The 144,179-nt window shown below is 40.4% G+C and overlaps 1 protein-coding gene and 1 long non-coding RNA gene across 2 annotated transcripts; one reads left to right on the top strand and one right to left on the bottom strand.

Annotated features, from left to right (window-relative positions):
- Window positions 1-783: 783 nt before the first annotated feature.
- hs3st4 (heparan sulfate (glucosamine) 3-O-sulfotransferase 4) lies at window positions 784-109,213 on the bottom strand (the record flags this gene model as incomplete). Its single annotated transcript, XM_084072462.1, has 2 exons — window positions 108,484-109,213; window positions 784-1,438 (listed from the first exon to the last, which is right to left on the bottom strand). Exons 1-2 carry the CDS (start codon window positions 109,146-109,148, stop codon window positions 784-786), a joined length of 1,320 nt encoding a protein of 439 aa, XP_083928588.1. The 5' UTR covers window positions 109,149-109,213.
- Window positions 95,200-96,364, top strand: LOC311056086. Its single transcript, XR_014601852.1, has 3 exons — window positions 95,200-95,387; window positions 96,037-96,155; window positions 96,263-96,364. It is a non-coding gene; the product is annotated as an uncharacterized lncRNA (long non-coding RNA).
- Window positions 109,214-144,179: the final 34,966 nt, after the last annotated feature.

Consider the following 144,179-nt stretch of genomic DNA (forward strand, 5'->3'; position numbering starts at 1 on the left):
CCAATTTTCAAACCCAAGTATTGAACGTGAATGGCAGGCGCCACACATCTATTTTGCAATTGAATATGTGTGCAATTATTGAGTGCAGGGCCACAGAGATATTGACACTAAGGAAATTAACACTTTGGTCGAACTGGATTGATGAAAAAAAATAAGAAGGATTGTCTCCACATACAATACAAACACTGACAACTGAAAAAAGATGAATGCATAAGGGATTATTGTACTATTTGTCTACCAATTTCTTTTTCTTTTGTTTTCTCTACAGCAGCAGGACAGTGTCAAAAGAAATAATCCATAGCACTTCTTGGCCTCAGCCATTTGAATAGAATGTCTTTTTGTACTGAATGCTGGTGAGTGGGTGTGAGGGCAACAGACTGCAAGGAAAGTAAAGGGAGGAAAAAACAGGCAGAGTTTGCCCTTAGGGCTCACGAGGTAAGGACACTTAAATCATCGCATGCATTGCCATAGTCAACAGGATTTTTTAGATCAGCTCTTTTGCTTTAAAAACAAAATGAATAAATCATCTCCTCTTCACAAATATAAATATATTTTATGTATAATATATACAATAATGTTTTGCCACCATCAACAACATTAGTATTGAGGGAGAGAACAAAAAGCATGTCAGTAAACTCTTGCTGATGGGTACAGACATTGCAAAGACAGTCATGATTGATTGACGTGCTCAAGCAGTCTCTCTGAAGATGATGCGAAACGATAGTTGTTGTTTTATTGAGAAGGCTGGTGGTGTGGCTGTGCTATGTGCCGAATCACTGTCTGCTAGTCCTGAGAGCTACGAGATTCTCCACCTTCCTCCAGCTCCCATTCAAAGTTCTGGCCAGTCATTTGGTAGAACATCATATTAAAGGGTTTGTAGAACTTGTGCAGTCGGCGAATCACGTCAGGGTCAATTTTGGGATGAGTTCTCCCTTTCGACTTGCCCAGACACCTCGGGGTGCTGCTGTCCTCTGGCTTCTTCAGACATGGGAACCCTTTTGTTTTGTTAAAGTAAAAATGCTTATCTGTGACAATCCGCTTCAGTCCCAGGAAATCCTGCACTTTGGCCATCTCACCTGCCGGATCAACAATAAGCCTCTCCCCACTAACAAAGTGCATCTGAGACAGAGGGAAGTACTGCATCCAGCTCTCGAGGTGGAGAGCATATATTCCTATGCGCAGGGCGCTCCATGAAGCATCTATGAGACCCAGCGTCCGGTTCTTAAATGCCAACACCTCAAAGGTTGAAATCTCGGGTTTCTTGGACAATGTCTGTGTGTAATCTGAAATGGCTCTTGTGACAGGGTTACGCACCACAATAATAAGCTTGATGTCCCTGGCCATCGTGTGGATGCGCTTTGGGGCATGGTTAGTCACAAAGTAGCTGGGCGTCTTCTCCATAGTGATCTGGCCCTCCAGTGTTGATGGCATCAAGTCTCTGTGAATACAAACAGCAGACACAGCAGTTAGTTCAGGCCAATGTGACATTCATCACCTATTGTGACACAATACAAATTATATACCCAAGGACAAGTGCAAGCAAATTTGGGGCATTTATCAAACACAAAGTTACTTGAAATTACAAGTGAAAATAAGCGTTATTATCACTGGACATTATGTTGTGAGGAAAAATGTACAGCTAATTACACCCATGGAGTAATATGCAAGAGATAAAAGAAAGAAGATAAAATGGCAGACGAACAAGTATGCTCATTGCTTAATTGACTCCATCTGTGTTACTCCAGGAGCTGTTTTGGAACATTAATAATGAGTTCGCTGCATATCATTAATACTGTGGTGCCTGGGGTATTGTTTTGTCATACATTTATTATGCGTGTGAGGCTCCACTGCGCTCTGCTGTGTGAGTTTCATTCCTCAGCATTCACATGCCTTGTAAGCAGGCACTTCTCTTTCTCTTTCCTCTCTGTCCAATGTTTAAGGTTAGAGGCTGTTCAATGAAGGGAACACTAGATTAATTATTAGTTTCATTGCGATCATTAATAGTAAAATAGAAATGTTCCTGTCTTTGGAACTGGGTCCTGTCAGTATGGCGGAAGGATTTTGCCATGGTCACAAATATTATGGTCAACGTTTTCTCTGAGAAAGAGTGGTGTGGTGTCATCAATCAATGCAGAGATAAGTATTATTCATACACACAGTCTTATTTCTACAGTTTTTATATTATTATATTTTTATTTAGATAAATAAAGAATTGTGTTATTACATCAAACAAATCCTCATCAAATCCTTACATCTGTGTCCAATCCTAATCCCTGCTGTTCTGTTTGTTTTTTGGCTATTGGATTCTGTGCTAAATTGGTACAATAAATCCTTTGTGAGACAGCATTTATTTACTTAGAACTTCAACCATAAGAACCATGAGGTACTGTGTAATATAAAAGGAAATGGAATCCAAGTATAATCTGTGCGTTTCTGAAATTAAATCTTTGTTTGGAAATACATTTGTTGCTTACAAGCATACAATGAAGTTCTTTCATAGACTTGCACAGTTAGACAATATTTCCTATATTTCTTTGATAAAAGCAATTTCATTCTTGCAAAAAGAACGAAATTCCCCCATTAAGTTGGCCAGCAGTACAAACTTACAGTAACGATATGGTCACATCAATCATTCGCATCTTGGACATATTCTAAATTAGCTGTTCTCTGCAAAGAATCCAATTTACTGTGTAAAGCACATCAACTGTTATGCACATATCGACCACCCTTGCACACATACACCCATGGATACTGAGCCGCAAGTCTCACAAGTGGCTTAGTAATTGCATCTCAGTAACAGTATTGCATTCCTGATGGGTAATTTCCCCTTGGATTATGTTTTTCTCCAGACACTATAGAACTGTGGTTACTTCTTCCCCTGTAATGGGATATTAAACATATCTACAGATAGCATGGTGACTGGGAGGAATATTAGTTTTCATTATATCCCATCAATGTTGCACACTTCTTCACTTACAGTAATGAATGGCTAAAGATTTTTCTAACCTTTCAAGGTCTTGAGCTCTTCACTGTTTAAAACTCAAGTATGAGGCATGGGAGATGGCACAAAGTTCCATCGAAATTAAAACACAAGGAGGGCATACTGCAAAGCACACTACAATTAATCACCTTGAAACCACCTATGTGAGGCACCTTCAGCCTACTGCATGAGCTGGGGTGTCTCAGTGGTAATGTGCTGTGCTTCTTTGGAGCATATCCAATTGACAGGACAGATGAACAATGTTCAAGGTAACCTTTTTATAAGGCTTGCACGTCGTAACAAGCTATTGTCCTCATCAGGCCCAACGCTGCTCATTATATGTTTAATTACCAAAAAATGGAAATGCACGAGCCAGATACTTCCCATTGTGATTGAGGTCCCATTTGATTGGGAATCAGTCATGGATCATGTACATTTAAAATGTCAGTGGGAAGGAGAGGCGGACCAAAAATCTGAACGCAGATAAACAAGGTAATTTCCCTGTGCATGGCAGATGACTGCTCCGGCCTTGCAGTCTAGTGGAACCGAAGTAAACAAGAGGAAACAGTTAACACTCGTTCCTCTCCGCATCAGCTGTTCAGCTCGACACGGGTCATTCAGGTGGGTAGGTAAATGAAATGCACAACGCTAAAGAGGCCCTGCTTACCATCTGCTGTTTACAGGCTCAAACCGAGAACACATCACATGACATTTGCCTTCTGTTTTAGCAGACTCCAAGCCCGTTATTTACATAGACAAACAGAAGTGTGAAAAGAAAGTTTCCCTGGAACTTACAGTATCGCGTGCTCCAACTTCAGTATCTAATAAGGGTGAGGGTTATGCATGATTTATATCACTCTTTAGGGTTATTTGTTTGTATGACAAACTGTACGATGTACATTCATGTAGAGAAAACATTTTATTGAATTGAAAGAAGGAGTCCGTTCGGTGTGTGTGCAGAGAAAGTGCATATATCCCACCGCAATGTCACATGTCTATGATTTAGACACAATAAGACAGCATTTTATATCAGGTGTATAGAACCAAAATGTTATTCATATCGTCCAAAGTAATAATTATAATGATTTAGCCTCTTCAACTTCTACCTAATGGCAGCAAATGGGTTTAGTGGAAATGGAGAGAAAGCCATTTGACAGCAATAAATGTCAATTTGCAAGTGCAAAAACAAAGATTATCAGCGGAAGCACTGCATAGTACATTCAACCCTTTCATTTGCAAACATAACTTTTTGAAGTACTTTTTTCAGCAACTACGCAAGCAGCAAAACAGGTGAAAATGTATTGAATCTGAATTCATTTTAGACAGACAGACAGACAGACAGACAGACAAACAGACAGACAGACAGACAGACAGACAGACAGACAGACAGACAGACAGACAGACAGACAGACAGACAGACAGACAGACAGACAGACAGATAGATAGATAGATAGATAGATTGATAGATAGGTACATTGAAGTACACTAACCCTAACATTTGGGATGAATGTGTCATGCAATATTAGATAAAATACTGACAGAGCCTTTTCCGTGCCACTTTCTCGTACATGCCCAGGACAAAATATGCTCTATAACCTACGCAAGCATTTTATTAAATGTTTCATTATGTCCTGTCAGACTAGCAAAAGGGGATGTTTTCAGGGTCTTGCTAATTTACATCCCAGATACTAATAGGGCCGAGCTGTGTCTTGGCGCACAGAAGGAGACTACAGAGAAGCTTGGTTTTCTCTAATAAACACTGGCAGAGCAATAAAAGCTCCCTCCATCTCTCGTTTGGACTGATCATTGTTTTGTCGCTGAGTTTTAATCCACTGAACCTTCTCCCTATCCTGTCAAATGCAATCAACCATTCTGGACGAGGATGAGTCCACATACTATAGCTTCAGTCCAGGGAAGACAAAGTCCTTGCCAGTAATGCGGGCTGACTTCTGTTACCAAAATAATGCTGTTATGAAGAATGTAGTTTCAGTGATAAAACAATGTAAATAGTTTAATTTTGATCTGTTAATGGATACAGTCTTTGTACTTTGCGGTTCCAACGGTAAAACTTTTGCACACCAAGCCGAAAGTTGTGTGTGTAATATTCAATGTGAGGAGTCAAGTGGCCGCGTCCCTGTTATGAATTCACACTGTTCGACAAAATAGGTACAATCAGGCTTATATACAGTAACAACCCTGCCTGACCAGCTTGATCTAAAATGAGAGTGACGACACCTAGCGTTGACTCCCATTATAAGAATGGAATGCGGAAATGCTCGTTCTATGTCAATGAGACAGTTCCAATGTTTGGAACTATAGCCCATAGCAGCCCGCTTTGCGGCGAGATCAAAGCGTGTCATAACTCTCTCTCTCTATGGGTCTGTGCCTGACTAGGCTACTGCAAGGGTGTACTCAATGAACACTAATTTCATTCATCTCAGTCCCCTTGAAATTGGTTGCTATTTTATACATTTCTTTGGTTGCCAATTGGCTACCCCAACGGCACCTTCCCGCGAGTCCGCGACCCCACTTTGGGTCGCGACCCATAGTTTGAGAACTGCTGTTGTAGAGGAAGCAGAAGATAACAGTAGATTAATTCAGAGACACGAAGAGAAGTCAAGGTATGTTTTAGTAAATCATACAGAGTAATTTAAATAACTCCTCCATTATTGCCCCTTAACCCCCCACTAAAACATACATATTAATGAGGTTTAAAGTGCAACAATCTTGTGCCCTAGTTTATTACATATTCTCCATATGTAAAATTCTTGTGCACCTGGTTAGTAGATCAATTTTCAGCAAGTTGAGTGCAAGAGCATTATCACCCCTTAATATATTATTAATATCTGGTCCTACTGTACATGCTAAAAGAGCTGTTAGAAAAAGCACACTTTGTGGAAGTCAGTTTGTGAAACACATCAGCTACATAATTACTTATAACAGACATGTAATTTGAAAAATACAGCAAATCACTCAATGGCTTTGTGCTGCACGTAACCACAGTGGTGTAGTTCCAGAGTTAATGAAGACAACGTGTTCACCATGTTCCTAAAGCAGTAGTTCTCAAACATTTTCATTCCATGTATTTGGCCGTGGACCCCCCATCTGAAAAGATGTTATGGCAGAGACCCCCATGAGAGAAGATTTGTGTCGTACTCCTCACTATTTGTCGCACTGCGTTGTGAGCAGGCTATTTTTTTAACTGGGGTTAAAGTGGTTAAACTGATTTTGATGCTATATCAACTAATTTTGCTGTGGTGTGGGGCCCCTCTGGAAATAACCAAGTTCCCCTGGGTATCCCCGGACACCACTTTGAGAATCACTGTTACAGAGAGTGAGACTTTTCCATTGTTAAGTCAGCTCGACTCTCTCTGAGCAGTCTTTCATTGAAGCTAACAAATACAGTAGAGTACACAAACTAACCATTGACACTAACCAATACAGACATATATGGTGCAAAAAGAAGGGTTTTTGCATTCTCGTTGAACACACACGGTAAAACAGAAAGCCCTGGAACATCTGACAGCAAATATGAAAGGAAAAACTAAACAAAACGCTGTAAGCATCGTGTTATATGAGCAACAATACTTCAAGAGATGCACAGAAACATGGTGCATGTTTCACAATTGTGCAGTGTGTAATCCCCGTATCACATCTATCAAGTGCATATTTTCAGTAACAGTGACGCACACACTTAACAATGCCAATGGTTTACAGAGAAGAGGGGGGAGGGGGGGATGGCCGTTGGTCAGGTGAGTCATTCCTGTGTTGTGGTCTCAACGTTTGAAGAGCACACAAACAAGCGAACCGAGTTTATTTCCCACATTAGAGGGTCGGGGTGTCACTGTTATGCTGTAGGGCAGTGGTGGAAAGTACATTTACTCAAGTACTGTACAGTACAATTTTTAGGTCTTTTTATTTTACTGAAGTACTTCCAATCCTCCTATAATTAACCAAAGCTCTGTAGTGGTGTGAAGGTGGTGGTGAGCCCAAAATCTGTTCTGCCCGGTTCTCCTCAGTGGTTGGAGCAATTGATCGGAATTTGCACACAGCCATTCACCATTACCATGTGCACGGAACTGCGAAGCCTGTTTTTCACTTTCCCCAAATGTCAGCTGTTTATTAGCGTTTTTGTGTTCGCTGGCTCCCGGGTTGCCAAATCATGTGTGCATATCCCCCCACGGGTATGGTTTATTTTCAATAATTCTACTTCTCCTCCACTACATCTCAAAGGCAAATTTATTCCACAATAATTATTTGAAGAGTTTCTAGTTACTTTGCAGATTTTGATTATTACAAAACCACTTCAGACCTATATACTTTAGCAATTTCTTTAGCAAGCTCTACAACGCGCATTCTGAGCTTGTAGATCTGCAATTTTAGGACTTTATACAGTTTATAGTTATACATTTGAGAACTTGTGAAATGGGACATTCTGCACATTCCCTTTGAGAAACACTGGTTACAGGAATTTTCTAAGCCGAAGGGAAAGGTTCATTGCTTAATGGTGAACTTTGCTGTCCTAAAGCCCGAGTTATACTTCAGATCACAACGCATCGCAGCACGACACGTTTAGAGCTTGTAGATCTGATATTGGTGTGATATTGTGGTATATATATATATAAATATATATATATATATATATATATATATATATATATATATATATATATATTGTGGAGTCTCGCTAGGCAGCCGCCTGACAGGTAAGCACCCCAACGAGGCGAGGCAGTGGGACAGGCTATATATGGAAGTATACAGGAGATGGGAAGCCTCCCCCTACTGGGCGGGGCTTCTTTCACTCTACAGGAGTTGGGACTCCCAACCCACACCTCCTGGGATCGGATCCCGCTGTTGCCACTAATTTCCAAACAACCGCGGACCGTATTTTTTCCGTCGGTAAATTATAGTTTTGGACCATGACAGAGGGGCGCAACGTTCGGCACGGCAACTTGTGTGCTTTAGCGCGCTCGGTGGTGCCTCTCGTGGCTCAAGTTCGCTTGAGCTACTCAGCCAGGTCCAAGTTATGTACCGATAGGCACAGAATCGTAAATCATGTTGTGGGGAGAGCTTTTGCCCCAACTGCCACTAAAAGTGACTACTGGCCAATCACAGCACGTCTATTCCGGGACTTTCCCAACTCCCGTGCACTCAAATAGCTGGCATGGGACAGAGGCAGAGTAGAGCCCCAAGGACCTCCTCAATCAGCCTGATCTGGGGACACCTGCGCTGACCAGCTAGGTGGGGCCACTCTTCTCAAAAGCACTCACTCTGCCTCAGTCTCCACTGGCTCTCCTCGTTGAAGCGGACGGGTGCTCAGACGGTAAGCGAGAACTCCACTCATTTCCCTCTCTATATTTGGTGTTAGCGAAATGCCATACTAACATTTGCCTCTCTTCCATGGTAGGCAACTTAGGACTCACTCTGCAACCTAATGGAAATGTGCATGGACTGAAACGCGTGGCAGTGTGCATGGATTGAAACCCCAGATTGGGAGGAACCTATGTGGGGCACCCTCACATTTGGTTGATGTTGAAATATCTAGGTAAAGATCAGTCAGATTATGATATAACATACAGTATTGTAAAGACTTTGCCATAATATAAGGTTAAGACCAAAACACAGATCTGTCTCACCAGAGTGCACACAGTACAGTAGGTGTATCCATGGTGCAGAACTGCAACAAGCATTACCATATAGAACCACTTGCCCTCTGTACTTTGTGGAGTGATGGGGTTCCATATAGTGGCCTTATCTCGGAAAGAACCCAAGTATGGGCTATAAAAAATATCACTATTGCACTTGTAATAGCCTTCTCCCAGAAGGACAGAGAAAACAGGGACTGCACAAAATCAAACTGCCTATTTCCTTTAGTGAATCAAAGTGCATTACAAAAACCCTGATGCCGTGCCGATGCAAATAGTCCATTATTAACTACAAAGTCTCTGCAAACAATTTTGTATTTGACATGACTTTAGTGAAGGTCTGGTTCAGTTAGTGGCCCTAACAAGTCTATGCTAATACAGGTATACTGTACACTGTACATGGACAGTATAAGGCAGTGGTTGTCAAACAAAAAAAATCATCTACAAGCTCACAACGCGTTTCGGTGTGAGTGACGCTTTGTGAGCCTTTTGTAGATGAAGAATAGGATTCAAGTGGTTAAACTTATTTCGATTTTTTTTTTTTTTGCTGGGGACCCCCCGGAACCCCCTCAAGGAGCCAGGGGGGTCCCCGGACCCCACTTTGAAAACCACTGGTAAAAGGGAATGGTTCATTGCTGAACTTTGCTGTCCTAAAGCCTGAGTTATACTTCAGATCACAACGCATTGCAGCACCACACGTTGAAAGATTGTAGATCTTATGTTTTTGGTGTGCGACACCGGTGCACAAGTACGTATAAATCACCTTTAATGGGCCATCTCTGTCAGTGTGCAAACCACCTCGACCAAGAGCAACAGTTCTGCTGTTTCATCATTATGGATGGTTTGAATGTCATTACATCTCCAGATGAATACAGATCACACGTTCTTATTGGACTACTGGTTAAAGAAAAATTGACAGTCAGAAGTTTTTGATCAGCCCTCCTATATCAAATTGAATTGTAAATGCTTGATGTTGATGTGTCTATTAATTAATATGTGAGCATTTCTGTCAGTGGCATTTGTACTGTAGTCATTGTGTTTCATAAAAATACAGGTTTACCTCTTAGTAATCTCTCAAGACAGATTCAGAGCTCCGCAGCTGAATCTGTCGGCAACTTCCGTTACAACGTGTAGAGTTTGTTGTTGGTAGGAATGAAAACAAAGACGCACCACCGGAAGAGGAGGGCTGAAGGCGAGTGAACGGGCCGACATCCGGTCACTACGCGAGATCGCGTGCAGTGCCCCCAGAGGCACCGCCGGTGGGTTCCCAGATTGACCTCTTAACGTATGTGATGTGTGTGTTCTGTGTTTGCAGGTATCAGAGAACACAAGACAGCATGCATCACAGAGTGCATGGCTGCGCGCATCAGAGAAAGCGCACATCAGAGAGAGATTAAATTGATTTGGTGTCATGTCTCTGGCTGTGCTTTTTTCGAGTTTGGGCCACGGGCCAGGGCTGGAGCTTTGGGCCCGTGCAGGTCTCTACTTCACAGTGATATTATACTTACATTTGCCCCTAAAAATAGATATTTGCAAACCGGAAGAATATTTTTTTACGAGCACAGAGTCAGTGTCTACAGTACAACCTACCATAATCTTTTCAATACAAAAGAAAATTAATAAAAGGGGAACAAAACTGAATTCAAAAATATTTGTACTCAGAATCCCCCAAGCCCCATGTATTTTTATAATCGTAAGCAATCCTAAAACAATTATTGTCATGTTTGGATTTTTGTAATTGCATATTGCCTCTGGACAGCACACGCCCGAGAGAAGAAGATAGAGAGATAGAGTGAGGCAGAGAGTGAGTGAGTGAGTGAGTGAGTGAGTGACTAGTGAGTGCGTGCGTGCGTGTTTGTCTATGGAAACCACTAATTTCTGGTGAAATAACATAATTGATAAGAAGATAGACATCCTTTACAGTCCATATATACACTAGGTTTTGACCTAGTCCTTCTAAAATACTTTTAAAACTTTCATACTTTACAATTCTGCAGAGTCACGTAGCAAACAACTTTAGTAGTGGTTTTCAGAAACTTTTCTATCTTGAAGCGCTGTAATGAAATTTGTGCTACAGTATATCGTTACAAACAAATCATCAACACTGAGCGTCGGGTAGAACCGAGTCAGTTTGTTTTAATTAAAACATAACACAGCCTCCCCACAGCAAACAGGCCTATTATACTCCTGTAGAACTATGAGCTTCAACAGAGCAGTTGAGTATAGAACTGACAGCTGGTCTTGATCAAAACCCTATTCCATCCTTTCTTCCTGAGATCCCCTGAAGACCGTTTCACATCCAACAGTGGGGGAGCCAGGTACTTCTCTACCCACAACACCAGACTGCAGCACTAAGATCTGAGGCTGGTGTTCAAATGCCCTTTGGACACAGAACATCGTGAAATAAAGCACTGGCAAGGGAGGAAAAAAATGTGGCTGTTTGGAACATCTTAATATACTGCATCATCAGTTCATGGCAGCCTTATCTCACATCATAGATAAAAAAGAAAACCACCCAAGTTCACATCTCTGTCAGTGTAATTGTGACATTTTAAAAAGGACAATCGTCTCCTTTCACAATGTAGACATGAGCATACAATGCCCATGGCAGAAATAAAATCCCTACATAATTGTTCATTAGGACTCAAATGCATAGTACAGCAAATAGCAATTTGCCACAGAATTGAATATTGACTTGTGTTTGTTTATTTGTCTTTGGATGAGCTGATGAATGCTTCGGGCTACACACACGCACGCAAAAGCATGCACATACGCACGCACACACACAAAACCCCCCAAAATCTTATTATTCATGGTTACAAAAACAAGTGAGCATGTGTTATTTCACACTGTTTTCACACTATTTCAATGTTGACAAGTAAAACCATCATTTAAGCCTTCCTTCTTCGACAGAACTCAGGAAATGCAGTCAAAATGTATTTCCCGAGTGCGCTCGGGTGGAATACAAATTCCAATATTGATTTATCACAGATATTCTTTTATTTATTTATATATATATATATATATATATATATATATATATATATATATATATATATATATATATAATTTTCAGGTAAAAAAATCTAGTTTAAGTACGTACAGTATAAGGGAAGAGAAGAGTATGTGGAGGTGATATACAGATTTGCGTTTTGTGTGGATTTGGCATTTTGATCTACAAGCCCCAAATGTGTCGCAACGTGCCGCGTTGTGAGCTTGTAGATCGCCTATTTCTGGTGATTTGGTGTACATACACAACTCGGGTCAAGTCTACAGGGTTTGAGGGGTTAATCGTATTGCACGCAAAAGTTAGAAATAATTGTGATTTGAAGTTATATCGCCCAGCCCTAGTGCAGGCGTACATTTCCTGCCCATCACAGTGAAGACTATAGGGGTTTGAAACCTCTGCTGTGCATCCGGCTTGGCCAGGCATCCTTACGAAAACAATTGGCCGTGTTCATGGGAGGGAAGCTAGACGGGGATGGCATTCTTGAACTGTCGCTGCAGTAGCAACTTCTTTAGGTTGTTCTGTTCAGTTGGGAGATGAACTGGGAAGAATAGCGCTCGTACAGTACATCCACATGTGTTACGTCCTCCCAGGGAATCTCCTCACTGTCAGGTGAAAGGAAGTGGCCCGGCGTTGGCACGTGCATTGGAGGAGACGTGCTTACCTTGACCCTTCCTAAGATTACCAGTAGGGGTCAGCAGCGACAAACATGGGGACGTAGGAATTGACAGAAAAACTACATTGGGAGAAAAGGGGGGGGGGGGGTGTATTTCCTTAAAGTTGACATGCCAAGGCTATACTGTAGCAAACATATACTGACCTAAAGGCTTCATCAGTGTTGGCCTGCCACTTGCTTGAATATTAAGTTACTGCCCCTAATGTAATTTGCTTTTGTATTTGCTGATTATGCTTCAGGCTGTACATAAAATGTCCTCCCAATATTACCTAATACAATATTAATTATATAATGTGATGATTTCTTGCACTCTCCCGAGCAGAAACGGAAAAAAAAAAGATGAAAAGATGTGTATTCATTCTATAATTTACTATCTAAAATGACCGTGAAGGATGTATTTACTTAAAAGAACAGTAAATGGATGTCATACCTGACTACGCCTGAGGCAAAGGCTAAAACGTACCTCCAGGAAATATTGCAGATCTGGTTCAGTTAACCAGAACCGATTAATATGACAGTTTGAACGAGATTCCCCAGCCTGAGGAAAATGGCCAGCACTCATCCACTGACTTAGGGAGATTCTACTGAGGTTGACTAAAACTCCACACTAATACTGCAAGGCAGATGCTGTAACACCCTTATAAAACCCTTTAAATAAAAAACAGTAAAAGTCCTCAGTCTTAATTCAACTCTTGAGAGTGTACAAATGTAACCAAATGGACCCGTAAGGTTCCATTTGGTTGCATTTTTACACTATCAGAGTTAACAATGGATAAATCAACAGTGAAGGTTTTACTGTGTACTGCAACATATTGGCCGCACAGCCCAGCAAGAGCTTTATCATAGGGTTAGCTTTGATAATGAGCTTTATGAAGCAGTTTTTACACAATCTGAACCGCAGCTATAGGCACTAACCGTTTGTATTGAAACACCTTGTGTTGCCACATCTGCTTGGGTGACAAGAGCGAAGGGCATCAATTAGCGTGTAAATAAACATGCACACAGAGAAGACATAAAACCATTTCACAGCGTAGAGGACCCATATGGCTAATGCCATCCCAGAGAACAAGTGGCAACAAACCAGTCACCGAAGACATTGACTTTAAGAGCATCTGTTTGCTTCACAATTCATTTTGTACCATGATATATTGAAAATGAATGTTTCAATAGGATGTACAGCCTTGCATATTTGTATTCTATTTTGACTTGAGTATAGAATATACAGAAAAGGTTCCCGGTTCGATTCCTGATTTCAAAGTGTCCCTTGAGCAAGACACTGAACCCCTAAATGCTCCTGATGAACAGGTTGATGCCTTGCCTTGCATGGCTGCCTCCGCTATTGGTATGTGTGGTTGGATGAATATAATGCACATAAGGTGCTATATAAATTTACCATTTACATATCCCACAGTGCATATTGTCCTTGTGATTGTCGTATTTTCGTATTTTGAAGGTGTTAAGCTACAATTACGCTGAGCCGAAAGCTCAAGAACTGCTGAGGTTAACCACTTTCAACCTGGCGTCCCTATTTTAGGAATGGCATTATAGGCTAGCTAAATATATATATATATATATATATATATATATATATATACTGTATATATATATTACATATATATAATATTATCAGACCTACAAGCTCATAATGTTCTGACCTTGTAGATTGGCTATTTTCACTATTTTTGTAGTGAAGGAGGGCTTATGTGGCTAAAAGAGAATTGTGCCATATTTTTGGAGGCAGCATTGATTCAACCCCAGTTGAATATTTGCTCTGTCTGTGTGACATTTTAAAAACAGTAAAACAAAATGCAGCAAAGATTAATAGGAGTCAGACATTTCTCTAGATGCAAGCCAGAAATAAGTCCTATCAGGTTTATATGAGCAGGCATAGAGTAGGCTCTTTTAGTTTCGGTTAAAATTAAAACAACATGTCATCATGTTATAACACTGCAGCCAATTGTTGTCCCTGGAAAACATTTTGATACTATTTTGAAACTTAGGCTGCCCTGTATCTGTCTGATATATCCCGCTCTACTGTAGTCTGGACTCATCAAATCACTTTTCGACAATTTCATTTCAGGAACGTACGGGCCCTGTATCCCATCGGGGATACTGTGGCATTATCCCCAATTAATTCCTGAAAGTAGGCTGGCACTAGCTTGCTCTCTATTTTGAGTGTCTCTTTCTGACTGTCGCCGACAGACACTGTCAAATCAGAGCGGATCCAAGACGGCTTTCTTGTCAAAAATAATCACATCAGATAACTCACTGTTCTTTGACTGGAGGCATTTGTATCTTCTCTGTTATGCTGTATTTCCAGCTTGCATACACAAAAGTGCAAGACGTTAGGCAGACACTCCAGATAGGTTGTTGTTGAAGTTTAGGCAACATTTCTGACCTCATCACTGTTCAGATTCAATGGTCATGCCACTGCAACCATATTAAACTATCTACGTACAGTAGGGAAAATAACTATGTTTTGTGCAGGTCTGGTAATAATTATAAATATGAATTACTATCATTATTATTTTCTAGGAATTAGATAATTTTGCTCATCTCCAAGTTTAACATAAAAATAAATAAATAAACTGACATACTGGGATATATACGTTTAGGTTACATTTAGGTAAATTTTGTCTACTGATCACAAGCTCACAGCACGTCACACGATGTAAGCTTCTAGATCACCTATTTTTGCAATTTTGTCATACAGCAAAGTATATACTGTACAGGTTAAGTGGTTACGAAAATGCTGTTTTTATTTTTCCAAATGAAACCCTGATTGGCCCTTAATTCTCCCAGTCCAGGGTGTAATGGACTCAACTGCGAGTGAAGTGTGACAGCGTGAGAGAGGTGAGAGGTGACTGATTAACATGCATAGAGACTAAAGCACAAGAATACAAACTAAAGAAAATGACAAGAAGTTACTTAAATGGGGCAGAATAAAGGACTAAAATAAAAAGGAGAGTATAAAGTTTATGCAACCTCCGAAAACTTACTATGGTTGGTTTTAAGACCACCCTGGCAGTAGCAGCACTGCTGCTGCTGCTTGCACAAGAGAAGGATGAGAATTGATATTGAGGAGGGCCGCATACAAAGTACCTGTCTTGGCCCCAAATCACTAAATCCACCCCTGATTGTTAGTGAATGAGATGACTCAAGGTGACAGCGAGTTTGCGATTTTGATTGACTGCGCCACCCTCTCAGAAGATCTCGTGATGGGATTGGAAACGACTTCTCGGTTAAATTGTGCAGCGTTTATGATATGACGGGAAAACCCTGAAGCACGATAACACCAAAACAACATCCATGCCAGACTTAACCTCTTAAACCCTATTTACTTAGCTGATCGGAATCCCCCAGGGGTCTATACTAGGCCCCCAATTGTTTTGCAGAAAATGGCCAATCTACAAGCGCACAACCCGTTATGTTTTGCCGCATTGTTACCTCGCACATTTGCTATTTTCGCTGAACGTTCACCCCAGAATAGGGACGCTAGGGTTCATGTGGTTAACCCTCTAATCACGCTCCAATAACATCAAGTCAAGTCCTACTGAACGGTTATGGTTGACCTGTTATTCTTTGTTATAATGGCTGCATTTGCCGAAACACTTTGACATGGAATAGTAGTGGAATAAATTAAACAATCCAACTATTATGATACTGAGTTAAAAAGTGTACATTCACAGTGGATGTAATAGAATAGCAAGTCATCATGTAGCCTATTAAGTTAACAGTAAATGGCTGAAAGACTGAAGCTAGCTGATGTAACAAAAAATAAAATAAATCCTGGAAGCAAAGTATGCCAGCCTACTGGTGTGTGTAATCTTAGTCAGCTGATTTCAAGCCATTCAAATTTGCTGTGTTATCATCATTTTTTTTTCTCATGCTTGCATTCTCTGGCTTCTCTAGCCTAATTCTAAATGTAGTATTGTAGTGCAATTTATAGTGTAACGCCTGTATGATTCGTATCAAGTGAAAGTGGTACAGTGATATGTTATTATTGTTGCCACTGTCCTCATCACATATTGCAATGGCATAATATCGGGGGTGCCTATTCATTTCAGGAACACATGTTGCATCCTTTAACCCATTAACACATGAGGCCTACAAATGTCTTCTAAATCAGTTTTCTGGAAAAGAAATTGCTATCAGTGGTGCTCAAACTTTTTCATGTTAAGGACCCCAAAAAATGTAATGTATATATATGAAAATATGTTGTCCCAGGGACCCCCAGGAGATTTGAGTACAAATGTCTTTAAAAATATAGAAATATTCAAAGATTTGCACAAATGTTCTACAAGCTCATGCTTGTATTATCTGCTATTTTTTGAAAGATCGTGACACACACACTCATACAGTATATACATAGCTAAAACCTAAAATGACACAGATGCTTTCCCGGATTGAATGTGTTAAGACATGGACTGGGTGTTTGCGATGTCTGATGCACATGTTTTTACCAGGGTCCCAATCACAATTTGAAAATCATGATTTATTTTTTGCAATGAACCAGAATCTGTGTGTTTAGAACGTATAATGTGACATGTTCCCTGGTGGACGATTTAGTGTATTTTGCAACCAAAGATAACGGTGTGTGACAGAGGCTTATTTGACAAAGATCATGCAAAGTGAGTGACTGCTGCTGCAATGACACATATCTTATCAGCCATTGTATCATCTGGTCGTACAATAAACTTAAAGCTGCAATCCCTAAGTTTCATTGTACCAGATATTTGAACTAGGGTGGCCTGCGTGGGAGATAAAGCTTAACCGCTCTTCCAAGACAAAATCCCTGGTTGGCATGAGGCGATACTTCAGTCCTTCTCAACACCATGTTCTACATTTCTCAATGGATTAGTAGGTAATTCTTTTCTATTAGTACTGTTTTTTTCTGGGCAGGGATTCAACAGCAATCACCAAATGAGACAGAAAAGTCTTCATTGAAGCTGTTATGAATATATTTCTTATTAGATGGTGTGACAGAAACGGTTGGCAGGTTGGTTCACACCACTATTCATTATTCATGATTTATGGTACAAAAAAAAGAAAAGGAATGTAAACTAAAAAATCACACCTGTGTGAAGGTAGCGGCGCCTTTGATACATTTTGTCATCAATAAGTGTTTATAATGTGTTTATAGCCACGTGTCACGTGAAGCTTGACCAATCACTTTGTTGACGAGTCTGACCAATCAGAACGTTGACGCAAAAGCCAGGTATAGAGGGCTAATATCCGCTCTATACCTAAAGGTATAGAGCGGCTAGCGCCGCTAAAAATCACACCCTGTGTGAAGGTAGCGGCGCCTTCGATTGTCATCGATATGTGTTTATAATGTGTTTATAGCAACGTGTCACGGACACACAGACAAAGTCAGATATAGGAGTGGTTGGCACCACTCAAAAAGACTGTTGGCTTTAGTGCTAGAAGGGAGAAGAGGGGTGGAAATGTGACTTAAACACACACTAAAACAATTACCATCGATGTAAAGAAACTATACAGGTTAATAACGTTGTGGCTTGGACTTCATGGGACCAGTCTATGACGTCAGTCACCTATGACATCACTACTATGACATCAGTCATCTCCATATTTGGGCAATGTTTCACCCCAATCCGACCGCCATTGACTTCCAATATAAGATTAAAGTTATATATTAAATATTAAAAAAATAATGAGCTTGCTAGCTCAAAGGCTGCACCACAAACAGGTGATTTGTGCAGTTTGAAATGTCATATTCAGCCATACCCCAGCAGAGCTTATCTTATTATTATCATCAAAGATTGGAGGTGGATAACGAGGTCCTATCTCTCACTGAGGACACAGCACGGCTCCCATATAAATAGAAAATTATATCACTGCAATGAAAAATAAAAAGTCGAATGGATCTTTTTTAAAGCTCTTCAACTAATCTCCGTTCTTAACAGTAACACTGTGATGATGAGCTTTTTCTTGGCCTATAGCACCTGTCTGGCTGTTTATTGATTAATCTAGTGCTGAGTATCATGACATGTACTATTATTGACAATACAGTCTTTGGACTCTTAAAACGCAGACGTGAGATTACACTGAAGATTGAGAGCAGGTGAGACGCGTGCACGCACCCCCCCCCCCACACACACACACACACACACACACACACACACACACACACACACACACACACACACACACACACACACACACACACACACACACACACACACACACACGCATGCACACAGTGGTGGTAAAAGTACTCACATTTTTCACCTAAATAAAAGTATCAACACTGCAATGTAGAAATATTCTGTAAGTCTTTTAAGTAAAAGTCCAGAATTCAAAATTTACAGTACAGTACAAAAGTATTGTAATGCATGAAATGTAATAATAATCCAAATCTACAAAGTAACTAGTAACTAAAGTTTTCAAATAATTGTAGTGGAGTAAAAAGTACAATATTTGTCTCTGAGATTTAGTGGAGTAGAAGTAAGTAAGAATTGAAAATATTGGAACTACTCCAGTAAAATACCTCGAAATTGTACTTTTGACAGTACTTGAGTACATGTACTTAGTTACTTTACACCACTGGTAACTCACTCATTGTTCAATGTGTTTCATTAGAATTGGGACAGTCTACTGGCAGAGCTGGATGACAGTTTAACAGCATAGTACAATATTACCACATAAATGTTTAAGAAATATTGCTGGTATTGTACCATTATTGCTGTGATTCAGAACTACTGTACTGTGTGTTAACAGTGTAATATGTTTTTAAAAGATCATATAAAAGGAACTTAATTTACATGCACGTTCAATATCATTGAGCAGTGAATACGGTGCGTCCATAAGAACCTTTACATGCTACTGGCTGGCCAGTAAGTCATAGAGCTAAAATATAATAGTTACAACATAATGCGTTTGGAGGTACACCAACCTAACATTTAAAATGAGTTCAGTAAAACTACAAAGAAATATGCCATGAATACTATTATGCAATTTCTACAGCTCAATCTGACACAGCCACTCTACAGTGTGTTGTATGTTCCCTGTCGAAAATACATGCGATTATGGCTATAACACATACAGTAAATACTGCCTCATTTTTATCCCACGCCATGAAAAGACTACATTGGAATCATGGGCTTAAAGCTGTTTGACGTTGATGTTGATTCCAGAACATCTGGCCGTAAGGAAATAGGCTGCTAAGAACGTTCATATTCACGTACACAAGACCTAAGCTGCTCCATTAAGGGCTAAGCTGACCTATCACTGGAGCTTCTGCTAATCCGAATTGTGCTTTGGCTGCCTGGCAGAGATTGCTCAATTTATACTAGTGGGTGGGGGTTAAATTAATAAAAAAATAAAGCGTCTACCGTCTACTACCATTTATCTCTCAAAAATGGAAGGACAAAAAGTGAGTATTTTGGTTATTTTCATTCTGTAGGAGTTTGTTACTGCATATTGTGCATATTGTAATGTGACTGCCATTTATGATCAGTCTCATCATACTCTAATGAACTGAGTGACAGTTATTTTCACAATTGTAGACTAGAGGAATCACATACAAAACAAGGTTTCTTATGGAAGAATGACAGCTACAGTATGCTTACTCATGAATATTTTCTTTTTATGTTTGACAAAATCCTTTCTGCTTTTTAAGGGTGTCGTAGGTGCATTGCTAGGCTGCTCTAAATTCTTCTCTGTGTGACTGTCCTGTGCTGTACGTGGACTATTGAGCACAAACTGGCCTTCACATTAGGCCTTTTATTCTGTGGGTTGTTTTGTGAACAGCCAATATAAGCAGCATACACACACACACACACACACACACACACGCGCGCACACACGTTTTACTTAAGTAAAAGTATCAATACTGCAATTTCGATATACTGTTAAAAGTAGAAGTCCCGTATTCAAAATGTAATAGAGTAAAATAACAAAAGTATCGGCATCAAAATGTACTTAAAGTACCAAAAATAAAAGTACTCATTGTGCAAGATGTATACAAAATATTTTGAAAATAGGCAATCTACAAGCGTAATATAAGTGCGAAATATATGTGTGTATTGTAATAATAATCAAAATCTACCAAGTAACTTCATATAATTGTAGTGGAGTAAAAGTGCAATATTTTCCTCTGAGATGTAGTGGGGTAGAAGTAAAAGTATTGAAAAATGTAAACGTGCAGTACCTGAGTAGATTTACACCACTGCCCACACGCACACACACACACACACACACACACACACACACACACACACACACACACACACACACACACACACACACACACACACACACACACACACACACACACACACACACACACACACACACACACACACACACACACACACACACACACAGTGTACTGTATTGGAAGAGCTGACATGACACAGGGGAATTGGATTTGCTATGGCCATACAGTGGTAGGTTTTTAGATTACAGCAAGATCTAACCCAACACTCTAATCTCACAGGCTGCTTCTTCCAAGCTATTTTACAGAGGTTCCATTCCAGCCAAAGACTGAAGGGATTTGAGAGAGTGCACTAAGAGAAGGACACTTGCTTCAAAACATGAGGGCAAGTGGGTTAACAGCACTGTCGAAAAAAGAAAGACAGGCTATAGCGGCCCAACCACTCCATTTAATGTCTTTCTCTATGCTGGACAGGCTTTACATAGCACCAACAGAGCTATTTTCCACTGTCGTTTCTATTTTCATGTATATTTTATGATTCCCAGGTTCAAAGCAAATTCCACTGCCAAAAAGTATATTCCTTGCAAACACAATAACGCTTAGTTTTGTGGGAACCTCAGAACTGCTTGGCTTGATTTATACTTAGTTGTGTTTAGATGTGTTGCACACCAAAAATAGCAGATCTACAAGCTCCGCAGAGCAGTTTAACGATCAACTTTATTGTCCAAAGTTTCACAAAGAATACCATAATAATAATTATAAACACAAATAGAATCATTTCAATATCGGACACCAGCATATCGGCATATCTGCTAATAATATTGGCTGACCGATTTTGAGATATGAGTGTAATCCTGGGATGGACCTTCGTGTAGACCTCGGAGGCCTTGAAGCAGCTTGTTTAAGCACTTCCAGTGAAGGGCTGTATACATCCTTAATCTCCCCAGCAGAGGTAGCCTGACACTGCAAGTGAATCTGCCATACACGCACATTACAAATGCACCATAATGTCTTTTAGAGATATACAGATTAACTTGTGTAATCCCTGCTGCCAAAGGAAGTGCTTAAAGAGCCCCAGTATGCTTCAAATGTTTATGGGCAAAATAAACCCAAATATTAGGCCGTGGTCTCTGTTGAATTTCTCTTTAGCTGTTCACTGATAGTTCGGCTCTCTACTGTCTTGGTTCTCAAACTTTACGAAGGACCCCCAAATGAATATGCATTTGGTGCAGCCCCCATCTGAAAATATTTTGTGCCATGGAACCCCATTCAAGATGTGTTCAAAACATTTTAATCACATTTTTCAATTATTTTTCACATGTGACCCGTTGTGAGCTTGCAGATCTGCTATTTTCAAAAAGCTGATGAATAGGGTTAAAGTTGTTAAACTGATTTCGATGATATATTAACTAATTTAGCTGGGGACCCCCTAGAACCCCCTTGGGGTCCCTGGACCCCACTGTTCTAAGTGGTTTGTGAAATAACAATTAAGAGATGATGGGAAAACGTAACCACTAAAATCATACACTTCCCCAGGGCTCTACACTTTTCCCCTCCATTTTTCCCTCTACACTAAATCTCTTCGGCAACAATAGCCGATCTACAAGCTCACAAATCTACAAGCTCACAATGCATCCCGCCACAAAGCGTTGTTTTGAGCTTGTAGATCAGCTATTTTCCCCGAATGTTCGCCCTAGAATACAGTAGGGATGCTCGGGTTCATGTGGTTAAAACATTTGGGAGTTCACACATACAGTACACCGTACATTGAATGCAGTCTCCATTCTGACGCCGGGCTGTGAACCTGGGTTAACAGAGTGTTGAGCATAAATTGAGTCCCTGGCCACAGTTTATATAACTTATTACGATCTGCTGCAAAAGCTTATGGGGAAAACTGAGGCCCTGAGTGAAATTACAGTTCTAAAGTTAACAAGTTCACAATGCAGTCCATTCATCATCTGTGCACTCCTGAACAGTACAACACTTTTGAAATGGACTTGAGGGATTTCGGTTGGAATAAACGCAAACCGACAAAATGCATCTGGTGCGCCGGTGAGGAAAGGAGATGAAGTGAATAAAACAATAAACTGAGATGTGGTCTTGTGGGATGAACACAAAGATCCTCCTGCTAAGCATGCCAACACTGCCTCACACATTTGAACAGAGATATTCAATCTTTGGTGTGTTTTAATTGCCACACCAACCAGTCTGATCACCTAAGAGCCACCAATCAGCTAACACTTTCTTACCGCGTGCCATACAGAACTGGGTCAGTGAGTCTGTTTTGTTTTGTTTTTGTCTTGTCTTGTCTGTGTGTTCTGGGTTAATCTCCCAAAGCACTGTACCGATCAGCGCCAAACTTTATCGGGGCTGAAACCTTGCCCAAATATGGAGATGACTTACGTATGTCATAGTCGTGATGCCCTCATGAAGTCCAAGGTGTTTCTTTTCATCGATATTACAATTGTTTAGTTTAAGTCACCAACAACTCTGGACCTTTTAAAGTCACATTTCCATCCATCTTCTGTCTTCTCCCTTCTAGCACTAAAGCTAACAGTCTTTTTAGTATTTCTTTTTTTTTTATTCTCATGAATAATGAATAGCGGTGTGAGCCAACCTGCCAACAGTTTCCGTCACACTATCTAATAAGAAATGTATTTCCAACAGCTTCAATGAAGACTTTTCTGTCACATTTGGTGAGAGCCGACTGGTAGCTACATGGTCTCTGCAGTGTGTGTTTGAACTGTTTTATCCCAGTGTAAGGGACTCTTGGTCACATCACAACCACAATACATTTATGTGGAATGGTTATTGTGAGAAAAGTACACCTTTAATTCTGAAAGTAAGGGTCCATTCGGTTCCACTTTCCAAGTTACACAATTGCTGATCACTGTTGCTCTGAATAATCATGTAATGTCTCTGTTATATGGGATAATTTTACACACAAAGGCAATTCACAGTGCCTAACATGAAGCATAAAATAAACATTTTTTTTAAAGTACAATTGTGTTTTACTAACTTTCACACTATCAGTAATACACTCATCCTCAGTATGGTATTGTGTAAGAGCATTTATCCTTCTGTTCTGACGCAGCAATATAATATCCATCATCTTTCTTGCTGCAGGAGAAGGTGTAATCACTCCCATTTACTACACATAGTAGAGACAAAATACAAAAGCTAACCTGTAACCTTCCAACAAACTGTTAGGGAGCACAAAAGGGCCGTGACTCACCCATTAACTACTATGGATTAGTTCAGCATAATTTACTGGAAGGTGTACAATTCAACACAGGACCATGTCCTCTGTAGTCATGATATAATAGACCTACTATACAGAACTTATTGAATCAAAGCTCATCTTCAGCCCCATTAATGCAGAACTTTGAACATTTTGTGACAGTTTGAATTCCTAAAAGGTTTAACACGTGTTCACCAATCACCAGTCACCACAATCACCATATCTCATTAGTAACTAAAGCCTGATTTATACTTAGTTGCGCGCCACAAATACCAAATTTCTAATGTATTTGATAGACTTATTCCTAAACAGGCAATGAACAAATGCTCAACTAGATAATTAGTATAATATGTTGTGTTTTAATTAGATGCTGAAAACAGCTTTATTATCTCTAGTTGTCCTCCTTTAACATCAGAATTCAATTAAGCAGTGAGATTAGATGATTTGGAAGAGCAAACTGCATTGCGGTTTTCTGGTGTCTCCTGTAATGTGAGGAATCTTAAACAGATGTTAATCCAAAGAGTATGCCTCCAATACTGAGCACTGAGGGTGGGAGCTGAGCTGTATCCTCCACGAGCAAACCAAAAGGTTCTAACTATTTACCCACATGAACCCTAGCATGCCTATTCGGGGGTGAACATTTGAATGGTTTTTCGAATTATAGGTGGTTAAAAGTAAATTCCTTTTTGAAAACTAAAAATGTGTTTTGTGAGTTCTAAAGCCCCTATAGCTGCCTTGTACGCTGCATTCCCGAAAAATAATTGTAAGTTATATCATATATTACCTTGCCTTAAGCCTGTCAACATCACTTTGTACACATAGCTGTATTTGTCCAGAATTCTTCCTGACTCATTTTAAAATAGACAGTTATGAAGTATGGTACCCTACACCAGAGGTTCATCAGTGTGTGCCTTGGGATTTTGTGACAACCACACTTTAGCAAATAATAAACTATACAAAAGTTATGAATTATAATGTTTTAATTGCTATGTCAGTACTTTGTGCCAATACAGAGGCAAAATGTAAAACTTTATCATTATCATTTTTCCCCCATATTTTCCCAATTTTATATTTTCGGTGTGATGTGACACGTGAGCTTGTAGATATTTTTTGCTGTGTGTGAAAGTATGAAATAGGGTTTAAGTGGTTACACTTTTTATTGAACATTAGTAAATACATGTTTCAGTGAATAAATGTGTTATAGAGGCTATTTTGCATGTCTGAATACAGGTTAAGATTAACTTGGCTAGGATAGGACTTTAAATGAACAAACTTGTTACAGTATATCAACAAAACGCATCACATTCTGTTTGTGAGACATGCATGATGCAAAGGTTTTGAAAGTGAAACTGGCCAAAGTCACTGGCCACCTACTGTATTGTGCTTTGGTTTGAAAAAACACTGCCCGGCCTGAATAATACCATGTTTGTTCTAAAATCTAATTTGGCATGCCCCAGGGCTGGGCTCTTGGTCTGTCACTATGCTCCCTCTCAGTAATATCGTTATTAACCTGCCCACAGCAATGTGTGGAGGGTATTGTAACTGTACTGTGTGTGTGTGTGTGTGTGTGTGTGTGTGTGTGTGTGTGTGTGTGTGTGTGTGTGTGTGTGTGTGTGTGTGTGTGTGTGTGTGTGTGTGTGTGTGTGTGTGTGTGTGTGTGTGTGTGCATAGCTGCGGGAAGACCTTTTAGGTTAGGGGTGCGGTATGCGCACCTCATGCACGCTCGTGCAGCGCGCGTGCATGAGGACCCCCCGCGTGCGCGATTTTTTCGCGGTTCTGGGCGGATTGGGTTCGTTTTTTCCGCAGTTTTTGGTTTCTTTATTTCGGTTTTATGGTTAGGATTAGGGTTAGGTTAGAGTTATGTTTTTTAATTCATATTTTTGCCTGATTTTACCGATTTATTATCAAAAAAAAACATTTCTTTTTTTTGATGGGGGGGGCGGGTACCTGGGGGGAGGGGGGGCGGCCGCCCCCCCAGCACCCCTACTTCCCGCGGTACTGTGTGTGTGTCTGTACCAAATCTCTTTGCCGAAAATAGCCGATCTACAAGCTCACAACACCGTGTCACGTTGCAACGTGTTCTGAGCTTGTAGATTTTCTATTTTGGTGAACATTCCCCGCAGAATAGGGATGCTGGGGCTCAAGTGGTTAATGAAAAAAAAAGAAGATCTATCTATGCATGCTTTTCTTGCAACGATTGTTGCAACCATTGCAACAAACATCTCTCTGGCCGCCGCAACTCAAAACCTAGAAACATTCACTGTATTCAAAACTCAGCAGCCCAAGGTATTCCCACCAAACAAAAATGTAATACAGTTCTTCAATACGTAGGTCTCCCTTCACTGCTCCCTCCCTGTAAACCCACAGTCCTGCAACGAATTGTGCCCCAGGACATCATGGATTTACAGTACTTACTTACTTATGAGCGTAGCTCTCCCCTTCACTCACATGACTTTAGGGTGTAGTTTGGCATAGCTTACAACTTGCCTTAACTCCCATCTCAGCAGTCATTCTTCTTCCCTTGTCCAATCCCTGCAGTCTATTATTTATGTACTTCTACAGACTGATGTGGTACTACCCTGTGCTCTTACATTCAGTCACATGTGCAGACAGCCCCCCCCCCCCCCCCCCCCCCACACACACACACACACACACACCTTATACAATATTCTGGGTTGCATTTTTCGTTAGACATTTATGATGTACAGTACACAGTATCCATTCTGTTTTTTTATTTTCTCCATTTTTTTTCTCAGTACTTCCCTTTGGTTTTCTGTATAGACTAATTGAATAACCACGTACTGTATGCCCCAAAAAAAATAGCAAAAATTATTTGTGAGCCTGTAGATTTGGTATTTTTGTACATCTGGTATTTTTTGCTTTGTTTCCCGCCTATAACGCCTAAAAGTTGAAAGTGGTTAAAACAATGAAGAGTATTAGAGCTTGTGACTGAATTTCAAAACTCCATTAGCATTGGAGAAGGTTTTTCTTTCCTTCTTTCTTTCTTTCTTTCTCATTCCATGATACTTAATGGCTTTGAGCATACAAGGTTTCCACTTGACAGTGAAGATGTACTATATTTCTTCGATATTCCATATTTCTAGCAAATTTCTCTTTTGGGTCTGGTGTAGACAACCACATACTTCTTCTGATACAAATGGAGTCTCCAGCCACTTCTTTTCACCTGACAGTGACAGTCACCAGGAGGAGAAACAGATCCCCTCCCCAATGTACAAGCACCCAGACCAACCAGTAGGAGTTGCTAGTGCAACCACAAGGACAACATCCTTGGCTGGCTTCAAACTGTGTGTTCATTGGAGCAACTGGCCAAGTCAGAAGCGCCACAGAGCAGTGGTTCTCAAAGTGGGGTCCGGGGACCCCCAGGGGTCCTTGAGGGGGGTTTGATGCGGTCCCCAGAGTTATAGCATGAAAATCAGTTTAATCACTTTAACCATTATTTTACACTTTGGCCGATCGAAAATAGCCAATATACTGATGCTATGCAGACACGGCCTCGGGTTCCACTGTTATGTCGATGATACACAACTCTACCTCCCCTCCACAACCATCACTGCCATCACCCACTCCACCCTCACCTCCTGCGGCCTGCCTGACTGACATGAACACATGGATGCAATCAAACTTCCTAAAACTCAACTGCAATTAATCTGGAATCCTAACTATTGGCCCAGACTGCCTCACCCGCTCCACTCATGACTTCTCCCTCAACATTGATGGCTCCACCCAAGTCCGCAACCGTGGTGTCATCCTGGACCCCACCCTCTCCTTCCAGTCCCATGTGAACCAGATCACTAAAACTGTCCTTTCCACCTTCACAACATTGCCCGCCTTCGTCCCAGCCTATCACACCCTGCTGCTGAGAGCCTGAGACACTCATTCATGCCTTCATCACTTCCAGACTCGACTATTGCAATAGCCTCCTATACGGTGTCACCGCCAAGGTTCTCAAGAAATTACAGTATGTACTAAACTCTGCTGCCCGCCTGCTCACCAGAACCCGATCCAGTCCTCTGTGACCTCCACTGGCTCCCAGTCAAGCACAGAATAGATTTCAAAATACTAATCACCACTTACAAGGCCCTCAACAACCAGGCTCCCCGCTACTTCTCTCAACTCCACGCTATAGATGATCTAGCTTTAAAGTCACTGGCTGTGTTTTAAATAACTCAGCCACTGCAGACAGTATTATGCTGTCACTACATTATATATCTAATGTGGCTGAACGGTATTTAATGGAGTGTTTATTAAAATATGATATATTTGCTTTTGCATGAGTTATTTCAGTTCATTCATGCCTCTTGCAGGAGGTAGCCATGAACATCATTACATCATTATCTGCACAACTAAGATATGTTTTCTTTTCGTTTTTAGCAACAATGATCAAACCGTGTGTCACAGGGCAGCCCGTGCCCTATACACACACACACACACACACACACACACACTGACAGATTTTGGTAACATGCAAAGACTGCAATATGTTTTAAATGTTTATTGAAAACTGTGTAAAAATGTTAGTTGATTGATGTTGGTCACACTTGTCTCTCCTGCACTGCTGGTGGCAATCCTTTTGATTAGGAAGGTACCAAGGGCTGTGGAGGAGAGGGGTGTTTCTCTGTGCTTCATCAGTAATGTGTTTAAGTACTTTATTTAAAATGTTATTAATTTGAAGTTCACCCCATGAGTTTAATTGTAAAACAACATCAAGAATTTTTAGGTTACTCGTATGATGTGGGTTATTTATGGAAGTATTTATGGAAATATTGTTGCTATAATTGGTTGTGTCCTGTGCTAGGATAATACAAATTATTTTTACAAGTACAAAATATTATTGGCACTAATTTAAGCCCATATAGGATCCACTCCCTATTTATAGAGGCTGCAGAAAACCGATAGGTCGTCAGATGTGGACTGGAACACAAGTAACATCTCTGAGGGAAAGCTGAGGGGCCTTTTGTGATAAAGGTTTAGCCTGCAAGAGTTCTTAACTGTTTGGGTTTTGTTTCATTAGTGTTTATTTCTTATTCGCATTTCTCTATTTTTGAATTTTTGGCCAGTATATGTTTTTGCTATCTGAAATATATTTTTGCACTGTAAAAAAAAAGCTGCACTGGAGTTTGGTGGAGGAGTTTTGGGCGAAAAAAACTAAAAAAAACTTGCATCTCTGGACTGTTGTTGTAGCCTTGGCCTCGGTCAACTTTACACCGTGGGTTAAAAGAAACCATTGCAATCAGGGCTGCAACTATCAATGTTTTTTGGGGTGATTATTTTATCGATTACTTTTTTGATTCATCGAATAATTGAGAAGTGCAGGTTTTTTATATCAACAAATAAATTAATCACTTAAGCATAATTTCATTGTTGCAAGTATTTGTGATTTTTATATATTCTTTCCTAAAATTATATGCCCAAAATAGTGATTGATTATTAACATATTATTTTTTTACGGAGCTTGAGGTAGTCGAGGATCTTGGTGCCTGGACTGATTCAACGGAACAGGATCTGAAGGTCCAGATAAGAGGGCACTTGCCTGGAATACCTTGCATGGGAGGAGAGAGTGGAAAGCGGAACTGGTGGCAAGAAAACTGACCCTGTGGGAGCCAGTCCAAGCCACAGCCAGGAAGGGAAATAGGCATACCACCTACATAAACACTACAGTAACAACACTAAAGAGCACAAGACCCTGATGCTTGACAGGAGGGTGTGGAGGGCAGCGATTCAGGAGTCCCGAGTTGGTGTTGGCCAGTCCACAGTCTTGCGTCTCATCATATTATTATATCTTTTTTATAATCAATTAAATCGATTGACTCTTGCATCCTTAATTGTAATGAAAACAGTTTCCTAAGAAGATAAACGGATTAACTAAACTAGTTGTAGTTATTAATGTCTTTAATGGATACCTTTTCATATCCGAGCAGAGCCGTTAAAAGCCTGTAGGAAGGAATTTTCCACTCAATTAATCCCCTGTCCGATTATGCACATGATCATGTTTCACTTGTGCGTATTCAAATCAAAAGGCAAAAGTAATCCATACAAGCAGGCTTGAATGTTGTCTATGCAAAACCTTCATCGATTTGCATGATTCATGTTAATATCCACACAGTGTGATGTATTGTTGGTTTTGCATGAGGCACAGCAGTGCACAAATGTAACTACTGTAGGAACACACACACTCTCACACACACACACACACACACACACACACACACACACACACACACACACACACACACACACACACACACACACACACACACACACACACACACACACACACACACTACAGTGTCCATATTTGCAAGTACTTGTGAGCTTGCAGATTAGCTATTTTCAGTGCACTACACGGTGTACAATCCAAATCCAAATATACATCAAGTGTAAGTCAACCCAGGTTTTCCAAATCTAGCCATCACATTGACAGCCTTCTCAGGGGTGGGGCAGTGTTTGCAGCACATGACCAATAGCAAACGTGTCCAATTCTACTGCCAACAGAGCGGCATATTTCACAAACAAAGAGCAAACTATTATTATTATTAGACAAATATTAACAATTCAAACACATAATCCAGGCTAAAAGCAACACAGTCGCAGCTGCCAAATGCAGGAAAGCCAGCTGGCAAAAAAATAAATCACCAACTGTGAATTCGGAAGTTAATAAGCTTATAATATCACTGCCCCATCATTAGAGCATGAGAAAATCTGACAATAATTATTACATTTATGTATTCCATTAAATTAATGTCTTGCTTGGTAGGCAGTTTTAGCCTTATTCTTTCAGCTGCAACCCTGGTGGTGTAAAATGTACTTATTTTTCTTTATATAAAAGAAATACATATAGGCGGTAAGTACGTAGACTTACTTTCATACCTATATCTTTTAAGTACAAGGCTTTCGTGTTCCAATCAGTCTCTGTTGTAGAGGGATATGGATATACAAAAGGATGAAATGGATTTGATATTGTTTGCAGACAACAGCTTATGGCTCAAGAAGCTTACACAGATAGCTCACTCCCTCCAACTAGAATCTATACCTCTCACTTACAAAAAAATGTCAGTGAAAGCCAATGGGTTTTGCCAGTCTCTGAACACTCTGGCCCTCCTAAGAGAGACCTCTCATGACCCACCAATCTCCAATATGTTTTACGAATGGTGATGTCATTTTCCAAGAGAATCGATTGGTCAGTAAGTAGTTGGTGCTTTTAGTTTACAGTTTACAGTTTAGGAGACGCTCTTAATCCAGAGCGATTTACAGTAAGCAAGGACACAAGATAATACATCATAATACACATAATACATCAAATGCATAAAAAATAGTAATCTAATAATGAAGTAATAATAAAGTAATACATAGTAGACCACTAATCTGATAGTAACTAATACATACGTAAACCGAGAACCTATCATCGGCCTACATTGACACTATACACACTATAGGATGCCAGACCAACAATGACCTGGCATCTGTCTACATAACATGCTATCTAAGTTACATTTTAGCCTTTGCATAATCCTGCAAGGTCGTCAAGGCTAGGGCAAGTGCTACGGTTATGTATGCATAACTATAAGTTACCATGCCGATGTTCCCCAGTAAAGCCTGATTCATACTTTGTCGCATGGCGGTATCGTGCGTCAAAAATAGGCGACCTACAAGCATACCACGTGTCACAGATGCAATGCGTTGTGAGCTTGTAGGTCGGCTATTAACCCCACATCCTGCTTCATAGTTTCTGTAGTCATATGAGGCCTTAAAGCCGCATTGTGCAAAACACGGCCCCTTCCCTCTGGCTCTCCATTCTTTGTTTAAAAAACATTAAAAGGAAAAACAACCTTCACACAGAATCCCACAGACTATGGCAGCCAAAGTAAGACAACCAAACATCTACCAAGCCATTTCAGCTTTGTTATCATGTGAATGAAGTGAATGCGTAGGTAGTTTCATTGTATCTAGCAAGTTAACTGGTTATTACTTTTTTCATGGATACAGCCAAAAGTGGAGAAGTCATTTTGTGCTGGAAAATATGCCATAATGCACTAGTGGGTATGGGAGGGGGTGAGCTGCACACTTTAAAACAGCAAAGGGGGTTCCAAGGGTGTTTGATCAAATCTGGCAGGAGCTCGGGGAGGGGAGCCTGGAGTCTTAAGACATGGGCTCACAATACAGTACATCGTATTCTGATGCATTGTGAGCTTAATTGTAAATTGTCTATTTTTGCTATTTCTGAACACGTTTGAAAATGTTTGAAAGATTTGAAGATGATAATGTTTGACAATAATGTCATGCCCAAAATAGGGATGCCAGGTTGAAAGTGGTTAACTGGCACTATAATTTTAATATACAGTATATTTGGCATTGGCAGGTCCCTGTTTTGAAAACCTGAGTATCAGGATGAGTTTAGAGTCAAGTACGATTTTGGTGCTTGACAAAAGGATGGGGAAAACAACAACATGAACAGCCTCCATGTGCACATATTGGTCGGTAGTGTATCTACTGTACAGTATGTGTCAATGAAAGCTTCACACAGCACAGATTACTTTCAGGCCATGCAGGTTTAATGTGCAGCTTGTGACAGGAACACACAGTCTAGTGGCCATGTTGTCAAATCATCCCCAACATAACTGGTAATTATTCATGCTGCTTAAGAGTTTCATGCCAGACATTGGAATAATTCAATATGCAAGTCTTGCGCTATTAAACAAGGCATAAATTGTTTTGTTTTTTTCTCCCCTTCTCCTTATTGTAACCCAGGTTGTGATTAGACTTGAAATTGTTGCTCATCCAAAGATAAACAACAGCAAGCCAGTGATGTTTTGAACAGCTTTGGGAAAATGTTGGTGGAAAGCCACTTATGGGGAGAACATGTTATGCAGGCAAGTGCAGTATATGTCTTTAACATTTAAAGGCAAATGGCTGGCTATAATGAAAGGCCACTTTTATTAACCTAACCTGCCTTTTCATGTTCCAGACAAGATAACAATCAATTCAGATGATTATGACCATGACACTTGACCCTGACTACTGTATGTAGGTTAGCAAGCATCGCCCAACTTAACAAAGAAGTAGTTGTTTCAACTTGTCGGCTGAACTAATAAGACTAATATTAGCATGCCATGTCTTTTCATCAGGTCACATTCACACTCTCTTGCAGCATTTCTTGGTCCAGACATTCCTGTAGGCCAGTAGTTTTCAAACTTTTAGTGCCCAACTTGCCCAAGGCAGGCACACTATCGGGCCAGTCAAAATCTCAAGGCACACCTGTATTGAAAATACAAAATAGCCGATCTAAAAGCTCAGAACTTGTTACAAATCCTACACACACACGCACGCACGCACGCACGCACGCACGCACGCACGCACGCACACACACACACACACACACACACACACACACACACACACACACACACACACACACACACACACACACACACACACACACACACACACACACACACATATAAATTAAAACAAAATAAAAAAATAATATATATATAGCAATAATAATCTGTGGTTGTCACAAAAATCCCAACACCTGGACTTCTAGAGTGCCACGACACACCGTTTTGGGAACCACTGCTGTAGCCTACTGTCAGTGGTGACAGAGAGCCACCGTCTCCTTGTCATTTAGCCTGACCGTGACAGAGAGCCACACGACTCTGGACTGCATGTGCATTCCCTCTATCTACACTCTATCTCTGCTGGAATGAGCTATGCTTGAAGGCGCTGTGTGCAATTGGTGCTCCTGTGATAGAAGCACTGCTCAGGAGGCTCTGAATATCTGTCAGTCTGTGTCATAGTTATTCCTTTCAGCACTTTTAACCAACCACACTTGCTGCAAAAAAATGTACAAGGCGTCCAACGAAGATACACGTCGAGCGGAGGTAGACCGCCTGCTCGACAAATGATGGGCTCATTACTGCCTTGTTTGGCCAATGACTATTTCGGAGAATATGTTTTGTGTGTACCTCTAAAATCCACCTGAAAAACGTCCAAAGCCAGTTATCAGATGAAGTTTAAAACTAACGTCAATATTGCTGAAATGACATACGGCAGTTGCTGTGCTGGAGCGCTGTAATTTCTGTCGCAATTAACAAAATCTGCCCCACATATGCTGAACAATAGCCTTTTTCAAATATCTCCCTAAGGGCAATGCCTTAGAGGACAAAATAATTAACAGCTGTGCTGACTCTGCTTTTGTAAAGATTGTTTTTTTTGTCTTTTTTTTTTTTTTTTGCTGTTTTCATTATCAGTGTCAAAAACATGTCTACGGAAAAACAACAGGAAATTGTAAACCTCAAATTTCTGAATTGTTTGTGAGATAGTCATCTTGACTCTGTATTCTGTCTCCTTGTTATCAGTAACCTGCAGCTGAATGGCCCTAGAGATACTGTAACTCAACTGAACCATCCACAAAAAAAACCCATAGGATTAGCCATGTTTCGTTTTATTTATTTCTCTTTTTTTTAGATTTAAGGTTTATATACAGAATGTATGAAATTGTTTGATACCAAAACGTAAAAAGCAACAGCCTTATCATAAAAGATGCATACATGACATCATCGCTGTTGGACACGTAAACTTTGGATAATTATCCATAACCGTTACTTTTCAGGAAATGAAAAAAAGGAACCTGTGTTCCAATGGATGCAATGTACTGTAGTTATTTAGTCACAAGCTCTCGTTAATACTTTTCATTGGTTAAATATTTATAATAAAAACCCACAGACAGACTTAACCACTTTCAACCTGGCATCCCTATTTTGGGCATGTACTGTAGGTGAAAATTTAAAAACAACAAAAATAGTTGATCTACAAGCTCAACACGTTGCATCGTGACAAGCTTGTAGACCAGCTATTTTCCCTACTTTTGCACTACGCTGTCATATGACAAAGTTTAAAATGCGACATTCATTTATTAAAGAAAAATGACATCAAAGCATGAATTATGGAGACACAACGTTTCTGCCTGACAGTGACAATAATACATGCCTCTCTTTTATGTTTGAGAGACACAGTAGATATAAGGCTCTAACATTTCTTACATACATTGATTTCATTCTGCTGTGCAGTGTTCTTCCATGCATTTATTGCATGGCATACTTGTATTTTTAACTTTTAAAAAGTCCAATCTAAATAACAGTCGTTCCCTCTGAGTGGAGCCATTTCAAAGGTTGCAGAAAAGAGCCAGTGAAGCTATTACCAGAATATGGAGTAGTGTTTTGATAGCTGTCTTGATAGGTTGGTCTAGTCTTGTGAAATCTTGTGAATAGAAATTTGAAGAAAGTGCCAGTCAGAGCAGCTAAATGTCATCTAAAATATAGCACAGATCAGGGTCTAAAATTTTCTTTGCACCCAATTAAAGATAAATATGCCATGGCTTGATATGAGCAGAGTCAGGTTACCAGGCCACTTCCATTTTGCAGCAATTAGTCTGCAGTAGAGTGGAAGTTTCAGTGACGGGTGAGCTGTGAAGTGATATCCACAGACCTGGCACATAGCATCAGAGAGCTGGAATCAAAGAGCATGGCCTTCTCTGCCTCAAAGATGGCCAAGTTCTCAGTAGAGAGTACTTCTTACAGTCAGGGGTGGACCAGCGACCTCAAGGTCACCTTCTCCCTCGCGTGTTGCTGTCCTTCATGGCCTAGAACACATGCCCTTTATAAACAGGGAAAATCAAGAAATGACACACGTGACCTTTTGGCGGTTCTGGCATCATTGCCGCCTGACCTGTAAGCCCTGTTATTCCACTCCCTTTGGTTCACAACACAAACAGTTCTTTCACAATTCCCTTGGAAGAATGAACATTTCTGGGGGCATGTTTCATTATGCACAGTAATATCCTTGGTGTCAATTTAACACAGAGTGACTATAAATAGACCCCAATTGCCTGGGTCCATTTTTACACTCTGAGAGATACTGAAGATTTTACTGTGTGGGCAAAAGGAGATTGGGTGCTAGGGTGTCAATTAAGGTGCAACTGCACATTTTGTGAGCAAGCAGCAAATGTAGCTGAAGTAGTTACACACTTGAACTATTTCATACTGTGTTGACCAGTAAACATGATGTTTAGCTCCACTACTGGTAAGGCTCTGTGTCTGTTGGTCGGTCCGTCCATCTACTTTGGTCAAACCCAACATAGTGTCTTGGGGGGGACGCGTCACGACGCCACGGTACACGTGCTGTGTGTGTGTGTGTGTGGGGGGGGGGGGGGGGGGACACGACACGACCACGCAATAATAATACCCGGGTATGGACTAGTTTAAATTAATTTTATTTCACTTTTAAAACTTTTCTTGTTGCTTAAAGTACATACAATGCCCGCTCTATTTTGGCACTATTAATACTCTTCCCTTTTCTTATTTGTAGCCTCTCTAGTGAGAGTGCGAGGCTCTAACGATGGCGATGTGGGTTGGTGTAGCTAGCATGGCTGTTAGTCTGCCAAAGCTGCTCATAGTTATTTCTATTACAGGTTAGTTAATATGCAGCACATGTACAGTAGTTTCCTGTCTGCAACTGTACATGGTTAAAATTCATACATATTTAAATGCATTCATTATTTACAAATAAAACATCTTGCTTAACCTGTTTACTTTAATATGGCTAAGCCATTATATCAAAACTTTGGAAAATAATTTGCATGGCAGAGAAAAGTGGTCTTACTGTATCATTATTTTATGTCACTATTGATGTTATTATTACAGCGGCAATATGTTCTAGCTTACAGCTTCATTGAAATTCACTAGCATCAATACAAACGATGTACTAAATATTTCATTTGCTCTTGCTGCCCAGAAATTGCATTGCTCTTTTATCCTTATTATGTGGTCACTGAAAATGATGCTTATTCTGCTACAGCACAGTTGTCAGCACCGCCGCCCAAACTCATTTCTTCACCTGGCAAACCAAACACTGGAATATAAATGTGTGTGCGCAGGTGCGAGTGTGTGTGTGTGTGTGTGTGTGTGTGTGTGTGTGTGTGCGCGCGTGCGTGCGTGCGTGCGTGCGTGCGTGCGTGCGTGTGTGTGTGTGGGGGCACGTGTTCATGAATGAGTGTGCATGTGCAATGTGTTACATGTGAATGCTAGAAAATGTAGTGTTTCTGAAACAGCATTTCCACATGTTCCCTCAGCATATCTACCTTTATGTCCACACTCCGTAGCACGACAGTGTGGCAATTGCCGACAAGGACTGATCTTCAAGCAGTGGTGGAAAAAGTACTTAAATGTTTTACTTAAGTAAAAGTATCAATACTGCAATACTATGTTACAAGTGAAAGTACGGACTTCAATATTTACTTGAGTAAAAGTATTGGTATCAAAATGTATTTAAGGTACCAAAAGTACTCATTATGCAGAATGTCCCATTTCACAGGTTTTCAAATATTTGTATACAAATTTTGAAAAAAATGCAGATCTACAACCTCACAATGCGACGCATTGTGAGGTTGTAGATCGGCTTTTTTTCCCCGGCCATTTTCAAATGGCCGAAATGTATAGAGGGCTGAAGTGGTTAATGTATGTTTGGTAATAATAATAAAAATCTAAAAAGTAACTAGTAGATCATGTTTTCAAATAATTGTAGTGGAGTAAAAGTACAATATTTGACTCTGAGATGTTGTGGAGTAGAAGTAAAAGTACGGAAAATTGGAAATACTCCAGTAAAGTAAAAATACCTAAAAAGTGTGCAGTAAAAGTAAGTACAGTATTTGAGTACATGTACTTAGTTACTTTACACCACTGTCTGGACTAATTAGGTTTAACAGTGAGACGTGGACAACTGATTACAGTATAATCTCCAACCTGAACCACATTACCATGTTGTACCAAATGATCGTCACTTTGACAGATTTGTTAACCGCTACGCGCTCTCAAGCGGAGACCTCACCTCCCACACACTCAGCCCACTTCCTGCCCCCCGCCCCCCCCCCCCCCCCCTGCTCGGGTTCAACTGGTTAACTGCTCCATTTACAGTACTTAGAACACGTTCATATAAAAAAGAATCACAGATTGCTCCATGAAAAATTCAGTTGGCATTGGATGATCCCATACCATGCATACGCTAACTGAGATGGCACTCTGGAGACAAAGGGAAACAAGAAACAAACAATGTCATTAAATATGGATGTTTGTCTTCTCTTCTGAAGCGGTTGTATTTGACCATGTAATGGTGCCTTCGCACGGCGATCCATTGAGACACAAAGAGAGAGAGGCTGGTATCAACCACTTCAGCCCGATATAATACTTTGTATACCTTGTATACGACATATAGCAAAAGCCGATCTAGAAGCTCACAATGCATCGCGATGTGACGCATTGCAAGCTTGTAGATCAGCTGTTCTTGCTGTTTAAATAAATAAATAAAGTTACAAATTGCGGACAACTTTCAAAGATTCAGATTTGCCCACAATAGGGATGCCAGAGTTAACGTGGTTGAAGTGCAACAGAAACAGCCTGTGAGAGGATATGGCTGTAATAAAACACAAGATCTAAATATTGACTACGAACTGCAACAACAATATAGCATCCAAGATTCCTGATCACTTGGCAGAAAATATTAACAGTCTGCTCAACACTATCGCAACTTCATCTTTCTGCTATCAGTGAAAGTGATTTTCAGAACTCCTGCCACTTAAAAATGCTACATCACTGAGGTCAACATTTGATTATCCCTCTGAGAACAAATGAACCGTTGAATGGTCAATCAATTAAAATTGCTTTGCTTGTTTTTGTCTCTACATAATAACAACTATAGCACTCCTCCTGCATATGGGAGAAAAGTCAAACATTGCCAAGAGTCCTCATCGTTTAATACTACGCTGGGGCCACCGAAGCTTGACTTCAAAACTGTCTCAAGGTGGATTATCTCTTATACCAGCTCAGCCTACAAATTACCATGAAGAATTACCAACTCCGTTCATGGAATAAAAATGCCAGTACAGCCATCTTCATCATCCGCATTTTAATAGTAACATCCTGGAATGAGCCGCGTGATCACTCACCACTACAGTATATGGATTTATCAACATCACAAGCATTCCCTATATGCTTGTTTGAGATGTTTTGAAGGCTGTCTTCCAACCTGCAATTTAATAGGCAATGGATGTGGGGAGGGGGGGGGGGGGGTACCCTGATCGAGCATCGGGCTTAGCTATAAATATTCTGACTTTCTTTTCATGTAGGCATCAAGGCAGACAGGGAAACAATGGTGGTCTGATTTTGTGCTTCCTAATTTCATGATCAGCATCACACACGGCTCCGTGCATCACTGCTTTCACATAACTTGTTTCCTGGACAAAGTCAAAACTGTCTCCTTTCATCTCCAGCAGAGGCATAACCCCGGTGCAACTCTGCTTCCCAGACACTGTCTGAAGTGCACAGCGAGCCGTGGGACTTATTTACTCCTCTCGTCCATCATCTACATGTCAAAACCACTTTGAAACTCTTATCACTTAATCTGAGTGAAGAGAAATGAAATGACGCTGTAAAATGAAAAATGTGCTCGATAATGACAGCCACGGCAACCATGATAAAAGGTGGATGGGTACACTCACTGCACTGCATGACACGTCTCCTGTCAAATGTATCCAAATGTGTATATCGCATATATTCTATATATACAGTATTGTATATGTCCATTCTATACGTCTTTTCAAAAGAAGAAATTGAAAACAACAACAACAACAACTTGCCAAGCCTCTTATCTACCCAAGGCCTAGGCGAGGGGCATGTTTGCACCTGCTCTGGGTGGTTACCATGGAAACAAAAAGAATGGCTCAGGACTTTCTCTTTATTGAGCAAGGATGAAGAAAACAAAATACTAAGATTATGGCCGTGAAAATGACAATACAAAATTCCTTGCCATTGCATGGCATAGAATGTGCATGTGCAGTACTGTAGCGTTAGTGTACTATTTCTTGTGCATAATCAGGTCAAGCACCTTGGAACTATAATTTGGGAGGGTATGTGAAGCAGAGGTAGGGCATAAAAACACACGCTAAACAGACAATTAGAATTACTTTTGAGGGCAGGTTTTAGAGTTTGATTTGAATGAAAATAAGTTAAATGCTTATTTTTATACTGTATGTGCCATGAGAAAAATGAACCCATCAAACAAAACTTGAAAGCTTGAAAGAGTAAATACATTATTTTTTTCTTCCTACTTAGAACTTCCTAGTTCTAAGTCTTCAATTCCAGGGAGTCATATGAGAAAGTTTTCTCATTATAATTGAGACATTCTGGCAAACAGTACAGCTGTCTTTTTATGCCACGAGCTGAAAAACATGATTATATTACTTATCTTAAAATCACATCACATCCCTGATCATGTTATGCACCTCCTGTACAGTACTGTTAACAATACGTGCAAAAAACTGCACGAGTCCGCTAGCCTTTCATGTTTCATTCAGAAATATGTGCAGAAGTTAGGTAGCCTACTTGAAATGCCATTTCACTGGGTTTTGATTATTTTACGGCAATTGTTTTTGTTCTTCTAAACAATAAATGAGAAGAATAGCATAAGCCTACAGCAGACAGCAGACAAATACATTAATTATTCCCATTGGTTGCAAAGAAATCTCAGTTTATGCAGTTTGTAAATAAGTAAAAACAAGCCATGCTCCAATTAAGGTTAGCATGCAACATGGCCTTGGTCAAGTTGTTTATTTTTTTGCGTTTGATTCTAATTACGAGATACTGTATCTGAATTACAAGTAGGCAGAACACACTTTAAAGGCCTTTGCAGACAGGGTGCGATTAGTCAATCAGTTTTTACCGCATGCGAAAAGACGCACAAATCGAACTGGGTTCGATTGAAAAAAAAACCTGCATCGCCGCAGCCACTTGCCGCACAGCAAATTCGGAGCCGGTGTGCATGAGGTCATAGAGAACCATGTGTTGTCCGTATTTTCCATGCAAAAAATCGCTCCCTGTCTGCAAAGGCCTTAACTCATGCACTTTTAAACAGTACAAGCGGGTGTTTAGGATGGATCTAACAGCACACTCAGCTCACGGTTCGGTTCAATATGATATGGTTCAATATTATCATATGTCTGTTGATTCTGCGGGATATACAAAACAATGCAACTCCTTCACAAATGTTACCGTAAAAACTATCCAAATATTGTCTTTAATAAGTATCTCTCAAAACAAATATGTGCAACATAGGAATGCATATTTTTACATTTGATTTGAAGTGAAAAGCTTATCGTTGTCTTTTGCTAGAATTACAGTAGCTATAGTGTAAGGATTTTCACACAGTAGCCTCTTGGGCTACATGGCAAACTTCAAGGACCAGTGTTACTACTGTACATGTCATTGTCCATGGTCAACATCATATTGTGTTTGCTTTGTCCATTTATTCAATAAATGTTACTGAATGTACCTGAAAGGTTCCGCACATGTGTGCACATGCATGGTTTGTCTGTCTGTGGACAGCTAATCTCCCCCACTATTGGCTTGATCGACATGAAACTGTGCACACACTCCCTGTAGGTCAAGCAGAACCTCTGCCCCAAATCATGAACTCAGCGGCCAATTGCTGTGAAACTTTGCACGCACGTTCCCCACTAGGCCAAGGATGAAATGCCACCCTACATTTTTAAAATTGGCCTCCTGGTGGCACCATAACAGGCAGAGTTCTGTGAGCGGCTAATCTTCGTCACCATCGGCATGAAACTTTGCATAAACACCCCCTGGAGGCCAAGGAAGAACCTCTGCCCCACATTTTTCCCATTGGCATGTTATAACAGGAGTTTTTTTGCAACAAAAAAAATGTATATTACTCCAACAGATTTTGTCCAAATATCACGCCAATCAGTACACATTTTCTCTATAGTCATGTGATCAACACGGATCTGTCCAATTTTTAATATTGCATCCTAATTGGCAAAGATTGGCTTCCAAAGTTTGCAGGAGTGGCCCGTTTGAAACAAATTGCTTCAAATCATGAACACAGCGTCCAATTTCTGTGAAACTTTGCACGCACATTCCGTCTTGGCCAAGGAAGAAATGCCACCCTAAATTCTTCACATTTTTCATATCGGCCTCATGGTGGCGCTATAATAGGTAGACTCACATTTTAGCCTATAGCTCTTAAACCGTAGGTCATACAAAATAAGCCATGGACATTTCCAAGTTTTCCGGAAAGTTTTTGTTTTTTTTCAACTTTGCTTGCACACAATAAGCTACCGGGCCTGGCAGAGCCGGAGAACTGTGCTCCAAGGAGCACATTTTTCTAGTTAATTATTTTTCTGTTGTGTGAGAGTCGGTCTGGCAAAAATAGAATGTGAGCGTAATGATAATGGAGTGGGGAAAAGAACTGGGTGGTTGCGAGATGCGTGGCTTACAGTATGGACCTTGTTGACAAAAGCTGGTTAGAATTGTCTCCAGCAGCCCGACACAGACATTAAACTCCACCTCTACCGGTCACTGTAATGCTAATATTGCTTTTTAAATTATGTCGAACAGAGCAAGCTTTCCAGGTGATTGTCTTACTGTATGTACAGTAGTTTGTTGGAGGTGGTCTCCCTACTCTTTCGTTTAGAAATGTCTTATGCCCAAATGCCCTGGTGTCAGGGAGGACAACTACTGGTCAGAGGTGGAAAAAGTACTACACTTTCTTACTCAAGTAAAAGTATCAATACTTGTAGAAATACTCTGTTACAAGTAAAAGTCCAGAATTAAAAATGTACTTGAGTACATTCATTATGCAGAATGTCCCAAGTTTTCAAATGAATAAAAATCTTTTGAAAATAGCAGATCTACAAGCACGCCTTGTGAGCGATGTGATGTATTGTGAGCTTGTAGATCGGCTATTTTCAAATGGACGAAATGTATATAGGGCTGAAGTGGGTAAAGTATGTTTTGTAATTATAATAAAAAATAAAAAAAAAAGTAACTAGTTACTTTTAAAAATAATTGTAGTAAAAGTATAATATTTGCCTCTGAGATGTAGTGGAGTAGAAGTAAAAGAACTGAAAGTTGGAAATACTCCCCTAAAGTAAAAATACCTAAAAATTGTACTTAAGTACAATACTTGAGTAAATGTACTAAGTTACTTTACACCACTGCTACTGGTCGACAATGTCAAACAGACGGGGCACCGGATTGGATACTATGGAAATTGTTGCAATTTATAATGAATTTTTGCTTTTTAACCCATTGAGACCTGGAACGCATCTGTGTCATTTTTTTATTTGAGCTAAAAAGCATTATTTTACACTTTGGGCTATTTTAGAAAAATCGTTAAAATATGTGCAAATCTTTGAATATATATTGTTTTAAAGCAAACATTTTAACTCAAATCTTTTCATCTGGGGGTCCCTGGAACAACAGATTTTGAGATGGGGGTCCGCGGCCAAATACATATCATGTTGGGGGTCCTTGACATGAAAAAGTTTGAGAACCATAGCAACATACGTAACATACATCATTTTTTCAGAAAACTGTTAGGATTTAGAGGACATTTTGTAGAATGGGCTTCGAGGGTTAAAATGAAATGCTTCTATGCTCATTGGGATTTGTGTGGCTGATCGATTTTCTACTTTTGTGCTCTCTAGTGCATTATCCTTTTGTTTATACTGTATGTGACTGTATCACAACTTATATCACAAAGCACCATTTCAACTCCAGGATGCGTTTCTTTAACACACATTTACTTTGCAAAATGTCATCTCACCATTTCTGGTGCATTCCTCAGGGAGCCCTGAACAATGTGAGTGTCTATTAATCTTGTGACAGATGTGTCACAAGATTAATACTCTTTCCCAAAGTAATTCATAACACCTAGCATATTCCTAAGGTCCACACAAAGATGTTTTTACCCATCACAATAGCATAGACATTTGAGAGATAATTATGAATTAATTAATCAATAACTATCTTTATTTATCATTGGAATAAAATAAATATATGGAGGCCTGGCCTGCATAGTTCATTGAATTTGAGTACTGCCTCTTGAGAAGGATGTCATTTCAAATCCCATGTTCTATTTCATATGTGAAAAAAATAATAGTACCTTGTGAAATGATGGCTTGGCCCTTTAGGACCTACTTTTTAAAGTTTAGATCATATTTTTCACCTCGCCCATGGTCAACTGAGTGTTTGATGATGCACTCCAAGGCTTTTGGGGGAACATGCATCAAAATAAACAAAATGTGTCCCGGTCAGCCAGTGTATTTGCCTACCGCCCTTGAATTCAACATGCAAATATTGTTTGCATGATCAAAGGACAGATATCCTAAGGAATTGGTGTTTATTGCTCAGCTCCCGGGATAGATAACTATTAAAAAATAAAAAGCACCCACAGATAAAAGGCTGTAAACATCAATCATTCCAAATGCAAAATCTGGAAATGATGGCGCACAACTGAGCTCTGTAGTGCCCATTAATCCTTTAAAAGCCACCAAATTCAAAGAATTCAGGGGAATAATGCTACACTTGACCACTTTGATACACAGTCAAATCCTAGGTGTTCATTTATCCATTTGCAACTCAGAGAGGGTACAAATGGAACCAACTGGACCCATTTGTACACTTTCTGAATTACATTAACAATGAGGACTTTACTGTGCTGCTTTAGCACAGCCGTGTAGCCAACATAAATGGCTTTTACATTTAAATCACTGCTTCCCAAACTGGAACATGCTGTGTGGACTATACTGTAGTCCTACAATCTGCAGATCTATTGCATTGTAGTCCCTCACTCTGCAGATATATTGTATTGTAGTCCTACACTCTGCAGGTGTGTGTGTGTGTGTGTGTGTGTGTGTGTGTGTGTGTGTGTGTGTGTGTGTGTGTGTGTGTGTGTGTAAAACACTGATCTACAGGTCCAGCCACCTTAATAGAAGAAAGCATGTGTCGTATATGTGCCTTCTTCTAGCACACCATAGTAAAATTGCCTCCACACACTATGCACACATTATATCGCATGCCATGGGAAATCCAATAAACTACATTTCATGTTTTCAACTTTCATATTTTCCGTACGCTTTGTATTTGTATGAAACTACATCATTGCGCAATAGTTCTGCAATTAGTGCCCTTAAATGTGCGTCACATTTTTCCGGTCACACAGCGCATGCATGGACACGGACAGTCATGCTGTTCCAATGAAAAATAAACAGTCAACCCACTACCTGGCTCTCTTACTAGCCTATGTCAGACGATGTGTGTGTGCATGTGCACAGGCAAATAATGTGTCAAAAGCGGGTTACATTTAGTTAGGGACAGATCGGTATTTACCAGAGGTTGGTATGGCCCAGAAGGGGGGGGGGGGGGGGGGGGGGGGGGGGGGGGGGTCATCAAACATTGTTTTGAGCCCTGGGGGGGGGGCATGTTTTTTTAATTTTGGCTTGGGGGTGTCATGCAATTTTAATTAGTTTAATTTTGTATTTTTTAAAATGTTTATTTTATGGTATCTCCCACTTCTGTTTACGTCCCGGACGCAGTGAACAGGAGAGACAGTGTTGCCAGATTGGTCAATTTTAAGAGTAATTGGGCCAGAGAGAAAAGCATTGAACGGGCACATAAAAGTTTTGCTTGTTTTTAACATATCTGGCGGGTTTTATTAGCGAGAGAGAGAGAGAGAGAGAGAGAGAGAGAGAGAGAGAGAGAGCGAGCGAGAGAGAGAGAGAGAGAGATAGAGACCGCCTGTCATCTGACGGTGAGTGGAAGTAGTTGTAGGCTAGCAGAGACATTTTAAATCAATCATCACACCTCACGTGAATTAATGTATCCCCTAGCTGCCAGATTCATATTTAGATAGTTGGAAAACTGCAATGGCATATCATCAGAGTGTTGAACACTCCTCCATCATGTAAAAAAAACTAATATTGAACACAGTGTGAGGGAGGGTAACGATCAGAGAAACGCGGAAAGTTTATCAGTACGTGTGTGTGTGTGTGTGTGTGTGTGTGTGTGTGTGTGTGTGTGTGTGTGTGTGTGTGTGTCTGTGTGCGCTCCAGAGAGCCAGCTAGTTTTTAAATAGGTTGGATAGTCTTTTTGTGTCTCACATTTCATGCCAGTATGATCACTTTATTGTGTTTGCCAGAGGTGTTGCATTTTTTTCTTTGCACTCTGTGGCTAGTTAGCCTCTTTAACTATTTTGTCTACTTTGGTTATTTGATGCTTTCATGCAGATATGAAGCTTTGTATGCAGTGTTTTCTGTTGCATATGGAAACTGACATTCTGATCGGAGGAAGGAGGTATAAAGGAAAGAGACAGAGAGAGAGCGAGAGTGAAAACAACTCATGCCCGACTCTGTGTTTTTGACAGCTTGATTTTAAACGAGTAGCCTGGTAGTTATTATGAAAAATAAAACATAGTTGCTCAATCTTTCTTTCAGTTATGGTGTTTTTGTAACCCCAAGAGAACACATATGGAATCAAATGGGTTTGTGAAATATGGCGCTAAATTCGCCTATAATAAACTTCAGAAAAGATTAGCATACATTTTATTTTCTCCTCCTACTGGTGTGAATATTAAAAAAATGGTTTATGGGGAGGGGGGGGGGGGATGCATGCATTTTCTTCCAGTCGCTCAAGGGGGGTCACAGAAAATGTTATGGAGGTAGGGAGGGGGGGGGGGGGGGGGGGGCAAAAAAAAGGGGAAAAACGCCCCTTCAGGACCACCACCCCCTGGTAACTGCAAAACAAACAGTCCCAATATGTGTCCTGTCCTGTGACGTGTCCCGCAATGCATACTGTAGGTAGGCAGGTCACACAATCGGATGACTAACCATATGCGGTGTAACAGCCCACCGCAGATGCACACCTGCAGTTAAACGTTTTATTATTCTAGATTCTCATTTGTTATTTATAATTATTATTCAAATAAAAGTTATTTATCCCATATTAAAGGGAGGACAGGCGGGCGGTTGGAACACGCCACCACACTCATTTCACCATGACTCAGCCATAACTATATACTAAGGAGTTCCCAAAGAAGCTATACGCCCAAATATGGAGTGTGTTGTCTAACCTCAATGTGTCATAATGCCATCAGGCACAAAGAAATCACTCAGCTCCATATGGGCACAAAAGGGGCTATGTCCATTTATAGCCATATACTAATGGGATCTCGATTTATACCCATAAAAGGGACAAGGACTGACAGATACAGAGATCTCCATATGTGGCCATTTCAGTCGGATCGGCGGTGCAACGTAGGTGTGAGGGACGCGTAGCTCTAGACGTGACAAACACACACACACACACACACACACACACACACACACACACACACACACACACACACACACACACACACACACACACACACACACACACACACACACACACACACACACACACACACACACACACACACACACACACACACACTCACTCGCATTCCAATAGGCTATTAGATATTAGATAGCCAAAACATAACACTCCCAATTTACAAATGAGTTCTTTGAACAAATTAACATGTTAATGTTCATTGTTGTATTAATTAAATGTAATGTTACACAGGTGTTATGTGTGTTATATTTTTTTGCTTTGCAGCTTGAGTGGCCAATTATAGATGATGAGTGGCTCATTTTAGCTGAACACGTTTAAGGTAAATTGAACCACTGACAAAAAATGCTTTTTCATAAAAATAAAAGTCAGCTAGGCAAAACATCAGCATTATATGATGAAGGCCATCATAGTATTTTTTTTTTTTTTTAATAGAAGTGCATTTGTTTTTTTTTATTGATTTATCAACCTTATTATTGACATTTAGTGAGATTGTTTGCACCTGGCAATTACCCTCAGCAGTCATCATGTGACTGATGTGACTGCATCATATCAGATGTGTGACATTGCACCACCCACCATAACAACCATAGACCAATAAAAGCAATTGTTTTATGTCAAGTACAACTGTGGCAAGAATGACGTGCATCCATGGCTATAACACTTTAAAGAGCAAGGAGCTATACAGTAAGCTCAAAACAAAGTGGCCCATTTTAGCTGATCAGGTGGCCCATTTTACCTGAACAATGCTAAATCTAAAACATGTGTGACAGCTGATGTTTCAAAAGCTTGTAGGGCCTAAATTATTGTATTTTATTACATAAATTAAACACAAACATATTAACAAGTAACAACAGTCCTTATTAACCATAAAAGACGAATTCCGTGTCATGCATTGCTTTTTCTTAGTTAGGCAATTTACCAAAAAGGGGCCCAATTTAGCTGATATCGCCCTACTTGCTTTGAAAAATACTTAAGAATAGAAAAATACAAATTACAATGTACATTTTCTTTTAAATGTCAATGCATTGCTTTAATGAAATTTGGAAACAAAAAAAACGCTCATTTTGAGATAGGGTGGTCCCTTCCTAGAAATGTAGTGGAGTCAGAAAAACAATAAGGGTGTAAGTCATAAGCCCCCCCCCCTCCAAAAAAGAGAAAAAGACAGATTTTCAAAACATGTACATGATTACTGTCCACCACTGATATTGAACTACACTGTGCAGATACATTGTGCAGCAACATAACCAGTGGAGACCAGACATCACGTGATGTTCAGTTCAATACAAAGCGGAGCGCCATGAGCTATCATTATTTTATTTGAGGAATGGAGTAGGCAACAATTACTATTAAGCCAAACGACAGCCACACATACAAAGTAATTGAGTGTGTTCAGTGGGTGTCCTCAAACCAAACGAGGTATGACTAAATGTATCCTTGGAAATGTGAAGCTGCGTTTGCTCGACCAGACAAAGGAGGCATGGCATCCTCCAGCGCATTCTGCACAACACAGGGGGCCATGCGGTTTCCATGCCAGATACACAGAAACAGCAATCAGTGAAGAAACGGGTGAGAGGGAAAGAAATCTATGATGTTTAGGCATGCTGTGACTACGACGGCGGCAATCCTAAATAAGCTGTGTGCCTGCTCAGGCATATAGTGCTATAAGCTTCAAAACAGACATTTCCTTTCTGAAGGCAATCAAACATAGGGAAAGTGCATTAGAGAAGAATGCTATCATACAGCTCAATGTCAATCATCTGAGCTATTTGGTCACCGAGTTTGAGAAGCACACGTGGGATTTTTTCCAGTTTCCCACACACACTCTCTCCTCTCTCTTCATGCGTCGAATCTGCTGTACTTCTTCATGACAATGAAAGACTGTAAAAATAGACGATGATCAAAGGTGCAACAGGGACCGCTGAGAAGAAAGAGAGTAAAAAAAAAAAAAAAAAAAGAATTCATCAGCTGTGTGAGAGAAAGTGGGTCTGTTCACCTCTGTCTGAAAGTGTTGTATGAAACGGAGAAGCTGCTCCTCACTCATCTCCTCTGAGAGCCCAGGTGCTCAACATCACCTGAGGTCACTAACACTCTTCCCAGATGAGCCTCCATGTTCTCTGCCGGCATTATCAATGTTTAAAAGCTCGATCAAGATGGAGACGGGGCAGAGCCAGAGGTACTCACATCAAATTAAAAAAGCAGGGAAATGAAAAGGCAGCAATGAAAATGAAACAGGGTGAAATAGGTAAGCCAGAGACAAGGGGGAAAAAACTGAGGGGGGTGGGGGGGGCTTTTTCTTTTCCTTCACTCACTTTCCTATCAGTACATTCTACAGCTTATGACTATAAATCCTAAAGTAGGTCATTCGTTTTGGACACTTTGTGTCAGAAAAAAAAACACAAATCCACAGCATCCCCTCTCTATAGTTAAAAGCAGAGAATGACACAATGATGAAAAATTGATGGGAAACAGAATACAGCGAAAACGGCGAATGGCAATTAAATCGTGGGATTCTTGTTCTGAGAGCCTATGAATAAGATAAACCCAGACATTAAGGGCTAATTTGATTCTAAGATCAATTTAGCCAACAAGACTACTGCCTCGCAGTGTACAGCAGTTATAATTAAATCCAGTCACTAAATATGGTGAGGCTCTAATTTCTCCCTAAAGCAACTGGATGAAGAAAAGCATATTCTGTCTTTTGTTTTGTTTTCAGAGATTTAGCAGGAACATGGTGTGTGGTGGGCTATGGCTCAGCTTTGATACAGAAGCTATGGTCGTTTGGAGTGTACACAGTAAAATCCTCAGTGTTATTTTTTTTACTGTGAGAGTGTACAATGTCATGAACGGTAACCCTTGGTTACATTTGTACACTCTCAGAGTTAAATTAATACAAATAATTTTGCTGTATGCACATGGTTCACACAAGGAAGATATGTGGCAGCCTGTGGCGTAAATTATAACAATCACAGCCATCATTTGAGAGTTTCCTGGGTAGGAAAGCCCTTTCTCTGGAAGCTTCAAGTCATTATAAACGACTAAGGCGACTAGGCGTTCCTGGTGGAAAGCAGCAGGCATGTAAATAAGTCCTGCTGAATGAAGAGACCAGTACTTCAAAATATACTCTGGTATTTGATTATAGGGTTGAAACTGAGTACTGTATCTTCTTTGTGAGAGAGGCTGGAGCATACAGTAGCTCCTCCCTCAATAACTTCACTGTAGTACTGCTTAAAGGACAAACAATCTTTACTTCTCTTCAGATGAAATGTGCTCAACATTGTTTTAAACCATCATGAAAAAAACGGGATTATGTCTGCCTTCAACAGTGAATTTTAATATATTTTCCCCCAAGTTCTTCAAAGCCAGCTTTGTGATAATAAGAAAAAACACACAATGAGCCATATTTTGCACGTCTTAATTACCAGGCCTTATGTCTTAACTTAAGATCTGGAGGTGTGGCCAATGCGTTTCGCTATTTTTAGGACGGTAAAATACACCTGGCCTGTTTACCGCATAGCGCCTTGGCGCAAGCCGCATTTTACCTTCCTCTAAATAGCGAAACAGCATTGGCCACCAGCCCACCACACCTCCAGGTCTTAAGGTAAGACATAAGACCTGGTAATTTAGTGGCGCAAAATAGGGCCCATTGACTTTACATTCAATACAGTACTAGTATAAACTACAGCTTATATGATATCAATAACACAATAACACTGTATATTACAGATAAAAGGTATTTTCATTAATAATGATTGGGTCCTAGGTTTAGCACGACATGTTTTTAATTTTTATATTTTTTTCAGCAACGTATGCTTTATTTAATATCAGTCAGCGTAGAGAGAGACAGGAAAGCAAGGGCAAAGAGAGAGGAGAGACTCGGGAGGCAAGACACGGATTGGATTCGAACCCGCGCCCTTGCGCTCACATAGGAGCATATGGTCTGTGCACTAACTGGCTGAGCCAGCAGGCAGCTGAGATGTGTGTTGTTTTTCAGCGATTGCTTGACATTTGCTATATGCTGTGTTACCAACATTTCCATACTTGCCGCCATTGCTGCTGTGAAGCACTCATTCAGGCATTATGGCTGTGTTTTGAAAAGGAGTTTATGCTAAGTGTTCGTATTTCACTGGACATGAATATCGGAGTGTGTCACGAAGCCCTGCCTCATTAAAGGTGATATCATTAGACTGAAGACTCCGCTGCATGACAATACTGCCTGAAATGTGGCATCCTTGAAAAATTTGCATCACAAAACAAATCCTTTATATCGGCCAGCTCTAGAAGTGCATTATGTATATTTCAAGTTGCCATTGTTAGCCATGTCACATTTCCGTGCACATTGTAGCACTGTGAGCGCACCCACTGAGTTGTAAACGAGATGAAGTGAGTCCTGTTGAGAGGTGGCTGCACAAGCTGTCCTCTATTGTGTGCCCCTGACCTTTTAATGATCGAGTCATCAACCCAGGATAGCAACCGTGCCTAGAAATGCAACTCACGCCAGCTTCTGACGAGGGAGATATGAACGCTTAAGACCATAGAGTACAGAAACTAATTTCATACCACCTTGCAAAGCTGACAATGAAATCCCTCAGACATTAGGGTGATGGCTGGTATCGGTCTTTTTTAATTACCTGGAAAACGGCAAGCCAAACAGTATACCCTCAAGATTCTTTGATGGTTATACTTTTCTGGGGAGATACTGTAGGTGAAAACTGTCGAACAGGGCTAACCCCTTTTCAAACTGGCTCATAGATTTCCCACTAATCCGGTGGGGAGTAGGAGACACATGGGATGGATAAACATTGAAGGCAACTCAGAGAGCAAACAAGTTCAGCTGCTGCTTAAAGTACTGTACAGTACTGTATGTCCTAAAGCAAACACCCCCATCCCAGCATGTGAGATGTTCCTAAATTGTCACATCTTGGAATAGTCAATGTGGTACCAGTGATTTTAGCCCCGCTTGGAGGGGAAGCTACAGTAGACATGGTTTTATTTATTTATTGGGCTGTTTTAGTTGTAAGAGGATAGAGTACATCTTTACAGAGGACTCTCCTCATAATAGCTGAAACTCTCCAATGAATAAGCCTGGTTATGTTCCTTGTTTTTTGTTTTCCAAGGGAAATACTGTGTTCCGCCATGTAAGCAATATGCCCCGGGTGAAAAGGCGCTAAAAGCTAAAGCCTGCTCAAAGCTTGTGTGTTATCCACAGTATACTTAATGGCATGAAAACATCTAAGGCCATAGCAGATGTCTCTTTAAGGTGTGTGTGCTGGTAATGGTGGAGTGTCTCCAGTGATACGGGCTAAAATGATTAAAGAGGTCACTGGCTCTGAATGGCTTTTAAGATTTTCACTACCATCCGCTCTTGATCAGTGTGCTTTGAAGGGGCAAGTCCACTGAAATTCACTCATGTGTTGTTATTGCTGCAGGAAATAGTCTAAAAAGGGGAATGTGGGAGTATGTGAATATGCCACAATCATGACATGTCATGATGTGATGATAATAACATATAATTAGAAAATAAATATCTCTTGGCTTGAATATGTCTAGTTCTGTGCTTAATTCCCAAGCTCTTGTTTGCTTTTGGGTTCATGTTATTAGTTTGAAGTTCTGAAGGTCAAGGAAAATCACTTAATTGCTACACATTTCCACATCCCCCATTCTATATTTGTATCATAATATCATCATTTATATAACCTCTTAAAGGTGTGGTTAAAGGTTTCTTACACATTGTGATGTGAAAGGAAAACACTCCCTTGTACCTCAGGGACATTGCTTTCATATAGGCCATTTCCAATACAGATCCTGTTGGGTCATAATTTGGCTCAACATTTGGTCCCATTTATTCACATATTTTGCAATATTTGCTGTTTAAATCAGGCTTACAAACACTGATATCAATACCAAAAAATACACATCACTCTGGGAATGACATGTTCCTTCTTCACATTGTACCTGTGTTACTTGTGTAGTATTCTGACATTATACTGTCAAACAGTAAACAAGAAAGACGTTGCTATAAATAAAATGGACATTGCTGAGTTCCATTAATGGATTATGCTCAGGATTACTGAGGACTTCTGTCACAAAGTGACATTTTTTATAGACTATAGAGCTCTGTGAGAAGCAGAATGTAATATTTCCTTGTAATAAAACAGAACTATGCAAATAAAGTATATTTAGAACACTTATTTGTAAAGCATTTAAAACTGTCCATAGTAAAACCCTTTAACGCTATAGTGTAGTATTTCTATTGTGATGATGATAGTGATCTCTTAAAGGTTGACAATAAACCATCAGTCAGCTGTCACCCAATGGTACAGTATGGATGAAAACAATGTAAATGATATGCAGTGGCCATATCACAGTCATCAGACCTCAACCTCAATTAATGTAATGTTCTGGAGTCAAATAACAAAACATAAACGAATGGTTTCATAACAGATTGTTGACATTTTCCACAGAAGAGACGTGCCACAGAGCTCCAGAAATGTACATACGTTCTTAGTTACACCGTGGCCAAGTGAGCTATTGAGATGCATTTCGTGCACATTTTATTGTATCACTTCCCTCTCAGTGTCTAAAGGTAACTTAGAAAGATGTAATGATACAATCATTTAGTGGCTTTTGTTTTGATAGAGACAGAGGGTTCTAAATATGCTCATTCCAAACCGTAATCAGTGTTAAGTATTTGGCACACGCTGGCATTATCTTTTAGACCCTTCTGGGGTTTTAGTTGCACAGCAAAGTGATGATGAACGACTCTGTGGGAGGATGCTATTTGTCTCCTTGATCAATGTTATCGTGAGTTTTCCTGCAATGTTTTTTTGCCCTCCGTTCTTGTCCACTTGCAGTAAGTCTCACTTGAGATAATGTCACTGGAAGGGTACGCCGAGCACTTTCGTTTCTCCTCCACTCTCGAGACTTTGCTTTTCATCATGTGCCCAACCAGACATAGGATAGCATGCTAAAAGGTTATCAGCAGGTTTCACAGATCCCTATCAAAGACCAAACACCTCGTAGCACTTTGCCAACACAACAGAAATACAGCAGAGTGACATGGCAGTAAACTGACAACACAGGCCAAAAGAGAAACCCTTTTCATTTAAAAAAAAAACGACAGCATATCCTTTTCATGACGATTCTTCCCAAGCAGTGCTTTGTTAACGCAGTAAACAACGCCCTCAAACCCTGACTAAACTGCATGATTTCCAGAAATGTGAGACGAAATATCTCCCAGGATGTCAGGGAAAAAGGAGGAGCGAGCTCATTTGATTTACTGCACAGACTGCAAAGAAGAAACGCAGGTTTACTAGAGAGAAGCCAGGCTTCCCTCAGCACACAGCAAATAATCGTTTCCACTTTGAAATGTATGAGTAAACTAGAACTGCATGTGTGTGTGTGTGTGTGTGTGTGTGTGTGTGTGTGTGTGTGTGTGTGTGTGTGTGTGTGTGTGTGTGTTTGGGGGAAGGGGGCAATATGGACATCTGTCTCATTTAAGGAGAGCTACATTTCTTGGAAAGCATTACTGACTGTGTATAGCATTCTGAGTAGGAGAGGTGTCCTGAGAAAAATATCCACATAGCCTACTGTACTGAACTTTGTTTGGGTCATTTATTTGTAAATTGTGGAAATGAAAGTGGTCCATATGATACTGCAGCACAATTACCCACAACAAATATACACAAAAATAAACAGGTTGCATTTTGAACATAATGGTCCAGGGGTAAAGTACCCTCTACCTACAGTACTGTAGCAACGTGGAGACAAGGGGTTCAAATCCTCTGCAGTGCCTCTGGCCTGGCCAGGCACTCCAACGAACAACACCGGTCGTTTTCGTGTTGAGGAGAGGGCCGGGCGGGGAGAGCCATCTCTGTCGCTGCACAAGTGGCTCCTACAGGTCGGTCAGGGTGCTTGTCCGGTGGGGTACGGCAGTGGTTCTCAAACGTTTTCATGTCAAGGACCCCCAAATTGACACTTATTTAGCCCATGGACCCCATTTGGAAAGATATGCCAGGGACCCCCATATAAGAGAAGATTTGTACTACTCTAGCAGTGATTTTCAACCATTTTAATTTCAAGGACCCCCGGTTTTACATGCATTAGGCTGAGGACCCTCATTTAATGAAATTATTTTCTCTGGGACCCCAATTTATATTGTAAAATCAATGTTAATTTAACTCTGAGAGTATACAAATGGAACCATTTGGTTCCATTTGTATACTCTCAGAGTTACAGACCCACAAGGGTCCATTTGGTTCCTAACTATCCATCATTTAGCTGGGGAGTGGATCCCCTGGAACTCCCTCAAGGACCCCTGGGGGTCCCCGGACTCCACTTTGAGAACCGGTGGGGTACGGGATAGAGAGGAATAGTGTGTTCCTCCCCATGCGTTAAGTATCCCCAGCGAAACTCCTCACTGTCAGGTGAAAAGAAGCGTACTGCCGGTGTTTCGGACGAGACACATGCTCACCTACAGCAGGGTTTCTCAAAGTGGGGGCACCCTAGGGTGCCGTGATGAAAGTCCAGGGGTGCCACAGAATACTTTGATAATATTTGGAATTTATCAATATCACTTCAGTTTAACTCATTACTTGCACTGTACTTGGTGCGTTCTTTTTTAATCTACACCAAATCTCTTCACCAAAAATAGCCGATCTACAAGCTCACAACGTGTCGCGTTGCGACACGTTGTGAGCTTGTTGATCTGCTATTTTTGGTGAATGTTCCCCCCAGAATAGGGATACTGGGGTTCAAGTGGTTAACCGTCAAGTATAAAGTTATTTTCAATCTGTCATAATGGAAACAGATATTCTCTCAAGTTTTCCTCGTGTCGTTTGGGGGGAAATATTTAGATATTTAAGTACCGTAATATGACATAAATGTAAGGTGCTACAAAGTAACAATGTAATTCAGGGGTGCCATGGATGAAAACATTCTTTACAGGGGTGCTCTGAGAACCCCTGACCTACAGTACACACTCCTTAACGAACCAACCAATACGGGTCAGCACGGTGACAAGGGACTACAGGACAAGGAGGAATTGGCATAACTAAATAGTGTTTAACCGCATGAACCCTAGCATCGATATTCTGGACATGTCACAATAGGCAAACATTCAGAAAAAATCTACAATCTACAAGCTCACAACGCATTGCGTTGCGACGCATTGTGAGCTAGTAGATCGTCAATTTTCACCGAAGAGATTTGGTGTACAGGGGAAAGAAGGAGTGGGCCAAGAATAGACCCCTGGGGGACCCCGTTCAACAAAGTCTATACTGTAGGGTTTAACTAAGTGGTTAAATTAAATTATTCATAAGTCGTGCAAAATTCCTACGCATGCAGTTGCTGATATACTCTAGTCTATACAGTATGTGCTACATAAGTATTAGCAGTACTCTTTATTATAGAGTACTGTTCCTTTCCACCAGCTCAGCTAGTGACCATGAGAAAACATACTGTAAAGGCCTTTCCTGGGGGTGAATTATGTTTGCCCTCTTTGCTCCTGACAAGCACTGTCTTGGCTCACCTTCTGTACATGTAACAATTTATATAGTTCCCAATACGAACAATTAAGGTAAAAAAAACGGGAAAAGAAAAACATTTTTCCAGGCAGAGCAGATGTCTTTCTCCAGCGCCAAGGGGGAGTGCACGTATGTAGACAATAGCAGTGCTGAAGTACACGCATGTTTCCGTTTCACTTCAGGCGAGAGCTGAATCAATGTACTTTGACAGGTAATATACTCATGTTAAAGCTGTTAAGAATGACCCCCAGACACCTCTTCAATGTCTGAGACATAGAACAAGAACCATGGAGAAGGCATACTGTACCATTGTAGTTGTAGTAAGTATACCAATTGTCACAATGTTTACCAACTTCACGATGTCGAAGCTTACATAATCCCTATAACGTATTGAGAAGAGTTTGTTTAAAAAAAAATAATGGTAACATATGTTGCCATATGTTACCATTCATTATAAAGATTCAGTGTATGCAAATACCCGCCCATGTAAGTTTACACTTGGGTAAACACAATATAATTTGTAGTTCATTACTTATATAGTAAGTAAGTAAGTAAGTAAATAAGTAAATAAGTAAGTAAGTAAATAAGTAAATAATATGGTATGAGCACGTGCAGTCCAAATAATGACAACTGACTGGAAAATAACGACCCTCTCTAAAATAGAGAACACACTGGTTGGAAAGTAGCCTGGTTCCAGACCATAGACCCCGCCCACTCTCTGAGTGAGCTCCTCTTGGTCTGGCATTATAATGTCAGCCTATGGCTTTTCACGATCGAAGACAAAACTGTCAAATCAGAGTCGGAGGTGGGGGTGGTCTAACGACAAGCCAATCAGCGAATATCTGCTAAAACAAGCTGTGCGATGACGTCAGATGTAGACGGATCCGTAGATCTCTTGTGATTGGTTTAGGGAAATTTGAATCCCCTCCCCCTAGTAATCGCGGACATTGGAGACAATTTCAGACTGAAGCTCTACGCAGCTTCAGGCTGATAATCAGGCTAGTTGGAAAGTGCTCTGCATATTAGAGTTTGGTCTGTTGTTACACAATATCCATTTCTGTATTAAAGGCATTATAATATTTTTAGCGGCGCTAGCCGCTCTATACCTTTAGGGTATAGAGCGTATCCTGCTCTATACCTGACTTTGTCCGTGTGCGTCAACGTTCTGATTGGTCAACAAAGTGATTGGTCAAGCTGGCTATAAACACATTATAAACACATATCGATGACAAAATGTATCAAAGGCGCCGCTACCTTCACACAGGGTGTGATTTTTTTGAATTTGCTTTGCTTTAGCAGTATTTGCAATATTGGTAAAGCTTACGTATAGTGTAATGGTTATCACTGTAAGCACAGACGTATATTCTGCATTCTAGGTCCTACTTAGCATGCAACCCAAGGTGAAATTAATTCTATTTTATTAAATCACACAGAGTCATTTCAATAACGTCCTGCTCCATTTTTATACCTCACCCCCCCCATACATATTAATTAGGTTTTAAAAAAGGTTTGCCCTCCTTCCTCCCATATTCCACAAGCCAAAAAAAAAGAAAAGAAAAATCACAAAATACTAGAAAATAAATAAATAAAACGCTGTGTGTTTGGATAGTAATAGAATGTTCCTCAGGTGCAAAACCATCATCACCCACTCAGTGCCTTGTTAAGGGATATTTCATCAGGGATGGGATCTGAATGCAATGTGGCTTCAAGTTGTGGCATACTGTAAATAATAACAACAATAATAATAATAATAATATTAGTGAGGCATCTTCGTCAGTCGCTCAACTGATCCTCAAGCTCAATCGGCATCACCTTTTCTGCATAGCCCTACCTCTATCTGTACATCCATTTTTCCATCCTGCTTGTGGAGTTGTAATGTGCAAATCTTGTTAGGGAGAATTTTGGCGGCAAGCCACTGAATCCAAGCTGAGATCGCCATAGCAGTATACAACCACGACGCCACATGCCAAGCTGAGAAACTGTGTGTAAATAGGAAATAGGAATAAAAACAAATAATGGCTCCACATTTGAAGTCCTGGCTAAGACATTGTATATATATATCCCATGTCTAAGGCTTTAACTAATTGCCTTGGCAGTCTTATTCCTATGCCTTATCCACAAGGTGAGGACAAAATGACAACAGGGTAAGAGGGTTAGTTGTCTCCAATATTGAATATTACAGAGTATGCCTGAGGAATCTCTAATGAACTTCATCCAGTCTCATTCTAATGGTTATCAGAGTGATTTCATTTGTCTGGTCTTTGTGTGTAATTATTGATTGTCCCCAGAAATGTGGATAGCACAAAGCCCAGCAAACAGCAGGTAATTAGTATTTCTGGACCTTTGGCAGGATTATTCTTGCGTTCATTTGTTTGCATGAAAGCAGGCGGTGCGGTATATTTCCTGAGACTGCTCCAGAGATAACTGTGGGGCGAGCTTCAGCTTTCCATTTTATTTCTAAGAATTACATATAATTATACTATGCCACTGCAACTCAGTGATCTTTTCTATAAACACTGATAGGATTAATAATCTAGTGACAATCTGCAATCGCAATAATGTAAATAATGTGCAAAAAGAACCAATAACGTTCTGTTGCAGTTTATGATATACGACATGCTAACCTGTGTGCATGTACCCGAGAGAGCCTATACTTACGTTTAATGTTGGCGGGGGTGTTAATTCTCCTCATAATTACCCTGCACACTCATATCAAAAACACAACATCATATCTGAATGTGCACACACAGGCTTTGCTGATGAGATAACGGCATGGAAAGCCGAAACGCAAATAATGAAAAACAGCAACAAGTCTAGCCCAAGCATAGCCACAGTTGTTTAACAATTAAGGTCATAATTATGCACTTCATCTATCCTCGTCTTGGGGGCGAATAGATGAGCACAGTTAGAGCTGCAGCTTGTTTCATCACCATTCAAGCTCCATTTCATCATTTCCTCTTGGTGCTCACAAACACTACTTTACCAAATATGGGGGTGGGATTCAGTGTCGGCCTATGCTTTGGTCAGATTATTAATTATTTCTTACAGCAATATGAGAACATTGGGGTATATTATGACTTGCCTGAGGTGAGAGCATACATTAGTTATTTTTGTTTTGATCTGTTGTTTGGGGAAGTATAGGTACCTCTATTTCGGTATGTTAAAGTTGCATTCTAGTGACTATAGGAGAGAGAACAAATAAAACAGGTCCTGACACACAGCGTCTTTCATGGAGAACAAAACGGGAGAGTTGACCCCCGTGCGACCTGGAAGGAAGCTCATCTCCACCGGCACGCCGTGGATGTCCTGAGTCAGGATGGAGGAGTTGATGGTCCTTTGTTGTGGATCACTCAGTGCAAAATGTCAGATCAGTAGCAGGCTGCCACTCTGCCCCTGGAGCCCCAGGACTGGGTCAGACAACACAGGGCTAACACTTAACAACTCGTCACTTTTACCTGGCTCATACAAGCCCACAGGGTGGATGATGATTCATCAGCCTGTAAAAGTGAAGAAATACTGCAAAAGATCAGAGCTGTATACACTTACACGGTTCGATTTGCTGGGGGGGGATCCATGCCACTACTTTTGATTACTCCCTTTCGTCATTCTTTTTTTTTCATAGCGAGTGAGTGTTATGTTTTATCCCTGCTTCTGGTCAAACTGATTTAAAGGTAGGGTAAGTGATATTTTTAAAAAGTGTTAAAACAAAAAGTGTTCAGCAACAAGAGTCTCCCTGTCTCTCCAGCTCTTTTATAAACAGCAAATAAACAAGAAATGACATAAAGTCATAATATAGCAGGTTGCGGCAGGCTTTTTTTGCCCCAATCTGCAGCACAAAATGTAAAAGTGGTCCGAAAATATGTAGTAGTAAGTCATTACAGCACCATGGTTGCTTATTTCTCTCTCAAAAATCTGGCAACCGTATCATTATTTGGACCAGCGAAGAAGAAAATGCGGAAGCGATCCTCTTTTGCAAGGCCCGTGTAAAGGACATTATGTTGCGAAAATATGAAGTCATTACAGCACCATAACATGGTTAATACATTTTATTTTGGGATGTACAATACATGAAAATTACGGGATTAATAACGCAACTTGCGTCGATAACTAATGGAGAGCGGACATTATCGCGAACAGTTAGTTAGTAACATCATACAAGCTAACTATTAGCCAAATTCGGCTAGCGCTCAGAATCCACTGAGAGAGGCGTGTCTAGTCCCATAGCTTGGAAGGACGAGGCCGCCCGTTCAGAGTATGGGACAATGGGAAAATATCCCCATTGGCTTAAAGGACAGCCAATGACGCAAATCTGTCGAATGCAAATCTGTAAGGACAGCCAATGACGCAAATCTGTCGAATGCAAATCTGTAAGGACAGCCAATGACGCAAATCTGTCGAATGGAAAAATCTGTCGAATGCAAATCTGTAATGTGTCGAAGTAGGGTATGCCTCTTCTTAGAGCAGGTTGCAACCTGCTAAAAATTCAGGTAAGTGACAACATTTCAGCCAATCAGGAAAGAGTACCCATTTATCAGCTTAATTTTGATAGTGTTTTGGTTACAATTTTGTCTGCTCATTTCTTTGTGTAATCACTTCCAATTTCACTTGTTTAATCTGTATTCTGTCTGAGTTCTCTTTCCTGATTGGATAAAATTGGTATCCTGACCTGAAAATGCCTTTTCTGTTTAATAAAGAGCTGGAGAGACATGGAGACTCCTGTTACCAAACAAACACTCTAAAGAAATGAGTACTATCAGAATATAGAGCTATTTAACACTTATTTTAACCAAAGAACATCACTTACACTACCTTTAAATGAATTAATTTCCTTTTGGAAAATGTAGACTCTCTGATATGTTTGATATCTATGTTTGACAATATCATAATTTAAAATGTAATTTAATTTATGTTAACCACACTCCGGCGTCCCTATTTTGGGCAAATATTTTGGGAAATGTGTCCAATTCTGTCAAAAAATAGTCAAAATAATAATGATATTTTAAAAAATTGCATAATATCTCCAAGCTCACAACACGACATGATGTGATTTGACGTGCAAAGAGCTATAACTATAGGGCTTAAGAGCTTAAGAAAATGCCCCTCCCCTCTGTTTTTTTTAACAAATGGACCCCTGCCCTGTTGCCCCAGGACTGGGTCAGACAACAACCGGGCTACACGTGCCTTTTAGCTTGGCTCATACAACCCCACAGGGTGGATGATAGTTCATCCGCCTGTGAAAGTGAAGAAATGCTGGGGGTCCCTGGAACTAAATATTTTGAGATGGGGGTCTGCGGCCAAATACATACAATTTTGGGTGTCCTTGACCTGAAAAGGTTTGAGAACCACTGATATAAAGCAACATAGGTTTTTCAGAAAACTGTCAGGATTTAGAAGACATTTTTGTAGAATCGGAACCTCAGGCCTTAATGGGTTAAGAAATACTCCTAACCTACTGCACCGCCACAGTACAGTAGAGACTGCATACTCACTGTATGCACAGCAGTAGATACTGTGTGGATTGGTTTTGTTGTCTATGGTCTCCCCTGGACCTTCAACACTGCACTCTGTTCCCGAATCTATAAAAACTTTCAGCCAAGAAAAATGCGTACCTGTCCTTAGGAAAGAAATGCACAAACCACCCACACGTGTTCTCAAGTTCCTGCTGGGATAAGCAAATCCACTCCCTTAAAGGTTAGATCTGCAATTTATTTTATTTTTACACCCAAGCCCTTCATGTCTACATTACGCAATAAAAGCTCAAATCAAATCACAGGGTATTGTTTTGATGTTTGACAGCGGAATTCATAACTGCAGCACAGGCTATGACATCAATAATGTTGTGGTCATAAAATGGATCTTATTTGTACTGTGGTTTGTTTGATTCTAAGACTTTTTCTTCTTATCTGGGATTTGTCTGAGCTTCTGATAGACATGTATTTTGGCTGTAAAGTGAGACTTTAATTTATTTATTTATTTTAACTTTGGTTATCTCTGTAAACACCGGAGTAAAAAAAAGAACTGCATTTGAGTTTAAGATGGGTTTAAAAAGTTCCAAGTGCAGTTTCCATCTTCACGTCAAACTCTTCTCGAGCACATATACAGTATGAGAATATACCCAAACAGTAGGTTGTCAACTATATTTCAGATTGTATCTTTAGTGGATTCCAATGCTGCCAACATACTGTACACTTTCTGTAAAGCTGTCAAATACCTTTGCAATGCTGGATGGGCTGGTTATTTGTAGCGTGACTATGACTTCTGCAATGCTTATTTCAGGTATATCTGTGCTAATCTGTGCATTAACCCTTTCAGACCGGGAAAGAATCTGTGTCATTTTTTTAGGTTTCTTTGGGCTATTCAAAAATAGCAGATCTACAAGCTCATAGCGCGGCACCGAGTGCCGCGCTATGAGCTTGTAGATCTGCTATTTTTGAAAAATAGTGAAAATTTGAGCAAATATTTGAATAAATATATGTTTCAAAGCAAACATTTGTAACTCAAATATTTTGCTTCTGGGGGATTCTACAAATGTCTTCTAAATCCTCCTAACAGTTTTTTGGAAAAAAAATATGTTGCTATAATCAGTGGCTCAAACTTTTTCAGGACCCCCAAAATTATATGAATTTGGGCCGCGGACCCCCATCTCAAAATATTTTGTTCCAGGGACCCCCGCAGAAGTTGTAATAGAGTAAAAAATGTTCGCTATGGAAAAATAGATCAAAGATTTGCACACATTTTCAAGATTGTAAAAGAAAAATAGCAGATCTACAAGCTTGTAGCGCGGCACTCGATGCCGCGCTATGAGCTTGTATATCTGCTATTTTTCAACAGCCAAAGAAATCTTAAAATGACACAGATGCGTCCCCGGTCTTAATGGGTTAACACTGTTCATTGTCACAGCTGCAAAACACATCTAAAGGTTGGTGTTTATGCTACAGTACAAAGGTTCCAAATGAGAACGCTGTGACATGGTGATCACACACTGGCCGGGACGCTCACATGAAACGCCACCGGTAAACACATATATGTCGTGGCCACCCTGCTGAGAAAATAAACAATGGACATTATTATACGGGATTTTCTCCCTCATGCAGCCTGCATGGTGCAGACTAAGCAGAAGATGAGTGTGTTACATTTAATGCAGCTTCTCTGGAGACAGCAAAGTGTGTGCGGTAGACTACCAATGACAAGCCACCAAATGTAAAGGCTGCTCAGAAATATGCCCACTCCGGTCCCATCGGCAGTCATTAATGGCATCCCCCCCACCCATAAACCATAACTTGCTGTGAGTTCCTATCTCCCCAGGTAGGCTAAAACCCAACTCTTAACATCAATAAATCTGAACTACCTTTTTTTTTAACTCCCCTCCTTTTTATGTTACAGAGGTGATAACGTTTGCAAAACCTTGGAACGGGAGAAGAGAAATCTACTTTTCACGGTGTACCTGATGCATTATTTAACCACTTCTTAATGGCACTAAGGAGCATGAGGATTGAGTAAACTTCAAGAGAGCGCCACCTAATTAAAACAACCTTTTTATTTATGCACATGCCTCCTATACGCTCCTCACACACACACGTCTGGTGGTTGCTGCAGGTATAGCCCTGTGGCCCGGGGGGGCTGCCTGGGCTCCCTGATGGATAGCCCGGCCTCTGGGCTCGGCTGTCTCCCCCTGACACGGGACGACCCGATTGATTACGCCTACTGCCAGTCTTCCTGAGAACTGCCAATACTCCCTATCAAGAGTCGGACGTGGAAGGTCTTGCCAAAATAAAGGCATCAAGTGTGCGTCTGCAATTACCAAGCAGAGACCCCCTCGATGAGAGCGCGGAGGGCGAATCCGCCGCTGAATGACAGAGGATAAGCCTTCCCCCTGAAGCCTGAAATTTCATACGCTCTTAGCCCCACCGTCCTGTTAAATATGGGCTTCATTTCAGGAGATTAAGGACATCAACAGCTCGATGGCGCTTTCATAGGAGTTAAAAGAGGAAGGGAGATAAGCGGGTAACATGACCGGACGATAAGGAGCTATCCATGGAACACAACGAGAGGAACTCTTTTAAACCAGAAGGTATAGGATTAATGACTCTATAGCTGCACTGGGAAATTCAGGGAGTTAATTTCACTCCCGAGGGTGTGAAAATGGTCCAGCAAGGGGAAAATGATTAAACTGACGCTTTGGATTTTTACTGTGTATACGTTGGGTTATTACAGCGCAAAGCAAGCAAAACAACTGTTTCCACATGAAAGATGGAGACTATCATTATTTAACACAGACAAGAATGCATGCCAATAACAATGTGAACAGAAAAGATGTGCACATATGGAGACAACGTGCCTCTTTCGTTAATTAATTCTGCCACACAGCACTTACTAGAGTATCTAAGATTATAGTGAGCATAAATGCTATGTAATTACATGCTAAAAGTTAGGCAATTACAGCCCATTCTCTCTTTTTTCCCCACAGAAACAGCTGCATAATCACATGTAAATTAGTTTGCAGGCTGTTATCGCTTACCTATTTGAATGGCATGCTGAAATCACAAAGGGGCAATTTCACTCTTAAATCACTTATTCCACCATTAGGGATAACAAAGGCTCATGCACAATATGAGTGATAAAGCCTTAAGGCCTTAAATAACACTCCTTTGGCGAGGCAAAATTCAGCGGTGGATCCAACGAAAGGGCTCCTGTCCTCAAAATTAACGATATGAAATCAAATGGATTATCATTAGCCTGGCTGCCACTGGACCTTTTATTTGGGGAATTGGTACACTTTGTTGGGCTACAGTAGGGTGGAGGATCACTTTCACTGCACTGCAAGGTCCTGAGTATCAATTTCACCCTGAGAGCGTGGAAAATGGGGTCAGAGTTAAATCGACACTCAGGATCTTCCATGCGTACAGTACCATTGTAGTCATAGTTAATCAGTCGCCATTTAGAGGTGAGATACCTAGCCTGGGTAATGCAATGCATGGAAGTATCATTTTCACTTCCCCTATACACAGTCAAATCCTGAGTGTTCATTTACCCATTTCTAACTCAGAGAGAGTGGAATCAAATGGACCCTGTATAGGCTTCATTTGATTCCATCTCTCTCTCTCTCTCTCTCAGAGTTACAAATTGGGAAATTAACACTCAGGATTTTACTGTGCGCCACACGGTACCTCCTGGTGATCACTTATCAGTAGGCAAATCAGCTTAGTCATTGACCTTGCGCCCCCTGGCACTCATTAGTGCTGCATGTGACAGTGATGGAAGGGTGGGCTTGTCCCCCAGTCTGCCGCTCACACTGGGAATACACGGGTCACAACTAGTGGGTGGTCAGATTAGTGTGTGCCAGAGAGCTCTCTCTCTCTCTCTCGTGTGCAGTCAGTGCCCCAGGCAAGCGTTTGTGCTGCCTGCTGCACAGGTGGGGGCGGGGTGGTACCGGAGGAACGACGAAAGACCCCCCCCCCACTCCCAGTAATCCCACTCTTGTTACTCTGGATATCGGGGGAGAGAAGCTAGATTGGGGGAGAGTGGCTGTACTGAGTGATGTCAGCTCGGGAAAGCAGCACTCAAGGCATTATGGACCCAATGGCCCTGAGTGCACTGCAATGACAGCAGATCAACCGCATGCTTTCTCACATGGCTCCGCAGCGTCCGTCCGTGGACCCTGGTGAACCGTGTGACATCCTCGGTTAATCCACTCGATCCGGGAACGCGTCTCTGTCATTTTTAGATGTCTTTTGGCTATTCAAAATGAGCAGATTTACAAGCATGTAGATCTGCTATTTTTGAAAAATCATGAAAATGTGTCCAAATCTTTGAATATATATTTTTTAAAGCGAACATTTGTACAATATTTAGTTCCAGGAATCTCCAGAAGCAAAGATTTTAGTTACAAATGGTCCCTTTAAAGATATATATTCAAAGATTTGCAAACATTTTCAAGATTTTTCAAAAATAGCAGATCTAGAAGCTCATAGCGCGGCACAAAGTGACTATGAGGATCCATGACTATGTAGATCTGCTATTTTTGAATAGCCAAAATATATTCCTGGATTGAATGGGTTAAACTAAATCCAGAGTCGCATTCTGCTTAAAGCTTGGCTGTATTAACTACAGATGTGTCACTAAAACTGTACTTATATGTACCATTTAGGGAAAGGTGCAAAATAAACTGCATGCATGCATGCGTGTGTGAATTCTCATCTATCATATCCACAAACAAAGTTAACTCTAAAGTGGCAATTTGCAGATACCGTATGCTGTAAGACCTTTTTCGTGTGCCACTTTGCTGTGCATGAAACACAATTATCATATAATTCATTGTTGTCTTGCATTGTTTAAATGTAATTTGTTACTGTCAACTCTGAACATCAAAACACTGCTACAGTACGTTTAACACTGAAATGTCATTTAATAATAATTTGCAGTTAACATAATTACTGAAATTTGACCAAGATCCTTAGACGTTCAGATTAACCTATAATTAACAAGAAAACTACTTATATATATATCCACACATGATATCCCTTCTCACCATTTCACAATTGGAGCTGGGAACAGGATTTACCACATTGATACTACTGTACGTTCTATATTTTTGGCCCTGGCATTGTTCTTATGTCGACTGCACTTCTATAAATAATCTAAAGTGCCATGTTAACACCAAAGCCTTCAGCAATAGATTTGATCGCTGCGTACAAGAGGGGAGAGGAGAAAAAAAAGAAAAAGAAAGGATGATAGAAATAAATAAATAAACAAGCAACTTGAGTATGTGGGATGTGTGGCTAATTCCATTGTTCGGTATAGGCGGGTGTGAACGCTATGGAATAGCGTGCTGCACCCACATGCTGTAGAAGAATGTGCCCATTGGACAGAGGCACCTGTGGTATTTAATCCATTAAGAACGGGAAAGCATCGGTGTCATTTTAAGATTTCTTTGGCTATTCAAAAATAGCAGATATACAAGCTCATGAGCTACGAGCTTGTACTGTAGATCTGCATTTTTGGAAAAAAAATCGAGATTTTTTTGCAAATCTTTGAATACATATTTTTAAGCGAATATTTGTAAAATATTTTGTTCCAGGGACCCCCCCCCCCCCCAGAAGTAAAGATTTGAATTACAAATGTTCCCGTTAAAAAATATATATATTCAAAGACTTAAAAAAAATAGTAGATACAAGCTGGCACCAAGTGCCGCACTATGAGCTTGCATATCTGCTATTTTTGAATAACCCAAACAAATCTAAAATAACAAGAGACGCGTTCCCGGATTGAATGGGTTAATCAGCTTCCCCAGGCCATTACCCAGCATGGGGGAGTACAAACACCCAGTATTGTCTTTTCTCTAATTCTGTGCTATCTTTTATTAAACCAGCTTGACAAGACTGCGAGCGAAGGGGTGGGGGTGGTGGGGGGTGGTGGGTTGAGGCACTGGTCGTCATGGCGGTGACAGGGCGGAACAAACACTTGTGATGCCGCTAGGAATGACAAGAAGAGAAAGCACAGCCACATTCAGAGCAGATAAATAAAAGAATGTCCCAAGCTCTAATATACATTTTAATTGGATATTCAGCTATGTAATGGTATAATGACTTTGAAGAGCATTTCTTTATGACTGTCCGTGACAAAGGCAAAAATGTATTCACAGAAGCTAATTTGTCATATCGATACCAAGAGCTACAGGTAAGATATTCAACCGCCAGGATTAACAGTAAGAATTTATGGAACAATGTGCTTCTGCAATGATAAGGAACCAAATCTGAAGCTGAGGACATTCTCCCTTTTATTGGTCGCTAACCTGCCGCTCTTGGCTCCGTTTTCAACTGCTTGTCTTGCCTTATTTTAGTGGTTCTCAAACTTTTTTAATTTCAAGAACCCCCATAACTCAGAGGGTATACACATGGAACCAAATGGACTCGTACATTTTCCCCAGAAATTTCAAAGAAATTCCAAACATTTACAAAGAAGTTGAAACAATGCCAAAAATGTAAAGATGTTTAAAAACAAAATAGCAGATGAACAATCTCACATCGCATCACAATGTGACACGTTGTGAGCTTGTAGATCGTCAATCTTCACTATTCATCATACAACAAAATATATAGGGCTTGTGTGGCTAAGAACAGCTTTTGTGTTGAATCAATTCATACTATAGTAACCTACTTGAAGTCTCTTCTTTTTTTTGTTGCAATCCTCAGAAAATATTAGGCAAATATGTAATGGTGGCATGACCTCTCCTCAAATGACTGCTATCAAGAAATTACAGTTAATGAATTCATGCACAGTGGAGTGCTTACACTGTGAACACATGCAAGACGAGGTGCACAATTGTGTGTGAAAAAAAAAGAAAGACCTCATGTCTTTAACCTTGATTCCATATACATAGATTAAGAGAGCTTGTCTGGACTCAAGAGCAGCCAATGGAAAAGCTGTTGAAATCTAAATAATGTAGTAATGAAGGAAAAGAAAAAAAAGAAAAACAGATGGCTATATTAGTTTGTTGCAACCTTGAACTTGACTTGATTTTAACTACTTAAACCTTAGCCTCAAACATTCAGGTTTATTAAAGATATAGACTTGTGGGGAAAGTGCTGGTCAACCACTCTCAACCCCAAAAAAAACACTCCCAACCCAAAATATAAGATATTTTGGGTTGTGAGTGATCGGTATGTATAGGCTATGTATATCTCTTTCTAAACATGTTAACCTATTCACTAGGTGAGATGAACAGTCACACGCCTTTAAAACGCATGTCAGCTGCAAAGGAATGTGTAACACTTATGAGCTGAACTGGTGAAAATGGCACTCGGGTGAAAGCTACCGTACAGGGTTCAACAGACTCACTCCTCTCCCTCGGTTCTTTCTCTCACTGTTGGGTTAATGCAGTTGCACCACTAAAGCTGTCAGGGCTTGTAACAGCACTGCAGATGTACGGCTGCTAGCACTAAAAGGCTATTACTGGGCGGTACTGTGGAACTCAAATATGTACTGTACAGCTACAAATATGATGTAGTGAGACGTACAGGTACACACACACACACACACACACACACACACACACACACACACACACACACACACACACACACACACACACACACACACACACACACACACACACACACACACACACACACAGAGAGGGGGAGAGAGAGAGAGAGAGAGAGAGAGAGAGAGAGAGAGAGAGAGAGAGAGAGAGAGAGAGAGAGAGAATATATGAGGATGCAGACCTATGAAAGGAACTGTGCTGGGTAAACACAGTCCCTTTGAAATTAAGCTATTTTTCAGTCATGTTTTATCACTTGAAGGACCAACCATCCAAAAGCTTCTATGACTGGAGATAACTGTGATATTTGTCGGCATGTAGGTTAAATACTGCTTTGGTATGATACTTGAGTGTTACCATGGCTTCTATGAATAATATATTAAAATCAACTACAAACATTTTATTACCTCATACTGTAGTCCCTCTTAGTGTTTACAAACACTGAGAGAGTTGGTATACAGTACCTAATTATGCCTATAGTATGAAATGAGGTCTACCATCTATTTAAAATGGTACAATATAATTGGAAAGTGTAGCAGGCCAAGGTAGACCTTCCAACTCAGCACTTTTCATTGTATATTAATCATGCTGGGTTAACAGAAGGTACTGTACTGTAGCATCTGCATTCACATTGCATGGCCTGTTTTAGTCACCAGGCATCAGTCATTTTAGTTCATTACAGAGACCACTATTCAACACATTACATCTTTAACAATGGCAGTGAAAGGACCATTTCACAGTATTCTGTCAAAATTGATGAATTATATGCAATATCAAAATTATAGTTCAGATTGAATTTAGCCGGAAAGAGTAAGAGATGACAGTAATAGAGGCTACAAAGCTACAAGATGACAACGTACGTCGTACGCTACCCTGAGGCGTGTTTTTCTCCAAAACCATCCATTTCTTTGTTTCCATTATGTTCCTGAATCAGAGGCTCTCTAAGGGGAAGACAAAGAAGATCTACTTTATTCAATACAATGTAGGTCGTAAGCCTAAAAGCAAGGGTCAAGCCCCTATAGAGTTCTCTGTCCAACTCTGGAAGAGAATCAGAGACTACTACAAAACCCAGAAGACTCGTATGGCCTTTTAATGTTCTCCTAGACGGTCCATGGTATAACAAACAAAATCATTAGCACAAAATAATTGTATTATGCCATTATGTAATACATAACTTTCCTTTTGTAAGATTCGCTTCTATGAATTACAGATAATGTCTCAATTTTCCAGTCTATTGTGCATTCATATCTCAATGAACAGAAACAGGATGGGTGCTTTTTTGTGTTATTATCCCTTTTCCTGGCATTAAGCCATGATTGTGAAATGAATGAGCGGAGCATGTGACTCTAAATAGCTGGATTAAGCCACCTATGCTCAAATAAAAAAATATGTCATGTTTCACTGCACACTGGTAATTGTTCATGGGGAATTCCAGGATATTTTACAAAGTGTGCAGATTGAGGGTTACATAATCAATGTAAATTATCAAACTATGCTGAATGAAACTATACCAAAATGAGTCCTCCCAGCAATTGTAGAGGCTATTTCTAGATGTTATGCCATTTAGCTTTATATTTTGCTCAATCAGAAAAGTGCTAATTACGTGGAGCCTTTTTTCCTGAAATGTGGTGATGGGTCGCTGTGGAAACAAAATGTGTGTCACGTAATCCACTTGTAAAAACAAAAAGTGCAAAATATTGAAATAACTTGAGAACAGTTAGCTTTTAAACAAACAAATAGATACAAATAAACACAAATAACAATTTCATAGCTATAATTCTTTGTTATGGTTATTTGTTTAATATTTGTTTTTGTTCTTTTTTGTGTGGGTGTGGGGTGGGGGGGTTGTATAGTCACTGAATGATTAACACATTGTAAATAACATTAAAGGCTTCAAAGCTAAATAACATAATATTTAAAATGCTACAAAATGCCTCTAAATCACAAAATAATGAATTTTGGCCTCATCGTCTCAAGGCAAGCTGCTGTCAACTAGTCAGTTGGACGCGCTGTGATTGACCAGTGGTCAATGTGCTGTGATTGGCCAGTGGTCAGCGTGCTGTGATTGGCCAGTGGTCAACGTGCTGTGATTGGCCAGTAGTCACTTTGAGTGGCAGCGTGCCTCCTCTAAAATGGTGGCCGCGATACAGGTCGCTCCAACGAACTGCAGAGGCCAATGAGGTATCTAGGTTTCTATATCTATGGTAATAAGGCCATGGGGTCACCAAAATCAGTGGGGGGAAATTGCACAGAAAATCTCATTGAGCTTGTAGTTTTCTAGATACCGTGCTTAAAACTATAAAGTGCGACCATCATTGCCAGCCTTAGGCGGCACAAAAAACAAGAACAACTTTTAAAAACCCCAAATATCTTTTTTCTAACTAAACAATAGTAGTTCAGCAAAAGTGAATCTTACATTTCTTCCACAGTCCTCCAGTCTATGACCAAATATTAAGCTTTCAGCTGTCAGAAACTTGTCATCATAACCCTAACAATATAAATTACTGCGAAGTGTTTTGTTCCACTGCAGACAGACAGCACTGCTATCACAGTCACTATAGGAGAAAGTTACTGTAGACCGTGTGATGTCAAGCTGATGTTCTATTTCATTCATAACATTATTGCCCAGAGCCATCTCTGCGTGGCATATGACTCAACTGGGGGTCATCAGAGAACGTATGGTTATGCCACTACATCCATCATATTGTGCATTGCCCTGAGCAGTTTAGATATTACCAGAGCTGGCTGTGTGATAGGACTTGTTATACGAGCACTGACAGCTGCGCGTAATCAAGAGGCACACCTGCACCCAGAGATTCCACGATGGAGCCGATTATTAATTCCAAAATCAAATCATTGCAGCACTTGGAGCTATAGCCTAATTACACTCATTAAATTTAAGTTTAATGTGTTGCATCAAATTGTACACAGGCAAAGCAGATTTGAAAAGGCAATAGTTGTAAATTCAAAAACTGCGTGTAATCACTGTAAATTGTCTGAAAAGGATTTGCAGAGAAACGAAGACAAATAGCGTGTCCATATTTACTAATCAGAAACAAAGGCCAGGAAACTATTACCTAAACAGTAGAAATATACAATTTGAGGAAACTGTCCCTTTGATTAGGCTAATGATTTAATTTAATTTGTAAATACCACCGTGTCTTGCATAGTGAACAGTCTATTTTGATATTTCTTCAATGAACAACTTAAATATTGATGCAACAAATATGCAACAAGAAAAAAACTAAAATATCCTCAAATAAAATAGTTATACGAGTCATCATGACATGAGTCATTACTGACTTCCTCTGTTGTAAAGACAATTTATACTTAGCAGCATTTTCAGTGTTGCGAGCCAAAAATAACCAATTTACAAGCTCACACTGCATCGTTGTGAGCTTGCAAATTGGCTATTTTCGGTGTGTGACGGGGCACAACTAAGTATAAATCAGGCACGAGTAAATACTCCACTAAAATAGAAACTTGCGTTTTCGCAAAAGCTTACGGCCCTGACGAAGTAACTTTGACCAGATTGTTTTCCTTCTTGGTAACGTTCATGCTGTTTGCAGAGGCTTAGGGAAGACGAGAGCTTAGGGCTGCATTTGTGTATTTTCAGCTTTGCACAACTGCAAGAGTAGAATCCAAGGTTGTTAAACTTGAAATGAACTCGGTGCTCTCTTTGGAGGCACTGTCAAAAAATGACTTAGTAGTACACAATCCATACTAACCATACTGTATTGTAGTGTGAAGTATATACAAATACATGAAACACATATTATCTTAATATGTAAACCTTCACGATGGTGCCTCTGCTGTTGTTCACCTTCTCTATGATTGGTCAATTTGTGCACATTGCGGTTTACTCTGCTGTATTGTAGTGTATATTTTCCAATGTCTCCTCAGGCAAACCTGAAAACGTGTCACATCCTGGCATTTTCAGGATACAGTGCTATTCAGCTTTAATAGCAAGGTTTTCTCTGGCGGGGTATATCATTGTACATTAGTATTCTTTTATTAAATTCTTTCCAGTCAAATCATGTTGCAAGCACTACACTACAACTGCTTTTCTTAACCACACTGCTTTTCTTAACTCAACATAGTTGTGTTGATTTATTTGATGCAGTCTCAGGAGCTGAGTGCGTTGTAACAACATTCATTGTTGTTATGAAAACTGAGGCTCACATATTGATCATACGCCAATCTCTCAAATCTCAATGATGCTATGAGTAAAATGTCACCCAGCAATACCCTAGATTCGGTGCAGGCTATACTAAGCATAAAATACAAATGAGAACAAAAAATAAATACAACACACAATACACACTCCTAACCATGAACCCTACTCTGGGGCAAACATTTGGCAAAATCTACAAGCTCACAATGCAACAAAGTATGGGTTTAAGTAGTTAAGAAATGCCATGTTTAAAAACAGTCAAGAACATGCATGAATTCATGCATGAACACAGCTCCTGAGTACAGCTCACATTTTTTGAAATGTTATGGTTATGAATCTGAAAATAACTTCAGGTACGGCGCCTACTCAGAATATACATATACTTTTTCCTCTAACAGTCCTGACATTGACCAATAACACAATATGCACACTAGGCAATTTTTTTTTACTGCATACTTGATGGAAAATAACACATAACCCACAAGTTGCCTTTAATGTATTTCCAAATCACATGATGATTGAACTGTCTACGTTTAAATGACTTTCCTCACACTGAACTAGGCTGGGGTAGCTTGTAGCCTCGATCGTCTGCAGATTTCACCGCTATGAATGAAAGAATAAAAATAGAAAGAATAATAATAATAACAATAATAATAAACAACACACCGTTTAACAGTCTGACTACCTGTTTACTCTTGTTTGTACTATTTTGTAATTTTCTTTGTTGAATCTCTTCTTTGTTTCTGTATCTGTCCTGTGATTCTAACTATGGTACTGCCATGACAACTGCATTTCCCTCATATGATCAATAAAAGGTCTATCTACTGTATGTATCTATTTACCAGTGTCTGGCTAAAGCAAGATATCAAGTGCAAAAGCATAGCACGGGAACTATGAATTAACCTTAATCTTCACTACATGGACACCTAATGGAACTTCTCATAATGCTGTCATACCTACCTACGTACGTATAATGTTAAGATGTTGTGTATCAAAATATATCACATTTTCAATTTCCATTGCAATTCCCCTTCCGTCAATACGTGTCCATGACACGCTGTCAGTTTGAGGAATGGCTCGTCATTGTCATGCCTATGGGCAGTGTGAATTGAGTTGCACAGCTGGAGTTATGTTAAACGTAAGGCAAAGTGACAGAAATGCTAATCAGGTATCAAAACTGACACTGTTTTCCCATCGATGCACATCAGAACCTTCAATGATTTATTAGTCAAAGTGAACGCACGTGTCAGTGTTTGGAGTGTGCTCGTGGGTAAGCGCGGCCCCTGCCAAGGTGCACCACTTAGCTGCTCCCCCCATTTCCCCTCAAGCATGGACAGCAATTTCCACAGGGGCCTCTGACAGCGGAGTTGGAGAGTAACTTTCAATATAGGTAAGCCACATGCAATATATCTAAGCAACTCACTCCAGAGTGTACTAAAGGGCCATTATAAGACTACAAGGTAGAAGGGGGGGAATGTGTGTGCCTACTTCAAATGGGTTCCACTGCTGAGTAAGCGTTCCCCTCCCATCTTTCATTCCATCCCTGTCCCCAGCTCGGAGAGGCAAAGGCGAGCGGAGCGGACCCCAATTATCTGACCGTCATTCACAATCCTTCATTTACCTCCTCAATCGCCGCTCACTACTGCATTAATTTCAGTCAGGATATTCCTGCCGGAGCCTCTGGGATCCAGGGGTGGAGAGGTTAAACACTCCACAGCTCAACCGAATTTGACATAGGAACAGAAGGATGAAACTTAAAAGACAGCTCATTGTGTGTGCGTCCCCCCCCATACTAGAAATTGTTTTCATTGTGGCCAGGCTGAGAAAAGCCTGTCCATTTGCTCTGCATCCACTTTGGTGTTGCCAATTAATGCAGAATGTCTTCACGAGCAGGATTGTGGAACAAGGCCTGGTTTGACGCATAAACAATGCTCCAGTGCATAATTAAAAAAAAAAAAAACTCAACATCCATCCACTCTCACTAGCCTATCCCGCAATGGCGTTCCTTTAGCTTTGACTTCAGTTGCTGTCAGTGTACACTGGAGTAATGAGATGACTTCAATTGAACGATTGGATATTGCTCGTGCCACTCAGACGTTAACCTTTTGTAACGACTCATAAAAATTCATCAAGCATAACCCTAATACCCCGATAATGCATGACACAGTATAGCCATCAATCACTCTTAAGCCTAAAATATATAACTAATTTAATCAGCATGATTTCCCTGTATGCATTAAAATAATATTCATGTACTGTAGTGATAAATATTGGAATAGCTGGTTTCTGCATAATTCATACTTCTTAACATCTGAGAGAATGCCCGCCCCCACTAAAACCATTTTATTGGTTCGCCTGCAAATCAAGACCAAGTCCCGGCTGCCAAGTTTTGCAGCCATAGTGGGTTTGTTCATTTTTAATAGCAAGGGGAGAGAAAATAGAATGGCTAATGATGTTGATTATGTAGAAGGGCAGGCCAACATGTTGCATCTTCCTTGAAAAAAGCATGAATCATCAGAGACACACACGCATATCCACCACACACAAACTATTGTCCTCATTCAGAACAAACAAATGCACACGCATGCATATCACACGCATGCATATCACATGCGCACACACACATACACACACACGCGCACGCACACACACACACACACACACACACACACACACACACACACACACACACACACACACACACACACACACACACACACACACACACACATGCAATTATTCTCCAAGGATCCTATTTGCATTAAGTCTTCCACTAACTTTGATGGTGCTGATCGCCATTAAAAAAGATCCCTTTGTTCATGTATGTAATTAATGGCAAGTCTTTGATTACTTCTCATTACTACTCATTTCTAAAAGGGGTGAAATTAATATTCTACTCTTGGCCAAACTCATTTTCACATCATAATTATGAAAAAAATTAAATAACCTCCTGGTGTATTTTCATTTGTTTTGAGTTTTTTTTTTTTTGCAATGAAATTCCACACAGAAAAGGGCAGGCCAACATAAAAAATCTGTGGTTTCAGTACAGTGAATATGGTCCATGCACTTTGTATGGACAATGTGAGCCACTATTGCATGACTGTAGCCTGGAGCAATTTATGCTTTGCACAGGTTTTCCCTGCAACCGTGTGCTTGAATGAAATCAAATGTGCTAGCTGGGTAAAGTTGATTATTCAGGGCTACATCAAGATAAACTCATGCTGACAACAATAATAATTCTTCTGTCTGACCACATCCGCATCATTTGATGAAAGGAAATCTGATATGTTTGTGTTGAATATCCAACCGCTGCTAAGCCATGATACTCTGGCAAGGGAGTGATATCTGTGACTGTCATATTTTGTTACATTTCCACTGTTCACATTTCTCCACAAATTTGACTTCCATATATGGCCAGATTTGGTATCAGTATGTTAACTTACATTTCTACATACCGTACATACCGTACAGTATGGAAGAAATCAGCCAATCTCTTATACTGTAATATTTCATTCTGTACATACACACATAAATCAGTGGAGGGCCTCAGGAGGTCTCTAATGGGAAGCAAATACAACAATGTCACTGGGAATATACTGTACATGTAATTAGTATGGACATGGACCACATGCTTTGGACATGTGATTAAAGAGAAAACAGACTAGTGTTTGGTGATCCACTTTCCCTCTGTAATAAAGATGTCCCTATTGCCGTTCCAAATTGCTCCTATATGCAAGGGAGGAAATTGTCAGTGTGCCCCTGATATATTTGCAGTTATTAATGGGACAGTGGTCGGCGGCTGCCTGCACAATATCTGACCTCTGAGAGTGCATTAAATCAAGACATTAGGGACTGCAGTTGGAGCCAGCTATAAGCCTCATTTATATTCGGTCGGACAGCGGTGGCGCGCGCCAAACATGGTAGATCTACAAGCTCACAACGCGTCGCATCGTCACACTGGCATACGCCGGATTATAAATTAAGCATGAGGCAGTGAACCCTCTGGAAAAAACAAACAGAAGGAGTCTGAAATCACACCCAGAGGCTATAGCCTCTAGTTACAGTAGTAACATTCATAGTTTTCACAGTCATGCATCTGTTCCGGATCACTGGCACAGCCATTCTAAACCTGTGGGCTGGGGCCCACAGGTTGTAATTGGCACAACACTAAGATGTTATTGATAACATAAAATGTATATTAAAAATCAATGTTAAAAAATGGCACTGTATTTTTTTTTCTGTAAAACCTTTTTTTTTTTTGCAAACGATAAACAGGAACTTAAAGTCTACTCTGTTAGTTCCATTCATCCAAGCCGGAACACAATCGATTGATCATTCAAATAAACTGCTCTGAAAATGCACGCCCCGTGGTCAGATGGGTGGGCGGGGCGCAAACACTTTAGAGATTTGGCGTGATCCAGAAAAGAGGCCCTGATCAAGAAAAGGTTGGGGCGGTTCCCAACCTTTTCTTGATCAGGGCCCCTTTTCTGGATCACGGCAAATCTCTAAATGCACTAGCATATTTTTATCAAAAGTATATCAGTGTATTGTGACACAAAACGTAGGATATTCAGGGGTTCATATGCCTAGTGGGGGTCAGATAGCCTGGTAAACCCTCCCTCCGGAAATCTCATTTGTTATTTCAGGAGTGAGTCTGGCATGATCGCCCATTCGGCAATTTGGCTGTGGGCTGGGGTTGGGCGGGAGTAATACCGTTGACTGACAACCCCTTCAGCCAATCAGCAGTGTTCCACTTCAGCAGTGCATTTTTACCACCTCCAGACTAATGTGACGCAACGGGACTTTTGAGACGGCCATGCCCAAAATAGGTTGCCTTATTCGGATACATGCGTGTCACTGCCCGCCCCTGCCGGTTCTCTGAATTTTTATTTTTAAATAGGTGATGATTAATTGACCACATATATGAAGTTAAACAACTAAATTCCTTCCGAACGATATCTTAAAAGTAAATTCCGTGCCTCAAAAAAGAAGTTAGACAGAAGTTTTAAAAGAGAGGCGAAAACAGCGCACAAAAATCAATGGCTGCCGTTCCATTTTGGTCGTATGCACTCGGATCCATTCGGGTTCACTCGAACTCGCCACCTGATTGGCCAACTTTCGCTGTAAATCACAGAACGATGAGCGAGGAGGGGCTTTAGCAGGCTAAGGACGCTGATAGGCTCGTCCACTTGGTGGACGACGACAAAAAGCCAAACAAGCCTTCATGCCAGACTCCTTCCTGAAATCAAATGGAAATTAGATTTTCCGGAGGGAGGGGCTTTACCAGGCTAGGGGTCAGGGGGAATCCATGCATCTGCTTTTGATATCTCCCCTTGTGGTCAAAGAAATCTTAAAATGACACTGATGCTTTACCGGTCTAAATGTATTAAATTATCTAAGGACAGAGGTGTGTACAGCAGCAGGAACAACATCTTAAAATAGGAAACTCGCCCTTTGCAGCTCTGCATGTGTTACTGTAACCAATTTCTACAATGTCATTGACAAACTGTGACATGTTGTCTTTCAACCCCAAATTACTCTTCCTCATTAATTAAAACTAACGGCTTCATTAGCATGTGATAATGTTAGCAGCTGACTGATATGCCTGTGCTGGGCAAACTGTTTAGCTGTACTGTATGAAGGCCATTCATTTAATGTACCTTTTTACTATTTTTTTTTTGGGGACAAATATCTCATTTTGCTGGTAGAGGTCACACAAATAAATCGAAACGTAGCTTGTTTTTTGGCTACTAAACCAGAAGACGACAGTGAGTAATTCATTTGTCCCTTCGTTGGGAACGATAGAAAGACAAGGGTAGCAATGTAACAACGGTGCCATAGTTTTGCTGCAGCAGAATCGGTTATTGATTTGATATACAATCTTTAAGTTCTTGCTAGCTTAAGTATGGGTATTGAGGAGTGCATAACTCTGAGAATCAACTCTCTGAGAAGTGGAGGAAATTTGGTTGTGGAGTTTATTTACTGACTTTTCAAGATGCATGAAAAAAGTATTACATTCCTCAAAAACTGAGCACAAGAATCTATTTCAGCTGGATGTTTTTTACTGTAGTTGTAGCAAGTTTAACAACTACTAATAGACACGTTTTGTCTGGGGCCACATTGGACATCATTCATTAATTATACTCCATGTGTTATCCTCAGTATGATTTATATTATGTATTACAAAATATACATTTTGATCAATCAATCAATCAAGTCATGATAATAGATTTTTCCCCCCCATTTGTTTTAATAACTAGCTTGACAAATTCTTGTGATTACATCCACTATTATGACTGTAAAAAATGCTGAATAAATGCAATCTACACTTCCTATGGTTTTGGACCATGCAGCTGTGAGAACACTGAGTGGGGTCCAGAATAGAAGGTATTTATTGCATGGGATACCTGCCATGGAAATGTGTTTTTGTATATGGCCTCATGTGGATTTGGTCTATATTTGGTCGAGTGCAGCCGACCCTGCACAACCAGACAACCATATGTTCCCAAAAAACTTTTCTGATGGCAGACGTATTGGTCCATTATGACCAACAGCAAACATCACCTCAACAGCTTCTCCCCAAGAGCTGTCAGCTTACTCCAAAAGCCCTCCTCAACCCCCGCACGCCCAAATAATCTGTAGACAACCCCTATAGAGCTGTCTGTAAACCCACCCCTGTTACTGCTTATTACCCCGTTGTTTAACCGCTGAACCCTAGCATCCCCATTCTGGAGGTGAAAATTCTGCATAAATTGCATATCTATAAACTCATAACACGTCACAATGTGTGCTTGTAGATTGGCTATTTGGTGTAGAGAGGAAAAAAGGAGAGGCCTAGCATTTGACCCCTGGGGGGCAACAGTTAATGACATACTGTAAGTGATTAAAGGTACTATAAGTGATATTGTTTTGTTAAAATAAATGTTACATAGCTCTATATTCCGATCCGACAGAACAGAAAATACATTTTCAGGTCAGGATACAAATTTCATTCAATCACAAGAGAGAACTCATACAGAATTCAGGATAAACAAGTCAAAATGAAAGTGATGAAACAAAACAAACTAGAAAATTGTGCTCCTCGGAGCAAAGGTCACTTTGGAAGGCAGTCTTAGACAATTGGAATGGGATCTGAGAAGCAAAAACTGTGTTTTGCTAAGAAAACGCTAAATTGCTTTAATATTGTCAGGTGGAAATGTGCGTGGCCAACTTGTAGAATTGCGTAATGGTCTAAGGGATCCAGGGGGAAAATATTTTTTATTGTATGACCGGTTCAAGAGAGATTGAAAGGTGCAGGGTGGTGTTTCTTCCTTGGCCTAGTGGGAATGTGCGTGCAAAGTTTCACGGCAAACGGACGGCGGATGCTGCGTTCATGATTTGAGGCATTTTGTTGAAAACAAACTACTCCTAAAAACTTTGGAAGCTAATCTTAGCCAATCAGGAAGGAATATGAAAAATCGGATCATTCTTGATCCGTCTTGACCACATGACTATAGAATGTGTAACAATTTGCATGATGTTTGGACAACATTTTTTGTTGCAAAAATCGGCCTCCAAGTGGCGCTATAACAGGCCAATGTGAAACATTTGGAGCAGAGGTATATTTCCTTGGCTTCCAGGGAGTGTGCATGCAAAGTTTTGCGCCGATCGTCCAATGGTGCCGGAGATTAGCTGCTCACAGACGTACTGACAGACACAGAGACACACGGACGGATTGACAGACAGGGGCGAAAACATAAGTCTCTTGGCCACACCTTCGGCCTGGCGGAGACAAAAATAAGCAGCCAAAATTGGCACTGGAACAATATCAAATTGAAGCTGATAAATGATCTTTGTAGGGTAATATACTTTATCATAAAACTGGCACCCCACCTAAAAATGTATTTTCTAGACTGGAAGACCCCTGTTACTGAACAAACACTAGAAATGATTATTATCAGAATATACTTTTTACCAAAAAGATATCACTTACACCACCTTCAATATTACCAAATTGCTACTTTATCTCCTACATTCTACTGAATATAAACCAAAGCTACTGTAGAGTGACAGCAGTTAATCTGGGGGGACAATATGTACCTCAATTTGAACCTCTGCACTGAAGCACGCAATTTGAAAATATCCACCTACAGTACAGGAAATGTCTATAGGTATTACCTAGTATAATTAGAACAGGCGTCGGAAAACAATCACCCGTTCTGTCATAAGCCAAGTGCCTATTTTACATAGTAATGCTGTTAATTGCTTTGTGTTTGCAGTGCTGTATCTTGTTTTGTTTTCATTTTGCATGTTTAGTCTAATTAAAGGAGGTGTCAATGAAATTACACCAAAGTTCTAAACATGAATGGTAATACATTCTTTTTATAGCATGGACTGTATAGTAGATATAGGAATAGATTGCTTTGCTTTGCATGATCGGTCAGAATTTCAAAAAATAAAAATACAAGACTCTAGAGTAGACCTAGTATTAAATGCAATGCCATCAGAACAGGAGGAGACTGAATGATTACATTAATTTTCACACCAGGAGAACTCCTCTTAGCAACTTTTAAAATCGACGGAACCTGTGGTGGACATTGTTATGGCTTTTGAATTTAGATTGTGTGCAAGGTAGATGGGAAAGAAAAACGAGGCACTACAAAAGCAAGGAAAAATGAATGGGCCACATGTCTGACTCAGTGGGTTGCCATTCATTGTGGGTAAGGCACATGTCCCCTCTGACGTCAACGGTTCAGTGCAACCCACTGTTTCATATCAAGTATTTTCTTTTTGGCTGCTATTTATTCAATGAATATTTATTCCAAGTATTTTATTATATTTTTTTAGTGCATTTTTAGAAGAAAAAATACCTTGCTCAACGTTTGGGAAGTCAACTAGCATGACAAAAGAGAGCCACAGCAGTTTAGTGATGTACTGTTCCTGTCCTATATTAATAGTTATTGATACTGACATTTCTGATTCCATCATAACTTCAATACACTAGCGATGCCTCTGCTCTCCTATTTCCAGATTTAGTTGACAGTCTTCAGGGCAATAGTGTCACCACAACCGCAACTTTCTGCCTACAGTACAGTACATGCATGCAACTTCACAGGATGTGCTTTTCTATCAAATTCTCAGCTGAACAATAGGCTAACAGAGCAGGATATGTTCGATTTTGTATGAGTGAAACAGTTGCAAATACAAATATTACAGTAATAGGTAGTTTTATTTCCCCCCACAGTGAAACACTGGAACTTAAAAGGTTAGGAGAATGTACCATCATGTATTTTAAATGTGTGTATATTACAACATAAAGGCATACATTATAAAACAATGGGGAGCTCTGTAGCAGAATATGTCAGGGTTTGTTTTGTTTTGTTTATTCAATCATTTTTACACGGTTGGGCTGTCAAATTTGCCCAAAGTGATAGTACTGGCTGTATAATGTGAGAGTAGCACAAGCACCCAGACAACACAACAAGTTGAAGTAGATGCCAAACAATCATTACTATTCTATACATGAGAAATAGCACCTATAAATATTATATGAAACGTATATTATTTAGCATATATAAGATATCTTGAAAATAGACAGCCTCTAGATAATGTGAAGATGCAAGTGTTAAGTAGAACAGGACCCTGCTAAACCAGACTGGAACTATGAAATAACTCGAAGAAACATATGCCAATTATAACCAAGGCAAATTAAACTATACGTTATTAAACTCAAGGTGTAACATCCCTCTCCCTCTGGCATCGCTCTGTTGCTTAACTAATTATCATGGCACATTAATTTTCTAAACCCCACAGCATTTGTTGAGTTTACCCAAGATGTGTTTAGCTCAATAAAATAAAAATAAACAGTAACGTGTATAACAAAACAGATTTAAGAAAGAGCAATTCACGACTTGAGACAACACACAGCCCTGGGCTGCTCAGGCTACTTCATTTATATTCTACAGATTGCATCAGAAATTTAGAAACAGTTAATTGGAGACAATGTGGCGAGACGCTGATATGGTCTGACATGTGACCACCATAATGGCATTACAGAGGAATTAATTATTAGAATATGCTAATTGTGACAAGAGAATGCCATACACAATCCCCTCAAATACATAATACAAAAACACAGACATGAATCCTAAACATTCGCCATGCAGAATTATGCCGGAGTGCCTTTTGCCTGGCACATTTGAATCAAAAGGCATTACTCCCTTGCATCCAACTGTGGACATGTTTACAAAGACCTCATTTATTACTGATTCCCAGCCCAGCGAGCATGGCCTCAGTGTGACGCTGATTAGAGGGCTTGTAAAAAAAAAAAAGGAAAAAAGAGCTTGAGAGCCCCATTTCACCGCAAACCTATACTTATTTAGTTCTGCAGATTTATACATCCAGCTATCTGGGCAAGAAAATCCAGCATGACATGAGAGTGAATTTTGCCCTTTTGAAAAGGGGGTTAATCTCTATTTCTCTCATGAAGAAACCTCAATCTTACAGTGGGCAGCATGCCTCCTATGATACAGGGGCTGCAGCAATAAATTGAATTAAATAAACCCATTAGTTACAGCAGCTACCTTCTCACCTCGGCTTAGATGCACTTTCATGGTAAGTTGGCCCTTCAAAAAGACCATAGGAACCAGCTTAGGATTGTGATGGCAAAGTGACCTTGTGTCAAAAGACAAAAGGCCCATCCATGTTCATTACTCAAATCAATTAAAATAGCATAGTTGGCCACATAGCACAGGCCCGGCATGTTCCGCAGGTACTTTAAAGTGAATCTATGCTTATTCAAAAATCAATTCATACTTAAGATTCTGCCTCCTCTTGTCTTCTAGACATGAAACAAACTAGAGGTCGACTGGAGTGGAAAGTGACTTGGCAGAGTCACCCCAGACACACTTAAAATGCATGGAATGAATAACCAAGTGCAGCTCACGAGAAATCTCAGAAAAATAAAAGACTGGCTTATTCCTGCAACACCAGAAAATGGGTTGAAATATTATTGTTATGGCTTCCATTGTTTGCCTCTAAATGTACCTTTTATGGTTTAGGTCAAATCTAGTTTGTTTCACTAAAAAACATTCTTTAAAATAAACATAATTTTACTGCAAGGTGATATTTAACAAGAAACTTAATTTTACTGCAAGGTGATAATTAACAACAAACAATTTTACTGCAAGGGGATTTGTGTGTCTGTGTCCATACATGCATGTGTATTTGCTTGTACACATGCCACAGGCCATAAATATAAAATATCACACATTAGCTACAGCAAGAGAAGGCGTTGCATGGCCGGAGGAAGGTAATGACCTCATTAGAAAGGCAGAACACGTTAACTCTTTCCTAAATCTCTAATGCCAATAATCCAAATTATCCAGGAAAAACAATCACCTTCTGATACACCAATTAGTAATTAGCATAATCCCTAAAAGCGCCCTTTTGCATTTCATCGGCTTAATCCAAGTCGCAAGGGAGTTTGGCAAATGCCACAGCTGGTATAAAAATGTCTTCCAACACATTAAGAGCAATGAGAGCATTCCTGTACAGCAGGAGGCTGATTAATAAATAATGCGTCATATTGATAGTTGGAAATTAAATAAAATGTGTTTCATTAAGGCTGTTCTAAAAAAAAGACCCGCTCAAAGGGAAGATTTTCCTCTTTTAACTCCTCTATCAAACCAGAATAGCGTTTACCGTACACTATGTATACATACTGTGTTGGGTATGCTTTACGCATCTAGTGCTCAGCTCATACACCGCTGCACTGCACACGGTGCTAAAATTATTCTAATGGGATACCCCCGTGGTGATTTCAGGGAAAGAAAGACCATGAATAAGTAAACAACATAAAGCGATGAGCAACTTCAAAGGCGACGCGGGACAATCAAGACAAACAAGCTCCTGGAAGCCAATGAATGTGTTTGTCTTTGTTTTGTGACAGTGACTCAGGGGTGTAAACAGTAGAATTAGCTCACACCTCCAGAGTCTCCGCACATCGCCCTGCCGTAATTGAATTAAGTATGTCTATCTATGACACAAATGACTCATGCGATTATGTCCATTTCGGTAGTATACAACTTCGCACTTTCATTCAACACCTCAAACCGCTCAAAGAAATGCAATAATCCTCAGGGGGAGAGAAAGTATTCAACAGGATCGCGTCTCAGTTTTAAATCAAATTTCAGCATTTCATCGAAATTTCTATGCTCAATAATCACTACATGTGAAAGTATTGCCTCTGGAAAAAAACAACAACGTATAACAAGTCACAGGCACACAGACGGAAAGATAATGTAAGGTAATGCTGGAAGGTTGATTTTTACACTTCATATCCCACAGCATAACATGCAGCTGTGGCAACATATCAGGTCACGGACACATATTTGAAACACACTCCCAGCAGCCCTCGTATCTCGCCTCTGTGGACGGTGCTGTCAGGCGTCTCCTCTGACTGAACAAATGCATCAGGCTGCTTTTTGGTTTGTGTCATGAGCCTGCATTCCTCACAGGCGATAAGGAGCGCGCACAGCGCAAGTGCTCCAGGAGAGCCGAAAGGAAAATTGGAATTCTGACAAGTATGATTGACATGCTTATTTGTCCCAAGGAAGTCTTATTCGTAGAGATTCAAAAGATGGCTGTAAAGCAGCATTCTGCAGAATGGAATCATTGTTCCTTCTGACTGGAAGCACATCATGGCAATTCTGTGGCATGTAAATAAGGAGGGAGATAGGGATCCCCTTTAAGCTTAAAATGAGTTCAGCTTTATTCTTTATTTTTGGTTTCAAAATAAATAATTTACCAGGCGCAGCAATGTCTGTCACTTTCAGGCAATCCATCCATGTCATGGAACAAAAACATGAGCATCCATCTACCTTATATCCTATTGTCAATGGAGAGGGAGGCAGCACTGAATTCTATCCGTCTCTTTTTGACGGACACAAAAATACAGCGGATATGAGCCTCAATGATGGGGAACAGTACCCTATGGGCACATCACTGCAATGGAAACTAAAGCTGGTGAATTAAATCCTAACCGTAAGTAAAACACAATTCAACTTGAAACCATCAACCTCTACTGCAGCTGCAAAGGGAACAGGCGAAAGAAATGGATGTGTCTGACAGAGCAGGAATGCATGTGAATTCTCAACAGAACCAAAGGCAGGATAATAGTGAGCACATCATCCATCCAAATAACTCCAGAGTTTGCTTTGTTTTCCTCTCTCCATATGCCACAGATAATAAAGCAGCATTATGTGCTCAATAATTCCTGTGTTTACAGCCTGATACTGTATGAATAGTTAAGAGAATAACGCAGCAACACCAAGAAGTAAGATCAAGTCAAGAGCGGAACCAGGAGTCAAATTAATATAAGGGAAGGGAGACCATTGTAGTCCCCACAGAGAAATTCAGTTTCAGCTTCATGCAGCTGATGGCTGCTCAGATGGTTACGATGAGCACTCAGAGGTCTGTCATACAGTATGTATGACAGAGGTCTGTCACCTGACTACTCAAAAATTCTAAACACAAACCATGTGGGAATAGCATTTCCCACAAAAACACACAACCTCTGAACACAAAGTCAGTTTCAAAAGAATGTATAATCTGAAACTGGATGTGCATGTGCTGCCATCCATAGAGTGTAGTGAAGTGAAGTGTTTTTAACAGCTAAAGCAGCTTAACTGTCAGCGGCCCCATTTATTACACAATGAAAGATACATGTGTGCAAATATGTAATATTTAAAAGAAAACTGCAATCGTACACTCGTAATCAGGATGCAATGCAAGTTTAAGAAGCAAAACCAATGTTTAAACAAACAGAGTTCACAGGGCTATAGATGGTGATAACAGAACAGGAGTGAGTACTGCTCAGCACATTCATTTTGTCTGAGGTGGAGTGAGAGACTTTGGCTGGCTGTTCAATGTCATTCGGGTCATTTTGTGGCGCTATCTTTGCATCTCAAAGTCGCTCGATCTGGAGGAGAAACAAACAAGATTTCTACTGCTGTCGCCAGCCGGAACGCTCAGAGAACTAGCACGATGCTTCTCGAGAGCTGAAACGGGCGGAAGGAAGCGGGGCGGGCGTTGGAGAAAGACCTGACAGCAGCCGTCCACTCTCTTGACGGGCGCCAGCGCGGCGTGCGCAATGCCTGCTAATTAAAAAGTTTAATTCCTCAACTGCCGCACTGGCATCAGAGCACTCTGAGGTTCGTCCTTGCGAGCCTTGGCGACGTCTTATCAGGCGTAGGCAGATCCTGCCCTGCTGGTAGAGGAGCGCTTCAGCGAGGCACTGGCGCAGCGCACGGGCGCAGCTGGAGGATGCAGGGGGGTGGGGGGGGGGACGGTGGCATCCCGCCTGCGCAGGGATCTGGCACGCCGCGCTCTACTGTTTCCCCACCGACTGGTGTCACGGCCCCCCAGTCGGGTGGCAAGAGTCAGGGGCTAAGCTGCCTGTGGAGCGTCTGAGGGAGGGAACTCGGGGCTAAACAAGGGATAAACTCTGGATTTAGACTCTTCTAGCTGCCGGGCCCGGCCGCGAATCCATGTCTCCATTACACACTTCCTGTCAGAGGGTCCTGTCCTCCGCCTGAAGGTTGCAGGTACTGCAACGCCAATGTCGGAGTACACTGTGTTCCTCCTCGGTAAATGTCCTAAAGCGGCTGAGCCACACACAATGTCCTGACACGTCCTCCATGAATAGAATTTAATATTTTTCAGAAAAGAAAAGGCCACGTGGAATTCTTTGCAGCTGCTTTTCACAATGCTGTGCTGAACGGAGGAGGGGGGGGGATTATTTTTTTTTTCCCAATGATAAACTAGAAGGAAGAATGAGAGCCTTTGTTCAACAGCCTTGGCTGAGATAGAAACTTCTATGTGGGCTTTACAGCTATGTAGTTTCTATTGATTAGAACATATTACAACTCATCACAAAGAGAAAAAGTCCTTCAAAATGGCAAAGCTGATTCTCTGAAATCTTTCAGCTACAGTACATCACATGAAGCATCACAGAACAAAAGTGGACACTGATGATGACATTGGCAAGGTACAGTAGTTTACAAAGAAAGCATGCTGCACTATAATGAACACCTACTACTGTAGGATTAATTACCACAAGCTACTGTATGAGGTATAACACTGATGATTACAACTTCTGTTACGAACACAGAAATGAAATCGCAAAACATACTGTATAGCCTACCGCTAATACGCCATCTGTTTTTATGACACGAAGAATAAAGGCTTTGTTTAACAGCACAAAGATAGTATAGGGCCAACAGCTTTAGATGGAATCTGATTTCACTGACTTTAATTTAATGTTTGTCTGATGAGAAAAAATGACACATGATTCATCTTCAGACTTACCAATATGATGTGACTGAATCACTTTTGCGTGGCACACCAGACATAGCTGAGTAGCCTTTTGCCCACGACTTGCTAATTCATTGGAAAAGGTGGCCTTTAATTGTACATCCCTTTGTTTTAAATACCACTTGCCTTTAATTTGAATAACCACTTGCCTTTAATTTGAATAAATTAGATTCAGGATGTTTGCTGTCACCCTATTAAGATAGCATGTAGGCTTCTTATAATAGAGAAGATAAATATCATGCCAAGTCTGTCAACATTAATAAGCATGTTTGCCAGTTTCAAGCTGCAAATAGGCTAGTCCATTGTTCTTGTATAAATACAATACATGAAACATTATATAAAACCTTTAAACAGGCTGCTGCTTGAGGAAGAAGATGGGGTTATATAATATATATATATATATATATATATATATATATATATATATATATATATATCCCGGGTCACTTTGCTTAATCATGAAAATGTACCCATTTACAGTATACAGCAGTAGGACTTTGATAAATGATGTAGTTTACTGACCTCAAATCACAAACAAACTAAACACTAAAAGTTAATCTTTTTCTATTGGGTTTTCATTGGAGGCCTGATATCAGGCAGGTAGACAGGCCAGACACTAGCTTATTCAGGATAGCTAAACAAGACCTAGATTCAAAGAGCTGTTTTATCAGAATGACCAATGTAACATTTTGTAAATATATAAATAATATATTATCTCTAGCTTGTTCATGTTTTCTGTCTGTCAGAATCTATTGCGTCTGCTTTGCCTCTAGCGGATGCTAATGTGAGTAACCTGGGGCTCGTATCAATGATTCATAAAGATTGAGTGGACCTCCCTAATATAATATAGTATGAGTGTCTATTGTACATGCTGTAATTCTTAGTGTGATATTTAATGAGTGAAGGATCATTCAGTTAGAAATCCAATACATTATCACTGCTTGTGCAAGTCTGTAAATTATATTAGATAAAAAGAAAGCTGCAGCCCATAACAAATCAAAATGCCTATTAATATCATCATTTACTGTAAAAATAGGCTGGTCCATATTATTAAGTTACATACACTGAGAAAGCCCTAGTTCATTATCAAAACAGCTGAGTACTGGAGTGATTCTCTACCTTTTAAATGTCAAGGACCCCCTTTTATCTCTGGGACCCCAATCTACACTAAAATCTTCAATGTTAAATGGAAACACATTAACCCTTTTACGGGTCTATTTGGTTCCATTCGTGCACTCAAGTAAGTTCAAGTAAGGGTTCCTAACTATCAAACCCCCCTCATAGACTCTGGAGGGTCCCCCAGGGAAGCCACGGTGAGAAACAGTGGAGTAGCTGCGGATTAGCCTGGTTCCAGACAAATCTGCCATTGAAAAAGAAAGAATTGCCCTCGGCAGATTAGGTCTGGCCCCTCTCAATAGAGATTGGATTTCTCTCCCTCCGAAGTTGTGAGGGACCAATCAGGGCCCAGTATGCAAATATGGGGTGGGTTTATCACCAGAGGCATTTTTTTTTATTTGATTTTAATTCGGAGATGCAGGTTCCACACAGAGATTCCAGACTAATATCTAGGCAGTGATATTAGTCTGGCCATGCCAGGCTAGATGCGGATGTGTTTTCTCTAGTACATTGGTTCTCAAAGTGGGGTCCGGGGACCGCCAGGGGTCTTTGAGGGGGGTACCAGGGGGTCCACAGCAAAATTAGTTACTATAACGTCACAATCATTTTAACCACTTAATCCATATTTTATACTTTGACTATTCAAAAATAGCAGATAAACAAGCTTGGTGCCGCGCTATGAGCTTGAAGATCTGCTATTTTTTTTTTATCTTGAAAATGCGCGCAAATCTTTGAATATATATATATTTTAAAGCGAACATTTTTTAACTAAAACCTTTGCTTCTGGGGGTCCCTGGCACAAAAAAATCAGATGGGGGGTCCGCGGCCAAATAAATATCAATTTGGGGGTCCTTGGCATGAAGAAGTTTGAGAACCACTGCTCTAGTATACAGCCAACTTCACTAGACCTGTTCACCCTGAGCAGACAAGGGTACAATCAAACAAGTTTAACAAGCATGCCGGAAATAATACCAAACAAAACAATCATGACACTGTATTGGGGATCCCTTATTGAACATGCAGAACGCATATTAGATACATATTGATGTTGGCATTGGTAGCAAGACAAAGTCTGTGCTTTGAATACGGACATGGTTTTTGGAATGAATCAACACCGCAAGGATTTTATCTCAACTCTCTGAATCACAGCCTAATGTTTGCACATGGATTACATGAATGCAGATTGTCACACACTCATGAATAGTCAATATTTAGAAACAGGTTTACTACATATTCATGTTACAACAATGTTGCCATGACTACTGAATATACCTGGGTCTTTTCAACCTCTGAGAGATTTCACTCAATTGAGAAAACACTGAGCTAACTGTCCCCGCCTGTTGTGTGAGGAGACTCTTTGTTTAAATAACACTGTGCTGCACAGTGGAGTTTAGCCGTGACTGGCGAGCAACTCCTTGTATGATTTCCCCGGTCAAACAAGCTTTTGTACTGAAATTAATAAGATGGCAGTGGTGTTGAAATTGATCTATATATTGTAGCCTTCACCGTAAAAGCCTAAGTGTCATTTAAAAGGGAATTCTACCAATGTTTAACCTAAATCCCACTATTCTGATGTGAGGAGATCATATAGTGTGGGGGGAAAATACCCTATTGTATGTCTGTTTTTCTCCCACCATATGCTGAATTGTACCCCTGTGTTGTCAAATGTGTTGTTTCGCATCATCGGGTTCTAGGCTTGGAATTTATAAAAAAAATTGGCACGTTTCTGAAAGTCTAATGGAACCAAAGGGTAAATTTGGTTCCATTTATTTTGTACACCCTCAGATTTGACTGAGCACAGTACATTGGCAACCTTATGTGTCACTTAAAGTGCTTAAAAATGTGTATAGCCAATAACTAATTTCCACAAATAAACAAGTATCACAAATGAAATCTTGGCACAACCAGTACAACCTTTAATCATTAATCATCCATTTTTCCCCCATTAATTTGAATTAAATACCAATGTGTGATAGTTTGTCAGGCCTCATGCTGTCATCAGCCAGTGCTGTTTTACACTGTGGTCACGGACCATTGGTACTTCTCTTAAATAAAAATCTAGACCTTGAATAAACTCTGGTTCATCACTGTATGCTCTGCCACTCTCCATTTTGGCCAACTGAATAGATTCCTTTTCCATTTCATTTTGGCAAGTGGCTGTGTATTTTGCAGCAGGCTACTCCGCTCACTTAATCAAAGCAGTCTACGCTGCTTTTATGTAATTTGGTTGCTCTACATCAATAAAGAAAATAACTTTAAAATTAAATCCGGACTATAGATATTTTCCCAATGAATCAATGCAAGGAAACAAGTGTGGAACCAATTGATTTTATTTTTTCATTCCTCTCACACACACACCCCACTGCATGCAACCCACTGAAAGACTCTCCTTTTACAATAGGCTACAGTTGAATTAAGATGTTGTTTATTGGCTCAACATAATGTTATCCAGATCTGTCCTGTCGACGCTTGTGCCATTCGATTTGCACTGCATTATTTCATGCTTAACGTGATCTTTAAGATATGGAAAGTAGACATGGATCAAATGGATAAACCATTTCAAACTAGATTAAGTGCTCCTCGGAGCACAGGTCTCCGCCAGGTCAGGTAGGTTATTTGTTCCTCAACATAGTGTGAATGTGTGTGCAAAGTTTGACCGGAGTCGGACGGTGCGTTCATGATTTGCGGAATTGTGTTCAAAGCAAGCCACTAATGCAAACTTTAGATGTCAATCTTAGCCAATCAGGATGGAATATGAAAAATCAAACACATCCGTCTTGATCACATGACTATAGAGATCATGTGTACCAATTCGCGTGAAATTTGGATAAAATGGGAAGGAGTAGTATAAAAAAATGTGTTTTACATAAGTCGGCCTCCTGGTGGCGCTATAAAAGGCAGATGTAAAACAGCAGGAAAAAGGTTTTTCCTTGACCTCTAGGGAGTGTGCATACAAAGTTTTACACAGATCGGTGCAGTTATACGTATATGTAGGTAAAAACACGAATCGCCCGGTTATAGCGCCACTATGAGGCTGATTTGACATTTTTCAAATGGCATTTGTTCCTCGGCCTAATGGGAATGTGCGTGCTTTCACGAAAATTGCATGCTGTGTTCATGATTTGAGGCATTTTGTTTGCAATATGAAAAATCTGAAAGACCTCTTTCGTTTAATGACTATAGAGATACTGTGTACCGATTTGCGTGATGTTTGGAAAAAATCTGTAGGAGTGCGGTAAAAAAATATGTTTTGCACAAATCGGCCTCCTGGTGGCGCTATACAAGGCCCATGAGAAAAAATTGGGGCAGAGGTTCTGAATTGGCATCCAGGGAGTGTGTGTGCACAGTTTCGCTGCGATCAAGCCAACGGTGCCGGAGATTAGCTGTTCACAGATGGACACACACACAGACACACACACGAACACACACACACACAGACACACACACACACACACACACACACACACACACACACACACACACACACACACACACACACACACACACACACACACACACACACACACACACACACACACACACACACACACACACACACACACAGACGGATGGACAGACGGATGGACAGGGGGCAACACTACAATTATTAACAATAATTAACCACATGAACTCTAGAATCCCTATTCTGGGCATATCATTATAGGCAAAAATAGTAGATCTACTAGCACTGCAAGAAAAGAGGCATTAATGGGCATTTTTGGGCATTTACAGTTGCTCAGTAAACCTGCAGTTTGCTGGTGTTTTTGTACGTAATTGGAAATTTACAGTTGAAAATGTTTACTGTGAAATACGTCTATATACTTTGGAAATCAGTGATTTACCGTTCCTCTGCCAGACAAAGACCCAGCAGGAGACTGGCCATTTCCTTTGACATCCAAATTCACTCTTTGTTTAAAGAGGGGGTCTCTCTCTCCCTTTCCCCATTACCAAAGCAAAAATGGAACAAAACAAAACTATACTTTTCAATGTTTTTGTTAAGGGCTTAAAAAAGGGCTTCATTTGTTAATCTTTTTTTTATATATAATCTAAGTGAATAAGAATATTTCCCATATCTGTTCACCGAATAGGTGACTGACTTAATGGTGTGTGTGTGTGTGTGTGTGTGTGTGTGTGCGTGCGTGCGTGCGTGCGTGCGTGCGTGCGTGCGTGCGTGTGTCCACCTTTGCCTGTGTGTCACGCTTGGGCCCTGGGCCAGACTTTGGACATGTCTGCTTTATGTGCTGCTGCGGGTATCTTACCTACTGTACACTGTTACGACCTGGCTCGTAGGCCATAACAAAAAGGAGGAAGACACACGGCTGGTTTAAAAGTGTATACAATAATATCATATATTTAACTTAAATATAACAAAGAATGGCATGGAGTGTGTTAGTCTGTAGAATCAGTAAGTGAGTGGATGTGTGCAAACCAAAGACTAAACTGAAGAAGACCAAATTAGTTGCTGCTATATCGCTGTTGTCGAAAAGAAACCTCTTATCTCCATATTCAAACTTATGTTTTTTATTAGATAAACGCCCTACTTCTTCATACTACAGTGTCACACAAAAGCATCAAATGCTTTTTTAAATGGAATCCTGAAAAGTAACTGTTTTGGACACAAGTTTTTCAGAAAACCCAATGCCCAGCCTGCAGGACCTGTGGGAAGACACTCAAAGACAGACAGGGGAGTAGCCTAAGCAAGCGAGCTTGCTTGAGGTGTGAAGGGGGATGGTGTGTGTGTGTGTGTGTGTGTGTGTGTGTGTGTGTGTGTGTGTGTGTGTGTGTGTGTGTGTGTGTGTGTGTGTGTGTGTGTGTGTGTGTGTGTGTGTGTGTGTGTGTGTGAGACAGAGAGAGAGAGAGAGAGAGAGAGAGAGAGAGAGAGAGAGAGAGAGAGAGAGAGAGAGAGAGAGAGAGAGAGAGACGGGTGTTCATTTACAGCAGCACAGGTTATGTTGATAAAGGCTGGTGATGTTTGCTTTTATGCATTATTGCACATTTACCTTAAGACAGGCAAGCCCATTGTATTTAGTATTCAGTTAGTATTTTATTGTTATTTATTTATTGTTTATTTGGTCAGGCATTTCTCAGGACAGCTAAAGGTCCTTATTTGGGCCCTTCCAGGACCCCATTGAGTCCCTTTGTTCACCAAATTCAAATCAGAAAAGGAGCCAAGCAGAGAGGAGTGAAAACTAAGAAAGTAAGTGGATTTACATGCTGTACAGATCTCTTTAAGTTATAGATTATTGTGTATTCCTTTGTTTGATTTTGATTGAATACTGTATTAGCAGTTTGCAAAAAAAAAGAGCAAGTAACCTACAGTTCAATACAAGGTCTGCTAAGAGGATTTTAAACCCCAAAAAGCCTATGGCTTGTTTACATCAAGCTAAACACAAGCTAAACTTTATTTTCATGCTGTTTTATGCTGCTCAGTTTGGGTATTCTTCCTGCTTGTCTTGGTTGAATTATTATAGTATGCTAGCTAAGCTATTAGCTGAAACTTTTACATGTGCTACAACATATTTATTGATTTGTTTTATTTTATCTAAGTAGGTAATTGTGTTAGCCTTTCACATACAGTTCAAAAGCTTAAATGCTAGGTTTTGATGGAGGCTTTGAACAGGTCGGGGGTGGGGTGGAGGTGTCTACAGTCTGCAGTCTGCACTCTGAAACTGGCTTCTCTGGAATCAAGTCAACTAACATATACTGCTTTTTAGACTTTTACTGGGGCCAGTTAAACATTGCAGTCACATGTAGGTTCTCTTTTAGAGCAGTGTAGATGTGGAATTGTGTTGTTTGTGTAGATAAACAACTAAATAGATCCTAATTGTGTTTTCCTTGTATTTCAGCGGCTTGCAGGACTCTCTTTGAGTCTCTGAGAAGAAGCCATCGCCTGGACCAACCAGAGAATGCTGACCAGAAGAAAAAGATGAATGCCTCAATGAAGAGCCGACAGAGAAGATTGAGGGTAAGTTAAATGGAACTGTTTGTAAGATGTTTTTTTGTTTTACATTCTGTGTTCCTGTAATAATGGTAATGTAATACATAATTTAATTGCTATTCTATGTTTTACAGTTGATGACCACCAGGACTGCATGTCTGGAGTCTGATGGAGAAAGGGCCGTGTGGGCGCACGCAGGCCCAGATGAAGAGGACGGCATCGTAGATGGACGGGCGGTGTGGATTGTTTCATCTCCACCTGAGAGAGATGAGGAGCTTTCTGCTTTATGCCAGGTGCTTCAGGAGAGGAAAGACAACCGAAGAGACCCGCGTTCCCTTCATCACCACCGCGTGCGGCGAGACACACTGGCACAGAACAGCTCATTTTTAGCTCTCTTACACAGTAACTAAGTTGTCCAGTTTGGTGGAGGGACTCCAAAGACAAGAGAGGCCGTTCAGCGAGACACTGCCTGAGAGACAGAACTACAATTTCTTTTTGTTATTATTGTCCCCTTTGTGGGAGTTTTGTACAACTTCTGGGGGTCCCTGGAAAAAAACATTTGGAGATGGGGATTTTTTTTTTTACTGTTTTAGAAGATATTTGTAGAATCCCCAGAAACAAAGATTTGAGTAACAAATGTTCGCTTTAAGAAAATATATATATTCAAAGATTTGCACAAATTTTCCACGATTTTGGAGCAGATTTGGTTCCATTTGTACACTCTCAGAGTTACAGACCCGTAAGGGTCCATTTGGTTCCATTTGTACACTCTCAGAGTTACAGACCCATAAGGGTCCATTTGGTTCCTATCCATCATTTAGCTGGGGACCCCCTGGAACCCCCTCAAGGACCCCTGGGGATTTTTTGTTTTTACTGTTTTAGAAGATATTTGTAGAATCCCCAGAAACAAAGATTTGAGTAACAAATGTTCGCTTTAAGAAAATATATATATTCAAAGATTTGCACACATTTTCCACGATTTTGGAGCAGATTTGGTTCCATTTGTACACTCTCAGAGTTACAGACCCATAAGGGTCCATTTGGTTCCTATCCATCATTTAGCTGGGGACCCCCTGGAACCCCCTCAAAGACCCCGGGGGATTTTTTTTTTACTGTTTTAGAAGATATTTGTAGAATCCCCAGAAACAAAGATTTGAGTAACAAATGTTCGCTTTAAGAAAATATATATATATTCATATGTTTTTTTTTATCAATAAACACAATTTACCTGACTGAGATTGTTGCCTATTTGTTTTCAGAATCATGTATGTATATGTATGTGTGTGTGTGTGTGTGTGTGTGTGTGTGTGTGTGTGTGTATATAACTAAATAAATGCATACATAACATATAAATATATATATATATATATATATATATATATATATATATATATATATATATATATATATAAATAAAATAAGGGGGGGGGGCACCCCCCCCCCCCCCCAAGATCCCTAGGAGGGGGGGTCACCTTGTGAGCCCCCCCCCCCCCCCCCCACACAATGTGACCCCCAAAATGAGGGCGGGATGCCCACCTACGTCACAGCCAATCATACGTGGCTTATTGCACATGCTCAGTAGCATTACTCGAGATAGGGAGGGGGGATCTCCCCCCTACCAAATTGTGGAAATCTAGGTCAGGGCTGAAGGTGTGATTTTCTGGCAGCAACCCCAGCAGGGGGTCACGCATACTTAATTTGGTACCATACAGGAGTTTACCGACCTACAAAACTTTGAGTTTTCCGAGTGGAAAACTCTTGTAAATTCTTGTAAATTCTCTGAGTTTACATCTCATATTCATCGGTTTTCATAGCCGGAAACCTTGTTTTTTTTGCAGTGTAGGTTGAATATTGGATATTTTTGACGAGATTTGGTGTAAATGGTAAATGGGGGACTGCAGTCAAAGTACTAAGTGGTTAAAGAAATTAGATTATAGTCATATTTTGGAATATTGATGCTGCAATGATTTGTAAAACTGTGATATTATACTGTAATTGCATTATTATCGTAGGGTTGTTTGGACATGTAAATACCACAATCCAAGTAAACATGGCTTCTTCTGCACTGGATAATGAATAATGAATGAAAACAGGAATAGTAACACAACCATCTTCTGCTGTTCATGAAAACAACTTAGACAGATTATTCCCATAATCAAAGCAGGGTCAATAAAGCAGTACTGTGTGTAGGTATATTCATAAACACAATTTAGAATGTATCTACAAGGCTTGCTGTTGCTGTTAAGAGGATGAGTCATTTGTTTCGGGTTGTTCTTTGCCATATCTGGGCTCTCTATCCCTAGTTGTTTGCATCAAGAGTTTTGATTCAAATTTGTCTCGTTCGTTCATTTTCACAAAGCTGAATCGCTCTCTGCAACTGTCAAACTGCCAGCATTAAAGGGTTAGTTCAGATTTTTTGAGTATTTTCTGTAGGAAATACTTACCATTAATGTAGTGGTTGCAAAGGTATTAATTGATTGCCCGAGTCCCGTGGTCAGAGTTATGGTCCGTTTCTGATAAATATGAATGTAGTTCCGGTAGATTAGTAGATTTGGTGGGGGCCGCTCATTAAAAATAAATACATTTAAAAAACTAGCGTCATTTGTATTGTTGACCTATTTCTACCATATAGAACAGGTTTTGTTCAATTTAGACCCCTCTGTCACATGGTACTATTTTTTGTGCGTGAGTAGGCTGCCGCGGCGCAGTGATTCTAGACACAAACATTAGTACCATGTGACAGAGGGGTCGAAATTGAACGAAACCTGCCATTTCAACCAAGAGACACACTAAAGTTGACATGCATACAGTACTTGTAATTTTACCTATGTTGTATAACATGGCATTTGAGCGTTGGTTTGGTACTTATTGCGTAAACAAGCATTTTAGCAGTGAGTACTGGAATTTAGTTTTCTGTTCTGCCAATAACCACTCCCCCTTGGACTGTAGTCCCTTGTCGCTGCTGACCCCTATTGGTTGGTTCTCTAGGGAGGGTGCAGACAAGCACGCGTCACCTCCAATACACGTGACACCGCCAGTCTGCTGCTTTTCACTTGACAGGACTTTCACCGGGAGGACGTTAACGCATGTGGAGTGAGACGCTATTCTTCCTATCTCCCAATGAACAGGGGCCTTGGCCAACCTGTATGAGTCACGCTAGTGCAGCGTCAATGACAGCCGTCCCTGCCCGGCTTCACTCCCACTGTTGTCATGTCCGTTTATTATAAGCGACATTGGGCTTGTTTTTCTGTCGTTTGTAAATATTGGTACTTGAGGGTTGCGGTTTCCTAGGCTTGTTTCTAAAGTGTAGTTGCTAATTATGGCTTCCTTCCTAATGTTGTTTAACCCAGTGGTTCTCAAACATTTTCATGTCAAGGACCACCACATTCACATGTACTGTATTTGGTCGCGGATCCCCCATCGGAAAATATTTTTAGCTAGGGACCCCCGCACAAGATTTGTGTTGTAAAATGTTTCAAAATATTCCAAATATTTATCTTTTTCTTTCAAGGTTTTTGTTATTGTTGAAAATAGAACATCTACAAGAAAATAGATTTTCTTGTAGATCTAGATTGGCTATTTTCAAATAGCTGCTGTAAATAGGGTTCAAGTGGTTCAACTGATTTTGATGCTATAGCCTATTAACAAATTTAGCAGGAGACCGGCCTGTGTGTGTGATCATGCAGCCTAGACGCTTCTTTTGGGCTAGTTTTCATAGACCTGGTTGCTTGTTTCTCTTGCAAAATCTGGCCACGCTGCTTCACTCCCTGGAACACAGCTGACTGTTAGAACATCCAGCCATGCTGGAGGCAGTACTGAAGATTCAAACTCCTCTAGTCTCTGCGGTGGTGGACAGGAACCACCACCCCCAACAGATTGCATTTGACAACATGGAGTGGTAATTCTGGTACAAGACGAGATTAAACTCATTTAGCTAACTACAAGACTGTGTGGGTGTGGCAGATCATGTTTTGATTGACATCTCAACAGTCACACTCCACAATGGCTACTTCAGGACAACAGGACATTTACTTAAACTAGGATAATTTTAACTATTTTTCTTCCATTTTTGTTTTTCCTAGCTTCATCATAGAAGAAGCTCAGAATTAATCTTTTAACAATACTGAATAATAGACTTGATTTAACAGTGCACCGAGAGAGAGAGAGAGAGAGAGAGAGAGAGAGAGAGAGAGAGAGAGAGAGAGAGAGAGAGATAGAGAGATAGAGATAGAGAGATATAGAGAGAGAGATGGAGAGATAGAGAGTGCAGAGGTTTACATAAGAGAGGTTTTGTTGCACCTGCGTGGGGGGGGGGGGGGGGGGGCAACAGCTCCACACTAATTCAAACTCAACATCAGGAAAGTTTACAAATCTTAATGGCAATAATTCCTTTCTAATACTTTTAGATGCTAGCTATTATAGTTAGAAGGCTTTTGTGGATTTGGGTAAGCTTTAAGCACAGTTAAAGCTGGAACATATGTTCAGGAATAAAACTTAATTTTACCCAATCTGTATGGTAGAGTATGCTAAATAATACAATATAACTAGCACATTGCAGTGGCTAGATATCAGTGGTCTCGATCCTAGTTTCATTAAGAAATGTAGACCCTGGCATCAGGTAGTACACCTGCTGGGTGACAACTAGTAGGCACAATATCTCCCCTGCATGGGGATTCTCTATTGGCTGAGAGGTAGATGTTTGGTCTCCACAGAGACCTGGGTAGGACATAAAACATAAGGATTGCAACCATATGCATTTCCTTGACTTGTTCTCATCTAAATCGCATGTCATTTAGGTGGATGAACACACGATTTCTATTCAGGGATTTGGAAATGAATGTAGAGGTTGGGAATATTTCATGTGATCTATAGAGTAGCACACGTTTTCAAACACACATTGGCATTCAAAGTTCAATTTACTCAGGGACTTAATATTTAAATCAGCTTAAAAATATGTCATACACTTGTAATGACGTTTTCTTTTAATGTTATCAGTACATTGATCGTACAGTATCTGATGAGTTTTCACTGCCAAAGCAGTGAAGACAATCCAAATATATTTTTTAATCAATTATATTGCGTGATTTGCACTTCTTTCCCAAAGATGTTTGTGAATCATAAGCAAATTAATCCTCTCTAAACCCTCAGGACCATGGTTGTCTTTAAAGTAATTGTGCAATTCCTATGATGATAACAGAAATGTTACTTCTGAAAAAGTTCTGCCTTGTTAAAAACTTGGGCTTTTCATCACAGAGAGTAGAAAGTTGTTTTCCATGCCCAAGATTCCCCAATGAGACGGTTTTGATGGCAGTTTTCTTATGCAAGGAGAGATCAACATGCACACTCTCAAAAATGCATGTTGTGCTGCAACTAAATCCCCTTAGAATTCCCTTAAATAAATACATATATAAATAAATAAAACACAGCATACTCTGTATACACTTTTCAGTGCTTTGTCTGTCTTTCAGTAGCCTGGTAAACCCTCCCTCCGGAAATCTCATTTCCATTCGATTTCAAGAAGGAGTCTGGCATGATTGCTCGTTCTGCAATATTGGCTGTGGGCTGGAGTTGGGCGGGAGTAATACCGTTGACTGACAACCCCTTCAACCAATGATCGTTTTTCCCCTTCAGCCAATGAGCAGTTCATTTTGACGAGCTCCAGACTATGTGACGCAACGGGACTTTTGGGACGGCCATGCCGAAAATAGGTTGATTCATGCCAGACTCCTTCTTGAAATCGAATGGAAATGAGATTTCCGGAGGGAGGGTTTACCAGGCTAGTCTTTCAGACCTTTGGGACATAAAGCATACCTTTTAATCATCACCAAACAAATCTAATTGGATAATTGGAAATGTGTGCCAACCCCTCTCGTTTAACATATTAAGTGAATAAATCCACATCAACTGTGCTTTACGTCCTAATGAAGATCTTTGTCTGACCGAAAAGTTCACAAATAAGGCAGAGAAAAGTGTGTGCAGGAGTATCTAGCTGTTGTTGGGTTTTTTACTTATCAAACATCGCTGACTGACTAGTTGGTGTCAGTAAACAGTGTTGTATGTACGTTCAGAGAGAGCTTCTGTTCCTGAGGGACTGCCGTCAACAAAGAACAGTACTGTACAAGTGTATGGGTTTAAGTGTTAAAGCCACATTTGTTCACACTACTATAGAGAAAATGCCATGAACTGACCTCCAGATCAAGCCTCCTTTACTGAGGTACAGTAACTGCTTCTAAAGGTTACACAGAGTGCAGCAGGCAGCATGAAAAATTGTTACGATCAAAAGTCAATGCAATACTTTTAGTGCAATGTATGTTGGACCTCATCTTTATACAGTACTACAACAATTTAATGGCAGGGTACTTTGTTAAGTCGTATTTTGAATCACACCTAGTGTAGAAATGCTTCAATGTCAAACACGGAAGTGGAAGTAATCAACACCTCTGTGATGCATTTGTTCGATGTGAATGTGTTGCTTATAGACAGGTTTCCTGTTAGTAAACATTGAGAGGAATATGACCGCGCAGCTGCGGGGGGAAGCCTATGGGTGCGTTTGGAAATTACGCACCGGAGCACACTCGCCTATTAGTTTGTATTGGCCAGTGCGCTCACTGCCGCTCAGGGCTGTATTTTCGAACGCGCCTTCCACCCCCAGGCATGCGCAGATTGCGCATTCTGCTCTGTGATGACGTCGCTCGGAAACCCGTCTATGGTATCTATAGCAACAAGTGTCATCCCAGAAAAGTGGGTGACGGTGAACACGGAACTCGGGTGCTTAAAACATATCTATACTTATCTATAGAATCACATCACAGATAAGGTATAAACCGGCACATGGCTGATAACAGGTTAGGCCATTTGTACTAGCAATCCAACAGCTTTGTGACAAAGGTTTCTTGGTTCAGCATTGAGTGGAGCACAAGAGTTCAGATAACTGGAAATTGTCGCAGCATGACAAGCACCAACAGGCCATCATGAATGCCCTTAATGTCCTTTATTTCCATTGATGATGGCTCTGCTTTGCTGACACTCTATCTGTTAAGCCAAAAACACACTAGAGGAACTGTTCAGGACGCCATGGATGTGGTGACACATCTCACTCCCTGTTCACACTTAATTTTTTGGCCTGTATCCATTACATTAATCTGCAAGAAATGGGCTCTTTTTCTTGCCGCCGTTTCCTATCATGTACACTTATAAATATACAGTACGGTTATATGTTGTATGTACCACATGATCATACGGAGTGCTGTAAAGGGCCTTTTGGGTATTCCACACCCATATACTGTTTTTCAACTTAAATAAATAAATTGAATGCTTTTCAATCCATTTTGAAAGACTTGGAGACATAATCGTTGGGGTGTTGGTGCATGACTGCATTTTGTTCTTTGCAATGCTGTTCAGTGTATAGTAATGTTGCCAGTTTCATGTCTGTTTACAACTGTCTGGCCAGGACTCTCCTGTAAAAAAAGATCTTTATTCTCAGTGGGACCTATCCTTATTTGAACCATAAATAATGGTTCAAATAAAAATGCAAAAACACACAAACACCCTAAGTAACTATAATGAGACTAGGTCAGATTTCCAAAAGTCTTAACCCCGAAGGCGTAACATATTTTCTAAGGGGTGCTGAATCCAAATCTGCTGTATGTCCGTTCAAAAATGAGTGCTAATGCCTCAAAATTGACAATTTAAAGATGGCAGCCACCATTATGCTGAAATAGGCTAGCCTATATAAAAAAAACATATATTTTTGAATAAACAAGGTAGACTCTTGATTGAATTTACCTTTTTTAGGTTTTCATGGGGAATTCAATGCCATATTCTGATTTGAGATCAAATGTGAGGAAACTGCTTCAAACTCATATATATGTATATTGTGGAATCGAAATTGTAATTTATTAGTGAATATCACATGACTTTATCACATAGTACCTGCTGTCAAATAAATAAATGCATGAATAAAAACATAAATAAATGATGTAATACAGTATATGGATTTGAAAAGCTCCAGACTTAGGAGACTGAGCTGGGCCATCAGGTGTATCGGAAAGGTGGGCTCCTCAGTGGGGATACAGTGCATAGACATGGCCTCTTATCGGCCCAGAGGGTGTGGAGATCAGTGCATAACTTCCAGAAGTGTCTACCAGGTGTCTAGGCAGGAGTGTTGGACGAGTGTAACAGGGATATGGAGCTCCTTAGGCGGGTAGAGGGGATATGGTGGTGTGGTTGGTTTGTTATGGGGTGCCTAGGCAGAGGTTTGTAAACAGCTGTGCCTCAACTTGCCCACTTTGAGCTTCTCACATGCGGGTCGAAGTCGGCAATACTTGTGGGGTGTTGGGTGTGTGATATTTTGTATGGATGTTAGTAACGGCAAGATGCATCCATCACACCGTTCCATCCACCGTCCATTGGCTGTTGAGAGCCACCGTTTCATGTATTGTGATTATTTCCTTACATGGATTAACCATTTGCTGTTGTCATATAAACATTTTTTAAACTTTCATGGAGGAAGTTAAGCTTACAGCATGTGGCAAAGGGAGGGAGTAAATCTCCCCTGTACTGCAGTGAGCGCAGAAACAGCGTGAATGGTCTGTCTTAGTGTGGCCACACACACAGATGTGTGTGCATACGCACTTCCTCACTCTCCTCTTCCTCCGAAAAATGTTACCTACTAATTAAATATTCTTAACTGTGCTTTTTACTGAAATATTAACTAAGAAAACAAAAATATGAATCAAAAATGTATTCATAAATTTCTCTATTCAGATTTTCATTTATTTGAGTACATTCAGAAAAGCATCTGGCGACCCCTCCAAATTATTTTGCGACCCATCAGTGGGTCGCGACTCCCATGTTGAGAACTACTGCTCTGAGGTAGCAGGCGCCATACTCCTCCTGAGGCATCTGATTGTGGAGCAGTATCTCGTAGTATTTGAGAAATTGAAATAAACAAACAAAGCTACGTTTTAATGTACATGCACCCAGGAATATACTGTATACTTTCACACAAGAAATGGGTTTGTGACTAGAGGGAAAAGTGGGTGTGGTTGTTTTTCTGCCAAGGAGTGGTATTGGTGCAATTGATCCACAATCATGAAAAACCATAGTTTGACCCCAAACAAGCTACTTAAGGCAGAATTAAACATTTTCACATAAAGTTGCGGGTACCCCAACTTCAGTGTTACTAGACACCTTTACAAACACATTGCTGAAGACATTTCATGGTCAGGAATTTGTTCCAAGTTTTTTGCAATTACACTGACTACACATTTTCCCCATGCAGTATATGAGTTTCTTGCAGTTTCCACACATTTGATCTAAAATCTGAAAATAGCATTGGATTCCCTATATACTGTATGAAAACCTTAAAAAGCAGGTGTTTTAGTTGTGGCCACCATCTTTAAATTGTCCATTTTGAGGCATTAGCAGACATATAGCAGATTTGGATTCAGCACCGCTTAATACCCCTAGAAAATGTCATTAATTAACACAATATGCCTTCAGCACTTTCAATAAACACATTTTCTGAAACTCTGCCTTGTCTATATAGAGATCTAGTAAGGTGATGTGATGTAAAAGATGTCGAAGATATTAATTAATTTTTGCCATTATCCAATGCATATTAGTATTGCCGACTAATACTTCAATGCAGTTCATTCCAATTGGCATAGAAGACATTTCTAGACTCCATGTGGTGTAGCAATAAAGTTCAAGAGCAATTGACTGCATGAGACACTTCAGTACATAAGCATTCTGCACCACACAGTCTGTTGTTAACCATCAAAGGTGTAGAGAATTAAGGACCCTCAACACACATCCATACTTAAACACCGTTATTGCCTATGAACACTGGGCTAATACATCTAGACGGAGGTTAAACATTACACACACAATAGCCACACACAATAGCCAGTACTGTACTTCTCCGACAGAGGAAAGGAGATGACATTCCTTCTACAAACAACGACGAAAAACAACACGACAATAAATGTCAGTTTATATATACAGTATCTGTCCTCCTAACTTTGTTCAGAATTAGGAATGTTGACAACGGATGTAATTTTCCACTAAGTATTTTCCCATGTTCCCTGTAATTTGTTTGACAGTAGCTGACAGAACAGACAGATTGGGTCTATTCTCCCCATGGGTGCAAAACTCATGTTCCATGAATATCTCATTCTTTTCATGCACAAATCACGCCGAGGTTAACGTTACACGCAGGACAATCACAGACATAAAATTAAGGGCGCTTAAGGGATTTGATTGGCTCAGGGGCACTAAAACACACAAGCACACTTATTATTATTTATGTAAGCCTGTCATCTTCCTGTTTAATGAGCCTTGCACCATAAGTGTAATGAAACAGTTCACATTAACACAGGCTAAATGAACAGCAGAGAGCTCCCATCTCTCTGCAATAGTACGAAAGCAGATGCTCCTCGGCTGACAAACCAGAGCAGAAGACTGTGCTTCTATGGAAAGCACGCACAGCAAGCTCTCTGGGTGAAGGTACTCAGAGACCTCATCCTCATCAGCTCAGTGAGTCCATTAAAAAGCCTAAATTCCCCTTGACAAACATTGCCATGCGAGAATAATGCTTTACTGAGCGCCCGCTACATGGACGATGATTTAACCTTGGACTCGATTGTACTGCCATGAACACCACTAATAAACAAAAAAGGCACTTCTCTGTCTAATAGCCCATACCTGAATGAAATTTGAATGCCAACACAATAAGAGTACATACGCAGTAAAATCCACAGTGTTTCATCCATTTTTACAAAACAAATTCTTAGTTGACTAATAGTAAGGAGTTGATCAACTAATCAATTATTAGATTTAATCGACAAATCTGTAAAATTTCCGTTTGCCAACTGCATTCATGTAAAAGCAACTCTTTAAATCTCAGTTATTCTCATGCTTATTATTATTTCAGGAAATTAACTCGATATGGAGAAAAAACACAAACATTTACTAATCAACCAACAATGTCTTGGTCAACTAACATCAAACCAACCGATTAATTGATTACTCAACTATGAGGCTGCACTCTTAGAGTTATATTAATGATTAATTCATGATTTTACTGTAAGTGGACTGGTGGTGTACAGTACCAACAGACGGTTGGCGTTATGCTGATCACATCTGTTCTTGTGTGAACCAACTGCACAGGATAGACCAAATGTATGTCAGTAAATGTAATAAAAAATAATGCATTATGTGTTAGTTTATGTTTATGGTTCAAATCAAAATGGAAAGAAATGGTTTAAGTTCTTCAAGTACTTTATTATAAGATGGGTGCAACACTGAAAAATACACTAAACATGCACTTCTATCAATATATACTGGAATCTGTAAATCCCACATCTACAGTATACTATATTCTATAGCTTCTGCATTATTTAGTATGTGTGCGCATGCTTGTGTGCATGTGTGTTAAGGCTACACTAGTTAAAGCTTCAAATAAACTGAGCAATCAGTTTTTACTCTAAGTTTTAACTTATACTGAGCAATTGGTTTTTACTTTCAGTTTTTTTTGGTCAAAGCTAAACCATGACTAGAGTAAATGAGGTAGTAAATTAAAAAGCAGTAAATGTTACAGTAAACTGAGCATAGATTAAATGTAATAGTTCTAGAGGCTTAAGCAAAATTAACTAACATCATCTATCTTCTTGAAAACAAAGTGAGCGTGTGTGTGTGTGTGTGTGTGTGTGTGTGTGTGTGTGTGTGTGTGTGTGTGTGTGTGTGTGTGTGTGTGTGTGTGTGTGTGTGTGTGTGTGTGTGTGTGTGTGTGTGTAATATGGGATTTCAAAGCCTGGTATACTGTAGGTTTGACATAAAACAGGGAATGATGTGACACAGTCTATGACAGGCCCGTGTTATTATCAGCACTATACAGACAGCTGTAAGAACACCATGGACTCATGACCAGGATGATATACTACTATATTGTTCCATAATAGATAGTGATTCACGAAAAACACTATACAGCAGCACTTCTACCAAAACAATATAATTTCTTGTATGGGTCAAAGTATTAATTCCAAACTGCAAAGGCTATAAGTATGATGGTTTACATGCAGTACATATCAGTGCTGATGTGGTACTATGAGTATGACTGTTGTAATAAAATAAAACTAAAAATACTACTACTATTACTACTACTACTAATAATAGTAATAGTAAAATAATACTACTAATACTACTACTACTACTACTAATAATAATAATATGTTTAAAATAAAATACTATATGTACGGTGGTTATTTGGATTATTTGATCTAAAATTGATCCAATTGTTATGCAACTGTTTGATCATTCTATCCGGGGGATCAAAGGCTAGACTAGACCTCACCTGTACCAGTCCAGCCCCTTCTCGTAGTTCCTGTCAAAGAAGTGCGGCTCATTCCCAACGGCTCTAACATCCGGGTGGACCCTCAGAGCCTCCAGCAGAGCTCTGGTTCCACCTTTTTTCACCCCGATTATGATGGCCTGGGGAAGTTTCTTCACCCCGTAATCCGACGTGCAGTTCACCCCGAGGTCGCCGTCCGTGGTGCTGAAGTCCTGGCGCTCCTTGAGGAGCGCCAGGACTTCAGCACCGCGGACAGCGGCGGTGCTGTGCTGCTGATGCACCGAGGCTGGCTTAGTCGGAGCCGCCTGACTCCTAACCCACTCCACCGTCCTCTGCTCCGCTTCGACATAATCTTTTAGCGTGGAAATCGCAGTGGTCTGAGCCGAAGAAGCGGTAGCCTCGACGAATTCCGAGTCCTCCTCGGGGGGGTAGCCGCCCTGGAACGAAGTGGGATAAAGTTTCTCCCTCAATGTGACAAAAGTTGTCTCCTCGGTCACCAGCCTGCCCTGAAACACGTAGTTCTCCTGCAAGGGGAACTGCAGCGAGTTGTAGCAGCTCATCAAGCTGTAGAACAGGTATGTGACGGAGAGGGACAGGGTGAACATGAATAGGATCTTCCGGGGCACTTTAGAGGTAAAGAAGACCTGTGTGCTGGACCAAAATGCCATCTCTGATAGCAGTGATCCTCTGATCAGAGAAGTGCCCAGACATGTTTCCACCCCAAGTCTTGCATCTATGGACACTCAACAACAATAATCTGTCACTATCAGCAGCACCGCTCCTCCAGCTGAAAACGCGTGAAGCTGGACCGCGCCGACCCACCACCACCAAATCGCATATTTATAAGGATAGTGGTGGGGAAATGGATCGATGGAATTCCGAAAGAATATCGCGTCCCCTTTCTCTTGAGTATCGATTTCTTATTCCAACGCTGACAGAGTATGTCACCATTTATTGGACTGAACTTGCAGATTTGAAAGACTGACTGGGGTCTGGCGTCCTTCCAAATGAGCAGCCCGGCTTGAACTGGACAGAGTATGATGGATGGAGTCTTGGCATTTTATGGAGAAAAGAAAAAGCGAGTGGCTTGAAGTATACAGGCTGTAGGCTGCAAAAAGAAAGCACGTCTTCATCAACTGCTCACTCAATCCTCGATTCACCACAGCTGTGGATTCAAAACCGCCAATTTGGCAACAAATCCGTCGGATCTCTCGAACAAAGAGTACAAAAAAAAAAAAAGAAATGTCCCCTTCGTTCCTAACTTTGTGAAACATAAAGTAACAACCTAAGCTAAATGGATCTATACTCTTTGTGCTACTAGGGAATGCTGTCCTTGTGCCTTTATAGATCTTACGATGTGCGCATCGGGCTTGCGTGAGCTCATCTGAACTGAAGCGCTGTATGTGTGGAGCCACCGCACAAATAAAAGTGTACACCCACTTTTTCTCTATCCCCGCACAAGTAGGCTATAAACGTCAGATTTCACAATCTAAAATAGTGGAGTAGAAATACTCCTCCCTCATTCACATCATAGTATACTTGTGCAAATGGAGGATACTATATAGTGCCCGTGCCTCTACACCATGTGGTTCTCAACCTTTTCAGGCCGTGACCCCCTCGACAAAATTACATTTGAACTGGGGACCCTCCACCCTGATAAGCACTTGGAATTGTATAGGAGTTGAGGGATTACATTTAGTTTGACTCGGTTCCGCAGATAAATATTGTGAAAATAGCAGATCTCACAACGCCTGGCCTTGGGAGGCATTGTGAGCTTGTAGATCGTCTATTTTCACAATTGTTGCCTCTTTCTTATATTATTTGACAATTGGCCATTTGGCCGTTGATTACTTTTGATGCAGTAATGGTCTTTTTTGGGAATTAATAAGGTCTGAAAAGTCCTTAAATTGTCACTTTACACCCCCCCCAAAAAAAAAAAAAAATCATGTGGGTCAGGTCCCGACCCACAGGTTGAGAACCACTGCTATACACAATGCCAGTATATATCTCATTGTTTCTATAAAAGGTTCACTATGAATCCCGACAAGATTATTTGATAAATATTTGACATGTTCCTACACAAAGCTCATGTCTGCACCCTACTGGTGTGTGAAAATAGCAGATCTACAAGCACACAAGACCTCACAATGCAAGGCGTTGTGAGCTTGTAGATCGGCTATATTTTCACTATTGTTGCCTCTTTCTTATATTATTTGTCAATTTGGCCATTTGACTGTTGATTACTTTTGATGTAGTAATGGTCTTTTTTTTGTATTAAAAAGGTTTTAAAAGTCCTTAAATTGTCACTTCACTGTCACCTGAGGACCTCCCCCAAAACAAATCATGTGAAGAGAGGGGTCCTGACCCACAGGTTGAGAACCACTGCAATGCACCTACCATCTCATTGTTTCTATAAAAGTTCACTATGAATCCCGTCAAGACAATTCGATACATATTTTACCTACACAAATGTTCCTACACAAAGCTCATGTCTGCACCCTACTGGTGTGTCCAATTGAGAATTTTTCAAAAATATACATTTTGTTCCAAATTAATTTACAAAATGTGCACAGTAAAATCCTCAGTGTTACTGTAACTCTGAGTGGAAACATTTAGAACTCTTCCACCAACACCATCAGGGTTAAATTAGCAATGACGTTTTTACAGTGCACCTTGATAATGAGAAATAAAATGCAATGATGGATTATGGTGGCTGAATTCTCCACTTTGGCATAATGTTCAAGAGTACGCTATGCTTGGGATGATCAACGCTGCATTTATAGACTGGTTCCACATCATTAAAACTGAGATTTCAGTCAATTCGGAGTGTTAACTGACAATTCTACTCTGGAGAAACACATTTCTGCTGAGAAATAACATATAACAATGCATGTGTCATTCTCTAAATGGTAGGTGCCAATTATCACTGAGCCTTGGATTTCAACACAGTGGAGTAAACCACAAAATACTGTAGCTACATTTCAATCACTGCGGGGAAATCCTCTCTGAACTGTATCTGTCTATGGGCTGTTCCGTAGCCAGCAATTTGTCATGTCAACAGTGGACACAAATGCCTTTTATTCTGTGATGTGCCATGTTACAAGCAGTGTGTGTGTGTGTGTGTGTGTGTGTGTGTGTGTGTGTGTGTGTGTGTGTGTGTGTGTGTGTGTGTGTGTGTGTGTGTGTGTGTGTGTGTGCGTGCGTGCGTGCGTGCGTGCGTGCGTGCGTGCGTGCGTGCGTGCGTGCGTACGTGCGTGCGTGCGTGCGTGCGTGCGTGCGTGCGTGCGTGCGTGCGTGTGTGTGTGTGTTAGTGTGTGTGTGTGTGTGTGTGTGTTAGTGCGTGCGTGAATGTGTGATAAACCAGCTCTGTTTTGCATTCTGCAATTGGAATCTCACAGAATCAGAAAATCTATGCCATCCAATGGGACCTGTACAGAGAGGAAATAAATCCTGCCCTTCCTCTTTCTCCCAACACATAGTTATGAATCCCCAGTGCAGATACACATATGCAGTACGGCATGTTGAATTTCCCTATAATTATTATTGAGGGTATTGAAAACCTCTTGAAATCCATTCTGCCACTTTCAAATAAGCCTCAGTTAATCCTACCATATTCATCCATATAAAATGACAATTCTTGTACAGTCTGGAAGAATAAGCCTCTAGTTGATTTATTTTCAATTCTTTCTTTTTTGCATAATCAACTAACGCTAACTTTAACCTCAAACATATTAGATTGAGTTTGATTTTTTGTTTGTTTGAAAACCAAGGCCATGCTTACTGTAAAAACAATGGAAAGCAAAAGCAAAAGTCAAATGAATGTTTAGCACACAGATGGCCCGGGGTGGAAACCTCTCCTTAAAATGTGTGCTCTTGGCACAGAAATATATTGCTTTTATCTTGTAAACAATTCATCTAAACAAAGGCTAGTTTGTTTGAAGGTGTGTGTGTGTGTGTGTGTGTGTGTGTGTGTGTGTGTGTGTGTGTGTGTGTGTGTGTGTGTGTGTGTGTGTGTGTGTGTGTGTGTGTGTGTGGGGGGGGGGAGTTACATAAAGTATCGTGGGGGCATGGAGCGCTTGATGGTCTCATTGAAATAGGTGTGATCACATCCCTACGAGGACAACAGCTCTCTCTCTCTCACACACTGTCTGTTACGTGGGTAAAGCACCAAGTCTGTTAATAAGCATCACTCTCTGATTGTTCCATTATGTTCTTTTATAGCACTTTATGCTATTAAAAGGGTAGACGCTACCTCTTCACAATCTGTAAATCTATTTTTTTTATCCTCACCCCTACTCAGCTTTCTGCCTTTTGTCACATGCTGCCATATAGTTGCAAGAATACATAATTAGCTTAAGCATGATACTGAAACTCTACCAACACTTTTTCTAATCGTTACTTTGTCACATGACGTCAAATATTATGTATAATACTGTATATCACATTTGTAGACCAGGAAAACAAACTCATGTCAACACAATTTAAAATGTTCCAAAACTCTTACCACTACTCAGAAATAACCCCAGCGGCCCTGTTCTGGGCATGTCACAATAGGTGAACATTCTGTGAAAATAGGGGAACATTTGCCGGAAATAGCAGATCTACAAGCTCACAAAGCATTGCGTTGCGGCGTGTTGTGAGCTTGCAGATAGGCTATTTTCCGCGAAGAGGTTTATTGTAGAGGGAAAAGGGGGGGGGGGGGGGGGGGGGTTACAGACCCTTGGGGGACCCCGGTCAGCGAAGTACGGCATATAGAGTTTAAGTGGTTAATGACTGCATGTCTTTAAGGCTACAGATTCTGCACCTTGTTAAAAGGGTCATGGTGATGTTCTTTTACAGTCACAAATAAACTGCTGTACTGTAGATACAGAGTAGAAATCACCACATGGGTCCATCACTCTCAGAGTTCAAATAATGCTGAGGATTTTACAGTGTACTGTAGATACCTGCCAGTATTTTATTGTGGTGATGTTTTGTGTTCACTTTCCACCTGCGTGTCTTTGTGTCTTGGACACTCATGTCTGTGAGGTTTATTACGGACTATAAAGCTCTCACTCATCACTGTGCCCAGCGTGACTGGTTTGCCTTGTCCACTTGCATTGGTACATTTGTACCCACAAAGCACTTATGGCCATGTTTCCTCATTATTTGTGAAAAATTATAATAATAATAAAAATGTTGATAATATCTTTATGGAAAATTCTGGTGAGAGTTGTTTTTTGTTATCTGTTGCTCTAGTCAGAATTTAATTAAGCACAAGAGCTTTAACATTGCCTGCTACTGATTCATGGAACTCGCTGCAAGAATATTAAAAAATGAAATGATGACTATACTGTATTGGTCCCTCTGGATGAGAGGGCTCAAGAGGGAACTGTCAGTGTTTCATTTAGATTTGCATTTCATTGTTTATTTAAGTATGTTCATCATAATAACACATCCTGACCCAGATAAGGGTCCACCGGCTTTCGCTACTGTCAGATGTCTCTTCACATTGTAAACACAATAGTGCCCTCCTTTACACCGTACGTTACACCGTATGTTCATGTGGGTTCATTTGTGACACTTTATTTACCACTGACATAATGCGTCTCAACTATATAGATTAAACTTTGTACCCACATAGCATATTATCATTACCATTTGCCAGAGCCTGGTGACTTCCTGTCAAAGCAAGGCAATACATTCAGTGCTAGAACTGAACCACAGCCACATTGTATTCAAAGCTAGGTTTTAAACAATCGCTGAGAATCATTTTCAGATACTATTTGATCCATAGTCTCAACACTTACTGTACTGTACCTAACATGACCCAATTGGTCAGGAGAAAAGAGCCTCTGTTAAAGCTATGTGCTTGACTTTTCCACTACTTTACCTCGTCTGTCATCAAGGTTGAGGTGAGCATCTGTGCTTGCCTAGTGGATAACTCCAGCTGGATCTCTGCCCCCCCCCCCCCCCCCCCCCCCATCTCTCCACCAAGTCCAGCCTTGACAATTCTGGGCTCCTGTTCTTCCCTGGGAAAAAAAGAAAGAAAAAAAAAGAAAAGAAAACCTGCCCTCTACAAGGCCTGCTCATCTCTACTGACAACATCACGGCCACGACCCATTCCTCTGCTACATTCACACTCGACAACGTTCCCCATGTTGGACCTTTGCTTACAAGCGTATCAGTCACCATCTCCCTTCTCAGGCTCTAGTGATTTCCTATCTACAGGGGGAGAGGACTGTGGCCAGGCAGGGTTCCTGAGTGTGCTCTCTCTGTGCCCCTGCAGCTCAACCACAATGCTACAGGCAACCTTGTCCCCAACCCCCCTAAATCCTCTCCAGGGAGAGATCTGTGCATGAGATTCACACAGACGCGAGGCCTGCATAGTCTGTCCCTGCCTTCCTGCCTTCCATCGTTCCCCATCTCCTCAAGGAGCACTTCACGCCCCCTCCTGTCTGTCATAGCCTGAAAACTCATCGTTTCAAGAAACACTTCACCTCCCCCTCTCCCTTACCCTCCTCCTGTTAACATGCTGTTGTTTTCTCCTTAAGACAAACCAGAGAGACAAAAATATCTTATTAATTCTATTGTCTGAACACAATGATTTGGACCATGAATTATCATTGGTGTGTGCCCAGGGTTCAATTTGTTATAACAAACCCAGCGGGGGACATTTTCTTAAGCACTATAATGTTTATATCTTCATATGACAAATAGCTGATCGACTGTACAAGCTTAGTTTAGTGTAGCAATATCGGTTCTGACAAATGAAAAACAAAACAAGACTAGGTGAAAATCTAGTATAAGGCTGTATCTACCATGTACAAAAACGTAGATGCTTTTAATTTGAAATGACACATACAGGAAGTGGCAACACTCGGCCGAGGTGAGTGATGAAGTTGTGACCACCTTCTGAGGACGCTGAGGGTGAAATTGAAGACTGTGGAGACGCTGTAAACGGCCCCTGATGATGTAATTGTGTTCCGGCTTAGATCAGTGGAACTTTTCAGCTCACAAAAAAAGATTCAGCTCAAAATGCGACGCAACTTTTCTTTTTCAGCGAAAGCTTTCTCCACAATAACAGAAAACAGAAAAGATACTAGTATTGAGCCCTAAGGGACTCGGTTATCCATATGGGGTTTAAGTGGTTAAAGAAAAAGAAATACCATGACATTTGTTTTTACATTATTTGTTATATTAATGTTATACTGTATTATCAACAAAACCGTAGTGTTTCAGTTATTTGAGGGCCCACTTGCAATATCCTCACAGCTGCCATTGGACCCCAGTCAGTCAGTCAGTCAGTCAGTCAGTCACATTTATAGGGCTGGTCGTGCTTTTGCGGTCAAGACGAAAACGTTTTCTGAGTAAAATCCATTTTTGATAATGAGAGCATAATGAGAACACAGAGGTGCTGTACTACCCAGCATGCCTCATATTCTCACAGGTTTACAGTTTCATACCCGTCGTCTCTGTGGGACGTGACTGCTTGGAATGACAATGTTTTAAAGAGGATTAGCACTCTAAATCAATGTTAATTATATTCCTCCATGTTCTCATAAATTAAGGTAATCTCAACATCAACTGCTCATCTATTCACGTCTACTGAGCTTGGTGAAAAGAAAATCTACATATTCATATAGACTCCTTTCATTTACACAAGTTTCTGTAACAATTAGACTGTTAATCAGTCTGTGTTAGAGTGGCTAATAGGGTTATTTCCCAATGAAATACATTTTATGATCCGGTGATGAACCAATAAAAGTTTGATTTCCATCTTTGACCTTTTAACCCTAACCCAACTTGCTAATGCTCCCTTCGACACATTTATTTTTCGAAGAGAAAGTAATTTCTACCTTTTTGACCTTTTCTAATCTTATTTTTAATTTAACATTATTGAAGGGTGTTTTGTGCATTATGAGGTCATGCACACTCTTGCCCATGACTATATCATTGCTGTCGGGTGGAAACCTTCTATGTCCAAAACCGTTCCTTTTTTAATATTATTTTTAAAAACATTTTAAAATAGTGAAAGCAACGCGTCACATTGCAACACGTTGTGAGCTTATAGATCTGCTATTTTCGCTACTTTTGTGTGAGACTCTTAAATGATGATGTAGGGCATTGATTTACGAAAAAACAAAAAAGTTGAAAAAATTGAGATACAAGGTTTCTGCCCGACAGCGACAATATGTATTTCTCTTGCCTTCTTCAAAGATCAGAGAATTGAATGAAAACATGCATTATTGAAGCTATATAAGCCACACCATAACTTTTTTTTTAAAGATATTTTTGGGACTTTTTCTGCCTTTGTTGATAGTACAGGAGATAGACAGGAAATAGGGAGAGAGACCGGGAGAGAGATGGGGAGAGACACGCAGCAAAGGCCGTCGGGAACGGGAGTCAAACCCGCGACACGCTGTCAGGCATTAGAGCCTATATGTGGCATGCGCCTGGACCGCTAGGCCAGCGGGTGCCCACACCATAACACATCTGATGATGATTGCATAATTAGGATAGATAACATGCCAAATAAAATGAATTTTAATGAACAGGAAATGTCTAGTATGCAAATAAATAAATAACACATCCAGAAAGCGTTGATTTCCCGTTGTTCTTTTCCAATAAAGTTGTAATAGATATACAAGTTGCAAACATCAGTCCCAAAAGAACATCATTGTACATTATGCTCTGAGAGTGGTGAAATCAAGGCACTCGCCAAGTGAAATATTTCTCAAATGAACACAGGATCTCTGTTGGATTGATTGATTGATTGATTGATTGATTGATTGATTGAACACTTTAGTCAGAAATGTAAACATTTCTATGATAGGTGTAAATGTCCTGGGGACTTGTTTCCATCGCGGTCCTCCTATGTATTCAATTCATCAACATAGCATAAGAAAAACATTAAAAATAACAATAATACATCAACAAATACAAAACCCTATATGTACTAAGGAGAAAAAGGAAAAACGGCGGCAGTGAACGACACCTCCTTTCTATGGGAATTTGCATTTACCTCCCCTTGTGGTCTCCTGATAGATGCTTTTGCAGGCCAGGTTTGAAAGAAACCAGCGATTCACATCTTTTAATGGATGGTGTCAGGGCATTCCACATTTTGGTGGCAGGCAGAGTAGTACAAAGAGAATTTGTTCTATATTTGGGTGGTAGGCTACCAGATCGTTGTCGCTCCCTCTAGTATTGTGGCTGTGGGTGTCACTCACTTTGGAGAAGTAGTTAGTCAGGTATGAGGGTATTGAGGGCACTGCCCCTTTGACTATCCTAAATACCAATCTCATTTTTATTAGCTTAACCCTGTCTTCTACCCTGCGCCATCCCAGACTAGCAAAGTGTGTTGGAATTAGACCGGCTGGGTCATGGGCTTTAGGCAGAGACGTAATCAAATCAGTTTGTTTTGGGAGGTCTGAAGCTTAGATAAAGAACCAAGAGGTGCAAGCATAGTCAAAATGACATTTTGTACAACCACTTTACTTATGTTCATTTACAGTAACATTTAGAGAACTGGTATTAACCTTTTTCAGGAACAGCTGCTACAACGGCCCTTACTTCAAGTACACGTACGGTATGAAACATTGTCGCAAAAATAGGCAATTATTAACAGGTTTGTCAAATAAAAGCCAAAAACAAACGCTCAAATGTTTTCATACAGTATGTAATAATTTCTGTTTCTATCTTATGTTCGATCTTTACCCATTCTTGTCTTTATTGTGAAGCACATCGTAAATACAACTGTCATATGAAATATGCTATAAATAAATGTGACTTGACTCTCCACAGCAATGAGTGAGAGGCTGATCTTCAACACTTGTTTTCAAGATTGGTCTCTCATAAAATTCAACAACATTTTTCATTGTGGCAGCCTATAACAGCACATGATTTGCCACCCATGTTGCAGGTATCTGTTTGGAGGTGTAATGCAAGTAAATAGCCTGAAACACTGATAGCACTGATTGCATTGGTACAGTAGGAGTATTGGTCACAGAAAAAAAACATTATTATGGTAATACACAATGCTAGTAAAACATTCACGGTTCAACATTCATTACATTTCCCCTTCCACAGGGTAAACCTAGGCAGTATCAGCCACGCTGTACAGATCCAGTTGTTAGTTCAGTGCATCAAGGATGTAATCCTGTTATATGCCTCACCTACTCCATTTTACGGTGATGATTATTTCTATGATAGGTGTAATTTGGCCTATATATCTGCCCATATTTTGTCTTGTAATTCAGAGCTTGATAATCCCTCTAAGAGTATTGACCTTGCGAAAGACTCATTTAGTGCCGGGGAAGGAAATTTGACCATCGCTGTGTCTGAACACAAAGGACATGTAGGCATTTCTACCAGAGCCCTGGTTCAGATTTCAGGGTTAGAACAACACAATTTGCCATGATGATGAATGATGCATGTGTTGATGAGATCATTGACACAATTAATGATTCTCTCTTCCTCAACATGGCTTCTCTTTCACAAGGATACCAATGACTCTGATAATTGCTTCCTCTATGGTCTACTGTACTATACACCAGTGATTCTCAACCTTTTGAATTTCAAGGACCCCCAGTTTGTTATACATTAGGCCAGTGGCACCCAAACTGGGGGTCGAGGGGTCCCCAAATAATTTGTTTAATGTGCAACATTGTTTTCTCACCAACCAATATACAGTATAAGTGTATACAGGCTATCTGCACATTTCTAAAGTTACAATTTAACGACTTTTAACACCTTTTTAATACCAAATTGGTCAAATTGTCAAATATATAAACATGGTGAAAATACCCGATATACAAGATCACAACGCTTCGCAGTGCGGTTCTGTGGAACCGAGTTAAGAAAAAAATGGAATTCCTACAATTCCAAGTGCTTGTCAGGTTGGGGGGTCCCCAGTTCAAATAGGATTATTTTGTCAGGGCCTGAACAGTTTGGGAACCCTTGCATTAGGCCAGACCCCCCAGTTGATATCATTTCTAATCTCTGTAAAAATGGTCTGAGACCTCAATCTACATAAAATCCAAACTACAGTACTGTATATGATTCCATTTGTATACAGAGTTACAGACCCTTAACGGGTTCATTTGGTTCCATTTGTATACAGAGTTACAGAGCCGTAAAGGGTCCATTTGGACCCCTAGGTGCATGGTCCATGGACCCTATGTTGAGAAACAATGGTTTACATCACAGGTTTTCAAAGTGGGGGGCGTCAAGGGAGCCAATTCAAATTAAATTCACAAGATTATTGTGCCAGTTTAACCACTTTTCATGTCATTAGACATTCGGACTACAACGCAGCCTTCACACCTATGTCACACCACTGATCTGACCGACATGCCCATATATGGGCGTATCAGAGACACCCAGGGGACACATGCCCAAATCGGTGTTGTTCATCACGCATTTGTGTCTGACATCAGTGCATGTTGAAGATCTCCACGGTTTCTGTTGTGTCTGACAAAAATCTAAAATAGCAGATCTACAAGACTCGTTGTGAGCTTGTAGACGAGCTATTTTCTTTTCTTTCTTTTTTCAAGCCATTTTTCACAATAGGAAAATTGCTGAAAATATGTTGCGGTCGAACTGACCTTAATCAGGTGTCTTGATACCCGATGAAGGTCAGTTCGACCAAAACGCAATACCTATTTGCTGTAAGTGAAGACAGTGTGCAGGATTCTTTCCTGTTCACTCCTACACACATGTCCAACCAAGTAGGTGTTCAAAAGGAATTAATTTACAATTTACATTCATTTTAGGGAGGCTGCAACCAGAGAATATCTGGGGATCCCTTTGGCATGGATAAGTTTGGGAACCCCTGCTCTACATTGCACTGCACTTTTTTGTTTTTAAACAAAGGTTTGTAGGCCATAATGTCACCGGTATTACACACCCCTACACATCAGTCACTGCAATCATTTCTGACTAGCACGATTCATAACAGTCAAACTGACCATCTGGAGGTACCGGAAGAAGGTCATGAGATTGAATTAATGGATTTGCTCCTCTAGCTGGAATAAATGATGTGCTGTTTTCAAAGTACGACATTGTGCCACTTCTTTGGTTTAGAATCCTTCCAACTTTCACGTTTTATTCCCAAAGGGCAATAACACCTGTATGAGATTGTGGGAGATCAAGGCCAAACCACTTCTTAAAGATGTACGTTTGTTGTGTCTGCGTGCTAAAGTTTAAATTCAGTTCAACTTTAATGTCAACCGTGTCATGTGTATTAATAATACAATGAAATGCTCTCTCTGCCTTAACCACTTGCCCCATCCTTGGCATGTCATAATAGGCAAATATTCAGAGAAAATACATAAACATTCTGTGAAAATAGGCAAGCATTCGGCGAAAATATCTATAAGCTCACAACGCGTTGCAATGGAAGTTGTTGTGAGCTTGTAGATCACCCATTTTCGTACGACAAAGTATAAAACAAGTCTTAAATGGTTAGCAATTCAAGACACAGACAATAATGTATGTTTGAAGGGTTCCACTTCCGCACTTAAGATGTCGGGGTTTGATCTTACAGTGGTTGAACAGCTGTGGTACACGACACACTAAGTAAAGCTGGTCAGTAATTAAAGGTAGGGTAAGTAATATTGTGTTGGTAAAATATGTGTTAAATAGCTCTATATTCTGATAGTACTCATTGCTACAGTATAAAGTGTTTGTTCAGTAACATTGGTCTCCCTACATCTCCAAGCTTATTTTTCTTTTTCCTGGCCCGTTGGTTCAAATGTGATTGTCCCGGGTAAGAAGCCAGTATTTAGCAATCTACTGCCAGCAGAGCTTTTCATAGTGGAGCTTTTCATAGCCACATTAAATAGATTCTTTGGCAAATTAGTGTGTGTGGATGCATGAGCATGGGAATTCAGAAGGAAGGAATTCAGATTCAAAGTGAGAAATGATTTCCATTATATTGCAGTTTTGTCTCTTGGAAGCAGATGCAAAAGATCTTCAGTGCAGTAACTACAAGCTACTTAGAAACAGGGGAGTCAATAAATATATCAATTGATACTCTAGTGCACATCATGGCTGAAAGAAATTTGATAATCACATTTCTCAGTCTGCTTAAAACATGAAAGCCTGAATTGGCATAAAATCTAATAAACCTAATAAGAGATTTTCATGTTTTATTTCTGGACCTAGGAAATGCATTTGGCTCGGTACCACACCGTAAAATCCGTCAATTGAACTCTGAGAGTGTTAAACTGTACATGAACCCTAGCGTCCTTATTCTGAGCATGTCATAATACGCAAACATTTGCAGAAAATCGGCGAACGTTCACCGAAAATAGACGATCTTACAAGCTCGTAGATCTGCTATAAGACATTTGGTGTCTAGGGGAAAAAGGAGGGGACCGAGAACAGATCTCTGGAGGACCCCGGTCAATATACGTACGTAGATAGGGTTTAAGTGGTTAAAATGGACCAACGGGTCAATTTTTTAACTCAGAGTTACTCCCAACACTCTGGACTATAGGCTGTGCACACACACTTCTGTGGGTAGCATTTGGTTTCGTTAGAGTAACAGACATATCTCAGCAGAGCATACTTTCCAATAGGGACAACAAGGTGTCAGGCTATAGCATTATAATGAGATAGCATATGTCATAGCAGAAGGGTGATTTATACTTAGTTGTTCGCCGGTGTCACACACCCAAAATAGCCGATCTACAAGCTCACAGCGTGTTGCAGTTCGACGCGTTGAAAGCTTGTAGATCGTCTATTTTGGGTATACACCATGTACTGTGCGAGAGTGTGGTCACCCTTTAGCATTCACGATGATGATGAGAGCGAGAAGCTGCAGGGTGGGTTATAGGTCCCTTCCCACAGTCAGGGCATATGTGGATGATATGACAACAGTGATTACTACGATGGCTACAACAGCACCTTGCACTAATTGGCTATTTGGCAAGCGTTACAACATCCTGAAATGGGCCAAGCAAAGCCATGCAAAGCTAGGTTTACAGAGAGGTGACACAGGGTGTTCTTCAAGGTAAAACATCTTGTTTTTTTACGTTAGATTAAAAGTGTGCAGCAGCCCATAATGTAGAATCACAATTTACTATTTAGGCATTTAGCAGACACTCTCCAGGGTGACTTACAATAGACAGGTCTGTAGGTCTGTTTGTGCAGTGGTTCTCAAAGTGTGGTCTGCGGACCCCCAGAGGACCTTGGTCTTTAATTAACCTGAAGCCGATTCTACATGTCTCCTAAATCTCAACAGTATTCTGAAAAACTTATGTTTCTATATCAGTGGTGCTCAATCTTTTTCATGTCAAGGAACCCCAAAATTATATGTATTTGGCCGCAGACCCCCATCAAAATATTTTGTTCCAGGGACCCCCAGAAGCAAAGATTTGAGTTAAAAATGTTTGCTTTAAAAATATATATATTCAAAGATTTGCACACATTTTCACAAATTTTCTAAAATAGCCCAAAGTGTAAAATAATGCTTTTTAGCTCAAATCTAAAAATGACGCAGTTCCAGGACTTAATGGGTTAAAGACAAACGTTTTTTCTTTTACACAAATCGGCTCATATGAGGGTCTCTTGCACAAAATCCTTTCAGATTTGGATCTGCTGTCAAATACATTTGGTGGTCCTTGGCATTGAAAATGTTTGAAAACAACTGTGTTTGTGCATAGGTACAGTATGATGCTTCTGTGGTGTGATGCTACAGTGAGGTTAATGAGCTCCTGTGTGAAGCCAGCCAGGTCATCTGTTCCTGTCCATCTGCTTCTGGATGCTGAACTGAAGGGTCAACTGTTCCAATATGTTATTGTCTCCGCCAGGCCGAAGGCTATGTTTTCGCCCCTGTGTGTGTGTGTGTGTGTGTGTGTGTGTGTGTGTGTGTGTGTGTGTGTGTGTGTGTGTGTGTGTGTGTGTGTGTGTGTGTGTGTGTGTGTGTGTGTGTGTGTGTGTGTGTGTGTGTTGGACCATGACGCAACTTATAGGCCCCTTTTTGTGCCATTATCTGCCATAGCGTGTCTTATTGAAACACACTTTTTTCTACTACTCCTACAGACTGTCCAAAACTCAATCGGTACGCATTATCTCTGGGGTCATGTGATCAAGATGTATTGGTTAGATTTTTCAGATCCCATTCCAAGTGGCTATGACCACAGTTTGCGGGCCCTAGCTAGGCAACCCAGCCTGGCGGAGACCTGTGGAGCACATTTTTCTAGTTAATGTTGAAACGGATTGATCTTTGACTATTAGTGGTTGTGATACTGAGGTTCAAAGTGTAAGTGAGATTACATTTTATGGGATTATGGGATGAAGTGTGGAGCTTTGTTAAGTCACTGCGAGCCTAATTTAAGAAAACATGTACAGTATGAGGATGGGAGATGTCCAATTACTGCATGTAGCCACACACAAACCTTTCCTTTAACATGCAAACAAGGTTTCTGCTGCCCCTGCAGTTAGATTTCATTGGGTACTGTATACTGAAAATTGGCCAAGACAAATGTAGATCTGTTTCTGTTGAATGCAATAAACACTCCTATTTTAGGAGAAGGTATAGGTAGGTACTTTATTTATTCCAGAGGCGAAATTAAGGTGATACATCAGCTCTCATCAACAATCAACAACAAAATTACAGTAGAACAAGAAGATAAGTGACAATAGAATAACATTAAAATAAATAGGCATATAGTACAGTACTATGAACAGTCCAGTAGATTTAACTCTGAGAGTATACAAATGTAACCAGATTGATCTGTGAGACCCATTTGGTTACATTTGAACACACTCAGAGTTAACACTGAATTTGTACTGTGTATAGTGTTTTACTGTGTATTAGTCTACTGCGGCAGGCAAAAGAGATCTCCTATACCGCTGCTCAGTGCAAACGTAGACCGTAATAGTCTGTTGTTACAATGTTGCTCCCCACCAACATAACAACGATAATTTATGACTTACTGTATTTATAGAGAACATATACATCCAAACGCAGTTTTTCTGCAGGCTAATTTCGTTGCACACCTTTCTCAAAAGCAGAATTCCCACCTGGCCCTCCTCCTCTGAGCACCTGCCCACATCATTATACCCTAACAGGTCACCCTCTACCACACCGACATGTGTAACAATGGAAAATAAAACCATTTGTGGATGTACAGTATATATACAGTGTGAGAGGAATAACCACTGCCATGCCTGAGCTACTGTATGAGTTTTCACCAATCCTAGCAAAATGTATTAACCCATTCAATCCGGGAACGCATCTGTGTCATTTTAAGGCTATTAAAAAAACAGCAGATCTACAAGCTCATAGCGTGGCACCGAGTGCCGCGCTATGAGCTTGTAGATCTGCGATTGTTTGAAAAATCTTTGAATATATGTTCTTTAAAGGGAACATTTGTAAAATATTTTGTTCCAGGGACTCCCAGAAGCAAAGATTTGAGTTACAAATGTTCGCTTTAAAAAGTATATATTCATATATATTCAAAAATAGCAGATCTACAAGCTCATAGTGGCACTCGGTGCCGCGCTAGGAGCTTGTATATCTGGTATTTTTGAATAGCCAAAGAAATCTAAAGTGACCGTTCCCTGTCTTAATGGGTTAAATGTCACCAATGAAAATGGACTAAAACGTATGCCAATTATATTCTTGTATTCCTCATTTACCCTGTTCCAAGAGCCACTACGAAAATATCAAAACACGACTATATGATCCATTAATCCCAACAAAATTCTACTATATCATGCTTACTGCGTTTCATAACCACTTAAGCCCTACAGTATGTACATGTATTCTGTACTATGACTATACTACTTTGTCGTACAACGAACAGCGGAAATAGCCGATCTAACCGTACACGTTCATGAACCTTTTTTTGTAATCTCTTTTTTATATATATATATATATGTTGACCTATAATGACATAAGTGGTTAATTGAACATGTGTGGAGGCATTAGTTGCAGTGCGATGTTGGTGTAAATCTCTTGGAAGAGATAATGACCTGCCAACCGACGGGGGTGATTCCTTATAGATGTGGAAAATAAACAAACGGCAACAGTTTTGAATGGCACAACATCATTTGTTAAGGTTATATTGTAGTCTGCACGGCCAATTGTCCAGCATGTCGATGCTGCAGGTGAAATGATAGATACCGCACTTTATTTAATCAATAATTCTGCTTTCCTCCAATGTTGACCAGGCTGCCACTGTGTGGTCTAATTAGATGATAAAAAGTGATGGATGCGTATTAAATGCAGATAGTCCTTAAAGCAAATTCCTTGGGGCTTTGCCCCATTTCCCGCTGACCTTTTAGATCCTAACTTTATTGTAAGTGAATGCAATTGCATGCATTTGATGCTCATGGCACGGCAGATGGCCCCAAGCTTGGCTATAGAACTGCATCACTGTGGCTGATATACTCATCTAATAACAAGTGGAACAATTAAAATAGTTGCTAGTGTAAATATGATGAATGTAGAAGTCAGAGGAAACTAATGCAAATGCACCAACATGAAGATAAATAAGTTTGGAAATGCGCAATGGGTCAATTTCTGCATCCCACCTTTATGAATAAAACAAAGGATAAATCCCTATTGATCCTCATTTCAAAACACGAGATAATGAGATTTCAAAATTTTGCTCCCAGATAAGTCACAGTGGCTTTGCTGCAAGGAGAGGGACAAATTGCCCATGCTGGGGTTTGTTGTGCGGGAGAATCCAATAACCTCCCTGAATGGGTCATATGTTCAATAGCATCACATAAGGACATGGGGACCAGGAGACCATTACTGGAGGGAAGATGGAGGATGTGTGAATCACAGCACTATGCTCACATGGATTAGGCGTTCCCCACAGGATCAGCCAAGGGCCATGGAAGGCCCTTAGAGCTGCAGAACTTTTTCAGCCGATTCCTTAATACAGTAAGAAGATTGTCATAGAGTTCATGGAGCTGCACATTGGCTATTTTGAGGCCCATTTGATCTGTTCACGATAGGGTTACCAAGTACCTGCAATTCAAAGAACGAACACCCGGCCAGGGGCGTCCCCTACTTCCAAGAAAAAAAGGGACGCCCCGAAAAAGAAAAAATCTCACATTATAGTATATGTACAGTTTTTGCATATTATATTAACTACTTGAACCCCAGCATCCATATTCTAGGAGGGAGCATTAGCCGAAAATAGCTACAAGCTTGTAGATTGGCTATTTTTGGCATAGAGGATTCAGGTCCAGTTTACCAAGTCTAGAGGGGTTTAAGTGGTACTGTACATACAGTACCTCCTGTACTATGTATATGAGCTGTTTGAACCTTTAGGATGTGTGTCATTGATTGATTCCCAAAAACAAGGAACAAAATGTGTCATCAGTTCAATAAGGGACACGTCCTTTAGTTTCCAAATAAGGGACGATTCTGTATTTTAAGGGACGGTTGGCCACCGTAGTTCATAGTCCATCAACCTGCCTTCTTCAGAAACATTTTCATTTGTGAATTGAACAGACCTGCTATTTGAATCTGAAACAGATGTTACAGATGTGTGAAATGTGTTGAGAACCATCTGTGTCCACTTCCCGTTACAGTTACTTGGACCAATGGACTATTCTGCAGAAAACGTTGTGACTTTTCAAGTTTTTTTGCAGAGGTTTAATCACATTCCTTTTGTCGCTTTCTCACATTGTGCAAGTGAGCTATCTTTAGTGTGCTAACATGAGGCTGATTAAACATACTTGGCCCACACTTTTCTGCCTTAGCACATGTGATACTCTAGCAGTAAATTAATGGGAGCGCTATGGAGTGTTACAGGGGTGACGTCTTTTTGTAGGCCAACCAGGATGTTACCCCCGCCATGGCTTCATGCCACAGATTTCAAAAGGGATTTTTGCCTTGGGTTTTGGATAAATTAAGATAAGCCCTGTAGCAAACAAAGGCTTATGATATTCACACGTTTTGTTCAACAACATTAATTCCACAAATTAACACTTCCTTTTACAAATCAATATTCACAGTTGAAATGCTAATTGGTGTAAATTATGTCATGGAACAAAACATGAAACTCTCAAATGTTAACCAGATTTCATTTTCTGCATAAATCGAAAATCCCACAAGGGAAAAAAAAATCATTAGAAATTTGATGAGGGAACCCATTGCGAACTCATTTCTGGGTTAAACTGTAACACTCTATTGGAAAAGTGATGAAAATGCTCTGTTGGAAGCCTAATCACAGGAAAAAGAAAACTCTTGAATGAGTTTCACTCAGAGCTGGCCTAAAAAATCACTCGCCTCTAATGACCTATCATTGTGAGGTGTCTGGAATTGATGACTTCCATTTGCCCTTTCCACAACTTGTGCCGGGGAAGTAAGACTTCAATCTAAATGCTTTCCCTGGAGTGGTGTTAAACCCTTACTTCTCCCAAAGGCGTAGCAGTGGAGGCACCTTGACTAGAGCCGTGCTGGAAGCTGCCCGTGGACTGTTTGGGCCTTGCTCCTGAGTCGCTGTTCCTGAGTTTGCGAGACGTCCCCGAGCGCCTCCCAGGTGTGGCTCCCTCAGCATAATTAAGGTGGGATCTGCCAGGGCTTCTGGGCCAGGGTCATTCATCAACTGGATCACCCGCAAGATTAATGTGCAGTTGCTGCAGCACTGCAATGGATTGCTGCCACTTGCTGAGATCATTAGCGTTGGCCTGCGTACCACTGCAGAGGGCTCCGCTCAGTGTAGGGGGAGATTTGCAGCTTTGCATACTAAATGAATAGTCCATCATCGCCTAATTAAGGGATTATTGGAGACACTTGTGTCCAGTCCCCCGGACAGTAAACCATAACTGAAGGGCAAACTAGATAGATTAGCTCCACCTGCTTAGTAGCAAAGTGCAAAGTAATGAAACTGCTGACAAAGGTAAGCTCAAAGGAGAACGAGGAAGGAGGGCGTCATTACACAGTGTGTAAATCCCGACGGGATTCAGAGACACTATTTAATAACCCAGAGTGTTCGCAGTAGGAGAGATCGGGATTGCAACATTTCTCCATCGACCAGTTATACGGTATTAGCCGACATTATTCCTGCTGATCATTATGCGCTGTCAAATTCAAACTGAGTCTGAGATAAGAGGGTTAAGACATTGAGGGCCACCGTCATGTATCTATCCTGGATTAGCTCTGTCACAGCCTTTGCTCAAGGATCTTGTAATAATAAAATGGATAATACAACACAATAATGCCCTACCCACATGGCTCTTCAAGAACTGCTGGCTAAACAATTCCTTGAGTTCCCTGTGAGTGAAATCGGGACGTTATGTAAACGATTCATTAACCACATGGACCCTAGTGTCCCCATTTTGGGGCAAACATCAGTGGTGGAAAAGGTACTCAAATGTTTTACTTAAGTAAAAGTATCAATACTGCAATGTAGAAGTACTCTGTTATAAGTAAAAGTCCGGAATTCAAAATGTACTTGAGTAAAAGTACAAAAGTATTGGTATCAAAATGTCCTTAAAGTACCAAAAGTAAAAGTACTAAAATGTTTGAAAATAGCAGATCTACAAGCTCACAACGCGTCACGATGCGACGCGTTGTGAGCTTGCAGATCGGCTATTTTCAAATAGCCTAGGTATAAAATAGGGCTAAAGTGGTTAATGTATGTTTTATAACGTAATAATTTATATCTGCAAAGTAACTAGTAACTGTTTTAAAATAATTGTAGTGGAGTAAAAGTACAATATTTGCCTCTGAGATGTAGTGGAGTAAAGTAAAAGTACTGAAAATTGGAAACACTCCAGTAAAGTAATAATCACACCCAGTGTGAAGTGGGCGGTGTGGTCACAGTGGTCATCACAGTGATGGAAGTGATTCACTTAAAAAAAAACATAAAAGCGTTTTTTTTAAGTCCATACTGCTATTCATAGGGCTGCACATGTGTCATGTGTTTCGCTAGCCAATCACAGTCCTGAATTTGCAAAGTCAGCCAATCACATTACAGCTAGTGGTGATGACACTAGCTGTAATGTGATTGGCTGACTTTGCAAAAGTATAGATTTGCATTGACTGTGGAAGGGTTAGCGTTGTAGACTGCGTTGTAGACTATTGGCCAATCACGGTGCAGGATTGGTCAGTGTCCAAACCTCACTTATAGGGGGCGGTTACACCGCCCCAAAAATAGCTCATAATTGTACAGTACTTAAGTACTGTACAGTACTATTACTACTAATGTGTCTATCAACAATGAGCTAGTGGATCGACTATTTTCAGCAAAGACATTTGGTGCAGAGGGGAAAAAGGAGCGGACCATGTGTAGAGCCCTGGGGGACCTAAATATATTGGGTATAGTGTAAGTATAGAAGTTAAGCCAGAACAACCTAGAAGTGTGCACAGTTAAGCCGTGTGGTTCATTGCCTAACTTTACCGTTGACATTTGACCACCAAATTGCACAGATACTGAGTGATATGTAGTGTACACTGTACAGTGGTGGAAGAAGTACTCACATGTTTTACTTAAGTAAAAGTATCAATACTGCAATGTAGATATACTCTGTTACAAGTAGAAGTCCTGTATTCAAAATGTACTTGAGTAAAAGTACAAAAGTATCAGCATCAAAATATACTTAAAGTACCAAAAATAAAAGTACTAATTGTGCAGAATGTCCCATTTCACAAAATGTTCAAAATGTATTAAAACAACTTTTGAAAATAGCCGATCTACAAGCTCACAAAGCTATTTTCAAAAGGCCGAAATATATAGTATACGGCTGAAGTGGTTAGTGTGTTTTGTAATAATAAACAAAATCTACAAAGTAACTATTAACTAAAGTTTTCATATAATTGTAATGGCGTAAAAGTACAATATTTTCTTCTGAGATGCAGTAGGGTAGAAGTAAAAGTATTGAACATTGTAAATACTGAAGAAAGTAAAAAATACCTCAAAATTGTACATAAGTACAGTACTTGAGTACACCACTGGAAGTGTAACGACTTGGAGTTATTTGATGATGATACAGTCAGTGTATTGAGTCATTGTGGACAGAGTGACTGTACTGTGCATGCATACTGAACAGACTCATTACAATAATTTCGCAAATCACTTTGCTTTCACGTTGCAATCCATTACTTTTTTGGGTGAATAAAAGGTTATTTTGACCAATCTGTATGATAGAGTATGTTAATACAATATTCCTAACACAGCTGCGGTGGTTGTATTTGGTCTCCATGCTTTTCTACGGAGAAATGTAGATCCGATGGTCGGGTGGGACCACTACTGGTTATCAAGTGGAGCCATCTGAAGGTCGAAATGCAATATCTCCCCTGAGCAAGCAGGCGTGCTCTATTAGCTGAGTGGTAGAAATGACAGGCACTCATGCGCGGTCCCCGGTTTCGTATCCTGGGTAGGACATTAAAGTTAAGGACTGTGGCTTTAAGGACATTATGCAGTAAAATAACTTTGATGGTATCTGTAGATATGCAAGACGATGGTAACACCGAGTGCATGGTGCATATTAATGAGAGATGAAATGGGAATGGCAAGTGTTGGAAAAGTACAACTGTTTGGCACCAACTGAGAAGTAAATAAAAAGGTCAATCCAGTGATCCAGGGATCAATCAAGGGATTGATCCAGTTAAGTCCGATTCAAATGCTCCAGATAATTGTACAGGTCTAATCTAACTTTATATCAATCCAGACAGAACATATTAGATTAGTTAGGGTTCAGCACCCACAACACCACTCATCTGTCAGGTCCATTTCATCTTTAGGGATGATGCCAAATCATGTCAACAATCCAAACAGATCAACATTTGCATACTACAGTTACACCCTATTACATGCTGGTGGTACTGTGGGCTTGTTTTGATGAGATGGATAAGATGGTAAACCATTAATTAAATTTGCAGTTTTTTAATTTAATTTAAATGTTTTATTATTTTGTCGCCTTTATTTCGATAATACAGTGGAGAGACAGGAAACAGGGGAGAGAGTCAGGGATAGGGATGGGACCATATCAAAAGTTCATGTCACGATTATTGTGACCAAAATAATTGCGATTTACGATATTATCGCGATAATCAAAATATGCTTAAAACTCTTAAAATGGCACTTTTGTTTAACCACTTGAACCCCAGCATCCATAGTCTGGGGTGGAACATTTGCCAAAAATAGCAGATCTACAAGCTCACAACGTGTCGCTTTGCGACGCGTTGTGAGCTTGTAGATCTGCTGCTATTTTTGGCAAAAAGAGATTTAGAGAGTGAAAAAAAGACTATCAAGTATGTTCTTTCCAGGTGGGTTTAAGTGGTACCGAATACACAGCTTGGCAAAGTTGAATTGATCCCAGTGGATGACGGAGGACAATTTCACAATAAATTTAAATCTCTGCGATATGATTATTGTGAGCGTTTTTTATCACGATAAATGATAATAACGTCCGATTATCGTCCCATCCCTAGTCAGGGAATGAGATGCAGCAAATCCGGCATCAAAACCTACACACTGTATGTAATACGCGCCTTAACGACTTGGCTATTGCTCCCTAATGAACTTTGCAGGGTTGACGTTATATAATACATTGTAAACTCCTCGGTGTTAATTTATCTAGTTGTAACTCAGTCGGAGTGTACAAATGTAACCAAATGGGTCCATTTGGTTACATTTTACGCTTCAGTTAAATTAACACTCAGGATATTACAGTATAGCAACAATCCTAAAATATGACTAGCTGCACCATGAAAAGAAAAACAAAAGGGAGCATCCACTTGTTGTGTAAATCATCACATACTGTAGCCTCCCGGCAAAGCAGGAAGTGTGTGTGTGTGTGTGTGTGTGTGTGTGTGTGTGTGTGTGTGTGTGTGTGTGTGTGTGTGTGTGTGTGTATGGCGTAAGGGGGTTGGCGGAGGGGGGGATTGGTGGGTGGGGGTCTCAGTTCAGCCTTTCTGGCTGTAAGCCTCTCTGTATATAAGGCTTGTTTTTCATTGACTGTGTCAGGAATCAAGAGGGCTAATCCCTCTGAGACTTCAGATGAAAGTTTCAAAAGAAATAATGAAAGGCACAGTGCCTGGGGGTGCATATCAGGGCGGACGTACAGCAAGCTGGAGAGAACAGCAGCAGCCGCAGCAGCAGCAGCGGCGCACGACAAGCAGCAAAGGAAGAACAGAACCGCTTCCCTCGCCTTCTCCACCCCCACCAGCCTAACTATAAATCACATATTCTGTCTCCAAGACATAAACAAATAAGCAGCAGAGCACATGAAAAATCTGGCATGGCATTAAAAAATAAATAAATAAATAAATAAATAAAACAGTTATTTTTTCCCTTTTGGAATTTTCTTTTTTCTAACAATTCAAAATGATCCTTAAGATGACGGCAGTAGAGTATTAAATGGAAACACGAAACTAATGGATGCTGCAATTGGCAATGCACCACGAGGATTATCCTTCAATATGCGCTACTGGCATGTTCTTTCCCCAAACATATGTAATTCCAACAATGTAGTGTACTGCATATGAAACAATACCAATGAATCAGCTTTGGTGGCCAATTTCAAAGTCTGGTGGCTAAGACCAGACCCTCTGTGTGTGTGTGTGTGTGTGTGTGTGTAGACCCCCCCTCTCTCTCTGTGTGTGTGTGTGTGTGTGTGTGTGTGTGTGTGTGTGTGTGTGTGTGTGTGTGTGTGTGTGTGTGTGTGTGTGTGTGTGTGTGTGTGTGTGTGTGTGTGTGTGTGTGTGTGAGAGAGAGAGAGATCTAACCACTAGAACACTATTAACTGTGGGAGAGTGGCTTTTGAATGTATTTTTTTTTTAAGACCAAATGCTTTAAGTTCTAAATCAGCAGTTCTCACACTTTAAAGATTTTTCCAAAAAGTTCAAAAATAGCAGATGTACAAGCTTGTATATCTGCTATCTAAAATGACACAGATGCTTTCTTGGTTTTAATGGGTATATTGACCTGGGGGGCCAGCATTACCCCTGTTGGGTGAGTTTCGTTGGACACCATTCTGTGGAACCACAATGGCCAGAGGATTTGTTCAAGAGGAAAGTCATTGCCTGTGTTTCTTTGGCCATATCGGGCCAATCTTTTAAGTAACCCAAGGCAGGGCAGTGACAGCTAACATATAGTGAGCTCCCATGATGTTCAATATCACCCGTTGGAAATATGTGATCAAAGAACGTTTTTCATGGTGAACCTAGTGAATCAGCATATACATGAATACATAATGAACTTTGTCTTGTGATCATTTTCAGCTGTGGTTATTTATTTATTTTTCAAAATGGTGCATTCCCTATAAGTTCTCATGAAAAATGTACCAAATAATTGCCATAATTCAAAAAGTATTCGAAAGCAGTAGTGTATTCTCAGTTTGTCACACCACAGAATAATTTTGCTATAGCCAACAGAAATGAAGCCTGCACTATAATAATTAGAACAGAATTCAACTTTAAAATCCAGTGACCATGTTTTGAACCCTCCACTGATGGTACCCTAATAATATAACACCATGTGTGATGTAAAATATTTTTTGTCTCTAACTCCGAGCGTCTTTGCCTCACCATTCTGTGTTTTTACTGCTCAGACAGCATAGATACATCCATGAATATTTTTGCCATAGTTAGCCTAGAGTTATCATGGCCAGCTTGTAAAGCACAACAACAATACAAAATGCTGGTAGGGACAGGTGCAGGATGACTGGTCAAATCATCCTCAAATCCACTCTGATGCTCTACAACAGTTTGAATATTGGTTTGGACAATTGAAAATGATCAAACCCCACAGTCTGTGTGACACTATAGGGACGAACACTTCCTATAACTGTCTAGTGTGCTGCAGTAGCCATGTGTGTAGCTCATCAAAAAGTAATAGGATGGGTTTTTGTGTGAAGCCGAGTTCTTCTGCTGAGATGTCTAGCAATAAGCTGCCCAAAAAGACTTATGGGCTGCTGTCAGCTTATAAAGAGACATTATTCCAGACAGTGCTTCATACCACAGAGGCTCACACGATGTGGTATGACACACACACACACACACACACACACACACACACACACACACACACACACACACACACACACACACACACACACACACACACACACACACACACACACACACACACACACACACACACACACACACACACACACACACACACACACACCTTACTTTTTCTTTTTGGTGGCAACAGCAAAACCTAACCACAACCTAATTCGAACTCCCATAAGTCGAACTCCCATATAATATACAGGTACCTTTCACTAAAACTGACTACACAAAGTTATTTGTTATTATTATTAGAAATACAATATGAAGACATTTCTGCCCAGGTGTGTAGCTACTCTCTAATCAGACTTATATCTCCAAATCACAGCTATTCTCGAAATATGAATGAGGAGCTATGGTCACACAAATTTGTCAAGCAAGTCAATATAATTCTAGCTGAACTCTCACTGCAAGCATTTTGTCACTTAGTATTAAATACCAATGCCTAGATGCACGTGAACATACATACACATGGTGGCCAGTTTGCTCTTACGTCACACTCATCATCATGCCATCAGGCAGGGAGACAAATTACAATTTATTTTCCCCACGATCAGAGGAAATGACTGAATCACACGTCTCTTATGAGCCTTCCACCCCAGTCTGGATATTCTCCTCTTCACATTAAACCTCCTACTCCTCCCTACCCTCTGTTATCAGATGCATTCCTCCAATGCAACGATGTGTAAAGCATATATTGTCACACACAACAATAGGCTAGCATTGCACAGACTGAGAATGTCAATTTTAAGTTGAATGATTTCTGGCTCAGTAAAACATACACATACAGTAAAAAGGTGACATTTTCTTTATTGCCCCCATTTGTATTGTTTATTTATTTATTTATTTTGCACTTTACAATTATTAATTAGGCTAATTAATCAATTAATATGATTGATTTATGATTATTTATTTATACTATATTTATGTCTAATGAATGTATGTTTTTGTTTACAGGTTAAAAGTGCTCTTGAATTAATCATTGAATGAGGATGTGTGTGAAAACAGTTCTTATTCTTGTGTTAAATGCATATATTTGTTGGCTAACAAAATGAAATCTCTATGCTAATAGCATGTGCAATTAAGAATAAAGATTATTTTTTTCGCCCACACAACAATAGGAGAAAATCTGTGCCAGAATGTATCCCTTTATTTACATTTCACCAAAAGAAACACTTCCCTCAGCAGATTCCTAGGAAGAGAATTCTATGTTACTCTTCCTGTCTTTTCAAGTATTTATCATGGAGAAGACAGTTATGTTACAGTATGTACTAGGGAACATTTGTCCAGGCGCGAGATTCAGGATATACTTCTCCATTTAGAGAAGACCAGAGGGCAGGAAAATGTTCACATGGACAAGAAATGTGGTCTTGCTCATAGGATTGTGATAACACCCAGACTGGGGTTGAGTTCATCCACTATGTCGGGAGATAAAGATTCTGGTTTGGTTTTTCTATTTCTTCCAGGATATGCTGAGTTCTTATCACAGGAGTGGGACATGGTGCAATTTTCTAAAGACAGAAAGCCAGTTAAACTTGCCGAACAGTGGTTTCAAAGACACAATACATTTGTGTGATTCTTCAAACACAGATCATATTGCTTGTGATTCCATTATCCTCTATGATTATAAAATAAAAAATACCTTATCAGTAGGTTAGGTATGATATATAATAATCCCGCACAAGATTACAAAAAAAGCCAATTTTCTTTACTTCATAAAATAATGTATAAGTGCATATTGAGACAATCCAGTTATGTTCTTTTGATTTATCATTGAGCATATCATACTGTATGTAAGATAAAAATATATCACTATAATATTGAATTCTCATGTAGTTGAATGATTAACCACTTACGTCCTATTTTGAAAAATCTTCCAAATTGTTCCAAGGTTTTGTAAAATAATTTCAAAAATAGCCAATACAATGTGTTGCATCGCAATGTGAAGAGAGCTTACAAACTTTCAGGGATTTTTCCTATAATGACATGCCCCAAATAGGAATGCCAAGGTTGAAGTGATTAAAACAACACATTTTTCATGACTGAATGAAATACAAATTAAAAGTAAAAGAAACAAAGCAAAGACATTCTGCTGAAGCTTCCTGAAGGTCACAAAGAACTCAGAGGATCTGCAGAGGAGCCTTTATCAATTCATGCCACGTCCTGAATGAAAAGCAACACAAGCCATATCATCAATTCATGAGGCTCTAAACTGTCCAATTAGTCTTATCTGTGCTTTGCAAGAACAAAAATGTGTCATTTAATATGAAATGTGATAGAAATGTGTGAATGTAACCGTTCCAAGAAAGAAGCACAGAATATATCACCTATTTAATGCCTAATTGTATAATAATTTCAATGCACTGCTTATGTCGGTGCCTGTTTTATGAGGTGCCGTGGGTGATTGTGCTCAAAATGACAAACGGAGATTTCAATTAAAGATGGCTTTCATAAATTAAAATGCTCCTGCTATGTCATATATACTCAGTGTTATGCAGTCAGTAAGGGTGTTCTTTAATCCTTTATGATTGACTGAAGTATCAAACTGTTGTGTGAGTGGAATGCTGAGATGAATCGACTCTCTAATAGGGAGCAAAGCAGTTCAAGAGGGTTTGGTCGTGACTTTTTAACATGTGGTCATAAACTATATGTTCCAGTGAAAGAAGGCTTTGACTACACGGAATGTGCTCCACATCCCATAGCTGCGTCAAGGTCCATATCAACTCTTTGCACAGCCAGACTGTGATAGTCAATGTTGTGAATGCTTTGGAGAGGTGGCTGCCTGCTACAATGCATGGCCACTACAAATTGGCAATGGGTGGACTGTGTCCCTCAGTGATACCCTGGCGCAGCATCTGAATGAATTGTGACTATGATAGCTTCATTATCAGATAAAAGATGGTATTCAAATATGTGTCCAGTGCGCTCTCCGTGTGTTGAATCTTAGACATCACAGGGTATCATTATTGCTTCAGGCATCAAGGACTGAAACCATTCCATAATTCTCCACAGGCGAGCGGTTTCCCCTCGGCAGGTGCCTGTTGCTATAGGAAGTGTATAAATCATACAGTGCGACGGCTGTCAGCTATGATGACACTCCTCATAAACACTGCTGACCGGTGGCCATGGCATTGTACTTCTTCATCAGCTCCCCCCCCCCCCCATCACAAAGGAGTGCTGAGGGCACCGTCCACATCATTACTACAGGGGAACACCAGATTCACTGGTTGACGGACAACACTGTTATACACCGGCTTTACACTCTTTAATTTTGCTGGTTTCCATGGCACGATGTATGCTGTTGTGCCGCCAGCAGAGCAGTACGGCACAAAAGAAATCGAGTCCAATGGGTTTACGCCACATTGCAATATACAGCACAAGCTTCTGTCGATGTGAGCGTGCCGGGCTGCCCTGATTAGATATGTCTGGTTCACATTAATATTTCAAACATGATCATTATGATTATGATCCAATAGCAAAGACTCTCGGAGTAGACAGTTCCACACAATTAAAGCAAGCTCTCTTGCTGTGAATTCAGCAAGAGAGGAACTGTTTATGTTTTTAGCATGGGGTGCAACATACTGTATACAAATACAAAAGCATACTTCCAAAAATATCATCAGCTGCTTATAAAATGCATACATTATGATATAGATTCAAGTAGACTATTGCAGAAACATAATTTTGTTCCATACTGTATTATACTGTATATAATTCTAACATCAGAACAAAGTGTATAGAATTTCATAAAACTACATAGAGGTACACTCTTAAGCAATGTAATTGACATATTCAAACGGGGCCTATACAAATATTAAACAATTCAATGATCAATGTGTTAAAATAGTTAAACTGAATTATAATGCTGTAGGTAACAAAATGACTTCAAATGTTCAGAGAAGAGCCCAATTATTTGTATTAAACCTCCAATTGTATTTGTGTATACTGTATTGATGTGATTGACTGTATAGTATACTCGTGTCATTATAGGTGGTGTCATACGTCGAGGGATACGAGTACAAGGAAAACAATTAACCACTACAAAGAAATGACCAGATAAACATCAAACCTAAAGAAAATGCAAGCATGCTTCAAAATGATTCAAGACACACTATAGGGTTGGTGCTAAATAAAAATGCCTTTTTTCCATAGCAATTTGAATTTTAAATTACCAATGCAATACGACCCCAACTATTCTCAATCAATGTGCAAGACTATTGGTAAAAAACAAGGAAGTGATGCATCATCAGCAGGAGGGGAGTTGGGGGGGGCTGAAATGTGATAGGTGGAATGCCACCCACAGCTGGTTTATAATTAAGACAAATTAGCTTGTTTGTTAAAGCCTGAGGAAGACTCAGGGCCCCAGCTGTCTTGCGTCCAGCACAAAGCAGTGTAGAATGCAGATGTCATTGCTAGTGTCCGACCGGTGCAGTTGTCTTTTCACATGTAGAACCCACGTGTATAATTACAAAATGTTTTTGGGGTCTTAAAATTAGGTATGGTTTGACGCACTGCTATCTTATGTACTGTGAGAAAAGTCAAAAAGTGAGAAAAGTCAAAAAGCTAGTGCATATTCAGGTTGAGATGTGCGCCAATTAAGTGGGTTCATAATGCATGAATTCAACACAACACTCATGTTCAACATGGTAGTTGACATTGCAGAGGGACTCAGCTTTGAAGTTCAAACATTAATTAATGATTTGGACCAGCCTATTGAATTCATTTATTGCATAATGAGAAGACTATGGTCTCCATAGACTATGGTCTCCACAATCTTTGGAGACCAGAGTAGTGGGGAGAGAGAGGGAGAGAAAATAAGGTAGTTTTAATTAAATGTAGCCTACACTCATTGCTGATAAATATGTTCAAATACCTCTCGTCACGTAAGAATGTCATGAATCTGTAGCCTACTGGCTTTCTTTATGTCTCTGTACAGCAATAGGCCATCGCTCCAATGGCACATGGAATGCGTAGCATCTCTGTCATACTTTAATATGCGGTTTGAAAAATATCCTGAGAATTGAGAATGAGCATGTGAATACGTTGATATGTCACAGACGTCTCTTGGACACGAGGAGACATTAGGCTACAGGTGGAAGACGTGATTCTGGCCTCAGCAGCACGACCACTGCGCCTGGTCCACCTCTTGTTTCCATGTGATGTTTCCACTGAGGCTGGTCCATATTTCCACTGAGGCTGCTTCATCTCTCGTTTCACTGTGATGTTTGCACTGAGCAGTGTTGATTTCGTCGATTAAAACTATGACGAAAAATGCTCGTCGACTACCTTTTTTCACTGACGAAAACTAAATAAAAACTAAATAAAACTAAGCTTTGATGATTAAAACTAAGACTAAATATATTGACAATTTCGTCAACAAATAAAAACTAGATAAAATGTTAGTGAGGGAAGTAATTTTATATTTGGTTGCACTCGGGTGTTGCATGCTGAAAATAGCCGATCTACAAGCTCACAACGCGTCGCAGCGCGACGCGTTGTGAGCTTGTAGATCGGCTATTTTCAGCATGCAACCAAGTGTAAAATCAGCCCATTACGACGCCATCAAGGCACCGACAAAATACATTTTAGTCGACTAAATCAACTGTAGATTTAGTCGACTATAATTTTATGATATTTAGTCGACTAAAACTAGACAAAAACTAAAACATTTCAGATGACTAAAATACGACTAAAACTAAATGGAATTTTATTCAAAAGACTATGACTAAAACTAAATCAAAATTTGCTGACAAAATCAACACTGGCACTGAGGCTGGTCCATCTCTCGTTTCACTGTGATGTTTGCACTGAGGCTGGTCCACCTCTCCTTTCACTGTGATCTTTGCGCTGAGGCTGGTCCACCTCTCCTTTCACTGTGATGTTTCCAATGAGGCTGGTCCACCTCTCCTTTCACTGTGATGTTTCCAATGAGGCTGGTCCATCTCTCGTTTCACTGTGATGTTTCCAATGAGGCTGGTCCACCTCTCCTTTCACTGTGATGTTTGCACTGAGGCTGGTCCACCTCTCCTTTCACTGTGATGTTTGCACTGAGGCTGGTCCACCTCTCCTTTCACTGTGATGTTTCCAATGAGGCTGGTCCACCTCTCCTTTCACTGTGATGTTTCCAATGAGGCTGGTCCATCTCTCGTTTCACTGTGATGTTTCCAATGAGGCTGGTCCACCTCTCCTTTCACTGTGATGTTTGCACTGAGGCTGGTCCACCTCTCCTTTCACTGTGATGTTTGCACTGAGGCTGGTCCATCTCTCCTTTCACTGTGATGTTTGCACTGAGGCTGGTCCATCTCTCCTTTCACTGTGATGTTTGCACTGAGGCTGGTCCATCTCTCCTTTCACTGTGATGTTTCGGTGAGCAGAGAGCTTTAGTTTCCCCCCTGTCTTTTGACAACATTATATCACATTATTAATGCTGCTCCCATAGCCATAGTTGAATGATATTTTCCCTCGTCGAAAAATTGACTAATTCAGAGATTAAATACGACCCCTTTGCACCGTGCGTGCGCCTTGCTTTGCACCCAGAAAACATGCTGGTTAACAAACCAAATTGGAGCTGGACCCCCCCACCCCCCCGCCCAAACAACACATTTTCGCCCTGTGCCATAGAGATCGTAAATAGGTCAATATATTGATCTGTTTGGTTGCCTATGCTCAAAAGAATAATACACTGTCCCCCAATTTAGTCATTAAAGGGTTATGTCATTTTAACGTTTTAAGTTGCTTCATTCAGTATTTAGATATTTGATATACATTATATCAGACACGCCCCCTTCCGATTTAAACACATTGTAACTTCAAACTCCATTTGAACCATGTTTAGATCCATTGAAAACACCCGTCCTTGGTTCTAGTGACTGATATTGGCCTTAGTTCTAATGCATGAGGGGGTGGTGTTTTTTCAATTACCCTTTTCATCTATTTTTTGGGAAAATGGAAATAAATTAAAAAATGAATAAATAGAAATGAAAAAAAGATAGGTCAGAGGAAATGTGTGCGCGAGCGTGTGTGTACGTGTGTGTGTGTGTGTGTGTGTGTGCTTGCACACACTCAATAGTTACAGTATATCCATTAGTTAGCTATGGTCATAATCATAGTTAATTTGATTGGTTCAGGCTATTTTGCAATGCCATGACCAACATGTCACTCTGCTGGTAGGCTGCCCTATCGCATCTGATATCTGGTCTAGAGGGGCGGGTTCAAAATCTCCGGAGAAAAATTCCACGAGATCCCATTGGTTCACCAATCTGTCCGTCAGCCCCCGCCCCATGCCCCTCCTCCTCCCCCAATGTGCAGCATTGAGAGCCCTGACTAATCTACAGCACCGTTGGCTTGATCGCAACAAAACTGCGCACACACACACTCCCTGGATGCCAGGTCAGAACCTCTGCCCCAAACTTTTCATATGGGCCTGTTATAGCACCACAAGGAGGCCGCTTTTTGCAACAAAAAAACATTTGACAGTACTCCTACATATTTTGTCCAAACATCATGCAAATTGCTACACAGTAATAGTCATTAAACAAAACAGGTCATATCTCTCATATCTCAAAGCAAATTGGTACATATCTCTTTAGTCCGATCCGTCCCATTTTTCACATTCCAACCTGTTTGGCGAATTCCGAACATTGCTGGCCCTCACTAACCTGACCTGGCGGAGACTTGTGCTCCGAGGAGTACTTTTTCTAGTTTGATATGTGCTCCAATCTTGAAAATAATTAGTTTTGACGACATTATCACGATGATATCAAGTCCCACATTTAAAAGTTCAAAAGGTTTTTGTAGACGGCTTGTCTCTCAGGGTCATGTGCAATTGAAAGGGAACACAGGTGGTGATGTGAAAGGCGGCTGGAGAGATATGTCACTCTGAAGAATTCTCAATTTGCATTTAATAATGTTTCTTTATTTCAATGCCCGTTTGCTGCATTGCATCACAAAATATATTTTGGAAGACTTGTGTGTTGTTGTTTTCTTGGTGTCTGTTTTCTATCCAAGGACTTGTCTCTTTGAAGTGATGTATCCACTGTATTTATTTTGTGTCCTCATTCAGGGAAGCGGTTCACCACGTCTGTATCCTTGTTATCAAACTCTTCCTCTTCCTTCCTCGTAGTGTCTTATACTACTAAATCTTAGTCAGAAGTGGCTGATGGAATATTGCCTAGGAGTCTTTGGATGGAAATTATCGGCCCTTAAGATTGTATTTCATTCAGAGACACTTCGATGGATAGTAGTGAATAAATCCCCATCATCTGTTTTTGTGAATTTCATGTCTAGAAAATGGATTTCCTTTTTGCCGTATTCCAAAGATAGTTTCAGGCCCTTAGTGTTGTTATTCAAATATGTATTAAATTCAAGTACTATATGTTATTTACATTGCATAAATAATATCTATATAATATCAGAATTTTAGATAGATCCATGTAGCGTAAAAATAGCAAATCTAATGTGAAATAGCAGATCTACAAGCTCACAACATGTCGTGCTGTTAAGCGTTTATAGCTTGTAGATCTGCAATTTTCTTCGGTGTGAGACACCGCCACACAACAAAGTATAAATCAGCTAGGCTTTAAGGGTTGCACCCCACCCGACTCCTTCTCTCCTCTGAGACCATACAGTATTTCACCCATGCAATGAGCCCTTCACAAGATGGAATCAGGTCTAGATTTTGAAAATCTCTTTAAATCGACCCAAGGGTTTCTTTTATAAAAGGTGCTTGTAAGGAACTACGGATATTCTCCTAAATTAAGAAGTACATTTACCAACTGCTTGTTTAATAGTCACAGCTGTTCAGACCAGAGCTACACCATTCATTATTCTCATGTTTTCCTCTTCCGCCAACCATTTTCTCTCAAGTATATGCTTTAATATTGGTGCGTAAAGTGAATGAGATGAGAATTGTGTTAGCAGTTGCCTCTTTTCCCTCAGGGCATCAGAGACAAAACACTTGTGATTAAATATTCATATGCTCTATTTGATCCCCATCATCATAGAAATGGGTTCCTTCAGCTTCATCCCCTTCTATCCAAAAAACTGCCGTCTCTAGGGGCCAGTCCACCTCTGTAATGTCTTCTTTCTTCTTGCTCACAGTAACTTTGATATGAGCTGCATATTTTTAAGACTATGTGTTGTTAGGTGAAGGAGGGAACAGCATCTCTATAGTGAGTGCAGACCTCAAGTAGCTGGATTAGATTTCATCTCGCAGCGATGTTACCAGAAGTACCCTTCTCGCGTTGGAAGCACAGGAGGAAACTGTCTGTGCAAAATGAACGCAATCCTAGCCGGCTTTGTTCGTGGTACTTATTCATGCTGAGGCGCATGTTGTGCCCAGCACACCTCAAGGACCCGTGGCACAGCGTAAGGGGCGAGGATGGAATGGAACACGGGGAACGGATGGAGAAGTTCAATTATAAGGCATAAGCAATTCATATTTCTGCTATCCTTCCTTCGTGTCAGCTGCAGTTGTTCCCTCCTGAAATATGGCACGATGCTCTAATGCCTGTCCACGCGCTGCTGAAAGAACATCTATCACTTTAGATTTTCATCCTTTCATGTTATATGGCTAATTCAATTCTATGAATTTATAGCCCTGTTTTACTGCATGCATGGCTGACTGGCACACAGATGTCTCTTTAGAAGCCCTACCTCAGCAGTGTGACAGCGTTCTGTCTGTCTCTTTCAGAGTTAATGGGACTGCATTATGATGGCGCGGGGATAG

This window comes from Gymnoscopelus microlampas (genome assembly GCF_963454915.1).
Source record: "Gymnoscopelus microlampas genome assembly, chromosome: 11".
NCBI classification, from domain to species: domain Eukaryota; kingdom Metazoa; phylum Chordata; class Actinopteri; order Myctophiformes; family Myctophidae; genus Gymnoscopelus; species Gymnoscopelus microlampas.